This window comes from Glycine soja, chromosome 11, assembly GCF_004193775.1.
Source record: "Glycine soja cultivar W05 chromosome 11, ASM419377v2, whole genome shotgun sequence".
Lineage (NCBI taxonomy): Eukaryota > Viridiplantae > Streptophyta > Magnoliopsida > Fabales > Fabaceae > Glycine > Glycine soja.
Window position 1 is genome coordinate 1097761 of NC_041012.1, and position 109750 is coordinate 1207510.

The 109750-nt window shown below is 32.0% G+C and overlaps 10 protein-coding genes, 1 long non-coding RNA gene, 1 other non-coding gene and 3 pseudogenes across 16 annotated transcripts; 7 read left to right on the top strand and 8 right to left on the bottom strand.

Annotated features, from left to right (window-relative positions):
• The first annotated feature begins 8275 nt into the window (after positions 1-8275).
• Positions 8276-12758, top strand: LOC114377610 (hexokinase-3-like). The gene is made up of 9 exons (XM_028336211.1): positions 8276-8547; positions 9399-9549; positions 9629-9808; positions 10267-10341; positions 10795-10950; positions 11027-11125; positions 11197-11324; positions 11991-12072; positions 12171-12758. Exons 1-9 carry the CDS (start codon positions 8276-8278, stop codon positions 12522-12524), a joined length of 1497 nt encoding a protein of 498 aa, XP_028192012.1. The 3' UTR covers positions 12525-12758.
• A 3749-nt stretch (positions 12759-16507) lies between these two features.
• LOC114377487 (uncharacterized protein C25H2.10c-like) lies at positions 16508-21309 on the top strand. Its single transcript, XM_028336017.1, has 7 exons — positions 16508-16643; positions 16749-16868; positions 17329-17793; positions 18531-18670; positions 18747-18867; positions 20213-20353; positions 20935-21309. The coding sequence occupies exons 1-7, from the start codon at positions 16584-16586 to the stop codon at positions 21016-21018; spliced, it is 1131 nt and encodes a 376-aa protein (XP_028191818.1). The 5' UTR covers positions 16508-16583; the 3' UTR covers positions 21019-21309.
• A 231-nt stretch (positions 21310-21540) lies between these two features.
• Positions 21541-31908, bottom strand: LOC114377486 (magnesium-chelatase subunit ChlD, chloroplastic-like). Of its 3 annotated transcripts, none has more exons than XM_028336013.1 (15): positions 31593-31907; positions 30898-31076; positions 30298-30382; positions 29851-30167; positions 29237-29360; positions 27684-27776; positions 26405-26500; positions 25927-26061; positions 25051-25251; positions 24620-24775; positions 23965-24072; positions 23405-23539; positions 22784-22945; positions 22032-22152; positions 21541-21910 (listed from the first exon to the last, which is right to left on the bottom strand). In XM_028336013.1, the coding sequence occupies exons 1-15, from the start codon at positions 31845-31847 to the stop codon at positions 21825-21827; spliced, it is 2253 nt and encodes a 750-aa protein (XP_028191814.1). In that variant the 5' UTR covers positions 31848-31907; the 3' UTR covers positions 21541-21824. The 3 variants fall into 3 exon arrangements, with proteins under 3 accessions (XP_028191814.1, XP_028191816.1, XP_028191815.1); XM_028336015.1 differs by having other exon boundaries at positions 30298-30404; positions 31593-31906; XM_028336014.1 differs by lacking the exons at positions 21541-21910; positions 22032-22152 and having other exon boundaries at positions 22805-22945; positions 23416-23539; positions 31593-31908.
• Positions 31909-36931: 5023 nt separating this feature from the next.
• LOC114374060 (scarecrow-like protein 3) lies at positions 36932-39419 on the bottom strand. Its single transcript, XM_028331654.1, has one exon. It carries the CDS (start codon positions 38716-38718, stop codon positions 37297-37299), a length of 1422 nt encoding a protein of 473 aa, XP_028187455.1. The 5' UTR covers positions 38719-39419; the 3' UTR covers positions 36932-37296.
• A 4079-nt stretch (positions 39420-43498) lies between these two features.
• Positions 43499-52367, bottom strand: LOC114376198 (cytochrome P450 97B2, chloroplastic). The gene is made up of 14 exons (XM_028334187.1): positions 52166-52367; positions 51501-51681; positions 51103-51210; positions 49921-50005; positions 47952-48190; positions 47361-47534; positions 47190-47237; positions 47014-47073; positions 46768-46854; positions 46560-46648; positions 46157-46248; positions 44583-44644; positions 43924-44073; positions 43499-43838 (listed from the first exon to the last, which is right to left on the bottom strand). The coding sequence occupies exons 1-14, from the start codon at positions 52294-52296 to the stop codon at positions 43614-43616; spliced, it is 1731 nt and encodes a 576-aa protein (XP_028189988.1). The 5' UTR covers positions 52297-52367; the 3' UTR covers positions 43499-43613.
• A 4141-nt stretch (positions 52368-56508) lies between these two features.
• On the top strand, positions 56509-59184 carry LOC114376388 (SUN domain-containing protein 5-like). Its single transcript, XM_028334482.1, has 5 exons — positions 56509-56698; positions 56965-58175; positions 58289-58374; positions 58927-59080; positions 59158-59184. The coding sequence occupies exons 1-5, from the start codon at positions 56509-56511 to the stop codon at positions 59182-59184; spliced, it is 1668 nt and encodes a 555-aa protein (XP_028190283.1).
• A 173-nt stretch (positions 59185-59357) lies between these two features.
• LOC114374822 lies at positions 59358-62082 on the bottom strand (annotated as a pseudogene).
• A 503-nt stretch (positions 62083-62585) lies between these two features.
• Positions 62586-63943, top strand: LOC114375078. The gene is made up of 2 exons (XR_003658699.1): positions 62586-63059; positions 63223-63943. It is a non-coding gene; the product is annotated as an uncharacterized LOC114375078 (long non-coding RNA).
• A 997-nt stretch (positions 63944-64940) lies between these two features.
• Positions 64941-65884, top strand: LOC114375418. The gene has a single exon (XM_028333194.1). It carries the CDS (start codon positions 65145-65147, stop codon positions 65679-65681), a length of 537 nt encoding a protein of 178 aa, XP_028188995.1. The 5' UTR covers positions 64941-65144; the 3' UTR covers positions 65682-65884.
• A 2419-nt stretch (positions 65885-68303) lies between these two features.
• Positions 68304-70638, bottom strand: LOC114376389 (annotated as a pseudogene).
• A 1381-nt stretch (positions 70639-72019) lies between these two features.
• Positions 72020-74330, top strand: LOC114373509 (sugar transport protein 1-like). Its single transcript, XM_028330983.1, has 4 exons — positions 72020-72218; positions 72368-72693; positions 73035-73667; positions 73789-74330. Exons 1-4 carry the CDS (start codon positions 72089-72091, stop codon positions 74236-74238), a joined length of 1539 nt encoding a protein of 512 aa, XP_028186784.1. The 5' UTR covers positions 72020-72088; the 3' UTR covers positions 74239-74330.
• A 1181-nt stretch (positions 74331-75511) lies between these two features.
• Positions 75512-81045, bottom strand: LOC114373508 (dynamin-related protein 5A-like). 2 transcript variants are annotated; one of them, XM_028330982.1, is made up of 16 exons: positions 80755-81044; positions 80616-80679; positions 80427-80534; positions 80181-80282; positions 80050-80100; positions 79865-79926; positions 79508-79598; positions 79240-79304; positions 78800-78994; positions 78532-78651; positions 78164-78234; positions 77810-78035; positions 77178-77228; positions 76238-76466; positions 75964-76103; positions 75512-75817 (listed from the first exon to the last, which is right to left on the bottom strand). In XM_028330982.1, exons 1-16 carry the CDS (start codon positions 80881-80883, stop codon positions 75689-75691), a joined length of 1833 nt encoding a protein of 610 aa, XP_028186783.1. In that variant the 5' UTR covers positions 80884-81044; the 3' UTR covers positions 75512-75688. The 2 variants fall into 2 exon arrangements, with proteins under 2 accessions (XP_028186783.1, XP_028186782.1); XM_028330981.1 differs by having other exon boundaries at positions 80616-81045.
• A 1505-nt stretch (positions 81046-82550) lies between these two features.
• On the bottom strand, positions 82551-86903 carry LOC114377424 (UDP-glucose 4-epimerase GEPI48-like). The gene is made up of 9 exons (XM_028335919.1): positions 86461-86903; positions 85958-86007; positions 85650-85785; positions 84873-84974; positions 84556-84783; positions 84114-84192; positions 83904-83986; positions 83225-83316; positions 82551-83003 (listed from the first exon to the last, which is right to left on the bottom strand). Exons 1-9 carry the CDS (start codon positions 86758-86760, stop codon positions 82907-82909), a joined length of 1167 nt encoding a protein of 388 aa, XP_028191720.1. The 5' UTR covers positions 86761-86903; the 3' UTR covers positions 82551-82906.
• Positions 86904-96969: 10066 nt separating this feature from the next.
• Positions 96970-97042, bottom strand: TRNAA-CGC. Its single transcript has one exon. It is a non-coding gene; the product is annotated as a tRNA-Ala (tRNA).
• A 6711-nt stretch (positions 97043-103753) lies between these two features.
• Positions 103754-107592, top strand: LOC114374051 (annotated as a pseudogene). Its single transcript, XR_003658515.1, has 5 exons — positions 103754-103981; positions 104168-104297; positions 105292-105450; positions 106048-106308; positions 106844-107592. The product of XR_003658515.1 is annotated as a putative E3 ubiquitin-protein ligase UBR7 (transcript).
• The last annotated feature ends 2158 nt before the right edge of the window (positions 107593-109750 follow it).

Below are 109750 nucleotides of genomic sequence, written 5' to 3' on the forward strand. Positions count from 1 at the left end.
TTTCTCCTTTCTATATTGTATTATTGTGCACGTCATTTTTTTTCTTTTTTTCTTTTAGAATTGCAAATATTGTATCGAAAAAAAATATAGAATTATAAAAAAATTATGAAAAGTAATTCTATTCTAGAAAAAAAAAATTATGCCACTTCTAGTAGAAATGTTTAGATTTTTTTTTTTACATATATACAAATGTTTAGATTTTTTTTGTTATTAAGTATATATAAGAGTTTATAAACAACTTATTTAGACTGATAAAAAGGACTTATCTTTTTGGGAAAAATAATCAATCAAATAAATTTTAATTTTTTTTAAGATGTATTATTATCAGGAATTATGATTTTCATATAATAAAAAAAATTATTGGTGATAAATGTCCCCCTAATGTGAATGATTTGATACGTTTGCTCCCTACCCGTTTTTATTTTGAATTGATGTATTGTTTCCAATTTTTCAAAAGTATGTTTGAAATTCAGATTGGCTAAAATAATTGATTTTAATCCCTTCCAGAATAAGTGTTACACCTCACCTCACCCCAGTCTATTGATTTTATCCATGTGCGGTAGAAAGTATATTAACACTTTTTTTTTTGTTTAGGGAAACCAGGATATTTATGAGTTGAAAGTTAACGATCAATAATCTCTTTAGACATTAAGTTCAATTTTAAAGTTGACATTTTTTAACAAATATTTTTTTTATATGCAAATATCAATGTAAGATTAAATTTTTAATTACATACTTAAAAGATAAAGTTATTTGCTAATTATGTTACACACATGTTAGAAATTCTGGCGTTTCTCATCACACCAATTACCATAGAATAACCCTGAGGCACTGGGCAAGGTCGTTTCCAGCTTCAGGTCCGCAAAAGAGAAAAGGCTTGGGTCCATGTTCACAATCCTCATTGCTGGTACACTCAGCATAATATATGCAATTTCAGTTTTGTTTTTCTTTAAAACTAATATGGATTACTAATAGGTAAGTTTCATATGGATCATGGTTCCCAAAGAAAAACCTTTTTCGGGGTCCATGAGACAAAGGTAGCATGTTGGGCCAAACCATCCCAAACCCAATACCCATCAAGATCTTCAAACAAGTGATTTTTGGACGAACAAACTACTCCATTCATTCAATTGTTTGCCGTCCACAAGCTGAAGTGTTTTAATTTTGAATCCTTATTAAGCAAATTATTCATAATCAAAACCAAACACTAAAAACTTAAACATAAATATAAAAATTCCCACACGGCCAAACCCGCTCGAGGATGCAGATGTATCTTGTTGATGAAAAAATAAAAGTGAAAATTTTATTTGATTACTAGTATTAGTTAACCTGGTGGTTTTATTATGGAATATATAAATATATATGTTGCGAATGTGATGTGGAGATGGTAGTATTATACTAATAGGAGGGAGTGTGAAGTGTGATTAGAAAACGAAAGCTTTGATGTTTGCTGTTGTTGTCATTGTCACATGGGGCACAGGTCTAATCAGATTTTGTTTTTTAGGTGTAGGACACACTGAATTGTGAGCACGTGTTTTTATTTTTATTAAAAAGTTAATTAAGAAGGGAAAGAGATTCGTAGAGGAGGGAAGCCCTACAATTAATTAATTAAGGGCATAGGGCAACACATAAGTGAATGAAGTCAACACACAGTTCATAAATGTACGGTCATGATCATTCCTTTTACCAACCCTCCCTCTTCAATTACTACATTACTACTCCTATCTATGCCTATAGTTGTCAAAATATCTCGTGACTCACGCGACAAAATCAAAACCAACAGATATGCATTTCCCCACACCATCAATTTTTGTTCCGCACACTCTCATGCCATTTTAAATAATTACTGCCATACATAAAACATTACTACATGCATTGCAGTTTTTATTAAAGTGATTTTTTTTATGACTACTAATATATTTTATCTCCGACTAGTAGTCGAATATTAATTCCTTTTTAAACATTGAATTGAATTGTACATCTGTCAGCAAAGCTTTCTCTTGAATTTCAGATTATATGTTTAAGGAACTTGAACATAACTATTTTCCAACTGTGTTAGATTCTTGTTAGACTTTTGCAAAAGTTATTTTCCCTTTGGTGAAGAAAGAAAAAAAAATGGAAAAACACGTGAAATGGAGAATTTACTTAATTAATTGATTACCCACTCATTGTATTAAAAAGATATGAAAACTGTTTAATACTATAACGTTTTAACCATATGAAAAGAATAGATGTGGAGTAATATTTCTTTGATGAAAATAGTACAATTGTGCGTGGGTTGGTTTAGCTTTGTGCCCCTGTGAGCACACACAGCTGGACTTAGCGGATTCCAGCTCCTACTGTACGGATCGAATACGCAGCTACCGTCGCCGTTTCTGTCTCTTCTTTCTTTTTTTAAAAAAAATTTCAAAAAATAAAAAAGACACAGCTGTATCTGAATATTATAAATAAATTTAGAGTTTAATGTTGAGCTATTGATAAAATATAAAATAATTTATAATGTCATTTAATTATAAATTATTTTTAAATCAATAAATTTATCATATATAATAAATTATAATTTAATAACTACTATTTTTTTACACTAAATAGATTTTTTTCATAATTTTTGAAAATAAATAAATTGTGTTCGGTCGAGTGCTGAAACCGAAGGTAGGAGTAGGACCGTGCTGCCGGTGTGCCAATGCAGCGAGCGAAGCAGACGCACTTCTCGAAATTACAGTCTTGCCCTTTCGAACGTTCAACCACGGTCATTTTCTTGATAAACGTGTGTTGGATTGCAACCAGTAACAATCTGCTGCTACTCTGTCAGATTACAAACATACCCTTCCTCATTTTGCAATGGTTGACAAGTGTCTCTCTCACTCAAGGTTTTAAATTAGATTTTAGATAACTTTATTTTTATAAATAAACAAATTTAGTTGCAGATAAATTTACAAATAAAATAATTTATAACTGTGTATTTTTATCTTAAAATGTTTCTTATTATTAAAATTTTGAATTTACACAATAAATCTAATAAGTCTAATACTAAAATCATCCAAGTTCAATTACCATGAATGAAAAAAGAAAAGTAAAAATTAAGATTAAATTTATTAAATTATCTATACGTATAAAAAATTCATTTTGCTTTCGCGTAAAATCCATTCTGATACTATCTTTAACCACAACCTTAATAATAGTTTTTTTTATAAATATTTTTCCCATAACATTTACATCATTTGATATTTTTAACAAATAATGAAGGTATCCATTTCGTTTTCAAAATCCACGACAATTACTTGCATATATAACTATTAAATTGAAGATTCAGCAAAAAAGAAAACTATTAAATTGAAGTTATGAATTTTTTTTTTTCAGAACCACCGGTTTTCTGTACATGACATTTGATGGTACTTAATTCTACCACACCCCATTTTTTCTTCTAACTTTAATGTTTCTTGAACCTAATTATATTGAAATTGTACAGTACATAATATATTTACTAGACCAAACTTTGGTGTCTCTTTGAACCTAATTACATATATGAATACAAGTAATACACTCTCAAATATATTTTTTAAAATATATTCTTTGTTATTGACTGCATTTTATAAATTACAAAAAATATAGGTCTCACGTCTTACGTCTTATTAAATGATTATTTCTCTCATAATTTTGTTTTTAATAAATTTCAATAAATAATAATGTATTTAAAATGTATTACTGTAAAGGTACCTTTTTAAAAAAAAACGTAAAGGTAGAATTTATAAGGAGAGGATTAAATTGTGATTTGAAAATTTAACAAACTTTTTTCACATAAAAGGCTGTCACAAGAGAGTTTTAGAAAATGCATATCAGATAAACCTCTCCTGCTTTCACTATTCTATTATATATAGGGCGAGTGACTCTGTGACCGAGAAAAAAAAAAAGTTCCAGAGGCATCCTCTTACAACATAAAAACCCAAATTGAATTGTCTTAATTTTCCAACAAAACATCAATCAATGCTTAATTTAAATCTCAATTCAAATTTGGATTTTGAATTATTAATCCAAAAAAATAATTTTTCATCATTTTTTTACCCCATTTTTAAAAAACTAAAAAAAACGAAACAATTTCGAGCTGCTCCCAACGCACGCAGACCGGAAGATCTCAGTTGTCCTGGACTGGACAAGTACGTAGATCAAGAATTTGATTACAAAATATAATTTTCTTAAACAAAAATCACAACTCAAACTCAATTAAATAGATATAAAAAAAGAGATAAAAAACACAAAATTCTCTCACGTGAAGACTATGTTCAATTTTTAGTAATTCATCAAATTTACACTTTCTTTTACAGAGATACAACTTTAGATTTATAAATTTAATTATAGCTTCTCCTCGAGTAGTTTGTACACTAGCCTCTTAAAGTTAATATCCTAATTCCCAAGTATTTTTTTCAATCAAATAACTTTTGTCTTTACACAAATCAACAAATTCATTTAAGGTTGAATGTACATATATAGACTTAAACTAGCATCTAATAGATGAAATACTAATCCATTTTTTTCTTGGGATGTATATGTTTGGGGAGTTTTTTAAACTTAAAATGTTTTAGAGAGTTTGAATGCTTGCTGGATGATTTCGTTCAAAATTTTGATATATAGACTTGTTGATGAAGTCATCATTATTTGTAAATGACATTCTTGTTGGGTTTGGGATCGTCAGAAATTCAAATGTGCCTTTGAAATATTTAATGTTTTTCATCAATCAATTACTTAAGACTGATACAACACTATGTTTATTTTCCTTAAATAACACTCTAAATTTATCTTCTGAAATGATACCATCTTTTGTTTAAAGAAATATAGTGTCTTCTTCCGCTTTTGGACGTGTTTTTTTTTATCTAATAGTTATTCTTTGTTTTTGTTTTTTTTCATCCTCTCACGTTGAATCTTAATCTTTTGAAGATTGACAAACCAAAACATAATATTTGAGTTATATAATTATTATTATTTTAAAAATCAATTCAATCTCATTTGTAACATCTTTTTTTATAAAAAATATCAATAAATATTAAATGTTAGTGATATATTCGAACAGATAACATTTCTCCTCTCTTCTCACTTGTAAATGTCCTAATGTGCATTTTGTGTACTTTAACTTTCTTTAATTTGGCATTGTTTAGTTCAATAAGTCATGTCACCAAGCACAACCTCGTCCCAGTTATAATCGAGCTACACCAATTACACACTACAGATTAACAAAACACCCAGAGAAGCTCCATTTTATGTGTGATGCTGTCAGTGCCATATATGCTAGCTGTAGTAACTACCATTCACAATCATGGTCCGACATTGCCTAAATCAAAACTTGTTGGGACAAAAGCCTTACAGAAACAATAGATCGATCGACCCCACGTCAAAGATACCAAAACACCACCAAAGACCAAACCAGTTTCTACTTAGACTCTTGGTTAACTAGCACAAAAACCAAGCCTATCGTCCAAGCTGCTGTTCTTCACACAGTATATTTATGGACGGACACATACATTAGCAAACCTTTATTGATCTTCAAGCGCAAAGAGCACGAAGGTCTTAACAAAAAACTTGTTAAGCAGGATTCTGAGAATATTAGCTGACGAATTAAAATATTTCTTGAAAACTACACTTCAATATTTTTTTTATCATTATTTTTTATCACTACTTTTATCACCTTTCGTCTATTACTTTTCCAACTCTATATCACCTCCAAGATTGTAAACATATAATTCTAAAAAAAAAGATTGTAAGTATATAGAATTGGGGTATTTTTTTTATCTTTCATATTATCTATAATTTATGAAATGTATTGCTAACATAAAATCATTCGTTTAAAGCTATACTTTCTCCTTTCAAGAAAAAAAAAAGCTATACCTTCTAATTAAAATTTTATAATTTTGAACTCCTGAGTCATATATGACCATTTGAACGTGGTACCAAAAATGGATGGATCTTCGGATTGCAGTAAAACCAGTAGAACGCCGTACGTAGTAGTTCAGATGCCAACTGCACCAAAACTACACCATGAGTAAAAGCTGCCTTCGTACCCTACCCATTTATTTGACCTTCCTAATTTACAGTTTAATAATGACTTTAGATAAGAAAAAAATGTAATAATAATAAGAACTAGGTGATGGAATGTGTAAATGAACATCTGCCAACATTAAAGACTTTGACTTTTAAAGGTAGTTAATCAATGAAAAACTATATATATATATATATATATATATATATATATATATATATATATATATATATATATATATATATATATATATATATAAAGAATGGAGTGCAATATATCCCTAACCCAATGTACAATATATTGGACGGAACCAAAAGCCGTCGTGAAATCAATAATAAAGACAATAGGTCATATTCCTGTTTTACAGTTGAATAAAGAACTTATTCTGAAATTTGCTCTTATGGTATTTTCGTTAATATATATGATATTTTTTTTATGAAAATTAATAGCAAATATTTTTATTGATGAACCTAAAACATAAGACTTTAATTGACTTACCTTGGGCCGATCTTGTCTACTCATTAAGTGCACATAATAATAAAGGGTTTGTATAATTTACTCATTTATAATTTGGGAAGTATTTTTTATTTGTAATAATTAAACTTAACTATTAGAAATTTATAACAACATGCATATACGTTTACGGTTCAACAACCAACTGAACTAAATTTCGTGATATTCTTGCACTTTAAAGCAAGTAAAATACATATTCAATTATCAATAATAAGAAAGGTTTGGTGGTATTTATTTAGTATAAATTGTATATTAAAGGGTTTACGTTTGAAAATTTTAAAGATGTAAATACTTAACATTTTTTTTTTCATATGTAGGAATCAAATGAAAGACATGTAGTAAGGAGTTTATAACAACTCACTCACTAAATACCTAGGATATTTTGATCTTATTTTTATTTTTTAAATTTGAAAAATCACACAAATAATTTTGAACAACTATTTTTCAGAACAAAATAAGAAAAATATTTATTAAATATTAATTCGAAGAAAAATAGAGATGGGTTACTCGATAAATTTATTTCGAGAACAATCTTTGAATACATAAAAACAAAAAAACCATTTAATTCAGTTAATTATATACTTTATCTTTTTTTTCTCATGAGATTCTGAAATAATTTTGTTGATGGAAAAAAAGGTGATTGGAAGACCGTCAATCAAATTTTTTTGATTAAAAATGAATTATCGATAAAATTAATAAATATTTAAAAAAATCAAACATATTACAAAGTTATTGTAAACAAATTGTTCAAAATATAAACACAAGATAATATTTAAGATAACCATATAATTATAATTTAATTAATAAAATAAGATCTTTGTAATGTTTCCTTGTTTCCAGAATTAAATTAATAATATTGGATATGTCACTAATGACAAAATGCTTTTTTTTTTCTCTCAATAATTAATTTTTTTTAAAAGTAAACCGAATCGAATATGGATTGTTTAAGTATTTAACTTGATTAAAATTTTAAACTAAATATTCATAATGAATAAGAATCCGATCATTCGATATATGCAATTTTAGTATAGTATTTGATTTTATTGAGATGTGTATAAACTGTATAAATTAAGAAAGAGAAAGAACACATAGACCATCACGGAAAAATGAAGTATGACAAATACAAAATGTCTTACACGTGGCTTGAAATTATGGATTATTTTTCATTTTCTTTGTCAATATTGTTAAAAATACTCAGCAAATACCCGTACTTGCTTAAACTAAGAGTGTATGACATAAGAATAGAAGGAGAAATAGAGAGTATTAGTATATTTGGCATGTGATATTATTCCGAATAGGGTGGAAAAGAACGGAGAAAGAGAAACAACGCCACAAGTCAAAGTTGTCATTAACCTCAAAATCTGTCATAAACGGTAAAAAGATCGTCCCAATAGATACCTTGACAAATCCGAAATATCGGAAGGTGTCAGAGGGCAAATCTGTCTTTACCCTACCTTATAAATGTTTCCATATCGGTCCTCCTTTCATTCCAGCACATCCTAATTCCAAACCCACTGCGTACCCAGCCGCCGTCTCTCTCTGTCCGCACTTTACGGGCACGTCTCGCCGGCCACTCACTTGGATTCGCCGGAGCGCAATCGTACCAGCGAACGGCGGTTCGCAAGAGTTTTTTTATTTATTATTTTGTGCATGTTGAAACGGCGGCGTTTGGTTGTGGTGGTGAGGAATCGGGCGAGAGTGGGGTAGGGATGTAGATTGGTTGATCGGGGGTAGATGGGGAGAGTGGTTGTGGGGGTGGCGGTGACGGTGGCGGTGGCGACGTGCGCGTTGGCGGCGGTGGTGGTGGGGCGGAGAGGGAGGAGCCGGAGGAAGTGGAAGAAAGTGGCGAATGTGGTGAGGGAACTGGAGGAAGGGTGCGACACTAGGGTTGGGAGGTTGAGGCAAGTGGTGGATGCCATGGCCGTCGAGATGCACGCTGGTTTGGCTTCTGAAGGTGGCTCCAAGCTCAAAATGCTTCTCACATTCGTCGATAATCTCCCTAATGGGTAAATAAAATCATCTCTTTCTTCTTCCAATTGCTTTGCCCCTTAACTCTGCCATCGCATAAAGTTCGGCTCTTTTGCGTTTCTGCTGATGAGCGTTTCTTCTTTTCATTTCTTCTCTGTGGAAGTGAATGTTTGATTGATTCTCTGGTTCAAGTGTCATTTCGCTTCGCTTTTCACGGTTTGCCCTATTTTTGTTTTTTTATGTCCTGCTGTGCTGTGTGTAGCTGTAGTCCAATTACTTTAAGTTACTGTTTATTTCCTGTTTTCTCTCGTGTGGTTTACTACGCACATTTCATACCTGTCTGCATTGTATATTGTTTTCAAGTATGTGAAGCCACATTCTTTTTGAAGAGTTCGGAGTAATTATCATAATATATCTAGGAATGATTTTTACAATAATGAAAGTCATTGATACGACATTCCATGACTGATTGACAATACTGTTGTTGTATTCTATTTTATTTTTTTTTGAATTGGGAGTTTTGTTGAACATTAACTTTTTTTGCAACATCCAATAAATTGCTCCTCTACTATACTGTTTTGAAAATTCCATGCTGTGATGCATGATCTGTGTCAATACTTAAGTTAGTCTGAAATCTGCGAGACTGAGTTACAGAATCCAAGGTTTGATTGCATTTAATTTATTTGAGCGTTACCGCGTGTTTATGATTCACCGTGTGTGCTACTATAAGTGTGCATTGATGGCAAAGCTTATGCGTTATCAACATGATTGACCAGAAGCCTTTTCAGAATGCAGAGTTGTATTTGTTAAATAGATTTGCTTCTATAACTGTGTTTCTGTGTTTAATTGAATACAGAACTGATATATTTATACTTTTTTCTTTTATCAGGACAGAGAGAGGAACATATTATGCACTTCATCTTGGGGGTACAAATTTTCGGGTTTTGCGGGTTCAATTAAATGGTCAACCATCTTCAGACTTTGAACATGAAGTAGAACGACAACCCATTCCCCAACATGTTATGACTAGCACAAGCGAGGTGACTTGATCAAGACTCTAAAATTTGAGTTCTCTGGTATTTGTTTGATCTCGAGGTTAATTGGTTTTGCTGCTTGCAGGATCTCTTTGATTTTATTGCGTCTTCATTGAAGGAATTCATTGCTAAAGAAGGAGATGGTTCCAATATTTCACAGGACAGAAGGGAGCTTGGATTTACATTCTCCTTTCCTGTGAAACAAATGTCTGTATCTTCTGGCATTTTAATCAAATGGACAAAAGGGTTTTCCATCGTAGATATGGTTAGTCAGTTGACTTTCAAGCAGTTTCTAAATGAATGCTTGTATTGTGATAGATAGCAATTCTCGTATAATATTTATCCTAAAACTTGATCACTAACTTTAGTGATAATTTGTGTGTTTAAAGAAAAATGCATGATGTTGAACATGGTTATAATTTGGTTAGTTTTATATTTTACAAAAAAAAAAGAACTATTTATAATTCCAAGGCATTCAACTAGTGGTGTAGTTGAATTTAATTCTTGAATTTTTGGTTACATTCGACATAGGTCTCAGAGCAGCCTTTTAACTGTTCAGACCAAATTAGTTTTTCGAAGTTGCTATTTGTGTTTTCCCCATCAAAACAGTTACCACCGAGAAATAGAAATGAAGAATCTATTCAAGTTGTACTTGGTCCTTCAGTAGCAGTGTGTAAACATAATAGCCGTGTTTTATTAAGAACAAAATCTGTTTGTTGTCAGGTAGGAAGAGATGTTGCAGCATGTTTGCAAGAAGCATTGACAAGGAAAGGCCTAGATATGCGGGTTGCTGCCTTGGTAAGGAAGTACTTTCATTTACCTACTGTTATTCTATCCCCTCACCACTCAATTCTTACACAACTGGGATTAAGCATTGTGTGTTTTAAGGTCACGTATGCCTTGATGGATTGTGTATTTTCTAGTATATATTTAATATACTTATAGGATGTCTGAGTTTTCTTTTTATGAAGTCTCAAGACATTTCCATGCAATAATTTGATCAATCTAGATGTAAAAGTTGGGTATGCATGTTTTTTCTATAGTTGAGCAATTATTATTTTTGATACACCTAAATTATGTGGGCAGAGAAGTTATGAAATTGTGTGATGTAGTTGTGTAATTATTATTTTTTGATACACCTAAATTATTTGGGGGGTGGGGGGAGTGCACTGACATAAATCCTTTTTGTTTTATTGTGTTAGTATTTACTAATTATTGCGTGAAACATGATATCATGTTCATTATAAACAGGTTAATGACACTGTTGGAACATTAGCAGTTGGACATTATCATGATCCAGATACCGTTGCAGCTATTATAATTGGTACTGGTACAAATGCCTGCTATTGGGAACGAGTTGATGCTATTATCAAGTGTCAAGGCCTTCTTATGACATCTGGACGAATGGTTTTGCCCTTTCTTCTTTTGACTTTTGTTTATTGTTTTGCTTTTGAACTTGCTGTGTAACCCTTTTATATTTTAGGTTGTCAATATGGAATGGGGAAACTTTTGGTCCTCTCACTTACCAAGAACGTCGTATGACATTGACTTGGATGCTGAGAGCCCAAATCCAAATGATCAGGTGAGTTTCTGCATCTGATGACTCCTGTTGCTTGATTTGTCATGACTAAAATTTTGGAGATTTGGGTGCAGGGTTTTGAGAAAATGATATCAGGAATGTATCTTGGTGACATCGTGAGAAGAGTCATTCTCAAGATGTCATTAGAGTCGGATATGTTTGGACCAATTTCTCCCAAGCTTTCAATGCCTTTCATAATGAGGTGGGTACTGAACCTCAGTCATGTATTGTGCATGCTAAGGAAGGCATACCAACAATTGAAATTGAGTGTGTATATCTTGAAATATTTTTGTAAGTCATAGTGTATTGTACCATTATTCGATATTGATGTGGATAATCTTTGCTCAGTCTTTTCTAAGCTGAAGGAAGATCCATGACCTTTTATAACTTCTATTTGATGTTTGAATATTTGTTTCTGTTTGTCTAATGTGTTCTCCATTAATTTATTTTAAAGTCTGGCTTACTCTATTAATAGTTCAATTCCATTTTGATTTTGATTACTGGTGACCAATTTTAATGCCTTAAACGTGGTGGATTAATTCTTTTTTCCTTTATTCCTCCTGTTGGTTGTAATGAGATTATTATGTAGCTACATGATTTTTAATTACCCAACAGGCATGGGTTTATTGCTTCAGGAAAGTGAATTTGCTATATATTTATTGTGTGAAGGTGGAAGGATATGGTTATAGACTTTGATCCCCTTAATGAAATTGAAAACCTTAAGCTTAGTATTAGAAATATATTTTCTCGGTGGTTGGAATTTGCAAGTTTTTGCTCTATTTCTGAAATAGTTTGCGTATTATCAAGTCTACTATGTTCCATTATCGTCCAAATCTTAAATTGAAACTATTACGTTATGGAATTTCAGGACTCCTTTGATGTCTGCCATGCATGAGGATAATTCTCCTGACTTGAGAGAAGTAGCAAGAATCCTTAATGACATATTTGAGGTAAACAAAATGAGACACCATAAGTTTTGTCCCTAAACGAGTGTCCTTGCCTGCTAATAGTTCAAAATAATAATTTATCATGTATTTGGGTGTCTCAGATTCCTGATATTCCCTTGAAGGCAAGAAAATTTGTGGTGAAGGTGTGTGATGTGGTGACTCGTAGAGCTGCTCGATTGGCAGCTGCTGGTATTGTTGGTATCCTGAAGAAGATTGGTAGGGACGGGAGTGGTGGCATCACAGGTGGACGGAGTAGAAGTGATATGAAAATGAGAAGAACAGTTGTGGCAATTGAAGGGGGATTGTATTCTAAATATGCATTGTTTAGGGAGTACTTGCGTGAAGCTCTAAATGAAATATTGGGAGAAGATATTGCCAAGCACGTAATTCTAAAGGTCACCGAAGATGGATCCGGCATTGGGGCTGCACTGCTTGCTGCCTCTTATTCATCCTAAACTGTGGATAGAGGGTACACCTGCTATAAAAATATATATAAATTGTTTGATATTTTATATATATATATATGTATATATTTATATATATGTACATATATATATATAGGCACACACACACGTATAGCCATGTAAATCAGAATTTATCTCCATATTTAATATCTGTGTAAAGGAAGGTTTCGTCTATTCTTTGACCAAGTTAACATTAATATAATTATAATTTTATTATTTTTTTAACGTTGTGTTTTATGGCCTTTATCTGTTGTCACTTTAGAACCTCTGGATGTAATATAGTATTAGGACTTGGATTACTATTTTGAGATTGAAATTGCTTATACGTCTTGTTTTCTTATAAAAAATTATTAAATCTGTAAGTTTTTCTGTTATCTCCACGTTGTACAAATCGCACTAGTAGTTGCCAAAAGTTTTTGTTTGCTAGATCTTGTCACTAACCACTGCAGCCTTAATGACCCTGCCCTCCGTGACACGCCTAACAATTTTCCTTCTCAATTGGAAGATACTAATTATGACCTTGATATAAAAAAATGGAATTGTGATTTGTTTATTAGTTGAATTCAGTAGATTAGTTAAACTTATGTTGTAGACTACAGAGCATATCTTAGTTCCTTGAAGAACTTTATAAGTTACGTTCGTCTTTCTATTATTTGGACTAACTAAATCTTAAAGGACGTGCACTTGTGACACGATCAGTTGCTTAGATGATAATAACTTGAAGATGGGATGTCTAATGTGAAAAAAAAAAAACTCATCAAAACGATGTTATTTCTCTTAATTTGATTTTCCTCATCCTTTCCAAGTAGGCAATTGAATAATGCACCTTCCTAAATATATTATTCACTTTTCATTTTTAAAAAACCTTAACCTACACTTTCTACTTTTTCCTTGGTTTCCCTTCTTCCTCTTAATTCTCTTGCAGCCGCAGTCCATTCCTGTTCTTCTCTTCTTCCTTTAGTACAACTTTTCTTTTCAGTTCTTCTCTTCACCAACTCTTCTTCTCTGCAATCATTGAAGATACAAAGTAAATCCAACTAGAAGTCTGTCTCTTCCAACTCTCCACTCCACATGTACATTTTAATGCATTCACATTCACGTTGTGGATCTGTTTTTGAAATAAGTTTTCCATAAGAAAATAAATGCACTTATGGAATGATCATTTTGGAAGCAAAAATCTTACGAAATATCTTTTTTGTGAGCAAAATTAGTACTATCTAGAACAACCATTTTAAAAGGTACTAAATCGTGTTTTCCGAAAAGGCTATTCTAAATTACAAATTTTACTTTTGGAATGACCCTTCCATAAGCCAAAATCGTATTTTATGACCTTTCGAAGATGCAAAATATACTTTCAGAAAAGATATTTAGAATTGCAATTGTTGCTTCTAGAATTGGCTTTTTGTAAACCCAATATTAATTTTCGAAACCCCCTTACCGGACTATGTAAAATACACTTCCGAAAAGGATTTTCTGGATTTGCAAATTTGCTTTTGATATAGTTTGTAAGCTAAAGTACTTCCAAAACATCCATTCCAAAAGGGTTTTTTAGCTTATGGAAAGACCATTCTAGAAGTTTTTTTTGCTTATGGAAAGGCTACTCCAAAAGCATTTTTTGGTTATGGAATGATCATTCCCAAAGTTGCTTTACAGTTAATTAAATTTGATTTTTTTATTTTACAATTTTTTTTTTGTATAGAGGACAATTACTTCAATAACAAGATGTCTGATGAAGTTAACACCGATACGGATGATACCGTTAAAAATGAAGATTATAACAATTTTTTTACAATTACAAAGATAATTTTACTGTGTGTAATTAATACATAGTTTATTTAATTGTTGGTGTATTTAATGGTTGGAAGGTGAACTTTGACAAAAAAAATATGTTGTATGTTGTTTATGTAGATTTTTGATATCAAGATGAATTATTGAAATGAGTTTAAAAGATTGCAATTAAGTTGGATTTTGTTAATGTCATTTTGAGTCAAACACAACAAATGGACAACATGAAAGAAAAATATTTGTCATCTTGGATTGTATATATAATAAGGGATCACAGAATCACACTAATAATATAATAAAAGAAAAAGACATTAACTTGTTCTCTTTATTGCTATTATTGATTTTTTAAAGTAAATTGCAAAAAAAAAAAAAAAATATAACTAACAAGGGATATGGAAACAATTGATTGGTATTTCTTTATATACTTCTTTAGGCCGAAGATAACTTATTGGTATTTAATGATCACTTATAAGTTATAGGAATAAATGACATAAAGAAAATTAAAAATCAAATTAGTTTGAATACAATCCAAGTAGGAGGCTTCTGTCATGGGTGGGAGGTGCGTTGTGAGGGGGTGGGGGGAGGTGTTAAGTATATGAGGGAGAGAGGTGTTATGGTTGGGAAAGAAGGTGCTAATTCATTAAAGGTAATATGATAATTTTAAACGGAATAGGAGGTGTAAAATAATACACTTGTGGGAGTGAAGGATTCAAGTCCCCTCCAAGTATTTTAATCCCAAAATTTATAAGGAGCCTTTGTAAGGCCTTCTATGAAAGTGTTGGTTGTGTCACTTCAAGGGCATTTGAATCCGCACCTCCCATTATGAATCTTTCACCTCCCCAAGGAAGCCGAATGGACAAAAATGTTTTGTCTTCTTCCTCTAGTAACCCAACCCACGTCAACCCTCCACCCAACAATTCCTCCAACATCCTCTATTAACACCGTCACACACCACACACCACACACCACACACCACGACACTACACCTAAAAAGAAAATCACAAATCAGAAACTTCTTGCGTCAGCTATTATGGAAAAGATTTTTTCTATTTTTAAATAGTTATTCCAGAATACATATACAGGTCCAGGTCCAGAACAAATATTTTGGAATAAAAAATTACCTTTTGGAATCACTCTATTTTAAATGATTATTACATAATAAAAATAAGTGTTTCAAAATTATTTTAAAATAATTATTTTCAAAGATAAAAATTACCTTATAGAATGGGATTCCTAGGATTCCTATGACAAAACTATTTTTGTCTACACACATAAAATAAGAGGTGCTGATTGAAGTATGCGTTGGAGGAGTGGTTCCTATGAGAAATCCAAAACCAACAAGGCCTATAACAGAGCTAGTCGTGAGTTGAAACTTGAAATAAGAGAAAAAAAATATTGTAAACCCAAATCTTCCCTCTATTCTTGTCTTTTTGCAATTTTCTCTTCTATGTTCTAAATCCAAACCCCATTTGGTACTCTCGTTGAGTGATTCACCCGTAAGGTTATTTAGTGTATTGATGAAACTTTCACCAGGATCTTCATAAACTCAAACTAGTCTTGCTAATATAGTCCATGATCTTTTCCCTAAAACAAAACAAATCAAGCTTGATCCAAAATCAACTCAAATTTTACCACTAACCTTCCTTCCTCCGCCAAGCTTGTGATAAAAAGTTTTAAGCCCATCGGCCTAAGTAGGCTTATCAACCTAAATAGACGTATAGTAATTATATATTTTTTATATTATTATCTATAATATATATAATTAAATATATGTGTTATCATTATAAAAAATAATATATGTATTATCTATAATATTATATTATCAGATGATAAAAAATAAATAAATAATAATTTTATTTAAGATAATTATATACTTACAAAATATCGTATATATAAATAAAAATGACTTATTAAATTTAAGAATTCTCTTTTTAAAGTCTAAGACTTAGACGTTTTTTGTTTAAACAATTTTTTTATAGAAAAATTATGTGTATTTTTATGAAATAGTTTTTTCTTTACTTACCTCTGAGGTACTGTCGTACTGTATAGTTGTTGTTAGTTTTTCCAATTACCTTTTTATCCTAAAATATATTAAAACGATTTTATTTGTGTTTATTTATTTAGAAGTTAAAGTCAATAACTCAATACTATCTACTATATTTTAAGTAGTTTTATTTTAACTTAATTCTTAATATAATAATAGAGATTGTAGAAATTAGCAGTAACCGGTGTTGAGTAGCTTTGGTCCCTTGCTTTTGTTGTGCTATGGCGCCTGATGCTGCCGCCGCCAACGGCAAAAAGAGAAGACGCTATCTTCCTCATAACGTCTCTCTTCTCTTGTCTTTTGTGGCTTTTGTTTGCACTTCTAAGTTTCTTCTCTTTATTTTGTTGCCGAGGACTGAGGTTGTTGTTTTCATGAATTTTTTTCAGAAGGCAGTGAAGAAGAAGGGTTCGTACCCTCTGCGGCCAGGCGTGCAAGGTTTTTTCATCACTTGCGATGGCGGCAGAGAACACCAAGCCTCTCGTGAAGCTCTCAATATTCTCGATTCCGTATGATTTCTTTTCACCCTTCCTTTTCTTTCGAACAAGTTATGTGCGCTTCCGAATTGTATAACTTGAATTTTTGCCTTCCAATTTTAGGAAGATGCAGATATCAAGTAACTATTAGCAATGCAAATTTCCATTAGTGCAAGGTTTTCTATTTCTTTTTCCTTTCGCCGATCCTATTATTAATTTTGTATATCATTTGAAGAAGGTAGACACTGTAGGGTTAGGGTAGTCAATACTTATTTATTCCGAACACAGGATTAAAAACATGTGACCTTACTCAATAATTAAGATGATAGTTTAGGCTTGGTTCAGGTAGAGTAGAGTAGTTTAGGATTGAATTATATTTTTTCGTTTTTTTTTAAACTTCTTTAAATTTGTATTTTGTATTTGGTGGAACACTATTTTTTCTTTACCTTCCTTTGTAAAATAATATTGTGCTTCTATTTTGTTTGTCTTGCAGTTTTATGAAGAGCTAGTTGATGGGGAACATTCAAGTGTAAAGGAGTTACCCAGCAAACCTTTAAATAAAAAAATCACGTTTGCAGATTCTGACTCTTCTAGTAGCGATGATGATGATGATGATGAGGAGGAGGAGGTGCAGGAGGGGGATGAGGAAAAGGGGGACAAAAAGCCAAAATTGGATACTTCTAATGACGACAACACCAGTCACGATGATGGAGTACCTGAAAAATCAGATCCTCATAAAGTTGATGAACCACACACTCAGGAAGTAGATGAAACTTGTGATAATAAAGGTGCGAATGACAATCTTAAGACTACTAAAGGGACAGCTGATGGTCTACCAGCTGTGAAACAGTGCTGCAAAACAAACGTGCCTGCATGTAATTTTAGTGACAAAGTGGAACAGAAGTCTATTGATAAGTTAATTGAAGAAGAATTCAAAGAATTGGGAGACAAGAATAAGGTGGTGACTTGATAAGACTAATGTCCCGCATATGATTTTATTCTGTTACTGCAAAAAGCTTGGCTCACAGATCTTACATTTTTTATATTTTCTGGGTTCACCTAATCATTTTTGCGGCCTTGATAATAGTTTTTCTCAGAATTCCCTACATATGCACATGCACATACTTGTGCAACTAATGCTGAGGTCTGTAAGCATGCAGGAAGATATGAGGGCCAGTTTACTTTGAAAAAATGTTCTTTACTTTAATTTCTTATTTAACTTTTAATTACAAAAACACCACCTTATTTATATTTTTGGTTGTGTCCCTAATTTCTGAGTCTTCTGCTACCTCTTTTTAATGACAAGATGGAAAATATAGTATGATATTGTTGAAATATTATCCTTTGAGTACAGAATTGCTCTGGAATATCATCTTTACTTGCTGACATGATGCTTTGGGGGTTAAAATTGACTGAGTAGAATCATCTGGATATGTAAAATAGTCACTGCTTACGACTTTTAATAATTAATTAGTGGCGGGGTCAGCTTTTATATTTATCATTTTTCCTCAGTAGTTTATTTTTGGGTTAATATTATGATGTAGAAAGACGCTGCACGTAATTCTTCAGTTCATTGTGTGTTAGAGTATGATTTGAGGGCACTGGGGCTGACATTGAAGCCCTAGGATTAGTTTCAGCATTACTCTTCCATTTTTTATTTGAGAGTTTTGCTAAGGGTTTTTTTTCTTCCCACAGAGGTGCTTTGTCAAGCTTGATTCTGGTTGTAATGGTGTAGTATTTGTTCAAATGCGGAAGAAAGATGGAGACCGAAGCCCCAAGGATATAGTTCATCGGATAGTGACATCAGCAGCATCAACAGGGAAACATATGTCAAGGTATATTTGTAGTATCTCTTTCTCTCTATCTATAAGTATAAGCACAGAAACACTAATACAGTGTTACTACTTCTAGGTTTATTTTGAGAATTTTGCCAATTGAAATCGCATGTTATGCTTCAAAGGAGGAAATTTCAAGAGCAATCAAGCCTCTTGTGGAACAGTACTTTCCTGTGGAAACTCAAAATCCACACAAGGTAATATACTGTCCATTAGTGTTTCAGTTTGTATTACATTTTACATTTAGCACGCATTCCAAACTACACAAATGTTGCCAATGTTAATATTATGAAATTAATATAGCTGGGTAGGTATATTTATAGTAAATTAACCATATTTAACAATGATTCTTTTACCTAATGCTCCAACTTCTACACTCAGTGAGACTTACTTCCAAGGTTGCAAAGATTGAGAACACTCCTGGAAAGCTATATTTACTTTAAAAATTCTTGAAACTCTCTATACTTAAATGTGCCTTTCATGAAGTGCACCATTCAATAACTGGTTGTCACTGCATTCAAGAACTTGAATTTTCTTATACATCACAAAGACGCAAACAAGGGATTCCAAGAATTCTTTTATTTACTTTTTTTTTTCCTGTTGAAGGGAACAGGGGGACAAGTTATTACATTTTGATGTCTTGTGAATGAAATAACTAAGGCTCCATTTGGGTGCTTAGGGATCTTAATTTGAAATTAGAAGTTGGGCCATCAAATTGTAAATTTTCCATGTTATTAATTTTTAGAATTGAAAAATGATTCCTTTTTATTTGAAAACAACAAAATAAAATCCTTCACAATTCTGAACCCAGACCCCGAAACCAATTTTTTTTTTTTTTAAAAAAAAACAATTCTGCAGTAGGCTGTTTAAGTTTAATGCTGTTACCACCGTTTTCATCATTACCATTGCTATTAACATTTAACACCATGTATCTCCTGTGCTTACTGTGGCCACGATCAGCACCACCTATATTGTCTCTTGTACTGTTGGCACTGTTTCCAAAGCTACCATTGCATCGTTGCTGCCATTGTCATTGTCTCCAATATTAACTATGCTGCTTACCACCACCATTCCTTGCTGCCATTAATAAAGCCATTTTATTTATATCTATTAAAATTTCAATTATGTTAATAGTGATACTCATTTTCTTTACAGAAGTATAGTTCATAGACATAAACCATGGAAATATATTATTATTAAAAGTTACAGTGGCGACTGTATATAGAATCCAATCCAATTTTACGATTCTGAATGACTTATCAGAAGAATTAGAATTGAAATTGTTATTCTAAAACTTAAACTACAATTCTTATATCCAGAGTCTAGTATTTGACCGAGATGAAATTTGGCATGTGCATTATGTTTACAACAGTGGGCTGAGTCCTTTCAAGCTCTCTGGAAAACTAATTTCATTATTGTAGATTTTCTCATTTATGTACTATCTTATGTCTAATTTGTACTACAAGAAACATATGTTAACTAAGTTTATGCTCAATTCTTTTCTTTCTATGTCTGTAGCTTGACTTGCTTTTTTGTTTGTAGTTTGCTGTACTGTATGAGGCACGGGCAAATACTGGTGTTGACAGGATGGAAATCATCGATGCTGTGGCAAAGTCAGTTCCTGGACCCCATAAAGTTGATCTAAAAAATCCTGATAAAACTATAGTAGTTGAAATTGCCAGGGTAAGAAAGCCATGTTGTGTCTGGAATTTAAGTTAAACTGTATGTCATGTTTGCTTATCTTGTGTACTCATCACGTCCATTTTCCTCCCTTGGCAGCAGCTATGTTGTGTGGTGCTTGTCATGATGTGCCACATTACTATCCTTCTTTTATCTTTTCAAATTGACTGCTATTATATATACTTGCCTCACTAAATTGTCCGCTTAGTGTTACTGTGAAATCTATGCAATTTTTATTGGCTTTCTTGAAAATTGTTTAATAAATTCGCTATTAGAGAAAAAAAAAACTAATTTGTCAATCAAAAAGTGTTTTTATACTAATACTTTCACTAAACACCAATTTCTTGCTTCTCTTATGGAAGATTTTCTGATTTTGCCTATTTTTTGTTACCTAGAAAGCACTTGCATAGTGGGCATATACACATTTCTTTTTTGAATGCTGAATTTTGTTTTGATATACCATTTTTGGAATCGACACTTACCACAGTGGTGTAGTTTTTGCTTCATAGCATGTAATTTTTATTATGTTGTCTCAATTTGTCATAGAACTAACTAATGCAACATCATCCTCTTTTGCGTGGCAGACTGTGTGCTTGATCGGGGTCATCGAGAAATACAAGGAACTTTCCAAGTATAATCTGAGGCAGTTAACATCTCGTAAAGACTGAGCCTTCCAGGCAACCCGTATAGATGTCGTTCTTGCAGCATTATAATGGCTTAACGTATTTAGGCTTCCCCTTAACTTCATGTTGATACTCTGGTCTGTGACTGTTGTTGTCATTTTGGAAAGTGTTGAAGATTAGATGATGACTCTTGCAGCTAGTCCTTTGACTAAGTGTAGTTAGCAAGTTCTCACAAATCAAACGAGAAAAGAAACCCTTACGCGGCAGTATAGATCCATTAAAATATCATCATTTGAATTTACAATGGTTTTTTAATAAACTTTAAATTGAATTTCAGCCGTTGAGATTCATAAAAATTGTAATTATGCTTTAAAATTTTTGAGTCGCGATGTGCGTAACCTAAACCCTCTAAAATTAACAATCATTCTCTTTATAACCTTGGTCGTCATGGCAAGATTAGTAGAAATAGGAATAAATCTAAATTACTGTTACATTGGATAAGGTTTGAAGAATATCATCGAGAAGAATTATGCTTTAAAAATAGAAATATCAATGCGCCACATAGAATTATTTGACAATTTTGAAGTTGAATTTCAGCAGTTGAGAGTATCTTAGAACTTCTCAGTGGTAATTATGCTTTAAATCTTGAAGTGCTCAGCCTAAATCTTTTGGAATTAGCCAACATTGATCATTATCATGTCTATGGTTTGTTAGCATCGGTATGATTCAAAATTGCTCTTGGCTATTACAATATGCGTTCTTCCCATCATAGATAGTTGAATGATTTACATTAACATTTACGACAAAAAGGGGGAAGAAATCAAGTTTGGCTGATTTACTTTTACAAGGTTTCATGAACTTTTCAAAGCTGATAAAGCTTCCTTTGTTGCCGATGAGATAACAGCGTCTGAAGCATTTGGCAGATAATAATACTTCCCTGCAGTGTAAAGTTATTTTTATGAATTATTTTTTTTAGATAAGCGTTATTTTTATGAATAATAGTTTCTTCTATTGCAGATACTAAATACATCGATTCAGTAGAATTCTGGTACACAAACCTTGGGCAACTCTAGCAATCTCCTTGGCAAAACCCGTTGAGACAAACTTATTTTCAGTGTCGATGACAAGGAGAGACATTCCTGCTTTATATATCTTTCCGGCCACCTCAAGAATTTCATCCTTTATATTAAAACAAAGTTAACAGTTAGTTCGGACTCAGTCAAGTTAGAACTAAACAAGTAATATTATTTAAATCCTCCCAATTCGTACAAATTTCAAAAGATCATGACTAAATGCTCGCTAAAAAATTAAAGATTAAAAATAATGCATAATGGTTTGCCTTAAAATAAAGGAGACAAGAAAACATTGATAAAACGTATTGTTTCTATCTCACATGTTACTAATCCTCCCCACGTTCGTTACAAAATGGTAAAAATAGATAATGGGAACTCAAAGGAATGGTGTAAATGTACACTAATTATATTACTAGAAAGAGCATTACCGCTCTTAAATTTAATATCATTGGCTTCCACACTGCACTGGATAACATGTTCTAAAAAGTTTTAGTGTCAGAAAATGGCTTCCACATGCCATTGGGAATTTGTCATGATGGCACCCACATGCCTGATCCTTGATGAGGATGAAGGTTCATACTACCCCTTTCCTTAAGCCCCAATCGCTAACCCTCGTGTACCCTCCCCCAACCCTCACCAACCACCACCACACACAAAAATGACAAAACAGAAAATGGCAGTTAAGGATCGTGTCATTTGAAAGTAATTATGAGTCCAATGACAAAGCTTAACACTACCTTCAATTCTTGTGCTGAAGGTTTTGGGGCATCAGTAGCTGCGGCAGCTTCAGGGTCAGTTGACCTTTTCAATGATATATTGGCTCTGCCATCAGTGATTGCAACAATCATTATACGTCCAACGTCACCACTTTTCTCCGCATTTAGTCCAACTCTAACAGCCTAAATATTTTCATAAATAAGAATTAATAAGCCTAAAAAGACTTAGCTAAACCAATTAAAATGTGACCCGGAAGTCATTTATGGACAAAATTCCATATTTGACACGTGAAAGATGAAACTAGTATCAGGAGGAATTTTATATGAAATTATATAAAGAATTCTCAATCAGAAAATACTGCACCACCAAAAGATCAAAACTGATATTATCCATCCCTTCTCGAGTCTATGTGCGTGATCGTTTTGATATTACCGGTGATACCTTTTTCCTCAAAAATGTCAATATTTGGAAATCATTTAAATTTTTTTTTTGGTCAGCAAATCATTTAAAATATTAAAAACAGGTTCACAGTAATATAAGTCGAAGTCCATGGTTCTATAAATTTAACAGTGGTAAAACTTTTTGTTCAAAACTTCGAATATATTAACGTAATAAACATGACATGAAAAAAATCTGCAAACCGTTGTAAGACCATGAGCAAGTGGGGACCCTCCACCACATGGAAGCCTTTCAAGACGTTTCCTTGCCATTGAAATTGATCTAGAAGGTGGCAGGAGAACTTCAGCTGCATCTCCACGGAATGGAATTATAGATACCTATTTAACAAGAGCAATAATTATTTGAAATAAGATTATTTAAACAGCATCATAAAAATGAGTAGTGCTTTCTGTTTACTCCATATCATCAATTAAACTCTATATGTTCCATTATAACGGTGATTCTGGTTCAAGGATTTGCAATGGAATCAATATGCATATCATGGTGGTATCTGTAACCAGAGCTATGCACAGGTTAACACTGAAAACAAGTACCAACCCATGCACTAATTCTCCATTAGGAGGGTATAACAAGTCTCTTTTGTCAAACTACAAGTTTTGTCTTCTGTATGAGAATTCATACGTGAAACCTACAGGGGGGATTGGAATGTGTAATTTCTGAGAATAATTTTACACTTCATTTTCATGCATAAATCAATTATAAATATTTTCCTAAATTTTAAAACATTACATGACCTACTCACCTGATCCCTGCTTGTATAACTTTCAGCCAGAAGCTTAAGTGCTGCACCTTTTGCATTCTGCATCCTGTTCAATGCCATGCTTCCACTTGCATCAACAACAAATATCACCTGCAATTATTAAGATTCCAAAATGCATAAAAGCTTACCACAGACAAGTTCAATATTTCTTTATCATTGCTTTCATAGCAAACTTCACGGTTGACTACCTTTGAGATTGAAATTATATTCCACACTAGCCTAGTCAAACAAAAGTTTTTGATATGAAATTAATTCCTCTGGCTAAATACGGATGCAATAATATTGACATTTAAATCCTATAAGAACATAAGAACAGTTCAATTACTAATAATCATATCAACAGTAAGACACCTTTAAGGCTTTGCATAGCTGCAAAACAATTGCTAATTAGACGCAAGCATACAGTAAGATGTATGCAAAATTATAAAACTATTTTAAAAAATAAAATTTAAGAGGATAGAGATAATAGGACAAGAATAAGAGGATGATAAGGAAAGATGAGAACACTTTAAGAAATAGGATGAAAACAGGGGAGTTGGAGAAAATATAGAAGAATAATTCTTTATATTTTAATTTCAAATTAATTACTGTAAATGTGTACCATTTCTGAATGAGAGAACAATCAGAACATACGTACCAATGCTCCTGCCTTACGTGCCATTCTCTTTGCCCTCATGTCCGTTTTCTCCACAAATACCTTTCTATTGTTTCCAGAATCTTTTGCCCTTCGCAATTTTTGATAAGGTGCAGCAGCTCTAAGGGTTGCATCTACAGCTAATCTCTTTACAGGGCCCTACAAACATTAACAGCATTTCTTGTGGGAAAAAAAGCCTATACAATACGAGCGGCAATCAAAGACAACTAGTTAATGAGAATTGCAATAGTCAAATTATAATACAGATATAAATGCAAGTGAATACAAACACAGATCAAATCATTCAATTATACAACTGAACAGCATTCATTAAAATTCCTTGAAATATTTTGCAACAGCAAACCAGCTATATTTGATACTAGCTCTTTCAAATATAGGACAAACAAATGGGGTTAGGACATAGGAGTACTAACCTTTGGAAGCATGGGCTTGATGTATCGGCCTCTATCCTCGGAAAATATAACATTTTTTGCCCTTCCAGCCCTCCCACGGCGTCTCTGTGCTTGTTGGGCAAAGAAGAGGAGTTTTTCATCTACCAAGCCACCTTCAGCATCAAAGATAAACTCTTCAGGTAATTGTTCTTGCTGTTGTTCATTCTCTTCATCCTTGTCATCCTGTTTAGAAAGACAATATTTAAAATTTTATAAGTACAGCAAGGTGGATGTAAAAATTAAAAGCATCGATGAACATTACTGTTGAATTTAGATTGAACCTAACTCAACCTCAAAAGTTAACTCATACGGTGAGAATTGTCAAGCCTTTTATAAGGTTTACTTGCACCAAATCAAATAGTCGAGGTATGATCTCACCACATTCTGCTCATGCTCAGGATTGGCCATCTGGAATATAGATTTTGTGGGACTGAATTTTTTTTATATTGCACTAAGAAAGTCATAGGTCTAGGATTGCACAAGGAAAACTGCACCAGGTAGATTTTTTGGACAGTTGATGGTAACCCAATATTAGATCTAAGATAGGTAATGATACAATCTTCAATTTAGGTTGAGCCTAATTTAAGCCAAAAAGTTAACTTATGAAGCGAAGATTGTCTAAATCTTTACAAGCTCTATTTTGGCTATATCTGTAAATATGGGATCTCAACTATTTCATTCATGAAATCTTATGCACATAAGTCCATAGTCCATACACAAACATTCATTTTAAAAGAAAGGAAACCACAAGGTGACAACTTGACATAGATAATATTCACCAGTAAATGGACCAAAATCTAATAATTTTTAAAAAGGTATTGTCCTAAAAAAAATATTTGAGAGATGGTTTAACTCAACCTCTTGTTCTTCCTCTTCATTCTGTTCTTCGCCTGATTCTTGATTTTGTGGAGGAGGCGGAGGGGGAGGAGGCTGGTTTTGTTGATCTGGTGGGTTCTCAGTAACGATTGACCGGGGTAGAATGACCAATTCTACCTGTATCAGAAAATGTATGATAAACAATTTATCAGATAGGTTCTTTATTATTTCAAAAAGTAAAATAGCGAAGTATGTAATGAATGTTATTGGGATGGGTTTCTACTAATTTTACTAAATGTATTTGATCAAAATTCATTAGTATAAATATAAACTATGATCAAGTTAGGATATATCATTCAGTTTTCACAAATCTTCTCTCTCTCCCGCATACACAGAGCATTAGAGCTAAGTTCTAAAGCTAGGATAAAACCTTAACCTTCAGCACCTCCTTCCAAAATAATGAAAAAACTATAGAAATTATGTACCAAAATCTTGTGTTCAAACTTCAAAGGAAGCTTACAGCTTTTTTTAGGTCATCCACATAAACCTTTTCACGTCCCTCCAAAGCAGCTAAGCACTTTGCAACACGGGCAGCAAATAGCTCAGCTCTATGTCCCTGTTGTTCGTAACAGGTATTCAAAATTATCAATCAACATGACAACAATTTGCAAACTGGCTTGATCTCCAAACTATTGCAATGAGTGATAAGTACAACATATTAATTGTTGGTTTTTCTGTTGAATAAATAGAGTATTTGTAGAATGATAAAGTGTCATGTCACAATGTTTTAAATATTTGTTTTAACTCTCCCAAGGTATCACCAATTCAAAATTTTGAAATTATATATTGAAGCAAGAGATCTATAACTTCTATCTCTTTTATATAGCCCAGTTCTTCCTCTCTCTTGCTCTTCACTTTGACAAGTATAATTTACATGCCCAAGACTACTTAGACTAGCACACACATATGACATCAAATATACTCAAGAATTATTGCCAAAACAGTAAAACAGTTTAAGGGAAGGAAGAACCTTATTTTGGCATAAGAAAGACATGTTATTTAATAACCTCAACTCAGCAATCAGTATAATGAAGAGGGCTAGAGAAAAAGAACATACTGTTTCTCTTAAAATTGAAATCCGTTGTTTGTCTCAAGCATACAAAAAATTTCTTAAATTTACAATGTACAGAATCACCTAAAAAGCCAGTAAAACCTTGAAAGTAGATCAGATAATTATGAACAAAATCATATGTTGCAAGCTATAATAGGAAGCCTATCAAGTGAGAGAACTTTTATTATGGGAGTGAGAAGAGTGAATCATGACCATTGTATCTAATCATAAAATGTTTAAGATTAAAAGATCAACTCATGTGACTTTTTTAAGTGGTCATATGATCATTAAATAACTTTTGAAGTGGTTATGGTCCGGATTTACTCCTCTCACTCTCTCATATAAACACTTCTCTCACTTGATACCTCTCTCTCTCTCTCTCTCTCTCTCTCTATCTATCTGTCTATCTATCTAGCTATGCTAGTCCCATTCACTTGGATGGTTTGAAGCTTCAGTAAATGATTAATAATTTAATATTAATATAGCAAAAATTTGGAAGGATGTTTTTATCCGCAATTAGCAGATAAATGAAGCAATCAGGAGCTGATTTAATTCACAGAACAGCAGAATCAATTACTTTCCTTGAGAGACAGTAAATGGATGTAACTTCTGAATATCTGTTGCGTACATCAAATGTGCCATATAAAAAGTTTTTTCCTAAGTGTAGAAAGAATTGCAGTGAATTTACCTGGCAACCGCCCCGTAAAGCTTCAATAACCAGGTATTTTAATTGTTCTCTGTTAAGAGTAACATCTTTTAGATACTCTCTGGCTAAGATGATCTGCATTAGGTAATAAATATTAAGCAAAGCTAAACAATAAAGAAATTATAATAGCAGAGGGAGTAGAGACTAGATCGACATACATTATAAAATCCGTAATTTAGTTGTTGAGTGTACAAAATCTCATAGGGGACTCAATTTAAAAACATAGAATTTTTATGCATTCCTCTAGGTCCTACACTCCTACCTGTCTATCTTTAGCCCCATTCGTTTTGTGAAAATGATGTAATGAATGTGAACCTAATTGTCATGTTTACAACCTTACAGGATAAGCTTATGTAACTTGTATAACAAACAGATCTCTTTAAGGATCCTAAGTTAGTAGATTAGCCTTAAGAATCATATTTGAAATAAACCAGTCCTAACTCAACTCCAAAGGGTAGCTCAAAGGGGGGAAGATTGCTCGAGCCTTAAAAGGAGTATTTTGGCCACACACCTAGTTAATGTGGGACATCTTAATACACACTTGCACATCTAGGATTGGACATTTAGAACATGAAGTTTGCAAGACCAGACATCCATGAGTAGTTGAAATAAGAACTTGATAGACTTTGATACCATATTAGAAATTGACCGAGTCTAACTCAACCTCAAGCTAGCTCAAGTGATAGGATTACACAAGTCTTATAAGAACTACATTGGCCATATTCCTTGTTGACGTGGGACATCTTTACAACCTCGTGCGCATTGGCCCAACATCAAAATTAGATAGGCTCTAATATCACAGTAGAAAAGACCGGACCTAACTCAACCCCAAAAGATAACTCAAGGAAGGGGTTTTCTACAAGCCCTATAAGAAGTATTTTGACCATATTCATACCCAATGTAGGACAACTAGATGGTTAACTTTGCAAGAGTGGACATTTGGAGCATGAAGATTGAAGACTAGACATCTACAAATGGTCCAACATCAGGACTTAATAAGCTAGCTCAAGGGAGGAGAACAGCCCAAGCCTTATAAGAAGTATTATGACCACATTCATAGCCTATGTGAGACATCTTAACAAATACTTACTTTACTATTCATTTTCCAGTTAGCAGACTAAAATTAAAAAGGTCTATGACTGTATGTTAGGATGAATAAGGGTGATTACAGGGGAATAGAAACTGGGTCAGTTTCTGCTGTGAACAAACCAAGTTCAGTTCAAGTCATTGACAACTGAAGTAACAGTTAGTTAGTTAGAGATTCTAACCGAATTAGGAGAGGGAACAAATAGAAGGAGGGAAATAATAGAGATTGGTTTGGATTTGGAGTAGAGGTTGGGAGGAGAGAAAGTACTCTTGGATTTCCTGGGGTTGAGAGATACCTATTTGTAACTCGTTTTTTTTCACTTCCCTCTTGATTCTGCAATCATCCTAATTCAGATTCAAGGAGATTGATATTCAATAAAATTTCTATTCATTTCTATTTTTTCTTCACCTTTCTTATTCAGTTTTTATTATTTCCCTAGTTAACATACCTGAGTTTTTGCATTGTCTGTTTCCTCTTCGACCATCTCAAATACTTGGCTACTGTTCTCCTGAAACTCTGTGGCAATTCCAACAGCTGCAACACGGTTTTCAAAACTCATTGGAAGATCTGCACTGCAGAAGGGTGCATCTAGAAATAAGAGAGGTGATCAAAATTTTGATAATTCATTCCATTAAATATATATTGAGTCAGGTTTTCTTTTACCCATTTAATCTTTTTTTATTTATGGTAATTTATGAAGTTTTTCAAAGGGTCTTTTTACCACGTCCGATGCTAGAAAGAGAGAGAGAGAGAGAGAGAGAGAGAGAGAGAAACAGAAATAAAATAAAATAAGATAACAAGGAGCAAAGAGGGGGCTGGAAATGGAGGCAGAGAACTTGTAAAAGAATTTCATAAATTGAGGACAGCTTCAGTGTGTACAGATGGTAATAGAATGATGGTTTCCTGGCATTTTTAATCAAACTCTAAAAGTTGCTTATTTGGCATTTGAATTCGTGAGAAAATTTCCTATTTCAGGAAATGCTTTATCCTACTCTCCCCATCCCCACAGTGAACATCCTTTGTGAACCAATGGGAGGCTAAAAAAGTTGATTACAGCAGTACCTTAAATTAATCGCAATGCGATCCAGCAGATGTTCACGAACAGCACCCTCTTCTGGGTTATAGGTGGCAATGAGAAGGGGCCTGCAAGGGTGCTTGAAACTGATCCCCTCTCTTTCAACAGTGTTTACTCCTTCAGTCAATACATTGAGGAGCAAATTACTGATACCCTCATCCAAAAGATTAATTTCATCAACATATAAAACACCTCTATGAGCTTCTGCAAGTAAACCAGGCTGGAAAACAGTTGTGCCTGTTTTCACAGACTCCTCAACATCAACCGATCCAATGAGTCTGTCCTCTGTGACTCCAAGAGGAATCTGAAGTATAAATAAACATGTTTTTTTTTTTCAGTAGAAAAAGAATTTCTTCACCGACAGTAAAAAGAAATATGATCTTGAGTGACTGAACATAATGAAATATATGTAAAGCTTACTTTGTGAACAGTACCTGAACAAAGGGAGACTTGATAATACGAGTTTTAATATTTCCAGTAGAATCATATTCCAGGCATTCTGTAAGACCATCTTCCCACCTACACTTATTAACCTCTTGATCTATAAATTTAAAATAAAGGAACAAGGGAAAGAGAAGAATCCAAGACAGTTTTTAAGTCAAAGACTCAAGGATAAAAAGGAAAGAAGGGATGAACAAAAATTGCTTCATCCCAATCAAAAAGATAGGAATGCAACAGCTTCCAAGGGATTTAATATTGCTAGTTCTAACTACTAGCCTGAGTTGGTATGTCTCCAAGATGACACATGCAAATTGAGCAAACGAATACACAATAAGAACAATTCACATCATCGCAGCATTATCAATTATGAATGACCAAATCATATTCCACTGAAACAGTATGAACAAAATCACCCCCATAAGATTAGAACATTGATGTGTTCCTCCCTTAAGATCTTATCTACTTTTATGACATAAAAAACAATGTCACCTTTTCATATTGGTTTTGCCGCCGCACATTAGAATAGTCAAGTTTTTTTACTTCTTAAAACTAGTAAACTTTTTCTTATAAATGGAAGAAACCAGTGACCTTACTCTTCTGGGCAGGTTGGATCCGCATTGGCAATGGAACCTTCTACCACTTCAATAGGAGGCAGTATTGCATGCAATCCACGTGCCATTACAGTTTTGGCAGTTCCTCGCTTTCCTGATATGGCAATTCCTCCAACCCCGGGGTCAATTGCACCAAGTAAAAGAGCAGTTTTTATAGAATCCTGCAAAACAACTGGAACTTGTAAGATTCATCCTTCAAGAGTCAAGAGTAAACCAAAATTGATTTGCATTTGCATATTTAGTCGTGAGATTGTTGAAATGTTGACTGTAAAATACTTCAAGGATAAAGATGACACAATTTAGAGTTATCTATCGGCCAATTTTCTCTCCTCTTCCATCATCACTTGAAATAAAATAAAAAAAATCCACGAACTGTTTAAGCAAACTACCTTTTTTCCTTTCTAAATAATAATCCAGCATAATGACGTTACATTTTCCTCTATGGAAAATGTTATATTATACCTTTCCAGCTTTCACAAATTAACCCCGAGGTAATAATTGATCATGCTTCCATAAGAAATTAAAATTGATAATGAAAAATCTGTAGGGCGAGTGATATTTAGAAGGCAATACCACATTGACGAATGACGAAGATAAGCAAGCACTTGTCACAATAAACAACACACTTGATGCAAGCAATACGAAGGAAAGAAGAAGCAGAGATTGTTGATTATTACTTGGCCTACAACAGCAGCGAGGGGGAAGTATTGTCTTCCGTAATTAGTGTCGGGCTTCTCCGAAGTAACCAGAGCTCCATTTTCAGACTGAGCGCCAACAATTGGAGAACGCTGGAGAATGCGTTTGGGTCGATAAGTAGAGTTGCAGAGAGAGAGACACGGTTTTGATCTCAATGAAGCAGCAGCGAATAACAGAGACTGAAATTGTAGGTTTGAGCAACAACCAGATGCTGTGTATGCCAAAGCGAAACCCATTTCAGAGAGAACGACCACTGTTTCTTCACTCAATCCCAACTTTCTTATAATCTTATCCCTTCTTTTCTCTTGCTTTGTTTTAAATTAAATTGTTTTCTAAACTTATCTCAGTATTTTTTTTTTACATAAGCCGCGTGTAATATACCGTTAGTTGTTTATAAACTGGTTCTGGCAAATCATTGTTAATTTTTGTTGATGGAGAGTGGTATGTTTCCATTCACACGCACTTCCTAGTTAATGGAATTGTTATATCCACTCCCGTCTTTTACTAGAATACTCCCTTTTTTAATTATATACACTCCCTTTTAACTAAGAGTGTGTTTGGAAGGTAACATGAAAATAAAATAAGAGATCAACTTTGTACTTTTTTTAGGGGATTTACATATTTTATATTTTTATTTAATTTAAAAATATGAGGTGCACCTTTTATTTTGTAATGTTTTTTTATGAATGGAAATGGCTTATGTGCCACCAAAAGAGAGATTATAAAACATGAGAGAAATTAATAGAAATTAAAAGGGCTAGCATGAAAAGTGGAAGTAAAAGAAAAGAATTGAAAAATGGCATATGAACCACTAAAGAATATCACAATATTTTTTCAGAAACTAGTGTAATTATGACCTTTGGTTTTGTCATGAGATCCTGAACTATTTTCACAAGTTTCAATCCAAAAAGACTTGATTATAGATTTAATTCTTGGTGTAAGACTTAGTCATAATTAAAATTCATTATTTTTCCCCAAGAATGCATTCTACAAAAAATCGAACTCAAGTCTCCTTTCATAAACTTAACATGTGTTGTCAACTGAGTTATACCTATTAAATAATGAGATCACAATATTGAATAGCCTTGTGAAATTCTTTCATGCCACAAGTTGAGCCCAATAAACGCCTAATCTTTTTGAATATGATCAAACAAATCCTTCAGGTCATCCCACAAAGCATAACAAATATGGGTGTGAGGATTATCATAAACATCAATCAAAAGTCAATATGACTGATTTTTTCAATGCACTTGAAAATGCACAGATTAATTGGAGTGAGATAAAGTATTCTCTTTCCATGAATTAGGCTTCTAGAGGCATTGATCGCTCATCAAAACCCAAGAAATTCACTAATTTATCATCTTCCTCACCACTCAAAAGAAATATCACATATAGGTTTCTTTTTCTGGTGAATATCAGTCTTTAAGGGTCTCACCTCTCCATTTGATGTTGAATTTAGGCATCCAACATTTGCATTCCTCGTATTCATATGTGCATGATCCAAAGGGGTCAAATTGTTAGACCCCACATGATTCTTTTTATTAGCACTTTGTCGTGTTTTATTGGCTTTAAAGCCACTAGGACGCCACTTGATGTTTTGTGGCCACGTCTCCTAATCCCGAAATCAATTTATTACGAGAGAAATATCTTACTTGGGGATACTATAGTGAGCTTTCCTCAATCATTAATGGCTTAAATGAAACGCACTGTTTCATTGAGTGGAGGTAAAAAATATGATATAATAATAAAGCATAAACCCTCCTTCCCCTTTATTTAGCACCCGAAAACCCCTCACCAAGTTCCTTCGTTCTTTTCTTTTCTTTTCTAACAGTAGAACCCTACTTCCCTTGTGCACCTCCATTTCTCTATTCTCATCGTCAACATCATTTCTCCTTTCTACATTTTTCCACTCATTTTCTCAATTGTTCTAAAACCCATTAAGTTCCCCACAACCTTGTGGTCCTCAAGCATGGAAGGAGATTAGGGTTAAAGGGAAAATACCCACATCCTTAAAATTTGTATATTTAAACTCTTTAAGGTAAATCCATAACTCATTGAGATATATGAGTATTTTTACGACATAGATTAGTTATGAGATATGTGTGAAGGATGGAAAAAATTTAAATAGTATAATTATTGTGATTTTCTTGAAACCATAGGCATGTTAAATTTGGAGATTTTATCCAATCTCTTGTTCTTTCAATTTTAATGCTTAGATTATGTGAAAAATAAGATGGTTGCTCTACTTAACAACATTGAAAGGCACTGATTGTGTTCTCTTTGGTTGTGAGTAGCTAATCTACTTAGTGACACTTTTAAATTCTTTTAGGAGAAGCAAATAAATTTCAAGATGTTCTCTTTTGTGATCTTTGATTCCTATAAGTACTTGAGAATGAAGTAAAATATTTATTTTGCTTGATCGAATTTTATTCTTAAGATTCTTAATGGTTTTGATAATGTATTTAAGAGGTGGAAATTGATTTTCTCATTATGAGTTTGTGATTGATTTTCATTTGCTACAATGAAGAGATAATGTAGCCTATGAGTCAAATACTCATCGTGTATATTTATTTGTCATTCATTGGAACAAAGAGAGAATATAACTCATGAGTTGAATATCCATAGTTCCTATAAGATCTGTTCGCTGGAACAAAAAGATAATGCAACATTCGAGCTAAATGTTGTAGTTCTATAATTATCATTCGTCAGAATAAAATAATGCAATCTAAGAGTGAGTTATATTTATTTTGTTGTTATTTAATGTTATTTAAATTCTTTATGGATGTAAAAATCCGCTATGCTTGCTCTCTCCTTCTTGTCCACTTTATATTTAATGCTCTCACTAAGTATTTGTGAGTTACCCTTTTTTTTTTTTTCATTTTCCCCCCTCAAATATACAAGTGGTTGAGTAGTTTACTTCTTGAGATTTGTCGACTTTCTCAGTAATTTGTTCATCTTTTTTGTAAGCCTCCATTGTGTATGATAGAGAAGTTTTTTTTTATGTGACTTCAATATAATGCAATTATAAGGATAAAGGTAGTAATAGATATAGAAAAAAAAATCCTTTATTTTGAGATGTAGATGATCCTATTTTATAAATATACTAATGATGTAATTATGTTGTTTTGAAATACTTTGATGATTAGTATGTATGACCTATATCACTATTAATTGATATATTAGATATTATGTCAAGGACTTATGTTGTGATATGTAACTTTAGAGTGAGACACTCTTAAACTGTCACTAAGAAAATTATAGTTTGTGAGTTGATTACGATTCAAGAGTAAGTCATAAAAGTAAATATTGATCCTAATTCATTAGTATTGGTTGCATCACTAACTCACATTTCAGTTTCGTCATGCTCATCATTATCTTGATGAATGTCCCTAACTTTTTTGTAGATTTATTTTTGAAATGACTACCTTATTCCTTCTACGGTTATATTTTTTTCACAAGCATTCAAGTTCTATAATTAAAATGAGACCTAGATTGGCTACCTTTTGCGTCAAAGATCTTGTAACATATCCCCCCTAATTTGCATGGTTGCAATTAATATTTTTGCTGACATTAGCCCTCATGTTTGATAAATCATTCACCTGGTTGTCACCATGCATCGACGTAGTAGTCATCTCCGAAATTTCCATTATCACCATCATATGGGATAACCTTTTCAGAATAATGTTCTTTTACATGGCCATATCGACCACATTCAAAGCATACTAGATGAAGTCATTCCTATTCTAGGTGTAATACCATACCTCTAATTTTGATGGTTGTCGCCAACTTCTTAACCAATGATTGAGTCTAACCAATTAGATACTTTGAAATGGGTCATTTTGCACAACCCCTATTCTTTGAAGTGAGACTCATGACATGAATTATGTAGATTGAAGAGCTATCAATCTTTACACCAACGAGGCAATGTTGTACTTTGATAATAGGAAAAAAGGATCAAAATAAACATATTTCTAAATCATGAAAATTTTAAAACTAAAAAGGAAACGAAAATAAAAGACAAATTTGAAACCCAACAAAACCTAAGTAACTTGAAACTTGAGAAGTACAAAAACTTTAAAAAATGATGAATCTCATTCTTTATGTAAAAATTGTATAGTTGAATAATGTGTTTAGTTACACATTATTGACGTAGCTTTGTATGTTTAGTTTGAAACCAACAAGCATAATTTCTTTGTATTTTAGTAAATTGTCGCAATTTTTCATGTTTATTCCAAACACTTTGTGAGTTTGTCTTATGCTTTTTCGATCTATCTTAATTACCTAACACTTTTCATATTGCTCATTGTGTGTTTGAATTTGTGTTTTTTTACATTGTCTATCATTATTTTTTCACGTCAAATTCACTTTAGATGTAGAAGTAACTAAGAATCTTATTTGATGGGAATTTTCATGTTTGATGATTTAAATCAAACACACACTTAATAAGTTGAAATGAATCATCTTAGAATAAAAATAAAAATGAATTGATTGGATATTGCTAAACATTAGTTAAACGACTAGCTGGGACTGAATATCTAGACTAATGTTGAGAGGTTTAAATAACTTATAGTCCTTCATATATTCAAACATAATTGTACAAAAAATGAAACTATATATGTGGGGTTGGAGGTTGAAATGATGTTACATCCTTTTATATCATTCTATTTTAATCATCTAATATTTTACAAAAATATATAAATAAGTATAAGTACATTAAGTATCTTAAAAATATACATAACTTTCGATATTTTTTTTAAAAAAATTAATCTGTAAATTTCTGAATTATTTAAAGATTTTTAAATAAATCTCTAAATCCTTGAGAAATGTAGTCAAATATTCAATTAAAAATAATTGATAAGTTCATTAACTTAATTATAAAATTTTAAATATAAGAATTTATTTTAAAATTCTTAAAGTAGTTCAGAATATTTCAGATTAATTTAACTTTTATTTTTATTAAGTGGAGAAATTTTAAGATGTTATTAGACGATTTAAGATATTTTTCAGAGTAAACCTCCCAATGTCTCAAAAACTGACAAACATGAGGACTATCTTTCTCTTTTCCCAATCTTGTTCTCTTGGCAGTTCCACTGAACCGTTGCCATCTGATCAGACAATGCAGGAATTGTCGAAAGAGATGCTCGTGGTTGCGGGCTATGGAATTTGCTACCTGGGGGAATGAGAATAACTCAAGTCTGAAATTTGAAAAATCAACTTATACTAACCAAGCAAATGAGAAGAAAAAAACAAACTTAGACACACTTATATAAAAACTGTTTTCTAATTATATGATCCGGTAATTTACGCAATAAAAATGTGCACTAATATAAAAAACAACTTAGATTAGCTCTTGCACAACAGATACAGATAGGTTACAGTATAGGAATTAGTGAAAAACAAAATGAGCATAACACTAAACAATGGAATGGTGAACACAACCAGAAATAAGTGTTTCACTCTCACTCCCTCACACCTTTCCATCTTCCCATTTCTCTCTTGACAGAATTTCACAGGGAAATAAGGAAATAGAAGTATGCCTAAATTGATCTTCATTACTAGTCATTACCATATTGGTAAAACTCTTTCATACAATTAGAAACAAAGAAAAGAAAACAAAATCTATCCATTACTACATGACTAATTTCCTTCTTTATGATGCTTCAATAATCTATCTATCTATCTATCTTATTTCCTTGGTGTCCAAGCTGTTATGAAAAACAAGGGTCGCTCCTGCCAGCACATCATAACCCGACCACATTCCTCCTTCATCTTGTAACCCTCACAGCCATAGGTCTGCAAGAACCTCCTTCCCTGCAGCATCCCATAATAGCTAATAGGCACGTTTGCAAAGCCAGAAAAGTCAAGTCTTTGGATCCACCTATCCATCCTTTCGTGCCTTTTTTTTCTTTCACATCCTTCACAAGCTATGATGTTCTTTATCTCCTCACCAAAAAGCATCTTCTCAAGTTTTATTCTGTCCAAGGAAGCTCTTGAGACCGTGGACTCCAAACAATCAAAATATGCAGCATAAGAAAATAGAGCTTCTGCCAGCCTCTCCATCATGGTCAAACAGTTGTGATTAAAGTCTTGTTCAGTTACAACCATTACTTTTGGGGATAAACCCCACAAGGCATTAAGAAAGCTCTCCGAATTCATCGAAGCCGATGAGGACGCTGGCGAGGATGAGGCAGAAGCTGAGGCTGAATCGGGACTCGGGCTATAGCCGTCAAGCAAATCTCCCAATGTGTTCTGGTTTGTTAGGAGACCTTTCTGCAGGTGAATTGCATTTGAGTTTTTCGACAAAAGAGGCAATTTTCTCCGAGAGGCATCGTCATCCAAGGCCAAAAGGGAGTGCAACTGCATAATAGAACTTATTGCTAGTGCCTCCCCAGTTTTAACCCCAAGTTTTTCGAAATCAAGATTTTCCAACTTGCTGAGCACAGGGTTGAATTGGAATGGGATATCCAACTTTTCTGCCTCCTCAGTGAGTTTATGAGCCATCTGATCCAGAACCTCTTTCTGGTGATGGACCCCGGTGATTTTCAAATGTGGAGGGCCTTCAGAACGTGCACTCAAAACTTGGAGGAGAGCAATCCACTGCGCCGGCCCAGCCGCATTGAGATCAATTACATGCACCATTTTCTCCCCTTCCATGGCTTCAACAATAGCTTGATTTGTCAGAATATATGAGAACTTCAGGAAGGGTAAAAGCTCAAAGAAGAGCTTTTGAACAAGAATTTCATCAGAAACCATAGGTATTCTGTTGGAATTGAGGGCCCTATGGATGCCGGGCCATGTTCTAAGTATCCGATCAGCGAGTGCTTCAGAAAAATATGAAGCAATTCGCTGCATAGTATCCCCATCAAGAGAGGCATGCTGGGAAATCTGCTCAAGTGTGAGGTTTGCATTTTGTAAATCACCGGTGGCTACAAAATTAGCACCAGCGAGCAACAAATGGATCAATACCAAACCCCTTTCCTCGCATTTCATTTGATAGGGAGATGATCCTAAGCTAGGTGAAAGTGAGAGAGACATCATGGAAAAGAACTGAAGAGATGAAGAAGAAGTTACAGAAGATGACCCTTCTTCTTGAAACATGGATTCCATGTAACACCAACACTAAAAATCTTATAGATGTTGAGACGGTGGCAAAAGGCAATAACTAACAACTATCAAAGAGACACGCAAGTTCGATCAAACCTTTTAGGCTGTAAGATATCAACACCTCACACCTTGTACAATGCATGGGATAAGATTGATGATATCAGAAGCATAAGAGAAGGAGGCCTCTTTTCCCACTAAATCCAGCACAAATTTACGGAGAAAAGTAGGTAAGCGGTGGAAAAGAAAGCAGCAGGGAATCCTACCATACACGAAAACCACATTCAAGAATCCATGGAGAAAAGCAAAACCGCTGGTGGGTTTGCGATTGGAGCTGAAATCAAATGAAGCCCCCTGAAAATTCCAAAGCTTGCGGGTGTGAACACTCTGAAAAAATAAAAAGCAGAAAGCGTTGAGAAGTAGTAGTTTTATTCTGTGGGAGTGGAATTCATTGCTTGGATTGAAGGAAGGAGTAGTTGTTCATGGCAACGTTGTCGACAATGCGTGAAGGGGTTCTCTTTTCTTTATTGTTTTGTTGTCCTTCACTGGTTAGTGGAGTGTGAAATTGGAGAGAGTGTGTTGTGTCATGTGTGTGAGGGAGAGAGAGAGAGAGTAGAGTCTTGGTTCGGTTGTTTCTGTCTTTATTATCTTTCTAAAACTAAAACTAAAACTAAAAAACTGTCCTTTCTCTCTCTAGAAGTTGTGTTTGGTTGCTCAGTAATAAGGCTTGTATGTTTAGACGCCTTCTTTTGTCTTTACCTTGGGTGGATAGGGAATCGGGGCTGGCCAAAGGGCTTTTAATATTCCCTAAGGTTGCAAGAATCCAAACATGCCTTAGCAAAGACAAACATTGGCCTCAGATTTGTCTCCTAGCGGGGTGAGTGAGAAGGGCAAGAAAGCTCCCGAAATGCTTCCAAGAGAAGGTTTTTGTTTTATTTCCAAAGGCAATGTTACAAATGCTATTATCTTATTCTATCCAAGACAAACAGACAAGGATGTTAAGGAAGACTCCAAAAGTAGATTGTACATTTATCTCTATTTGTGGATTCTTAGGTGGCACTTACCAACACTACCATACCAGCTACGCTCCATTTTTCTTAGGAATTCCCAATTTTCTTAGAAAATTACCAAACTCGAATAACACGCCTGCTGACTTGCTGCTTAGGTGCCGCGTAATCAAATCAGATACTCACTAACTGTATTGCTTTCTGATTCTAATGACTACAAAAACTACTACACCTATCGTATCCACACAGTGGGAATGATTTTATTCTTTTTTTTCCACCGTAAAAGTCATCTTTGATGCGAGGAAGTTTTTGCTGGAGAGGAACTTTTAAGAATAAGATTTCCAAAAAGAATTACTATAAGACATGTTTAATTATTATGGTTTTTTAAAATAATATATTTTCACCGATTATCATAGAAAGGCTTAATAACTATACACTTAATTGAAAAAAATTATTCTCATTTATTTATTAAAACCTTTTGTTTTTAAAAAATATTCTTAATTTCTTTTGTTTTAGAATAATCGCAAAACTAAACACGAAATTTCCAACTACATATTTCATCTTACAAGAAGATTGTCGTTATTAGATGAATAATGTATAAGTCTCGTCACAATTGGTGTCATCAGATCATATTCATTGTCATTTCAAATGATAGTGTAAATGCAATACCTATAAGTGATATGATAAATATCGTATCTTAAAGACTCACAATCTTAAACAAAGAGATAACACCTTCATGAACATAAGACAAATACTCTTTTTTGTAATGATAGGAAGATACATGTTTTTCACCACTTTGTCGAATAACATCATAATTAGGTTAAGTCACATTCAGTGTAATATCAAATGTAGGTGTAGCTACAATACCTATAAGTGACATGACATACATCGTATCTTGATGATTATAATTATAAACAAAGGAACAACACATTCATGAATACGAGACAAATATCCCTCTATCAAGTGTATGTAAATATTCCACTTTACAATTTCAAGAAGGTATATGTTTTTCATCACTTTAACACTTTGTCAAACAACATCATCACTTATTTATGTCACATTCATTACCACATCAAACGGTGTAATTTCAAAACCCACAAATGATATGACAAATGTTGTGCCTTGATACTCACACCCTAAACAAAGGGAGACCACCATCAAGAACACAAGAAAAAGACCCTCGGTCAATCATATATAAATACTCTTCTTTGCAATCTCAAAAAAATACATATTTCTTATCACTTTGTGTCATTATTTTGTAGAATTCAAACTTTGAGAGTCGAAGTTCCTGTAGGTATATATACTCTCGTCATGAACTCAAAACAAGATATTTTCCAAATCACCATGTATGATATCATTAAAAAGTCCAACAAAATGCTTCCATCAACTTACTTTCTGGTTTGCCTTAAAACATCTTTCATTAAATAAAATAAAAATATCGCACAACTACAAATATCTATTTTATTTGCATATTGATATATATGATCATTAACTATTGAATTAATAAAATTTAATTTGTACATAAGTTTATGGAAGGAAATAACTTTAGTGGTAGTTATTCCTAAAATAAATTAATCTTTCTCTAAGAGAGAAATTAAAAAAAGTTTGAAAAAATGATTTTTTAGATTAAAACCTAACCCCTTTTTTAAAAAAGAAAAACTCAACATTGTACATGTTTAGTTAAAATTAGCCTCTTTCTTTTTTTTTTTAAAAAAGGGTTAAATTGTGCTCGCTTGAATCAAGACATTTAGTAAGTAAAATAAGAAATAATTATATTGACATCTCCTTAAATTAATAATAAGTATGGATTTAAATAAATTATATTAATACTATAAATGGTTTATATATCATCATTCAATTATAAAATTATTGTATATAATAAAATTGTTAATTTTTATAATAATTATTATAAAAATCACATTTTTAATAATTTATAATTGATTTATAGTATAATATTTTTATTAAAACTAAACCATAATCAATAATATTATAAAAATGAATTGTTTTTTTAATTTTTTTTACTCAATTTTTTACTTTTTGTTTTAAAAAAAATAAAATCGTGCAATACGCGGTTGCACTGATAGTATATAAAGTAGGTAGAACTTGTTCGATTTGAAACTGACACCTAAATCCAGTATATAATTATCAAACATTACATCTTCATTCTTCCGTTAACGGTATGTAGGTGATTTAATGATTTTAACAGCACTTTTTATTAATTTATTTTTCAAATATGTTAATGGTTAAAATATTCACGAATTGTTTGTACTTTGTAGTATCCCCCAGAAACTCAAAACCCAAAAAGCACACAATGAGGAATGGGGGGAAAAGATGGGTTGCAACCGCCAATTGCAAACAGCGGCAGGTTACATCATCACCTTTCTTTCTTTGCAGTCTACTGTTTCTAGAAAGGCATAAAATAAAACCACATTAACATTTATTACTTTCTGAAAATCTTAGGCTATTGTGTCAAATTAATTCTTATGGAGTACCTGCACTAAATATGGATTTTCTTGACGCTGTAAACATGAGAGTAATTTTGCACAGTTTTAGTCAAATGAGTGGTATATATATATATATGACTTCTACTAGTTCTATTTTCTTTCAAGTTTCACCACTAATGAAAAATTACAATTCTAGAAATTCAATAATGTATTTATGCAATGCTTAATATTAGGGCGGACCAAAACAAATTTGGAGGGTCATTCGTTTGTCTTTGTTGGATATTCATACTTGTTATCACGCTTGTCTGTTTTGTTCTTTCTTTCTCTTTCGGTTAATATGGGGTTTTGTGTGCTCTGTCTATGAAGTTGAATTGCTGCAAGAAACATTAATTCTTGATATAGGTTTGAATTGGTACAACACCAATACACCATCCATAATATAGGTTCGAATAGTTGTTGTTATTTATAAAAGCAACTTTTGCCTTTCAAAAAAAAAAAAAATCCCGTGTTATTTGCTTTCAAATCAATGTCAAAACTTTCCAAGTTGGGTACTTTGGTGAATATCCTACAAGTGAAACAGTTTGTAGTTTGTCATGCAAAAGTAATACAGAATCTTACGCTAAAAGATTACGTCGAACCAAACAGAAAATTTCTTTCCAAGATTACAAGTTGCGCGAATTAAGCTTCTACCTCACTTAATACTTACTACTATATATATTTATATGTTTTAGTTTTTTTTTATTATCTCAAAGCAATTAATATTTTAGAATTTCAAAGTTGAATTAATATTATCTTTTCAAATATATCCTTATTTAATATCTCACTACTAATGATCCAGACATTAAGAATCAAGACATATTAGTTTAAATATACTAATATTTTACTTTCATTAAATATTTTTTAAACTATATGCATTAACCTTACAATAATGGAGACTAACATTGCTGATGTTGACATGAGTCAAGAGTAATTTTTAAATCAAACGGGATACCAGTGCAATTACCACTAACTTTAGGAGAGGAGATGACGTAAATAGTTGTCATTAATTGTTCTATTATAATTTCAAAGTAGGGCAAATGTCAGGATGCGTGACATTCCTTTTACTTAGTAGTTTTTGTCCAACAGAAAGAAGCTTTTGAAATAAGGAAAATGAGGAAGGGAAATGCGAGGGAAAGATCAACGGAAAAACCTTAAGCCAAGTCTTCTTTGTTCAATTGTTCAATCGATGAGCTAATAAAGTACTAATTGATGAATATTAGCAAGGGAGTACTCTATTTTACTTATTTATTTAGGTTAAGAACTAATATATTCGTGTTAAATTTCTCAAACACGATATAACCAAAAAGAAAATAAATTCTCAAAGAGAGGAGTCTAGGAATTTATTCATATTATTCTCAAAGAATAATAATATACATTATTCTGTATAAGAAAAATGGCCACAGTACATATGTCAACGTAAATTAGATCTCTTCTTCAATCTGCACCACATTCCATTTTTGGTATGAATAGTTGCCCCAGTAACTAGTTCCACCGATTCAGGGGTCCCTTTTAGTTCCACGTCAAAATTCTGGAGCAGCATAGTCAACGCTACAGTGGACTCCATCAGAGCAAATTGGTCCCCAACACATTTTCGTGGTCCGCCACCAAAAGGTAAGAATGCAAAATCCGATATAACCTGATAAGGTAAACATTTCTTGTCAATGTCCAAGAATGAGTTAACACACACACACACACACAAAGAAAAAGGAGCAAGAAGCAACCTCGTTCGGATACAAGGCTCCGGGACTTCGAGATGGATCAAGACCAGCCCATCCTTCAATTTCTTCATTCTTGTTTTGCACAAGAAATCTCTCTGGTTCGAAGTCATCAGGGCGGTCCCAAAAATATGGAGATCTATGGAGATTATATACCTGAATATAGGAATACTTAGGAGGCCATACAAATAAATGAAGTGAAATTGAGCAAAATAACCAAAATCACAAGACAAACTGTTGTTGTATTTAAGTGTTAGTGGTAAACCAAGTTATGAGTACTCTCTTGATTTTTTTTTATAACAAAAATGGTAGCAACTAGCAAGGATAGGTTATTTGTCGGGAAATAAAAAAAAAAAAGAAGTTTACTGCAATACTAACAAAGTATTAATGGCATGTCTTAGATCCCAAAGGCAATGGCCCACCTAAAGGATTGCCTATTTCCCCACGCAAAAGTTACAAACAAAAAACTGCCACAACTGTGTGTGGGGGGAACTCCCACACGGTACCCCTCTCTTGGTTGTTAAGAAAGTGTAAATTAAATGTGCCATTCTGATTTACAAAAGGGGACCCTATCATGTTCCTGTATAACGTTGGAGAATTCTTGTCCATAAAATCCATGCATTTGTTCATAAAAGAAACAAGAAGCCACATATGTTTGTACTCACAGAAATGAAGACATCAGTCCCAGCAGGAATTGCATAACCATCTTTTTCACCTTTGTGCCCACCTGGAGAAGTGACGTTACATAAGTTCATAGATACAGCATCTCAAATGGAAGCAACAAATAAAAATTAACTAGACAGAAAAGAAAAATAGTCACATTACTCATTGAACATAGAAATTGTAGATCATAAAATCTCAGCTACCAAAAATGCGGATTCCTAGTAATTAAACTAATTTACAATACTGCTTGAAGATGATGCATAAGTGAATCATCAGATGTCTAAACAAAATAAATCTGGTTGACCTCGATGACTAATTTACAATTTAAAGAATTTAATTAGAACAGCTGACAGTGTAAATGTATTTGACAATATCATCCAACTATAAATTGTCATATGTATAAAAAGATTATTGATTTTTCTAATAATTACTTTAAAAGTCACATCTAAGGTCATCTCTATTTGGTTACAATGTGAAAATCTTTACAGTAACAATGCATGAAAGCAACACTCTAATTTAAAACTATTTGACCTCAATCTAAGGAAACCCATTCTGTTTGGATTCCTTTACCCATTTTAGCACCTTCTACCTAGCTTCTTTTTTAGGCTTTCTTGGTTCCTTTCAGTTCTCCATTCTCAGAAATTAACCCCTTAGGTTCTTTCATTAGTGAATCCTTATTTCAGTTTCTGATTCATAATGCATCTCCTTTGACAGGCTTTTTCTTGGAAAGCTAAACCTTCCTCCAAGGTTAAGGTTTTGTGTGGGAAGCAATGAATAAAAAGATAAACAATAATGATTTGTTACGGGTGTATAGGCTTCATAAAGTTCTCACAGTTGATGTTTGTTCATGTTCAACTCCACAGTAGCTCTAAAACAAGTAGCAAGCCCCTTTTTGCACGGTAGTTTCTGTCTGGGGAACATTGTATCTGTCCACCTAGCTTTGAACTCTGTTTCTATCCAGCTAGATGTTTCGAGAGCAACAGGGAAAAGATGCTGTGGAATTGTGCTTTTGTGGCTAGCATGCAGCACATTTGGCAAGAGTGCAATGCCAGAATCTATTATTCAGAGATCTATATTCCTCCTTATCTTTTTTGTTCAATATGCTTGTTTCTGTCTCCTTGCCCCATAAGCACATGAAACTGATTTGATCTTTTGAACTGATGCATGTTCTTCATTGTGTTTTTCTTCCCTATCTTCAGAGGATTTCTGATTGTTCTACACTGTATTCTTTTTCACTCTGAAATTAATTCCTTTATCTCTATTTTGAGGTTGGAATTTTCTATATTATGTTCTATTAAGTAGGAGACTTCCAATCCACATTGCCCATGCTAATTGGGCAAAGCATGACATCAATTAAGAAGTCCAAACAATATACATGTTCAATCTTTCATGATTGGTCCATTCCCTATTCCCTAACATGTTCCATTGTTCATTTACTTTTATATTGCGTGTGGATGGTTGGGATTCGAAACACTTGGACAATTTTAGTACTCAATGTTTAGATACCAAGTGATAACAGCAATAATGTAATTTGTTTCCATTCCATCTTTATTAAGTAATCAATAGAAACCAATACCTGGTAAAACATCAGATTTGAGTGAACGTCTAATCAGCAAAGGTGGTTGGGGGTATAAACGAAGAGCCTCCACAACAATCAATCTAATGTACCTGAAAGCATACAGTGTATTTAACAAACTGTATTACTCTAGTAGCTAAGTTGGTACAGCAGAATGTGATATTCCCTGAAAACACCCTACAGTCAACTCTGACATTCATGACAAACCTTGCTTTGTGAGAAAAGCTGACTGATTACAAAGTTCACATCAAGAAAAAAATAATTGAAAGTAACTACTTGTAATGCTTGTCTTTCATGTAGATGTGCCAATTTGTTATAATTTTAGTTAATCTTTCTGAATTATATAATGACCACCAAACTGGTTTCAGTGAATAAAAAAGGTAAATATGAAATGGAAACCTACTGCAATTCCTTAAGTGATTCAAAAGTTGGCCTCCCCGTACCCAGCACCAAATCTACCTCTGCTTGAGCCTTCTTCATTTTGCTAGGATTCTGTAATAAGGAAATTCGTAAGTATTAAGATGGTGTTGCACAAAGAGGAAAGTCAGAAAAAAACAACCCAAACTTTTCTATCATGAACAGGCACTTTGAGATACATTAGACTGACATACTTGAGCTAGGAGGAAAACTGCCCAAGTAAGAACTGCAGCCGTTGTTTCATGACCGGCAATAAGCATTGTCATTAAATCATCCCTCAACTGTCAAGAGAGAGAACAAAGTAAACAAAAGCCTACTTTGACAAGCTACCTGAAATGAAACATATTGTCTAAACAAGCAGTTTTACCGCTTATCCAAAGGAACCAAATTTTAGCCAGAATAGTTCTTTTTTAAGCATAATGGATCAGGAATAGATATACCTGACGATCATCAACATCAGCTCCCCGCATATCAACCAGGAAACGCAGAAGACTTGCATCCTGTAAACTCCTATCTTAATAAACTTGGTGGCAATTACATAACTCCTAGTTTTCAGGGAATTATTCTGATAGTTTTACATTAGCAATTAACATTAGATCCATTAAGATAAACACACCTTCAAATTTAAGTAATCCCTCTGCTGCAATTTCTCAACATCTGTTTCCTGCAAATAGAATGTAATCAAGACCATGTCATGCACTATCAATATAATATGAGAGTCTAACAATGATGATGGTTCCTGCAATCAATCATGCTATTCAATCATGAAATCAAAGTAGTATCTAACCTGTCTGCTCTCTTTTGCATTTCTGATAAGTCCGTCAAGACAAGTATTGATGACCTTTAGGTCATCCTGAAACTTTCTTTGCCTTGGGACTATCCACCTTGCCAATGGAATTTTCCAATATGGAATGTAGAAAGTGGATCTGTGTTCAGCTTCAAAAAGAGTGCCATAGACTGCCTATAACAGACTTAAAAGCAGAGGATATATGAGCTCTCCTAACCATAGGTAAAGAGAACAAAAAAAAGTATGGTCTTGAAAATCATATTCCCAACATGGCCTAAAATTTTGACTTGTATTTCCAGACAGACTTTCATTAAATATACAAGCAGTTTATTATTGACAATATGATAAACTTTTGATAAGTCCTTGTTCTTTTTTACCCGCACAATTGTTTGTAGAAAACTAGAAACTATCTTCAACACGTAACATGAAAGAGATTGAGCGTCGGGAGTACATATTAATAAAGAAGTACATTAGATAGGTAGCTAGATGCTTTTAAGGAGACAAAATATAAGAAAGAAAATTACCACGTCTACTTTCATTTACAATCAATAAATCAGTATACACTTGAAATGCATAACCTTTAAGTCAAACCTTAATAACTGGAGATTCTTTGGTGACAGAACCAAAGTCATAGTTGAACACACCAAGCCCAATAATATCAAGAGCCAAACTAGAAAACTCTGCCTCAAGATCCAATTCAATTGAGTCAGGTCCATCATAACCCTCTCCTTCAAGAAGCTTATTAAACTTCAATATTGTTCTTTCTGAACAAGTTGTGAATATTTTAACCATAGCTTCCAAGTATGAGTTATGGAAAGCCGGAGCAATGACTGCATATTTTATAAATATCAAGTCAAAGAAAACAATAATAATAGGTTACATTCATAAAACACTTGACATTATTAGCACAGGAAAGACAAGCTATACAAACCAATGATTATTATTTAAAACTAAAAAGTTATTCAGACTCATAACTTGTAACAGATAGCTGGTATTAATTTAGTTAATTACTGCAGTCCATAAGAATTGGAATGATGAGCTCCATTCATTTAATTTGAGGATGATACTTGACAGCATATTAGGGGACAACATTTAGGAATTGGAAGTTTATCTGTTTGAGGTTCTTTGTCGGCTCTAATAACACTTCAGGTTATTATCATAACAGATATTTTTCTAGGACAGCAGTAAGTAACTTTAAAATATAGGTTAGCAAATATCTTTGACAGTTCCAAATCAGTAAGTAACTTGTTGATATACCAAATTTGGATGTTTAATCTAGTCTTGGATGTGCTTACCACAAACATTCAAAATATTATCCCTAACAGATAATATAGTTTTGCTCAAGGAATCAAGGGAAGCAATTAACTTTAAACTTCGAAAACACATTTTGGAAATAAAGGGTTTTCACTTAAGTAGAAGTAAAACAAAGTATTTGCATTGCAATTTTAGCGAGAGCATAGGAATATGACAGGGAAGATAAAATAAGAGAAGATGTCATACCACAGGTTTCTAAGTTTAAATATCTTGGAACAATATTACAAAATAATGGGAGAAGTTAGTGAGGATGTCACACACAAGATACAAGCAGGATGACTAAAATGGAGAAAAGATACCAGAAGTTATTTGTAATCACCATGAACATCTCAAGCTCAAAGGAAAGTTTTATCATATTCTTATACTTCTGGCTATACTCCATAGTAGTGAATGTTGTTGGGCTTTAAAGTAACAAGAGAAAAGGGTGGAAGAAGTATAAATGAGAATGTTAAGATGGATGTATGGCCACGCAAGAAAAAACAGGAAATGAGTATATATGAGGAGATATAGGTGTGAAATTGATTGAGGAAAAGATGACAAAAAATTTATTAAGGTGATTTGGACACATTCTAAGAAGGCCACTAGAAGCACTAGAGAGAAGAATAGATTGCATGGTTTTTAGGAAAGGGAGAAAGAGAGACCAAGGACATTGGAGAAGGTCGTTACAGGGATCCAGTGGTGAATAATATCTCTGAAGATTTGGTCTTCACTCGAGCCAAATGGTGTCTTGTGATCCATGCAGCCAAATTCACCTAGTGGGATTAGGCTTTTGTTATTGTTTATTGTTGTTTATGGTACTTTCTTTTTTATGTTATTTTTCCCTATAAAGGAAGTGTATATCAAGAGAAACAAACAAATAAGAAAAATGGAGTATCAAGAATCTTCTTACTTCTATAAGCTACAATGATAATAAGAGAGACAAAGAGAATACATCAGCTCAAATGAGCATCCCAATCTCTTTGCAAATATAACATCTGAAAAATCCAAGAGCAGAAACCCATAAAGAGGCTAGGAAAACAAGCCTATCTTGTAAAATGTGTGCCAGAATTGCTCTCAAAGGTAAATAAACCAAACTCCAGAAAAGAAGCCAGTGCTGCTGAAGCACCTTTCTAGTTTTAATACCTTCTACCTCCCAAAACTTTATGAAAGGGGAAAAAGACTTGTAAATTGAACAAAGGATCAGATGCAGAGTCAAGGAGGTAAAAGGGGGAGAAAATGACAGAAATATAAAATACAGTTTCTACACCTCTTCTCCTTTGCTTCCAAGTATCAAGGTCTGCTGGTATGAGTCCTTTGCCCATTATTGGTTCAAGGATATCAGCAAGTACTCCCTAGTTTTTTAATTAACAAGCAGATGCAAAAATTAGAGAAATTTTGAAGATGATTATAAAGTGAAATAAAATAGACATTACTCAATGAAATAGGCACATAAATTTGCCAGAAAACCAACATATCCCAGCTTGTAAAATCCTAGGGCAGAACATGTTTTACATTAGACTACATTTTAATGGGTAGCCCACTGGTCACAAATGTTTACATTTACTTTGTCAAGATTTACCAGTTACAATAATAATAAATAAAAAAATCCTTTTCCCACTACAGGAAAAAGACTAACTCCAGTTATTTATTTATTTATTTTTTCTTTTAAGAAAGTAATGTATCAGTTTCCTCAATTCTACTGTTACAAGGCGTCCTCAACCTGCTCTGCAAGGGCCGTACGAACTTAGCCTGTAAATTCTGAAGCACGTCATTTTCATAAAACTAATGAAGGGTAAACATGGTAGAGTTGATTAGCCTGTAAAGTTCAGAAGCTTGATGCCATTTTCAAAAAGGGATAAACAGAGGAGGAGTTAATTAGCCTGTAAAGTTCAGAAGCTTAATGTCATTTTCATCAAACTAATGAGTGATGAGCAGGGAAGGAGTTAATTTTATCATGAAGATTCTTAGTTAGAAAGAGGGTAGACAGGAAGCTGGTTGAAGGATAAAGTTGTAGTTTTGTTGGAGGAAACTACAGTTGAGATTTGAGAAGCCAGAGAATTTTTCAATAGATAAAATGTAAGTTGCTAAGAGTAAATGTATACTCTTCACAAATCAAATCCAATTTCAATTAGCTATCAAATATCACTGAAAACATTCTGGTATTTTCCATTTCATATTTTCTGGTTCATGTGAACATAAGATTAATTGAGGTTACATTTGCTGGGCACTGAACTCAACTATTCAGTTCATTTCAGTAATTGGAATAGCCAAAATAACATTTTGGTCCTTTTCGGGTTCAAACTTCATATGAATAAAGATCAACAGAGGATTAATTCGCTTAATATGAAGTTCATACCTTTCTATTCAAAAGGATGCCACAGATAAACAACTTCTCTGTCGATGGGCTGAACCAAGTGTAACAAAATTCAAGCAAGAGCTGAGATCATACCTTGTCATAAGAAAATGCATTTTCTCGCAGAATATGTCTAGCAACTATGGGATCTGATACAACAACAAATGCTTTTGGTCCAAAGGCAAGTTTATACACCGCACCATGCTGTGTCATGTTCAATAATATCCTCAGATACTAATTATTAAAATAGAATTGACTGAGTAAAGTCAAATATGATGGGAAGAGTAAACAAAACAATTTGAGTAATTTTATGAGCAAACTATATATTCTCATATAACTATAAGTTTGCATGCATTGAAGTAAAAACACCAACATTCAAAAGTAAAAAACTAAAACAAACAAATATAAGAATGAAAACAGAAAGGATAAGTGAAAGTGGGGAAAAAATCATATATAGGACACAACAGGTTCATGATTGAGAAAAGTGTAAGTACCTCCAAGAACCAATCATACAGTGAGAAAAAGAGAGGTCGACCAAGCAGATCTGAGACTGCACCTTCAGCTATGGGCATAGACCCTATACTTCCACCACTTAATAAGTCCGTGAGGAGGTTACTTGCATTGTCCAGCAGATTTCTACTTGATTTCTTCTTATCGGTATTAATTGATTGGCATCTACATTCAACACAAACAAGGCTTAAAACATATATTAAAATATGACATGCTCCTTTCAAGCTCTGAACATAAAATTAACATTGACAAATTATTAAACAGAAAAGCTCTGTGTATCCAGATTTAAATAAAACAAAACAAAACATTAGGAATTTATTTAGTTGTTGGAACAGTTTAAATTTGCAAGCATAACTACGCTTACTAGTTTCACATTCATTATTTACTTGAACAATAGGAATCCGAAGCAAGTTAGTGAAACTGAAACCAATAGGAAATTATGCAGCATTAACTTAAGAGAACAGTTTACAATTTCATTTCATTTGAAAATTAGGAAAACATGTGTTAGCGTTCGCGTATGGATAAAGTGATATTATCTAGCGTCTTGAATGAAAGTGGTATGATGTACAATTTCATTTTGGAGGAAAGGAAGGTGAAAGCGTGCATGCATGAGCAATTGGGCTCTGAAAAAAGGATTGGAGAAAAGAACCTGATTGAAGAAATCCGTTTGGGTTGAGAAAGTGAGAAATGATGAGTGAATGGAACAAGACGAGAATGAAATCTGGAGTGAAGATTGGCATCGGTGACGGTGGAGAGGGTGGAGGAAGTGGCGGCACTCATGGCGGTGCTGCGAGTGTTGAGTTCGGTCTGAAAATATGGTGCTGGCAAATTGGTACACCTACACTCTCCAATATAAACAAAAAAACAGAACGTCTCCACTACAAGGAAAAAAAATCTCGTGTATAATTAATTTCATTTAATATAATTAATGTTTTTCTTAATGATCCGAACTTTGAAACATTCATAATTTTTTTTAATGTAATTTCATATTTTTTTATTTTTTTAAATATAAATAACAAAAAATTGTTCGTTTTTTATTTTAAATATAAAAGAATAATATAATTTAATAAAATTAACTAATTTTATTAACAAGTATTAAATACTTTTTTTTTCTTATAATCAAGATTGAATGAAATATTTAAGATTCAAACTCAAAATTATTTTTTAATATCAAAATTAAATCAAAGATAATTTAAAAATATATATTTAATTTAAATTAGTATACTTAATTATATTAATTACAATAATTAACATAAATATTTGTTTTCTTTATATTTAAAACGGGAAAGAATAATGTGACTGGTTGTGCCTGGTAGTGGAACTCGGAAGTGCAGACACGAAAGGTTTCAGACTTGAGAGCTGAAAGGATGAGGAATGAACCATTAACGTCAATTTGCTTTTCCAAACAATTTTTTTATTACCAAATCATGTCTTATTCTCTTCAATAATTAAATATTAATAAGTGTAAAATTCGTCATCCAATAATAAATAAGAGTTTAATAACTCAATTGATGTGAATAATTTGATTATTCAAAAGTGCTACCTCCATTATTAATTTTAATAATTTTATCTTTCTTGTAAGATTTTTACTTAATAATAAAACATTATACTTACTTCGTCTCAAAATAATAATCATTCTAAATCATTTTACATTTTACACATAAAGATTTTTTTTACTCATCAAAAAACATAAGAGTAATAATTTTATAAAATTAATATTATATTATCATTAATTTATTTATAAATTTTATTATTTATTATTAATATTATAAGAAATATAAATATAAATATATAACTAATATTATATTAAAAAATTAAAATGATAATTATTTTAGGATAATTGGAAGTAATTAATTCTCCCAATTTTAATAGAATATTTATGATGTTTGCTGTTTTACCCTTTATTCATTTCTACTCTACCATAAATGTATATTAATGAATTTTCTCAATTTTGATAAAATATTTATGATGTTTTCTGTTTTATCCTGTATTCATTTCTACTCTACCATAAATGTATATACTCTGCCATAAATGTATATTAATGAATTCTCTCAATTTTAATAAAATATTTATGATGTTTTCTGTTTTATCCTTTATTCATTTCTACTCTACCGTAAATGTATATACTCTACCATAAATGTATATTAGTTTCTTTCATTTTTACTTATGATAGATGTGCAAATTAATTAAAAGTTAAATAAGAAATAAGAGTATAATTGAGAAAAGAATGATTAATATTATCTTAAATATTGAGAATGAAAATAAATAAAAACATTTTTTTCAAAATATTGACATTTAAAAAAATGAAAGGAGCACTATCCAACTTATTTGTAAAAGAAAATTAATAGTTATGCACCATCAGTATGAAAATTTTGTACAATTAAAAAAATCATTATTAATATTATTTTTAACGTAATTATTATATAAATTAATAGACTTATATAGCTAGAGTCTTCATCTTCCACATGTTAACATACTGTCACATTTTATCCTAAAAAAATTCCAAGTGTTATCTTTCAAATGTTTTTTTCATCTCCATTAAATCATCGATTTACATTACTTTAAAATTTAAGCAATGATCAATTTAATATCTACACTATATACTAAATAATTTGCACCCAGAGTCCTCATCTACTACATGTCAATATATTGATGCATTTTTTTAGCATAAAAATCATATTGTCATCTTCTCCATATTTTTGTATCTCCATTATTGATTGACATTAATTTAATATTTAAGCGACAATTTATTTAAAATTGATTATTATTTACTGGAAGGATTTAGTATGAAAAATAATCTAAATAGCATTTTGATTGACGATTGATTTAAAATGAATAATTGTTTAGAAAATAATTTAATATGAATTTTATCTATGAAAACAATTTAATATGGAATTGAATATATAGTTTATTTACAAATATAATTTAATAGCATTTTAATGGAAACAATTTAAAATGGACTACTAATTTAAAATGCCATTATATACGCGAATAATTTTATATGACATTTATTTATAAAAATAATTTAACGTGGAATTTATTCTTAGGGACAATTCAATTTGAAATGGTAATGACAATAATGATTGAATATATACAATTAACCTAATTAATGAAAAGTATTATATATAATTTAACTTTATTAAATATAATTATTAAATGTCTCATATTTTTTATAAAATCAATTAAACTAATTAATGTGATTGCTATATATACATGGTTAAGATAATTATCTGTATTTATTATTATAATTTATATTTTTATCAAATGTAATGGGGTTTTATATGATTTAGAGCATTTTGGTGGTCGTAAAAATGAAAGTAAGGGAGCTTTCTTCTACGGAATCATCTTGTATTTCCAGGAATATGAAAGATAAAAATGTTTATTCTCATGTTTATTAGATTATTAAAAAATATTCTCAGATATTTTTTCAATTTATACAAGCTAAATCTTCTAATCGATATTTTGACCAAAGAAATTTTTTGAAATTTATTAGTTTTTTTTTATCTTTCTCAAAATATTTTCTTTTTTTAGTCAAGAGTGGAAAACCATTTTGAACTTTATTTGGATTATAAAATATTGTATTTCTAAGCATACTATTTATATTATTTGGATTTAAACAAATTGAAATTCTCAATTCTCAATGATGTCTAGCAGATAAAATATTTTCAGGAACAAGTAAATCATAATTATTTATTCTTTTTTTTTTGTTATTTTTTGATCTCTTGTTCTTGTAATATATTTATAAAAAAATTTCTTATTAACATGAATTTTTTTTGGGCATTTGTGATAAATTTTGCGTTTTTTCTTTTAAATTAATGAAACACATATGATTTGATACATAAAAAATAAAAAAGTCACATTCCTATTTTCTAACTTCACTATAAATTCTATTTCTTCTTTTATTATTTTAAAACTTTAAAAATATTTCTAAAAATATTAAAAATTAACCAAACATATTTTTATATATACTAACGAATAACATTCTAAACTACAATATTTTTGTGGATGTGATTCTTAAAAATATAAAATAATTTTGTGAAACAAATGTTTGTCAAGAATTTAAATCTCACACCAAACATTAATAAGAAGAGAAAAATACAATTAAATATTTTCTAAACAAAATATTTTATCATGTCAATTGTCATTAACATTATTAACATTACTGCCAATAAGTGAAAGAAAATGTGAAATTTTATAAGTTTGAAGTGAAAATACGTAAAAAAAATAATTATGGGCTTATTTGAAAGTAGGGGACTAAAAAAATAGTTTTCTTTTTTAATTTTTGAAACCAATTTGACTGACTATTATAATACTAAATTGACTGGTACTTTATAATTTCAGTAACTATTTTGTCATTTTATTTATTTGAGGGATCAATTCAATCGTTTATCACAACTTTAAGCACCGATTAATAATGTATAATTTGGGGACCATCTTGTTATTTTATTAATTTTAGAGAAAAGAGAAAATATAAGAAAGCGAACTAATAATCTTCTAAACTAAAAAACAAATAGAAATAATTTTTAAAAAACCATAAATTATACGCAGCAAAAAATTGTTAACATAATTTTATAAGAAAATATTTAAATTAGTATTTTAGAATCTTAGTTATATAAAAAGGAAAAAACAAACAAACAAACAATGAACTAACCTTAAACTTGTCAAAAAGGAGGTTAACTAAGATTAAAATTTGCACGTGGTAGTCAAAATTATAGTTGAACGATTAAATAATTAATCCAAACAAAACAGGAATCAAGGGAAAGAAGGTGGAGTGGAAAATTACCGGGAATAGATGGTAGCGGAAGTTTTGATGTTGCTTGCGGTTAAAGGACGATACAAGAGTAATTGGTGGGAGTGGCCGTTAAGTCCTATTTCTCCGCCTTTCTCTATTTAAACGCCCAGTTATTCCACTCTTTCTTTTTGCCACGAAAATTTCTCTGTTTCTCTTTTGTTCTGGCTTCCATCAATATTCAATCAATCATCGGTGTGCCGATGAAACTGAAACATGAAGAATCATCATCACCATCATCTTCTTGTTCATCATCATCATCACCCATCAAATTCCTAATGTCAAGGCATCAATGCAATACCAGCATTTTTGGCCTCTCTTTCTCCTTCATTTTCTCCCTATGGTGCCTCCTCCTCTTCTACATCAAGCTTCGCCTTGTTCATGGCACTGGAGGTCTGCTCCACTTCCCTTTTCACTTTTTATATCTAACCCTTCATTTTTTTATTTATTATTTTCATACATTGCAATCATATATGGTCATGCACATATTTTTCTTATTACCATGTTTTCTATTGAGATATCTGCCTCGTTTTTATGATTTTGCAATTATAGGAAATGATAACATCCATGACCATGACCTTGCATGCATGCCATATTATTATTATTCATTCTTATTAATGTCACTAATCCTTGCATGATGTTTTTTTCCACAAATGCAGCTATGTTAGAGTTCAATGAATCAGGTAGCTCCAACAACAGTCTTGGTCAGAAACTTTCAAAACCCTCCAACTCAATTCCCGAAACAACTAGTTTAGAACAAATGTTTTGGCACGTTTTAGGCAACGGTAGTAATTTGGTGTGCAAACCACAACCTCCACAAGAGGTAAACAAACTTAAACAAATTCCTGATGAGAAACTTCATCATCACAATTACGATGAATCTCGAGCGCAAGAAAAAACAAAGGTCATGGACTCTGCGCTTGTTAACATAACTCACAGGCTTGAATCTGATGGTTCTGTGTACAACTATGCCTCTGAGTCCAAAGGTGCAAAGGTGGTGGCCCATAATAAGGAGGCCAAAGGTGCAAAAAATATACTCGGGAAGGATCATGACAAGTACCTGAGAAACCCTTGTTCTGTTGAAGGAAAATTTGTTGTTATTGAGCTCTCAGAAGAGACCTTGGTTGATTCTGTGAAGATTGCAAACTTTGAGCATTATTCTTCTAACTTCAAGGAATTTGATTTGTCAGGAAGTTTGAGCTATCCAACTGAAGAATGGAGCATGCTGGGAAACTTCATTGCTGCCAATGTCAAGCATGCACAGAGCTTTAAGCTGCCTGAACCCAAATGGGCAAGGTATTTAAAGTTGAGCTTGATTAGACATTATGGATCCGAGTTTTACTGCACACTGAGTCTTGTAGAAGTTTATGGGATCAATGCGATAGAGCGGATGCTTAAGGATCTAATTGTTGCTTCTGTGGCATCCATTCCTGATAAGTTGCCTGTTCATAATATCACTGACCACTCTTCTTTGAAATCAGAAGATGGTCAAATTGACAGAAATGGAAAAAAAGTTGATACTAAGAATGATACTGTGGCTGCTGAGATATCAAGCAATGATACCGCTAGAGAGTTTGATGCAGAAGCAGTAAAAACAACGATGACTGCAAACTTGATTCTTGATCCTGTATTAGAACTTAGACAACAGCTAAATGGTAGGGTAGCAGGTGACACTGTTCTGAAGATTTTGATGCAGAAAGTGAAGTCAGTGGAGGTGAATTTATCTGTCCTTGAGGATTACATCAAAGAATTGAACAGGAGACAAGGGGTTAAATTACTGGATCTTGACAAAGAGTTCTCCAGATTATCAGAATGCCTTGGACAAAGCAAGTCAGAGATCAAAGACCTATGGCAGTGGAACACAAATATGGTGGGTTACCATGTGCCTCCGAGCCTGTACCTTTCCTCTTTTTGTCTTCTCATCATGTGTCACTCTCAATTTCTTCTATGCATTTACAATTCTTGGTCTGTTTCATTTTCCAGGAAAAAGGAATATCTGAGGCTGAGTCTTGGAAAGATGCTGTCTCATCTCAACTTAATGAAATAGCCAGAGAAAATAGCATGCTAAGGTTAGTATAGATCATTTTGATAACTTTGACTGAAAGCTATCTATCGCAATATTGGTTTTTCAAATTCACATGTCTTAGAGAATCTCCAATTGGAGTTGCTTATGGGGTTCTTAATTAAGAACTAGTTCTTATATAGTTACATTGTTGGAGTAATTGACATGGGAATTTTTGTTTGTTTGTATAAGCAATGGTTCTTAACAGTTCTTAAGAATTGTGAGACAATTTTAGAACCCATTTTAAGTTCTTAAGTGCACCATACTAGTGAAAACTTTTAAAATTCTTAAATCTCACGTGACATTGTAGGCCTCAACAAAAGTGAGTTAAGATGCTATTGTAACAAATTTGAAATCAACTCGTGTTAGTCATTTCCATCCCTGCTTGCTCATATTGTTGACACTAATACTTCTCTCTGGTGAACAACCCTGGTTTTACAGCATTTTGTAATAGAAGATTGCTTTTTCCTTACCATTGCTTCAGTGATATTTCTCTCTTTCCTATATACTTTTTCTCCGGTATGGTGATTGACATGTCATTCATACACTTTCATTTCAGATCAGACGTTCGAAAGGTTGCAAGTAATCAAGCAAATATGGAAAGCAAAGAACTTGCTGTATTAGCAACGAGTCTTGTTTTTGTGTGCCTTGCCGTTCTCAAGATAGTTTCAGTACACATGTTGACGTTTTCTGCATCATACAATGCAGATAAGGTGCGCCAGACAATTAGAGGATGGGTTACATTATTTGTATGCTGTAGTGTAACAATATTCATTATATTGTTTTATAGCTAGGCCATTCTATAGTTAATGTTTAAAGTTGTCACGTAGTAAAGCCATTTTTGTTACTGTACTGCAACATGCAAAAGAAGTGGTTCCAGATGCTCTAGCTTCACTTCCATAGGTTGCAATGCAACTATGCAGTGAGATGCTGATGCTGAACTCTTTTTTCAGTGCCTATTAGGTCATTACTTTTCAGTACTTGAAAAGATTTTATGCACGGAGAAGTTTTTGGTAGTATTAATATTTGATTACATTGTAAATTTACAACGTTATATGTATATACACTACCTCTCTTCAGCAACACGTGCAAAAAAAAAAAAAAAAACCTACTTATAAGTAGAGCCATTGAGTATCAAACACTTATGTGCAAAAAGTGGAGTAATCTAACATCACAATATCATCTTGGCATCCTATTTACCATGTCCTCCAAGCTCATAGGATAGCACATTTAAGTGTGCCAGCCATTCCATATATTGTCTGTCAGAATGGCATTCACTGCATAAGTTGGATGAAACCGATCCCACCAGATATGGTAGGAGGCATTACTGCATGCCATTTCCGGTGATAAGCACATGATCCAGCCCTTGTACTTCCCCAATCCACAGCAGGCCTCGCTCGTGATACTAAAGCCTAATTATGGGAGGTAAAGCAGAGTAAGATGTCATGTTAAATGCTACAGAAATTCCCTAATACACTAAAACTAGCGTACCCCATTGTCCAGAGGTTCTTCGCTATGCGAAGGTATGGGGGAGGGATATTGTACGCAGCCTTACCCTTGCATATGCAAAGAGGCTGTTTCCGGATTCGAACCCATGACCAACAAGTCACCAAGGCACAACTTTACCGCTGCACCAGGGCTCGCCCTCTATAGAAATTCCCTAATACACTGAGAGGTATAAAAACAAAAAAAATACTAGTAGTACCATAACGTTCATGATACTTTAAAATATCCATGGAACCTTCTAACACGTCACAGAAGATGATATTAGCACCAGGGAGCTCCTCAACAAGATTTTCAACCATGTACCTCGTGAGAAAGTTAAATTCAACGGCCAAGAATTTATCTGCTCAGCACATTCTCCATTTCCACTGCCGTACTGCCACAAGTAGTAAGTGGCACATCCAATAGGGGCAAGTCCCGTGATCACCACTTTCCTGACATTTAAATTGCATAAGTTCTACGTCACCGAGGATAATGTATCAGTTAGGAGTCAGTTTCAGTTGCTGCTGTGTGCAGAAGAGTCAATAAAATTTCAAAAAATGTATAAAATTACATGAAAATATTGAACATGTCCAGAAAAATAAGTGTTAGGTTAATCAGGCTAAGCGTGTGCAAAACTGCAAATTGCAATGCTATGCACACTAAAGGTGCAAAAGCCCCAAGACGATCCAATAATTTGCTAGTTTAGAAGCATTACTTTTATAGACATTTTCTAAACAATGTCTTAACTGAACCTGTCCTAGTAGAACTAGGTATGTACAATACAGGTACAGGTGAAAATTGAACTAGATTTTGTATATAAAATAATAAAATAAAAAAGGTAAAGAGGGTATGCTCTGACTCAGTTAAGGTGGGGTGAAAAATAAAATGAAAAAGTTGGAGAAAATAAAATTATTACGTAATAAACATGTCCCAACCTTTTTTTTTTCATTACTAGACATTACATTTTACATAAAAAGTTTAAATATCTAAGTGTTTATTATTTTTATTTTTTAAAATTTAAATGGACTAACTCCCATTGTGACCATGGATAAGTATGGACTTATGTTTATGCGTCAAACATGTCTCAAGAAAGAGTGTCTTTTGACACGCGAACATGACACCAAAATAATGCATTTGAGCTTTAATTATAAAATGGATTAATGATGAATAGCAAGATTTTTTTTTTAAAAAGAAAGTATAATGGATGAGAAAATAAATCTAAAGAGCATTTAGCTTTATCTCTCGCTTGAGTGAAGGTGGTAAAAAGTGGTTGAAATTCCAGGGTAGGTAGCAAATAGTAAATAATGTAGACGTTGATTCCAATAGAAATATAGAAGACAAAATTGGATATGAGATTGGTTGCAGCATCCTCGCCCATTTTGAATATAAACTGCTGAAGTGTGTCTGTAAATTGCTGAATTTGCTGAGGGAGATATGCTGTCCCTGCATCAATTTATATGAACTTACAACGTGTTTTCAATTGGTAGGAAAAGAAAAATGAAGTGAATGAAACAAACCAATTAAGAGCCACTAGAGAGAATAATGCCAGCACCAGCAGAAGCGTAGTTTACCCCTTTAATCATATCCTCCACAACCCCTGTCTGCACAAGATAACTTGGCACAAAAGGAAGCCCAAGACGCTGAGCTGATGCCAAAATTATCATTATCATAAATACTAACATTTACTTTAATTCAAGAAAAATAATAAACTAATAAAAAATAACATGTGTGAATTTGTTATAAAGATAGGATCTTTATTCACCAAGATAATCGACGGGGATCCTTCCGTTGGAGAATCTTCCGGCGGGTTGGTGGGTGTCGAAATCTTTTCCGTAAGGAAGGTGATCGGGGCGCGCGCGAAGGTGCCCAGAAAATTGTTGGTTCCGCAATCAACGGAGGAATCTCCGATGACGAACAGCGCCGGCGCTAAAGGAACATGAGAAGAAAAAGGTGCGGTTGAGGGAGGAGGAGGATCTTGGAATTGAAGCAAGGCTCTTGATCCTACAAATGTGGAAGATAGTATTACAGTAGATAAAAGGTACACAACAGAGATTCAAGTTTTGAACCTCTCAGTCTCAGAAATGTTATGTTCACTTCTTTTGGCGGGTAACAATATGCCAATCACACCAAATGCCAAAAGGAAGCCCGTTCCAATCTTGGCCAGAAATCTTCTTCGGCCCATGTCTAGATGAATAAGGTGCCATGGAAAATTGGACCAAAATAAATAAAAGAAAAATAAAATCCCTTCATTAATTAATTGTTAAATAAATCTCGTTACATAAAAAAGGTAAGGATACATTGAAAAAACAGTATCTACTTGACACGTGTGCATCTGCACACCCTAAAAAGAATTATAATTATTCAGATGTCATTTTCTTTTTCTGGTGGGTACCGCTGGCTGGATAGTATAGGCATAGGCAAATCCATATTTTTTTTAAACAGCCTTCACAATAAAAATATGTTTAGGTAATGAGAGTGTCTCCATGAGGCTTCCCAAAAACGTATCTTAGGAGGACACGGTGGTGGATGTGGATATATTTATTTATAAATTAAATTAAATAAATAATAATAAGACTATTTATTGAGATTGTCGTTGGTTCATTTCAAAACGTTGTGATTGACACGTGGATCATACGTGGTGGGACCAATGGCACATGAAGTGCAATGATATAGGAAAGTAAAATTTACCAACTTTTCTTTCTGTTGCTAAATTACATTATTAGTGTACCTTAAACTACATTATTAGTCATAATGCATGAGAGCAGATAAGATCGGCCCTCGCAGGAATTAGTTAAAATAATCCTATCTATCTTCTGAATCTGCTTCCATTTAAGCTCTCACCCTTCCAACACTTCTCCTTGATTCTTTCCCCTTGATAAGAATCCACTCTCGATTGCTACCATTCCAAATTCAAGCTTCTTACGAGAGATTCGTTCATTGCTTCTTTTTTTTTTCCTTTCATTTTATACGGCATACAGCACCAGACTTTCCTTCATGGGCATGGCAATTTTTCCATAAAAATTCGTTTTCTATTTCCTCTCTTTTTTTAATTTTTTTATTTGGGTCTTTTCGATCACTTTGATTGAAAGACCTTTTTCTTCTTGGTTAGTTTTTGTTAGAAATATTTGTTGATGAAATTCAAATCCACAACCTCTCCCAGCTGTTCCTTTCATACCTTTTTAACTACTAGATCAATCTTATATATCCGTATGGCAATTATTTTTGTTTTATATATTTTCAAGATTCTTATAAATCATTATTCAAAGAGATTGTTTATTTACATATCTGATTAGTCCATAAAAAAATGGTCAAGGAGTGTCAACATATGTTGTTGGGTATTGCATTGACACAATGTTTATTGTCTCTGCAGTTTGAGGATTGCACATTTGATTGGCTTTACTGGTCCCAAGCACGTGAGCCTTACTCCCCTGATAGGGTTGATTATATCAAATCTCTGGATGCGGAGAAAGATACAATTTTATTGAAGAAAGGGGTTGACAGAGGCCTCACTCCCTATGAAATTGGAAGCATTATGTCTAGGGAAAATTTGAACAAGGAATCTGTAATCGACGAGATTATTTGTGAAGTCCAAGAATCATTGCTACCTGGCATGGAGGAATATGTGTTTCTTGAATCTGTCTCCCAGATCATGGATTCCCGCTTGATAAGCTTTCAAAATAGACTCTCTGGGATTCCTAGTTATATTATATAATAACAATAATATATATTTGGATGTATTAAGTGAATACTATAGTCCATATTTGGATGGACTGCACAGGCTATTTAAAGTGGGGTTAGCTAGGTGCGTTCTGGACAATATAGGTCTTGAAGCTCTTGCTCCTCTCTCATTCATACACTTCCGTGAACTGTTTTTCAGAATTTTATTGCCATGTGGAACAGAAGTTAAAAGGTTCTGATAAGATGTGTTTTCCACTAAGATTTTTATGTATTTTAGGTTTGTGTGAGGGTTAACACAGGAGTTGGATGGATACCTTGTGTATAGTTGTAATATGTTTAGAAGCTTCATAAGGGGCATTTTACTCATAAAAATATATTATTGATGCCTGCTATTTATTAGGCATTTTTACTCATGATCCAAGTATCCTTACTAATTGCTTATTATTTACTTGTTGTTGCCTCTTATATTTTCTAAAGGCTTAAATCTGTTTAAGGACCATGATAAATCATTATATTTAAAGTCTTTTCTAAATTAGAGAAACAAATAAAAAATCACAACTCAAAATTTGAAATCAAGGACACTTCTTGATAAATGATCATTAAACTTTTATTTTGGACTATGGATGGTCTAAATAATAATAATTGTCAATTTAATCTTAACAATAATGTGTGGTTCAGATTAATAATGCAGCTTGGTCCATGTGTAATAAGTTTTCAGTGTAGCCTCATTGTCCAATTGGTCAAGAATAACTGAAGTTCAACAAGTTGAAGAGAAGGAAACCCATAAAACAAAGTTGAATAAGGCGGAAGGTACAACAAGGAAACTTCATCTTTATGTAGTGGCCGATGGCAAAACGTTAAAATAGCAAGTAAATATTTACCCAAAATAGTACTAATAGATCACTAGGATAAAAAAAAGAAAGGTAAATACAAAATAACCTTCCTCAACCTGTCAAAATATTGCAATGGACACAAAATTATGGGACCACTTGTAATAAAATCCCAAAATCAAATATATCAATCAACATAAGATCTAAATTGGCCAGTCCATGTATAAGTCAAATGGGCCGATCCAACAAACTAGATTCGAATCAAGTAATCAACAAGAATAATCATTCACATTCATTAATTCTGACGAGAGGGCGAGATTTTTTTATTTTTTATTTAGCTCCGTAATTAATTCGAGTCTGGTAAAAAGCTGGTAATTGATCTTCACGACAAGGGGGATCAATCAGTCTCGCCTCAGGCCAAAAAAGAAAACCATTATTTCAACAGAGACTCTCTCAAAAAAACAAGTGATAGGATAAGAGGGAGTGAGGGACCCAAACACATAAATAATATTGAACCCAATGTCCGTAAAATTGAAAATTTCTCACTCTAGCTTATAAACTATATAAATTTTAGAGATTAATGTAAACTTTTGTATAATAGGTCCAAAGCAAGACAAAAAGATTACAGGTAAACAGAATTGGATTGAAGGGAAAAAAACAAATAATAAAAGTTTTACTTAGCTAATTTTTGCACACACTCCATGTGCCCGTGGCAGTGGCTTTTGCTTTGTTTTGTTTCACTTTGCCACATCCATCCTCACATCATCACATCACCGAGCGAGCCATGGCGAAGCCCGAAAGCCGCACCAACTTGGCTTCGTGTTTCGTTGCCACCATTTTCTTGATCTTTCTTCTCATTGTCGTCTTCATCGTTTACTTCACTGTGTTCAAGCCGCAGGACCCCAAAATCGCTGTGAGCGCCGTCCAGATCCCTTCCTTCTCCGCGACTAACGGCACCGTCAACTTCACGTTCTCACAGTACGCCTCCGTTAGGAACCCTAACCGAGGCACGTTCTCGCACTACGACAGCTCGCTCCAGCTTCTCTACTACGGCAGACAGGTCGGCTTCATGTTCGTTCCCGCTGGCAGGACTCAGTACATGGCCGCCACCTTCACCGTCCAGTCCTTCCCCTTGGGCCTCGGTCCCCCCTTCGTTGATGGGCCCAGTAATGTGGGGCCCACGATGGAGATCGAGTCGAGGATTGAGATGGCGGGGCGCGTGAGGGTGTTGCACCTCTTCAGTCGTCACGTGGAGGCCAAAGCTCAATGCAGGGTCGCCATCGCCATCACCGATGGATCCGTATTAGGTTTTCGGTGCTAATTTAGCAGTAATTCTTTCTTTCTTTCACCTTTTTCCTTCTGTACCTGTAAATTACTACTACTGTAACAGTAGTTGTCAGCGTAAAATCCTAAATTTTTCATCAAGGGTTTACCAAATTAGCGTTATTAGGAGCTAAATTCATCATCCAAATGTTTAGTAGCAGGAACTATCTAAATTTAATAATAAATTATCTTTCAAAATTATTGAAAATAGTATAAGGGATTTTCTTCCTTGAATTCAAGTTGCAGACTTGCAGGTCACTTAAAGGATGGTAAATAAAATGTCTCTTTTTTTTTTTTTTCTTTTTTACACAGCAAAGTAGGACCACTTTTGTTGTCTCGTTTAATTTTCACAGTATTTTTAAATGTATATATGCTGAAAAAAAGAAGATAGAGACAATTGTATATAATATAAATATTAGTTATGGTATCAATTATTTGATGTTTAAATAATTAAATTACTTTAAAGTTACAAGTCAACTAAGAAAGTGAATAGGAACTACGGGTTTAAAAGGAAAAAGAGGATTTTTTTTTTCCTTTTGTGAGCTGAAGCAAACCCGGATGCACGTTCGATAGTATACTTTTTTTAGTAAATTACTTTACCTTTTTATTTTGTATTTCGTATAAAAAAAAAAACTTTTTCATTTGTAAAATCTAGACAAAGTTCTATTTATTTTTTACACACTATAAACATCTCATCCTATTTTATAAATGCATTATAATTAAATCTCTTTATTGTACATGATAAAACTTTTAAAATATAATTAGTATAACACAAATGATATGATTTTTTTCAAAAGATCACATGTATATTTTATGAAAGATAATTTTGTTTGAATCAAATAGGAATTCCTCATGGACAACAAAGATTTACATTTAAATACTTAACCTAGTTGCATATTTAAATGTTGAACTCAAGAGTAAAAGGTCTTAAATATTAAATATGTTTTTAATCTATGATATATATTTGAATTTTATGTTTGATTCATGATAAATTATTTTTATTTTATGATATTTGAAAAGTTTTGTTTTATGATAGTTGAAACTTTTTTTTTAGAAGAATGTAGTAAAGACATAAATCTTGTGATTAAATATTTATAATTATCGTCAATAGTATAGCAGTATACTTTTTAAAGAAAAGGACGACAAGGCTGCAAAGTATGATATGGCAGGTAAACAAATGGAATATTGAACTTCACGAGAATAACGTTAATTGCAGCCACTTAAGTGCTCTTTGTATAAACTTTTTTATAAGCACCCACAGTGATAAGAAAAGAAAGTAAAATTAATTGAGTTTATTCCTTAAAAATCAACATATGAACGAAGTTCTTTCATTTAACTTGATCATCAAAGTTCAAAACTGATAGCTGTTGAGGATGGTCACAATCCAGGTTTGACTTTTTTTTTAATAGCAAGAGGAGTTAAATCGAGGAGAAAATTTGTTTCTTCATGGTTGCTGATTAGTATGGAATCGTTAAGGAAGGGCAAGACTTAATGTGTGTTAGATACACTATCTTTAAGGATTGCACAAGACAGAGACACAGCGAGTCTGAAGTCTTTTAAAAGACGTTAATTATTACCTTTCTTTCCCTTCTTTTATATATATTTCTTCTTTTATCCACGTCAGTTTCTAAAAGTGTATATCTACAAACTCAACTTCTGTAACTCTTTTTTATTATCTATTTAATATAATCTTGTTTTTATTGCCCTTTTTTATGCTTAATTGTTTATTATGGTCTGATAATCATTTATATAGTATTTAGAAGATAATGTATTAAAAAATAGTTATTTTATGAAAAATTGGAAAAGGGTATCTGAATGAAACCATTGCTAGAAATAAATAAATTAATATTCGTTTAGCTTATTTTATTCATCTGTAATCTTAATGTGATTTATTATTCTTATCTTTCCAAATAAATTTAGAAAAAAAATAAATTAGGTTCTTACGGAAAATCAAAGATAGAGTATTATAGTAAATATAGGTGGAAACTGAAATATATAAAGAAAATCATAACATTACATCACAAGTAATTTTGAACATATTTGTATTTTAAATTATCTTTTTATTATTACCTTATCTCTTACTTTTCTTAATTTTGAACCTTGTGAGGAGTTTCACAAAGTTAATGTAGCTTTGGTTCATCGGGAAGCAAAATGATTCAGCTAATTTTCCTGCTAAGCTCGGCGTAGGTAAAAAATGCTCCTTTTGGAACATTGGATTGTTCCTCTTGATGGTCTGCATTAGTTTGTTAGATGAGGGATTGGTCACTCTTTATTTCCATTCTTATTGTTGATCTCTTCTTTCCTCGTGTACCAAAAAAAAAAATCTATTATCTCCATCAATATAAAAGTGCCAACAGAATTTATAACATGCACCGTTCATTTCCAAAATTAACTTCACATGGAAAACCAGAGACAGCATAATTAAAGTCAATATACAATTATGCATACATCCACCAACATAATATCAGTGTGTTTGGATTCACGGTGAAGACCCAAAAATCACATGAAATACATGAAAATCTAGAAGCAACAATGAATTGTTTTGCTTTCAATGGTAATCAATCCAACCTTATTGTGCTAGTATTCCAAACACACACTATAACAACTACAAGAATTATTATTAGTATTGGTAGAGCTTGGATTCCAGGCGTAAGTCAGGTTTCCAGCACTGGTGAATCCCATGAGCTTCTTTGAAATCCCTTGCAGGAGTATAATTAACTGTCACAGAAGCTGAAGGAATGAGGTGAAGGGGTTCATCAGATTCCTTCCCCGACGCACCCATCAGTAGACAACCAAGGGAGGTTTGAGTGGCTAACTTTTCGATGTTTCCTGCACCAATCTCCTCCATTTTTCTTCTGTGCTCAAAGTATCCAACATACCCAGAGCAGATATTGTCAGATGGATTCACAAATAAGCATGGGACCCAGGCCGACAAAGCAGCAAATGGATCAAAGGACAAAATTCTTCTTCTGCTTAGCCTTCATAGCAATGGTAAGTCCAGCTGTTACAACACTGCCAGCAAATCTAAGCCCATGTTTCAATTTCTTGTCCTTAATTCCCTCAATTGGAGCAGATACATATGGAGGGTTGAAGAGAAAAGACTCCATAAATATGCCAGTCTTGGCCATGGTTTTCCTGGTGAGCATTGCCATTGCTGATCCTAGCGAGTGGCCGGCTAACCAGATATTGGAAGCACCCACAGTAGCCACCAAATTTCAAACATCTTGGATAGCTATCTCAACACGTGAAGTTTGATGAAGCCCATTTCACACAAAGTTGATATCCAACTCAATGTCACAGGAAACTGAGCCTGCCTTGGTTATAGTTCCTCGGAAGGCAATTACATAACGTGGACCTCTACGTAAGGTGTCATTGCACATAGATGATGGAGGCTTGAACTCATGAATGGCAGCAAAGATGGAAGCATCAACATCAACAACAAGTGTACGAAGCAACTGAATGTGAAAGAACGCCCACCAAGGCAGTGCAAGAGCATCAGAACCTTCACGCTGTTCTTGCCTGTCCTTCTCTAGAACATAAACACATTGGACCAAACTAGCAGCAACTGACTTTCGATGATATGCATTATCCCTAAATACAATGGTGGAATCTTTATCAGCTATTAACAAAATCCCAACAGCAAAAAAAACACAGATGCAACTTTTAGGATTCCAAATATTCTTAATCAAGTCAGCTAATATTGCAATGTTGAAACTTTATGTCCAAGAAGAAGAATAATCTAACTCTACTAGGTCTTTGATAAACTGAGTACTGTGTAAAATCTCCAAAGAAGATAAATAGTTGAAAGAAGACATATCTTGATGTAAACATGCTATTATGAACAATACTGCATCGAACATCAAGGCACATTAGACATGACGAAGAATCGCTACAAATACACAACATAACAAAGATATTGTGTTTTGATCTGTTCAACACAAGAACAAAGTTCATGTAATTTAATGGGTTTTAAATATTTATGAGATGTATGATTATTAAAATCTTCTCTTCATATAGAAAAGAATAACTCTTTCAAAATTTCATTTTTTAATTTCTAAATTAAATTTTAATATTTTTTTTAAAAATATCAGTAGCTAAGAATGACATTACATCACAATATAAATGATTTATCATAAATGTAAAATGTAATTTTTATATATTAAAAAATATGGATTTGTTATGAATTTTAATTATAATATAATTTATATATTGAAAAATAATATTTTTAAAACCAGCCTGAATTTATTTTATAATTTTTAATATTATATACTATTTAAAATTTATAAAATTATAAAATTCAGGATCTAAAAAATTATAAATTAATATAAATGACTAAATCATATGTTTTGTGAGATAAAAGTTGACAATAGTTGACAAAATAATTGACTCTTCTGTGAAAATATTTAAACATGTAATTTTATTTATCTTTAAAATATTTTAGATTAACATTTAAAAATAAAAAAGATTGGTTCAAAGTGATTCTCTAGGCATGTTTATCACCAATTTTGGATCGATTCTTTACTAATTTTCACGAGTTGAAGTGCCCCAATTATTTTTAGTGTTTGACTTTGTCACCATATTGATCTCTAATGAAACCAATGGTTTCAATTCAATTTTCAAAATAGTATTCAAAACTATTTATTTATTATAATTATCTTATACAAAATAAATATTTATCCTATACATTGCTCAAACTTAAATACTTATTATGTTAATTTGCAAATGTATTATTATTATTACTATAAATAACTAGCATTTTTATTTGTGAATTGCATGAGTCAAATTCAATATGTATTTTTTATAATTATAATTAGTTATTTTAAAAGATACATTTTTTTAATATTATATAATTAAAATAAATGTCAAATAGTTATAAATATGTACTTACATCAAAATTGTCAACAAAATGAAGTAACATAATTAAAACTTAAGAATCTTTACCTGTCCTGGCACATTTCAAGGCCTTAATATGAAGTTTGTGTGAATCCCGAAGGATGGTAGGTTGTTGTTTTTTTTTTACCGAAATGGATTAAAAAACAAAATTAATTATCATAATAGGTTGATCAAGAAAATATTTAACAAAATAAATAATTTTTATCACATAAAGATATACCTTGGACTTTTTGTTTGTCGTGTAACAAGAAGGTGTGGTGTCATCTTGTCGGCTAACGTTAAATACTTGTTTAATGACTACAATTTAATGTCAGTTAAATTATTACAAAATACCTATATAATAAGTAGAAATGCATAATGAATTATGAAAAAAGGTAGATACTAATGAAGCAATAAGAGTATATAATTTATTTCTTTTGGTAGTGAAGAATGATGTAATAAAAATATATATTTTAGTATTTTTATAATATACTACAAATCATGATAGATAAAAATTGTTATATTCTTTTTTCCTCTAGTACCTCTTTGTATATGTATTGAGTGAACCTTTTGGCTTAAAAAAATAAATAAAAATATCTTTTTGAGACAAAAAAAATTGTTTAAACCTCAATTTTTTGTATATTCTTTTTTGGTTCAATATCTAAATGGCAACTAATTTCCTCAGAAATGATCAAATTAGAAAAAAAAAAATGATTTCAAAGAATAAAAACTCAAAAATAGAACTTTCATATAAACTAATTAGGAAAAAGTTCTATTTTGGGAAGCCTAAAAAGAGGAGTCAAACATTATATATTGTAGATTTAGAAGTATAGATAAGGTTGAAAAAATTAAAATTCCTTCCAAACTAAACAAGCATCCAATCATTTAAAACACAAACTTTAAACAAACATAGTTAGTTTTTTGTTTTGCCTTTATTTCATGCACTTCACCAAAAGAAAACGAGCTTTGAATTTTTTAAGAAATTAATTGCTAATGCTAAACTAATCTTTTTCTTGTTCTAAATCCAGTTGTACACAATTCTTTCAAGTATCTTAATGACACATTTTTTAGACTTTAATTATATTATATGTTTGTGCTATGATAGAGAGATTCATTTAGTCATGATATTATTTTTATATAAAATACCATTTATTTTTTAGCCATAGGAATCAAATTTGTACAAAGCATGTTAGATAAGGAGAAGCAAGAGAAGAGATTTGGATTGAGATTAGTTACTTCAAAGAATAAGTCAAAGAAATGAGGAACAGACCAAATGAATAGAGAATAAGTACGAGATATGTTGAGATTAGTTAATTTGTTTTAAAACCGTATTTCTCTCCATTATATAAATATCTTAACTGAGATATGTTGAGTATAAGATCCTATACATTAACATATCTTAACTGAACTATTTTGAGAATCTAGGATGAGGATATTATAACTTACATCAACAGTCTCCTTCGTTAAGGGTTTTTCTCCCGTTTGTTTCTTCTTCATTCACAAGTAGACCGTGAGTGTTTCACAAGTTTTACAATGGCAGGCGCTTTCATCGAATCTAAGGGAGGCAAAGCCTATCCTGGTGGGCTTACACGGAGAGTCTTTTTTACATGTTTCGTGGCTGCATTTGGAGGACTAATTTTTGGTTACGATCTTGGCATATCCGGTACATATTCATAAATTTTTTAGATTTATTCTTTTCTCATTACTCACGTGTATGTGACAAGTTTTTTTCTATTAAAGATCATTAATTGTTTTTTCTTACCAAATATTCTAGGATTCTTGAGTACTAATCGATAGTTGATGATTATGCAGGTGGAGTTACGTCTATGGATCCATTTTTGAAGAAATTCTTTCCCGAAGTGTATGAAAAGGAGCACGACATGAAACCATCTGACAATCAGTACTGCAAATTCGACAGCCAAACTTTGACCTTGTTTACTTCATCTCTGTATTTGGCGGCTTTAGTGGCATCACTTGTTGCATCTGTGGTGACTCGAGCCTTTGGAAGGCGGCTTACGATGATCTTTGGGGGTTTGCTCTTTCTCTTTGGAGCTGGACTCAATTTCTTCGCTGCACACGTTTGGATGCTTATTGTTGGTCGTCTACTACTTGGCTTTGGAATTGGATGTGCCAATCAGGTAATCAAACACATACCTTATTAGTTCTGGTTTAGTGTAACATTCAGAGTTCACTCATAATTTTATGATTTATAATAATGTAGAGTGTAATGGGACAAAAAATGTTAGTAACACCTTTTCAAATTCATGATTATTAGAATCTAAAAACTAGGTTAAATTAATGGACAAAAAGGTCATTGTACTAGACAAAAGAATTAAACCAATTCATGACAATTTATATTAGCTTTAATCAAATATCAAATTATAATTTAACTTGATAATTATGGTATGAAAAAAGTCTTTATAAGAAAAAAAATCATTTTTTAAACAAAGTTGTTTTGTTTGTGTGTTTGTATTTGCAGTCTGTGCCAATCTACATGTCCGAGGTTGCTCCATACAATTACAGAGGAGCTCTTAATATGATGTTTCAATTAGCCATCACTATTGGAATCTTTGCTGCTAATCTCTTAAACTATCTTTTTGCCCAATACAAGGGCGTGGATGCGTGGCGCTACAGCTTGGGTTGTGCTGCAGTACCTGCGTTGATGATAATCTTTGGTGCATTCTTTCTTCCAGAGTCACCAAGTTCATTGATTGAACGAGGTTTAGATGAAAAAGCCAAGACAGAGTTGCAGAAGATTCGAGGAAGCAAAGTCGACGTAGACGATGAGTTTAAAGATCTTGTGGCTGCGAGTGAATCCTCCAAAGCTGTGAAACACCCTTGGGCCTCTTTGCTCAAGAGGCACTACAGACCCCAACTTACATTTGCCATAGCTATCCCTTTCTTCCAACAACTCACTGGCATGAACGTCATCACCTTCTACGCTCCTGTTTTGTTTAAAACCATTGGCTTTGGTGCCACTGCTTCTCTCATGTCTGCCCTCATCACTGGGGCTTGCAATGCAGTTGCCACTCTTGTTTCAATATTCACTGTTGACAAATTTGGGAGACGCACCCTCTTCTTAGAAGGAGGGACACAAATGTTTCTTTGTCAGGTATATTTCTTGAGTTTGATTATGATATGAAGATCACCATGAAACTAGTGACCCTAAAAAAATTATTTTAAAAGAATCTTTATTAATTAGATTTGAGTGCTAATTTGTTGTTTTTGTGCAGGTTTTGATTACTAGTTTAATTGGAATAAAATTTGGAGTTGATGGAACACCAGGAGAGTTGCCAAAGTGGTACGCTACTATAATTGTGGTGGGCATATGTGTGTATGTGGCAGGATTTGCATGGTCTTGGGGTCCTTTAGGGTGGTTGGTGCCAAGTGAGATTTTCCCACTTGAAGTGCGATCTGCTTGCCAAAGTATAAACGTTGCTGTTAACATGATCTTCACCTTTGCCATTGCTCAAATCTTCACCACGATGTTGTGTCACATGAAGTTTGGACTATTCATTTTTTTTGCTTGTTTTGTGGTGGGGATGAGCATATTTATCTACAAGTTTCTACCAGAGACCAAGGGTGTCCCCATTGAAGAAATGCATGTTGTGTGGCAGAATCACCCCTATTGGAGAAAGTTTGTTAAACCAACTGACTCCAAACCTCCTAGCGACGAGGTATAGGAGAAGAACTACATTCGTGTGTGGTGTGATCATTAATAACACTCGATTACGTGTCATATGGAGATTAATTGGACCTATGTTAATTTTGTTAATCTAATGTTTTTTAGTCTAAAAATGTTATTTTGTCATATTGTGTTAGGGTTGTACTTGTTGTTTACTTTGGGGTTCCTATTCATTGGTAAAATTCAAATAAATGAATGGCTCTGAAAATTATGAAAACTGGATGGTGAAATTTATAAAATTAAAATTTGAATGGTAAAATTTGTAAAATAATAAAATTCTGACGGTAATTAAGCCTATATTATACTATAATAAATAGTATAATAAATAATATTTCATTCACTTGTCTCTGTTGTTTCCTTTAACTTTTTTTCCCAAGATTAGTCAATTCAAATCTTCAAAAATATCACACAATTAAAATTAAGATATTAAAAATATTATTTTAATCTATTTAATAAAAATTATATTATTTTAACAAATTTAAAATAAATTTTAATTTGATAATAAATATATTTAAAAATTACTATATATTAAAATTATATCAACGTCAAATTTAATAATTATAAAGTATTATGAATAATGTTGAAATTATTATGATTAATTAAACTAACTATTTTTAAATTAAGTGGACTATATCTTTATATTAACAAGAATAATGAAATTTTAAAGTAATCCTTATGTAGCTAAAAAAAATTAGATAATTTATTTTTTAGATAATTTTTTATAATTATAAATTAATTATTATCAAATAATTATGATAAATACTTAAAATTTTGAATAATTAAATTAATAATTATCATTCTGAACGCTTAAATTTATGATACCTAATAATTATAAATTAATTATTATCAAATAACTATGATAAATATTTGAAATTTTGAATAATTTTGTTAGTTATTATCAATATCTTTATCTTTTATCTTCATATTAATAAAAGTTAACAAAGTCTTGGGGGAAATTCTTATACATGAGTCAATATACATACACCTATATGTTACAAACACCTACTATATGTTACAACTACAAAAATTTAGTATTTGTTGAGCTTGGATTCCAAGCGTACGATGGGATATGTCGTATATGAAGTGTAGTTCAAGAGTGAATACTTCTCGAATAACGAAATTTTTAGTGAATACTTTGAAACCCATTTACAAGGAGTGGCTATTACGGGAGTAATCTTAATGCATAAATTAAATTATTCTATGCCTGCTGTTCGCGACAAATATTTTTTGAAACGAGTGAAAAGTTGGGACAGAATTGAAAAAATGAAATATCTACAAAGGGCATGAAGACACTCAAATTATCTCACCAAAAACCTTTCTATTAAAGATGACAATTACAATATGCGTTTTACAAAGCAAAAGCCTAACAAAAATAGGAGAGAGAGAGAGAGAGATTTCTTGATCAATATTAACAATAACGCGATGTAGCATACACATCTATATCATATCTACTTAGACCATGCAACTGCATCGATCTCAGCTTGTGCACTCCGGTATAACTCAAGTCTCTTTGATAGGGCACTTCGTCTTTCCATGATTGCAGGATCCTCATTCAGAAATGAGGACAGACGCTTGGGCTGCAAAGACGATTTACGCAGACTATCAGTGTTTAATCTATTAGGAAAATACATAAACTATATGGAAACAGCCAACATATAAAAAAAAACGTTAATAATAACCAAAAGACACATCATAAAACTAGGGAACACAGGTTATTTCTCACCTCAATTTTGCCTAGCTCGGTGAAAAACTGATCAAGTAGGCCTCGTTTGGCTTCCCTCACTTGACAATAGACAATTGACTTGGGAATTGAATGACGCAGACTTGCACAGACCATATTGACATAAGACAGAACATTGGTTCCTGTTTATACATACACATCACTACTGTTAGTAGTTCAATTCATTTCCAACATATTGACAATGTACAGGCTAAGGTTAAACTATAAGGGAGAGCATGATATCTCAGTCCAAGAAAATGAATTTTGTAAAACTTACCAATTCTCCTAAGATATGAATCATTATATCTATCAAAAATTGAATGTGTAGCATTGCCACCCTTATCAACATCTTGAGGAAGCTTCCGAAAGTAATCAACCGTCAAATAGCCACACTCCATATCAACTAGCTGTAGTGTTGCTCTTTTGCTTTCCTCCCTCATTTTTTCTAGCGAATCAATGGCGGCATTCCCAACCTCAACACGTAGACCAGGATATTGCTTCAAGTCCTGTGAGTTAACCAGACCAACAACGTATGTGTATCAGCTAGGGAAGTGGGATGATAATGCCAGAAAACAACTGCTCCAAGTGCGTGGAAACCCTATGTTTTAATCTCTACACAAGCAATTTTTTATGTTTGTCCTTATACCTCCATTTTGTAGGAGTTTTGCACCTCCAGGAAAAAAACAATGACCGAAATATATAAAAATAAAAAATTACCATATAGGAACTAAAACATAGAATTTGTAGGTATAGAGACTAAAACACAAAGATGAGACAAAGTATAGAGGGACCTTGGCAGTCACAAGACCCATATAAAATCTTTCTAACAAAAGAACACATGTTCTTTGTCCCAGGAAAACTAGGACTATACATCAAATTGGTTTTTATTCTTTGATAAAAATTATGGCAATGAATTTAGAAGCGTTTTCCTATTGCATAACAGGTTGAGCTAATAATTAGTCTTTGATCAAAGTATTAGCCATTGGCATCTCTCTAATTTCAGCAGCTTTACATAGTTCACAAATAGAGTTTACAGATTAATGTACTGACAGCATCTAGGCACACAACCATGCATATTTTATTTCCTTGAGCAAACAAAACTGAATTTTTTTTAACATCAAAATTAAAGGCATAGCAGCAAGGAGGACCAAACCTATTAAATTTAAAACATAGCAGGACAACAGAAACACTAAATATCAATATGGTGAGGAACTTACCAGAGTCTCACTAATAGCTTTGTGAACCAGGTCTTTTAATAGGGAATGAACCTGGTAACACAATTCAAAATGGCATAAATAAATAAGAAAAATGAGATCAGCAAAGATGAAAAGTTGCATAATTAAATAAATTAACTATGACAAAATACATGATAAATAAAAATGCCAAAATTTGTAAATTTCCCCATTCTAAAGGCTGCTTCAGACAAGGTGGAAGTTGAGGCTAAGGTTTTTTAATCATTAAGGAGGCCAATTATCAACTTGAACAATTTTCCCCTTGTAATTTCTACCACACATGATCTCAAAAAATGCTTTTGGGAACAAATAAATTTACAGAGAGGAGTGATGATCAATGGCAAATTTCCAATTTGTATTTATTATTATTCTACGGAAACCATTTCTTTACAGTGAATGAAGATCCAATCTACAAGTTTCAAAAATATTTCTGACTGGAGATCAAAACTGAAAGGGGTACACCGTAGACATAATTGTGAATGCTAAATTTAAAATAGTACTTGAGAAACTTTTAGTGTGTCAATTGCAAAAGGAAAATGACTAATTATATCAGGGTCATTAAAAAATGTGCTTAATAACAATAAGTTTCATATCACTGATCTCCAATTTATACATACCGCATCAACAGCTGCCTCAGCTGGACCCCTGACAGTAGTTAGAGAAGATTCAATTAGTCGACGGTATCCTTGTTCAGGAGCTATTAGATGAGGTTGATACCCATCAGCTTCCGTAATAAGTTTCCTTATATTTTCCATCGAAAGCTGCTTATCAAACTGCAGCCTTTTTAAGGCAGCAGGCAACTGATTGTCAAAGACATTATAAATTTTATCGCCTCCAGGTCGCCTATAAGGGATTCACAAATTATTGTAGTTAGTTTGAGAAAATGAATGAAGCACAAGGATAATTAAGAAACAAGAAGGATAAGAGCGCTGAATTATTTTAAAATAAATGCACAAAAAGGTAATACATACACGCCATCAAGATGTTCTTTGAATATATGATCAAATGAGCGGCAAATTTCCATGATTGAATACAGCTTTCCCTGCATGTGTTTTGTAATCAATCATTTGAAAATTCAAATATAGCATGCTACATTATGATCCCTGAAATTGGAGTGCCATAGGTACCACTAACTTTCAATAACCATAGCTAGTATATTTCAGTTCACCAGAATCAATGGACGAATAGTTGGAAACCTGGAATGGACTTCATTCATCAAAGACACAAGGGACAGAGGATGGAAATACAAGGCCTTTTTCAACAGCGTACCATATAAATAATCAAGAGTTTTTGGAAATTTATAATTCAAATAGGTTGGAGCTATGAAGACCAAAATTACCCCATCATCAGCTGCAATAGGCTTTCCCAGACGACTCAGTTCAGCTTCAAGTTCAGCAATTGTTTTACTAATAAGAGATTGAATACCAGGAATTTTGGACTTGATTACTGCCTCCAAATGCTGAGATATAAAGCATTATGATTTAGTCATCGAAACAAGTAAAATAAAATGTTCCAAGTATTAATATTAATAATAATAATGTAAAATAAAAAAAATAATATGTTTCATTCAATTAATGTTCTATAAGGATAAATTGTTATTTTTGTACCTTAGAAAGCATCTTTGCTAGATGCTCAGAACCCATTCTGTTAGCAAGGTGATTATATTCAGGGGTATTAGAAAAATATTCACGTTCTCTACGTCTAGCAGCAATCATGTCAACATTCTTGTTAATATCTGCTTGTGATCTATTGACAACACCGATCCACGGATACTTTAATCTATAAGCTCTCCCCTCCAACATCTGAAGAAATTATATATGTAATAGAGGTCAGTACTGAACCAAGTAGCTAGGTTTGCACTTGTGAAAATGAAAATGTGCCTGTAATGAGGTAATGAGGTAATTAAAGTAAAGACTAATTCTCCAGCAGAAAGAATGTTTTAAAACACAAGAAATCTTTAGCAGTATAAACTTTATCCGCCTTCCTTCCTTATTAATAATTCAATATGATACATTGACTTAGTATAACTAAAAAATGATCAACTTACTTCAACAGCATCAGTACCCTTGTCCATAAGATCAATCTTTGTCAAGACTCCAAATGTTCTTTCCCCTTAAATTAAAATCAATAACAATAGAATTAGAACATCAATAGACTATTTGCTTCAAGCTGTTCAAATCAATTGAATTGCTTATCCATTTGAATCTTGGTCAAATGTACATTTTCAAACTCATTGATTCTTGGGGACCAAAATGAACCATTAAATTGCAGAACAAACAGTAATCAAGATTACAGAAAATAAAATATGAAATTACCTGTGGGATCCACTTCACGGGATATTTTAATTGCATCAGATGTTGCAAGATCTTGATTGGCAGGTGTAATAGCCAAAATTAAACAGTTTGGCTGCAGATTAACATCAAATTTAGTAAACCACATAATATTTTACCAAATGTTTGAAATCAATTTAAGCATGTCCCTTAGGTGTTGAGAAACCAATGAAGTTCAAGAAAATTAAATACTGCTAGGTTTTCGCACAATCAGCCAACTTAGCAAGATCAATTTTCTAGCAATGTAAATTGTATTTTGAAAAGCTATATCAGACAAGTTGTAGCAGGGAGGCAAATGTAATATGCTGTCCTGCAAATTTTTTTCCATAAGTTTCCTATTACCTTCTCAATGTAGGAGCGAACCATATTCTCAATATCTTGGACAATACTATCTGGTTGGCCCTCTGTATTTTGAAAAAACCATCTGTTAGCATGTCTCTCTCCAATCACCATAATAAATGTCTAACAATTCCCACAGGGTTAACCAAAACCAAGGACCAAAAAGACACATCCAATTCGTTGCTTACCTACAGCTACCTTTGTAAGGCCAGGAAGATCAATAAGAGTCAAGTTAACAACTGCAAATGTCCAAGGAGTCACAGTAAGTTGAAAATTTGGATGAAAATTAAAAAATAATCGATGCCACAACTTTACATACCATTGGGAGAATATATACTAAGATGAATTGGAACGCTTGAAATCTGTCTTGTTCGTCCAGTCTCTCTATCGGTTTCATCTTGAATCTCTTTTCTCACAGCAGCTGCACAATTACATTATTATTATTATTATTATTAAAAAAGTTTCACATTATAAAAACGAAATAATCATTGAGAAAAAGGGACACCAAAAGGTAACAAGTATTGAGCAATGAAAAAGAAATAAAAGAAAGCGGTTAGCTAGGTACCAAAATCGGTGAACCTTTTCCTGGGAAGATGTAGAAATTCAGCATACTCTCTGCCACCCTCGTCAATCTTGTGAAGCTGCAAAACAAGGGGTCGCCGAGTAACAATCCCTGCAAGTTGTGTTGCATGCACCACATCACATGAGTAATGTAACTAATTAGAGCTTAATTGGAGGTTAGTAGTATAATTACCTGATCCACGAGGTAAGAAATCCTTGCCAACAATACTTTCCAATACTGAGGACTTTCCAGAGCTCTGAAAAAACAAGCAAGTGAGAAACGTTCTCAGAATAACTGAGAATAGAAAAAATAAATGGTTTGAAATGAAAACCTGGCCACCGACGACGGCGATAGCGGGGAGAGAGTCCCAGAGAGTGGGTAAGGCACTTGCTTCGCCGTGGTCACCCAAAGCGGTGCAAGCCCTCTGGATTTTGTTCACCAAAGAAATTAGGTTCTCCATTCACCCAAAGCTTAATTTTCTGAATTTCTTGTTTAGACTGTGAATTTGTCTTGTAATGTAAGGACGAGCTACTTCTGAGTCGTGTCTGAATGACTGATATTCATATAGCTTGACACTCGCGAGTTTTTCGTTTGCTTTAAGTCATGGACAAGGTTTTGCATTATCACATCTATTGACCGTTAGAACATTTAGGTTCATTTTTAGGGAACGCTAATTAAAAAATATATATCTTTGGAATTTTTGGTTGACTGTTTATTATTTAGAAGACCTCATCTATTAATTTTTGCTACCACACTTGGTTTAATTGTTTGTATTTTGTTAACAGTTATGTTGAAGTCGGATATAACATCTGATGAGTTGATAAATTATCAGCAAATTATGATACAAGTGTGACGAATCTCATGTTCTCCACTAAAAAATATTTGATGTAAAAATATAGGTTAAATTAAATTTTTTGTACATATAATATATAAGTGGTTTTTAGATTATTATTTAATATTCATTTTTTTAATCAAATATATGATAAAAATATTAACTTTATTTTATTATTTATTATTAATCGTTTTTCATTAAATGATAACATGATATATGAAGTATCACATCGTTATCATTATAACTTATTATTTTGGTCATTAGTACCTTCCCGTTTTCAAATTTAGATGCTCATGCGATGCGGATTGCCAAATTTGAATTCTCACTTGAAATTATGTTGTTGTGTGGTGGGGGCATGGGGCTCATTTGGTTCTGCATTCTTATCGCTCCACCGCCTTACCCGTAATTGTACCGTTGAAATGTGGTCTCAATTGCAACTTCACTTGCCTTGCAATTTTACCCCCAAAAAAAATCTTTTTTTCATGAAAAAATACAACAACCACCTCTAATTTTAGATAGGCAATAATTTTTTAAATTAAAAACAAAAAAAAAAGAACACAATGACTTTAGTAATATTTGTACATTTTAAAGATAAAGTGAAATTAACTTTTTCATGTCGCAAAAACCGTGAAATTTTTAACTTTTAAGAATTACTTCTAACTCTAAATCATCCAAAAATAGAAACAGGCCTTAAAATATTTAACAACACAAAATTTTGGAGAATAAAATACGATACTAATAGTAACTATGTAAGGTGTTATTTAATTATAAATACACGATCAATATACTATAACTTCGATCAGAAAAAACAAAAAAAAAAACTACAACTTTGTTATATTTCACTATTTTATTTTCTAAATATCGAACCGATTTTACCTTTACTGACAAAGCTCCTAACTCCTAACCCTCAGTCCATTAGTCCTGGTTATCAACTTCAAATAAAATATTAATAATAGCTAACTTGCAGAATACTAAGCAAAATGAAATAGCCCCTTATAACAAGTTTCCGGGATATATGCTCACTTAATACCACATAATTTTGTGTGAGACTGAGAGTATGCTTAAATTAAGAAGTTGTTTTAACAATAGCAAGTTACTACTAATTCAGATTAAGCGCATGTTGTACAGCCGTTAAAATAATGGTTTAGGCGTTTAGTCTGAAGTATCTCTAACGTATAAGTATTATCGTAAAAAATTGGGTGGTCGGAGTCTACCTACTACTGCACAAAATTGCATTAGCTGTGACCAGCATTCCCGCAAATTCGAATGGGAGATAATTATTACTAAAGGTAACATTCAAAAAAGAAATAATCTGAATAATGAGGTTAGGATACCTGTTAGTTACACTTTAAACAAACATGTGATTCAGATTTACAAAACAGGATGCTGCTCATGTGGAACATGAGAGTATTCGAATCTAATAATCAATAACCTGTAAGAAGGAACCTATAGAACCTTTAAATTAAATTACAGTGCAGTAAACCACTACTTATTTACCATGTAACTATGAATCATAATAATACAAGTACTTGTCACCTTGACCTACGGACTAAAGAAAAGCTTTTGAGAAAACTAAATTCACAAGACCTACGGACTACGGTGTGGGGGAGTTCGGAAAAGAACCCAAAGAGAACACTATATATATATATAGTTAAACGGTGGAATCCTCCTGATCTCCATAGCCATAAGGGTTTTTGCTAGCCCAATTCCATTGATCGCGGCACATCTCATCAATGCCATATTTTGCCCTACCACGTAAGATGAAATTTTGAGAAAGAAAAAAAAACAAAATTGGAAAAGAAGTGAATAAAAGAATTTTTTAAAGTAAAATGCATGAAAGTACTACAAAACCAGAATTTATCAAGAACATGTGTTTCAACTTTCAAGTCTTATAAAATAATTGTTTCATAATATTAAGCTTTTATCATCTATCCCGGATATTCAGGAGGAAGAGCCAATTGACACTCACTTCCATTTAAGCTCTCTTTCCGCTTTCTTTGTTGATGCATAAACAATTTCAGCATCACCAGGTCTACGGCCAGCCATCACAAGTGGAATTTTCTACACAAATGAATAATCATGAGAATTAATTATACATGCACTGAAGAATAGCTAAATCCAAATAAAAATGACTTAGTTGGTTCAAGATCTTCTAGATTTTAGGAATATAAACAAACTAAATATGAAATGGAAACAATCTAAGAGGAAAATTATTTGCTATAACATTTGTTGCCGACTTCTCATGTCTCTATAGCAATCCATACAGATACAGCAAAGTTGATAACTGAAACAAACCAATTTAACTTCGAGAAGCTTCATATCCACAACAAAACTAAAGTTAGGGCAACCAATTTAGATAGCAGTTTCTAGTCCTAAGTTTATCTTACGGCTCAAGCAGGCTAACACCAAACCAAACTATAAAATGACTAGATTACTGAGAACACAGCACATAACTTCATTGAGAATGCAAATGAAGCACTAAATTGAGCACATTCTCAGCAAAAATTAAAACGTTCCCGTCCCAAGAAAGGAGAAAAACAGAATGTGAACAACCAAATGCTTTAAAAAATGACATTAAAGTTGATGGCCAGGATTATGTTGACAATTGGCATATATAAGACCAGAAAAAGATACATTATTCTATTCACCTTTCCAGATGCCATCTCAAAAGCTCGAACCATCTCCAAAACTGATGTTCCCTTTCCTGTTCCCAGGTTATAAACCTCACAACCTGTAAACACCATGAAAATTAAAATAAAATTTTACCACTATAAATTCACCACAATGTCACTGCTTCAGAAATCACCAGAACTGGCATAGTTAAATAATAGAAGATGAAGAAAATTTTAGAATGATACCTATATTAGGATCATCTAGTTTAAGCAACGCAGCAATGTGCCCATCTGCTAAATCAACAACATGAATGTAATCCCGAACCTGACAAAATGATAAGGACCATCCAGTAAGATCCTTTTGGTGAAGGCATTAAAAGTAGATCTTCAAAAAATGGGTAATAAAGGCATGCACCCAACAAAGACTATCCAATAAAGGAAAGTAGTTTGCTTGAGCAGAAATTTTCAGGGGAATTCAAAAGGGGAAATATTGTGCATATAAAATGACCAAACTGTAATTAAAGGTAGCTCAAGATGTGTACATCATATATGAAGTTTAACTGGTAAAGAACAAAAATATTCCAAATCAAAGGAAAAAGTGGGCAGGATAAGATTGAATATAACTTCATGCAATTTTCTTTACCATGGAAAAATTTCAGTGCATAAGTTTAAGTCAGTCAGAGCATACCCCAGTGCCATCAGTTGTATTATAATCATTTCCAAAAACTGTCAGTGCAGGCCGTCGGCCAACTGCTACTTGCTGAACAAATGGCATGAGATTGTTTGGAATTCCGCGGGGATCCTCCCCAATACAACCGCTAGGGTGTGCACCGACTGGGTTGAAGTATCTTAACAATATTATTTTCCAATCTGGCTCTGCACGGTGGACATCACGACAAATTTCTTCAATGATAAGCTGAAAAATAAACATCATATCAGATGGCGAAAACACAGAATTCAAATCAAAACCAAGTTTCACCTACCAACAAACACTCCTAGTCATACCTTAGTTCGTCCATATGGGTTCATTGCTGACAGAGGGAACTCTTCTGTGCATGGAACTTCCTTTGGCCAACCATATACAGTTGCTGAAGAAGAGAACACGAGCTGAAATCATTCAAATAAATACAAAATCAGTGAGACGAGCAGAATGGAGCAGCAAAGCGCTAGAAGGTATAATCAACCCCGCAAGACACTTCAAGGTGTTGGTGTGTAAACAAACAAAGGTATCCTACAGGTTAATATTTTTCCACCAATACAACTAATGACTATGACAGTAACCCATTAAAGACGAGGATGAACAAGGTGGCTCATCTTCCTGTCTTGAAAATAAATTTTGATGTATATAATGAGGAGCTTAAACAACCTAGAAAAACCAACAGAAATTACAGCAGCAAAAGCAATTACAACTAGAGCCACATGAATGTTTGACAATGTTAGTAAAACATATTCCTTCATGGTTGTTGCTTCCATGGATCATATGACTAAGTCCAAAATCTTTTGATTCACCCAAGACTACTTAACCTTCCTAACCTTCTCAGACATCTCACCCCAAGTGAGGTGAGAACTACCTTCAATCAATTTAAATAATATGTTCTGCAAGCAATATTGAGTCAATTTAACTGGATATAGACATGTTGTATCTGATTAACAAGAAGGAACTCTAAAAAAAAGAAGGTAAAAGACAGTATGAGTGGCTGCCATAGCAGTTTGAGAATCAATAATATTCTTTTAGTATGTTAAGGTCCATCATGCAGGACTGAGAAACAAGAAGGATTTTACCTTCTTGCATCCATGGGCAGCCATGACTTCCAATAGAGTGATTGTCCCAGTCAAGTTGTTGTTATAGTATAGTAAAGGTTTTTGCACACTTTCTCCTACTGCTTTCAGTCCAGCAAAGTGTATGACAGCATCAAATCTGCAAGAAAAGAAAAAGAGGTGAGAAAAAGTTGCAAGGTCAATGATGTACAAAGAGAACATATTCACCGACAGATAAATCTTTTTTTAATAATATTAAAGAAACTTCCGTCATACTCTAATTAGAATAAAAAATAAAAAATAAAGAAAGAAGCTTCCGTCAAAATCCTTACTGTGTGGAAACAAAAATTTGCTCTAGTGCATCCCTGTCCCGTAGGTCCACCTGCAGTGGCAAAAGTATAACAAAAAGCGTCGGTCATCACCATAATTAAATAATTAAACTAACAAGCTGTAAATTAAGCAATTAAAGTGCTTGCCATCTATGGTTTCCATTGCCAGAATATTTGTAAAACAAAAATTAGGCATCACCGGAACCACTGGAACAGTCTAGAACAATATCATCAGATTGGACTTAACAACAAAATAAGCCAGCCGTTCCCCAAAATTACATCATATCAAAAAAGTACATCATGAACTTTTCACTCGGCTGAATTCGAAACCGACATAGCACCAAGTCCAATTACAACAAAACTATTTCACAAATCTAAACCTAAATCGACGAAATTATGAATCCCGAAAAACACAAGCCACGAAGCGAAATAATCTTTGTTTACGAGAAAAAGGCACCGAACAAATCAAAATTGAATGAAACAGGCAATAGAAGGAGGAGGAGCACCTTGTGAAAGGAGAGGTTGTTCCCAAATTCGCCGGCAAGCTCCCTGACTCGGTGGATAGAAACCTCGGAGGAATTGTCGAGATTGTCGACGACGACGGTTCTGCAACCTCCGAGCAAGAGCTGAAGAACGGTGTGGGTGCCGATGTAACCGGCTCCGCCGGTTACCAGCACAGTCTTGTCGCGCATGAGTGGCTTGTGCAAAGAGGAGTTGCTGGAAAGCTTAAGTTGTGAGCGAAAATGAGGGGAATTAATATACGGCGCGGAGGAAGTGAGATTGCCAATGCTGACGCGCGATGCCATATTCGGAAAAGGCGAGAATTCTGTGACACGTTCGTTCGAAAATGAATTGTGTGTTCCTGTTTCGGAATTTGATGGTTTTATGCGAATATTTATGGAGGGAACAACAGATCAGCCACGTTCATATAATCATGTCTACATCACTCCCAAACACTCTCATTTTTCTTTAATTTCGGTTTGTTAAATTTAATGCAGGGGCCGGTTAAATATATCTTCTTTTTTTTTAAGAAAACTATTGTTATTTTTTTGGTTCACATTTCTTAATTGATTGTGATTTAACTATTGCGCTACAAATGTATCTTTAGGTGTCTTAATATTTAGCTACTTTACAAAATTGATTAATGGTAACTTGGCAATTGTGAATTATACTTTGTTTGTGATATTAGAAGCTGTGGATGTTTTATTGGATTTGGTGGAAATCACTCACTCATACATGATATACCAACTCATTCATGTGAAAATACTGACAGAAAATTTAGCTATTCAGTATCTTTCAATACATTGTATAATTTGTCATTTCCAAAATTAGAATAGATAGAATAAAATAAATCTTATTTATTAAAAAAAAATCTACGATGCCAATAAAAGTTATTTATTATTAGTAAATGCTAGTAGTTAATTATTAATATTTTTATTAGTAAAAAAATCCAACTCACAATATTTTTTCTTTTTGTTTTTACTACCAAGTCAATTTTATAATTCTGTAATAAAATAATTATTGTGTTGGGTGTGGAATATATTTTATAAAAAAAATACAAATAATTTTATGAGTTAGCATTGAGGGGACACGAGGCCAATTAATTAACAATTCAACTTAACATGGTACAAAATGTTTTTATGTGTCTACTCAACTAATATATTAATTATTATATTATAAAATTTGATTCTTCATTTTCAAATGAAAGAACATCTTTTTTTTCTCTCTCTTTATAATACGTAATCCCACTGCTATTCAACATTTTGTTTTGTATTTTCTTAAAAACTTCAATAAAATGTGCAAAAATCAACTAATATTTCAAAAAAAATAATTAATGAATATAACTCTGAGAAGGAATCACGCGAACATTAACAAAATTGGAAATATGTCACTGAAATATGATGTGTCTGGTATGAATAATATATTTGACATTTAGGTATTCATGTATGATGAATGAAGTGCATTTGATTCATCTTTCTTTCTTTTTTTTTACGTTAAAAAAAAAGATAAATACAAGAAGAAGAAAAATCTTTAAGTTTTTAGCATTGATGTATATCTAAGAGTTTAACTCAAAAATAATATTTTTTATAATAGTAGAAATAAAATTTTGAAAGTTGGAACCAAGTCTAATTGTCTAAATCAAAGTTAATACGTGGGTTAACAGAACTAATTTATAGGGGAGAAATTCGTCTTATTTTTTTGTTTCAAAAATAATCCTTAGAAAGTGAGTTAGATTATTCAAGTACACAATCATACATTTGTTTATAAAATAAAAAAAAGGTTAAAATTATTTAATTTTGTTATATATTCTTCTGAAGATCACGATGAAGATTTGAAGTCTTTGACGAATTGATCAGATAAGATCATAAGAGTCAAAGTCCAGAAGACACCAGAGTCTCATCATAGGCAAAGTTTGTGGAAGTATTTGTTAATTTTATTTTATATATTTCATATTCAGCTCCACTATATATTGTTGGCGTTTACTGGATTCTTGTAAAAAGACTATAGTCCGATTACCTAAATTGATATTTGTGTCATACAAATTGACGATCTTATCTGAATCTCTCTTTTTTTTATATGTATATTTTGTGTGGCATTTTATTTTATTTTATCTAATAAAAAATTAGTTTAGTGAGCAGAAATATGTACGCGTGGTGTTTGGCACAGCTTCTGGAATTCAAATGAAGTCCAAACACTATCAAAATTAGAGCAAATGGTCTTGTTTGGGGGGGGGGGGGGGGGGGGGGAATAATTAGCAAAAAGGCAGATTAGGTCGGTGATGATTCGTATTTGTGCCCAGAATTCTGATGATTTGATTGCCACAATGAATTTGATAATCTTTTTCTTTGTTCAAATAATAGGAATAATAGATGAAAGAAGAAAAGTTGTTCAAGTAACCAGGACTTTTGATTGTTTGCAATTTCATTTAGAATTTTTAATTTGTGCATAGGATACTACCAGAAACTTGTAGTATCAATAATGGACCCTCGAAATTAAAAGGAAAGAAGGATGATGTTGCTTGCGTGAGTAAAGTAAACACGCTTTTAATCAGAAAATAAAATAAGCAATATCCTCTAACCGCCCAAATCCGTTAGTAGTTAATTACGTTTTCATTCTCATAGCTTCAAGGTAAGTAACTTCCAGAATTCTTTCTTTTTAGACACTAGTGTTGTAGTATATGCATCGTATAACATAAGTATTTATTTTTACATACTTAAACTTAAGATTTACAATAAATAAATATTTCAAACATATAAAATTATTTCAGAAAATATATTAGACAATATTACTTATTACATGTCTTAAGAAGTTTATAGTAATATGACCAAAAACATTTCCCTCTTATGATAGCGAATAAGAAAACCAGTGAATTACTTGATTTTATTTTATAATGTCTTTTTTATGAGACTCTATACAGTATAAATATTTTATTTATTAGAAATAATTTTATTATAATCAAATAACATCATTATAGATTGTAAAACTCTTATTTATAATATGTTCGATGTAACATTTAAATGTGCCTATATAATTATATTCACATCAAATTATTAAAAAGACTCATAAGCATCTTTATAATACTTTAAGAGGATGCACGTCCAAGAGTAAAAAATATCAATTCAAATATGCATTTAATGCAACTACTCATAATTCAAACTTAAAAATATTGATTGATTAAAATAATTTTATACTAAATGACTCATTTTGATCATTGATTCGTGTTCACATTCGGAAACACCAAACAGTGAGAAAGGAGTGTCCTATCCCAAGCAAACTACTCCCCCAACTTTTCGTATCCATCAACCTAAATATTTTTTCGTGATGTAAAAAAAAATTTAAATAAAAGACTCAAATTTTCTTAAATATATAGTTGTTCAATCATTTTTTTAACTTTATCATCTTATTAAATTATTTAAATAGAAATTATATTTTGAATATATTTTCTATTTAATTTGAACCCAAAATTTCCCCTAAATTTAGGTACTTTTATTTATGAAAAAATAAAATGATAAATATATACCTTATTTTAGGATGCAGAAAGCTTTTTTTTTTTTAGAGAAGGATGTAGAAAGTTTAAGAAAGAAAGAGATAAAAATTTTAAAATGATATAAAAAGTAATATAATGTAGTAAAAAGAAAATAAAAAATGTAGAAAAATTATTACTATAAATAAGTATACAGTTTAATTATTTCTTATATAGTTTCATTCTCATGCACTATTTTTTATAATTAAAAAAATATAAACTTTTAAATAAATTTTAAGATAACTATTATAAGAATTAATAATTCTATCATATATAATAATAAGTAACGTAATCAGATGAAAATATAAAAAGCATTTACAACAGTGGATTTTAATTAATTTTTTTATATACGTCAATAGTTTGTACGCCAAATGATAGGAAATTTGAATATTTATACGAGATGTTTAAGTCGAAACCTTGTGGCCATCTTTTTCGCATAAGATTTTCTCATTGACTTCAAATGTGGACGAGCCAGCAGTATTCTTGGGATATTATAACTGTCTTCAATCATCATCAGACTCAAGCCAACTGTCTCCTCATTCCTTTTCACTTTACCTACCTCCACTAACTATTAGTATTTTTTTAAGTATATTTCTCAAAACAAAAATGAGCTACCATTTTAAAGTATAAGATAATATTAATTCTTATTTATCAATTATATTATTATTTTACTTTAATTTTAATTATTTTACACATTTACAACATATTTAAATGATGAAAATAACTAATACTATAAGTAATAATAATAATACAATAATATTTTTTAAAATAAATATAGTATTTATATTAAGTAATGTAATTTTTTTTATTAAATATCTATATAAAAATATTTTACACTAATAATATATAAAATATTTATTTATTAATTTGTGTATAACAACTTTAACCATTAAAAAGAACGAAAATAATAATGAGAAGCCGTTAGCAACGGTTGAATTGTTTTTCTTTGATGTACTGTTGAATGGGGCACTTATGCTACCGTGTTCGTACAACCAAGGAACATGGAACTCGAATATGAGTGAATGCGAAGCTCTAGCCAAAATCATTATAAATAACGACAATCAGAAAGAGATTCAAAAAGAAAATTAAGAAGACATAAAACAAAACATGGAATCATCTGAACAATCATTGCATGAAAATTTAACCGGGACCGACAAGGAAGTCAAATTCATTATGATCCTTTTTGCATTCATAAATTTGAAAGATATAATTAATGCACCATGCTATTTTTTTTATAGAAACAAATCATTAATTAAAAAATTTTACATTATCATTTAATCATATTTTTTATATAAAAAAAATTATTAATTTTTTAAATTATTTTAAAAATTATATTAATATTAATTTTTTATAATAATAATATAAAATTATTTTATAGGGTGATTATAACCATTAAATTCTCTTTTTTTTCTGGTAAAAGTTTCAGGAGAGAAAATGATGTTTAAATCCATGCTTGCTAGATATGAAATTAAATTGGGAGGTGTGAAAGTAAAAATAGACACAATAAAAAATGAAGTGTGCATGTTTTTGGCATGAAAGTAAGGTGAAAGATTTTTTTTTTACAAAAATATCACATGCACCCTATAGAGACTGACAGAATTGAATTGAAAATAGTGTGAAATGGATAAAGAGAGAGAGAGTAAGGCTCTAACTTAATTATCACTTGTCAAGTGAGAAAATCTATTTTCCTCTGCTCAACTAATATGTTGAAGTTACATTTTTTACATAGATTATTTATTTTAACACGTTCAAATTTAGTTAAAGAATGAGTAAAGACCATGTATCTTCCCTAAACCTTTGTATTATATATATATATACATACGCACAAAGATGTGTTACTTTCTCCATTCAATTTTAATTGACGACTAAAGTTTTGATGCAAAAGTAACAATTATATATCCCTCGACTTTTATATTAATTATATTTTCATTTATATTTTTTATTTTCTCTTTTCACTTCATAATGAAATTATAAATGATTAAAAACATAATAAGAACACATATTAATGTTTCACTGATATAATAACAAATCAATTAAAATGAAACCGGTCATTTTTTTCTAAAACTGTAAAACTTTGATCAAAATGTAATCGTAGGAGAAATTTGGTAGACTTTTTTTCACAGCAAAATTTGGTAGACGTTTCAATCTTTGCGGATAAACCAAGTTTTAATGCTTATACGTATTTACCGTCTGTAACCGATGAAGCATATGGAATAAAGGTATAAGGATGGTGTATACACATTCTGGGGTTAAGACCGTTAAAGGGATTTTTTTTTTACAAAATTTTGTAAAGAGATTTAGTATATTATATAGAATATCAATTTTTATATTAATCTTTTTTTCTAGTTGTAAAATCATTTATGTTGAGGTGAGTTACTATATAGGATTATTCTTGTAGAGAGGTGATGCTTATCCCATCACCCTCAGTGTATAGGATTGTTCTCATGTTCATAGGAGTGGTGATGCTTATCCCATCATTTTGGTGAGTTGTTATTTTAAATATTATTTAAATTTTAAATTGACTTAATTAAAGATTTAAATTAATTTATATATATAAAATATCAACATAAAATAAAATTTTAACTAAATATGTAATCTTATAATTAATATTTTTCGTCAAAATATCTTTTTTTATATATCAATCATAGACATTAAATTTAATTTTTGTACTAATTTCAATAGATTTTTTTTAGGTAAAGGAGATGTTAAATATAAAATAGATATAAAATAATTTTCTTTAACATTTTGAAATAAAATTAAAATTTTAGATAAATGATTTACGATGACTATTACATTCATAACTTAAGATTATGTAGTCTTATTAATGAAGAAATGATTACAAATAATAAATCATGTCTTAATAAAATTTATCACTTAATAATTTAAATTGACAAAAAATATTAAAAATGTAAAAAAAAAATGAAATTCTTAGGGGCATAAAACAAAGGTCTCATTGGCCTTATGGTTTCCACATCCCTGCAAGGTATCACATCCTTCTCAAAATGAATGGAAGCAATATTCACATGATCCTGATAAGGAGTGGAGTGTGGTGATAATTGAAGAATTTCTCAGCCTTAAAAATCCACTCCATTATTGGTGATTGACCATCAAAACGGAGAAAACTCAATGAAATTTCCTTCACATTTGTAGCAAATGAAATCAGAACTGAATGGTTAACTGGAGTATTCAGAGTACCTCCACTTGAGCTCAAACCACCAGTGGTCGCCGCTTGATTATGAATCAATAGTTCTATGGATCTTTGCATCTGATCGAAACGATCTTGTAATTGCTGGTCCTTGGAACGTTGGTCCTCCATCCACGCTGTCAGCATTGCAACTTGTGATTGGAGTTGTTGAAGATGAATGCGCTCGCTATGCTCGACCATAGATGACAATGAAAGCACCAATGAAACAGTATAATAGTATTGAAACAAAAATAGAGCAATTACAACAGAAATTTGAAAAGAACCATCCACAAGATTATCAAGTAGAAAAGGAAAGACAATTAACGGTAAAGAGCAGCAACCACGATCTCCATTTCAGCTAATGACGATCACTTGAGAATGAAGTACAAGAAGGTTTTAGAAATGGACAGCAGAAAAGATGATCAGAACCTTATATTTTCTCTCCTTATACTTGTACTTTTCCTAACTTCCATGCTATGCGAATGTAATGCCGCGTGTACCTCCTTGCTAACAAAATTGCGAGTCAAAATTCTTCCTTCCATTTCACATGTTACAAACAAGTTCTTAAAAATACAAATATTAAAGATGAATCTTAGAAGCCTAATCAATTATTGGAAGGCAGAAAAATATATTGTTCTCCATTTCATAGTAATCAAATCAAGTATTTCTCTCCGTACATGTGCAATAATATTGAAAGAAAACAATAAATTAAAAGTAACGAATGAAAATTTAAAATAAAAGAATAAAAACTAGACTCTGATTATTTGGTGTTTTTTGGGAAAAAAAAATTATCTTGTGTTTCTCATTATTAGTGCCTACCTTAGAAAACAAAGGCCTGGATTTGACCGGGTAGAGAGTTTGGTCAATGGTGAACACCTAATCGACCGACAATTTATAAAACAAAAATACAAAATGGGTGCATTACGTAGATATCATATTATAAACAAAAATATTTGTCGTTGCATGCCATACATTTGTGAGGAAAATATTGGTGAATTTTTTACATAAATAATTTAAAAAAAATATTATTTAATCAAATGATACAAGTCAATTAATACAAATTATTATTTGCAGGTGAGAAATCAATTCTCTCAGATCAATTTCTCATCTCTTTATTTTTTTTTCAATTTTAAGTTATGAAGTTAATTAATTTTTTAATTTAATGTCGGTCAAGCTAAAGCTAAATACATGTTTATCTAGAGGATGTTTGATATCAAAATAGTATTATGCATGAAAGAGTTTAGCATTAATTAAGCCAATGCAAAATACCTATATTAGATTAAAAAATGTTTATTTTATCAAAAAAATACTTTTAAAAATATAATTATTTTTCCATTCATATGTACCTTGTTATTAAAAAAGGCATTTTTTAAACGTAGGTCAGAATTTTTGTTATTTATTTATTTGAGTTTTTTTGTTTTTTTAAATAGTTTTCTAATTCTTTTGTCACCCTTTGTTTTTTAAAAAAATTATGTGTTTGTTTTTTTTAATTGTTTTTTATTTTTTTGTTACAATTTTTTTAAAAAAATTGAGTTTTTTTTTTGTTTAAATTTTAGTTTACTAATTTATATATATTCATTTGAAAGAATATAATTTATATACACTTATGTAAAAAATTGAATATAAAATACATGCTTAAATCAATTAATAGATCAAGTTAAAATTTTAAATAAATTAAATCAAAGTTGAAAATAAAATCTATAATCAATTATATATCAAACTCAATCGTTACATTTTTTTACCTATTTATTATCATATTTTATTTTTTTACATGTTATCATATCATAAATCTTATAAAAGTTATATTTTTTATAATTATTTTTTTCTATGTCCTTAGATGTAAATGCTCATCAAATATTTTTTTCTCTAAAATGATATCACTTATGACATTTATACATATCAAATTTTTTGAATGACGGAGAAGAGAGTAACATTGAATAAAATTTTAAAAGTTGTTTTTTAATTAGAAAAAAATTAAGTTAGTGATAAAATTAATTTTATTTGATTTTCAAAATTTAATTTCATAAAAACATTTAGCTTATTAAAAATAAGTGAAAAAAATATAAATGATAATAAAAAAATAGAATGTAACAAACAATCAAAAGAAGCTTAAAAATATAAAAACAAATTCAATTGAAGGAAGATTTTAAATTTAAATTAATACAACAACATTTTACAAATACAAATAATATGATATATATTTAATGTTGTTGGCTTGAAGAGAACAAATTTTCTCTTTGTTACTCAAATAAATAAAAAAAATAAAAACCAAATAAAAATATGTAATTTTTAAATAAAAAAATAAACAAAATAAAGAACAATTTTAATTAGGAATCAATGTAGTAAGGCCGTTACCGTAAAAATAAAACATGTTAAAAAATCAATTTTTTTAGAACAATGATTTGTATCATAAATATAAGTAACAATTGGATTGTATCATTTGAATAAATAATAATTTTTTTTATTATTTATGTCAAAAATTCACAAAAAGGAATAGATATTGTAATCACAGAATTTACAATAAAATATAATTATACACTAAAAGATTAAGCATCAACTTAACTAACCGAGTAAAAATGTGTTTTTAAATATAGTTATTAAACATGTATTTAGTGTCAATTTGATCAACGTTAAATTAAAAAATAACGTTATGAAATCGATTTTAAATAATAATAGATGTAAATAATAGTTGGTTTATATCATTTATATAAATTTTTTATTATTATTTATGTCCAAAATTCAAAAATGGGTGAGGTCATAAGTCATAAAAAACTTGAATTAATGTAAAAATGAACAATAAAGACTAGGAGAATAGCAGTTGCAGTTTGCAAATTAGTGATTAGTCGCTTATCTACCTATTTCTGTGTTGCACGTTATAATGGTACAACCTAAAGTAGGGAGCTTTACTTTTTTATCAGCAATGTGTTAAGTAAGTGACACTGTTTTTTTTTTTTTTTTAGTTTAAGTAAGTAACACTGAAATAACGCAAATCAAACATTTCATAGCGATTTAAAGTGTTATTCTATTCTTTCTGTCTTGTTTAAAGCAAAAGTGGCTTCAGAATTTCACAATATGATTCGTGGCATTTGTGTATTCGTTTTCTCTGTGCAGGTATAATTTCCGAGATTTTAGTTCTTGTCCAGTCCTTGCTTTAAGGGAAAAAAATATGCAATAAAACTATCTTCTGGTAGTTTATCCAACAAAGTTGGCCAAGGATTTGGATAAGAAGAATTGGGCATACCGCCATAGACTCACATTTTAAAGATAAGAATAAGATCAACAATGCTTGGCCAACAAGAGGGACAATGTAGATATTCAATAATGATTTTGACGATTTTTTTTAAAAAGATATTTTCAGCTGGGATCAATTACTAATTCTTTAATATATTAAGATTTATTTAAAGGATTAATCTTTTTTAATAAATATTTTTCATATATACGAATAAAGAATTAAATTTATGATCATATATATAAGGATAAAATTATTTATCAATCATGTCACGTATTATTAATATTTTGATTAGGATTTTGAAAAACACATAAAAAATTGTAATATCTAATTAAATAATACATTGCTTAAAAAAATTAAACAATACAAAGCATTTAATAAAAATTATTAAGACTTTTTAAGAAATGTAATGTAATTTAATTGATAAATTTTATAATTTATAAAAAGTCTTCTAATATAAAAAATTTGATAGATTATTTTTATGTGAATTTGATAGATTTCACATAATTTTTTAATATAAACTTTGGAAATAAGTTTTTTTAAAAGAAAAAATAAAAATTAAAGCAATTTATATTATATGGAGGTGCGGGGAATCGAACCCCGTGCCTCTCGCATGCGAAGCGAGCGCTCTACCATATGAGCTACACCCCCACGTTGCTAAATGTTGTAACTATAAGCCTAAAATAATATTTAATATTGTTCTATAATCAATGGCCACATTTTAATATCATTATTAAAACATAAGCCATCTCTTATCAATTACTTTATTTTATGCTGACGAAAATCAGATATCTTCTTTGGCCATTGAGTTGTTGGGGGTAGGATTCATGCATTTTCATCTCTCATTTTTCCTTAATGATGTATTTTTTTATGTAGTTGGAATTTTTTTTAAAAAAAATATTTTAAAAAATGTTATTTTTTTCTTTTAATTTAAGTTTTAAACTTTTCTATGGTTTCTTTAATTTCATTTTCAAAGACGTATTATAACTCTATCGAGTCTTTGCAGAAAGGAAATTGTTAAGTCGCATTACATCTTTTATTTAATTTATGTTATTCTAATGTTAGGTTAATTATTAGCTATATTGTTTATTTTTACAATTTTGTTCATGGCACTATTTGTATAGTCATGTGTTAGTGTGGACAAAAGATCTTAGAAAAATAATTAATTATTTGTATGAGACTTATTCGATAGTAAAATCCTTTTTTAGGAACTGACAAATGATGTTAGAAAAATACATTAAACAAGTTGTCAGTATTTTGTTTCTCTGCTGTCAGACAATCATAATGTCCTATTTATTAAAATATGTACAAGTGTAAATATAAATAATAAAAATCTATTTAATATTATTATTAACATAAAAATACAATATGATATGGTTTACGTTGCTCTAACATGTGGGTTATTCTCTTTGAATCAAGTAACTACAATTTCCTTTCATATTTTTTTGGCGAATTGGAGGGAAAAAGAGTCCCCCAGAGATCAATTAATAGCCTCGCGGAAAAGTGACAGATCTTACCTATGCTAAAATAGCATTCGATAAAAAAATTGAGTCACAAACTCAAAAATTCTTAACTCTCTACCAAGATCTAAGCCAAATTTGGTAAGCTTATCAGCTGCCTGGTTAGTCTCCCTAAGGGAATGGAGCCAAACAAATTGTCCTCCTTGTTCTTCAAAGGCTTTAATACTTCGAACCAAGTAGGAGCAAGGGTGATACGTTGTGCAACCCTGGCTCATAAGCAAAATAGCCACATATATATGCGTCTGATTATACCAACAACTGAGTAAACCCTCTACTCCAGGCAATCTGAATCCCAAGTAGAATTGCCCACAGTTTCACAAATACAACTGAACTTCCAAAAATGATTTATTTTGACACCACCACAGGATATATCCAAGGCAACATCAAAAACCTAGTCCCAAATTCTGCCCATAATTATTACAAACTATAATGCATATTCAAACTAGTTCTCTGAATCATTCACAACAACAAATTTGAAGAAATTGTCAAGCTATAAAATATTAATTATAAAATCCCTATGGTGAACAAAATGTTAGTTATAGGTAATTTTGTCCATAACTATGCTATGCCTTTCATATTTTGTCCATAACTACGTTATGGACATAACTATTATGCACTTCGTGTTTTATCCATAATTATATGTTATGCCTTTCATATCATTACAAACAAATTTTGAGTTTTTCTTCCTTTTTTGTTATTTGGCATATTCCAACTAGTTATTTGAATCATTCACAACAGAAGCAGATAACTTTGAATTAAGTAGCTACAATTTCCTTTCATATTATTTCAAACTATTTATATGAATTGTTCTTTCTTTTATGCTGTTTTGGTATAATCCAACTAATATTCTAACTAGTTTTCTAAATCATTCACTGCAGTACATTTGAGAAAATTGTCATCTTTTACTCTGCATGAATATATAATTCCTGCACTGTTACTTATACTCAAGTCACATATGCTCATTAAATATTGCGTGAAATTGGTGCAAACTACATGCATTTTATTGATGCTAATACAGTTGACATTCTTATTTTTATTAAAATTATATTCATATATTTTCCATCATACTTTTATCTATCTTATTAATTGATTCCAACAACAAATTTAAGGAAATTGTCATTTTTTACTCCCCCATAAAATTGTAATCCCAACCCAAAACAAAATGCTACTTATAAGTAATTTTGTCCATAACTATGTTATGTCTTTCGTATTTGGTTTCGAGTTTTGTTGACAATTATTTGTTATGACTTTCATATTATTACAAACTATTTATGAGTTGTTCTTTGTTTTTTGTTATTTTGGCATGTTCCAACTAGTTTTCTGAATCATTCACAACAACAAATTTGAGAAAATTGTAATTTTTTTATTTTGCATGAATATATAATCCTTGCACAGAACAAAATGTTACTCAGTCGCATGTGCTCATTAAATAATGCGTGAAATTGGTGTAGGCTATAGGCAGTTTATTGATAATAATTAATACAATTGACAGTCTTGTTTCTATTAAAATTATTTCATAAATTTTCCAGTGTGCTTTTTATGTATCTTATTAATTGATTCCAACAACAAATTTGAAGAAATTGTCATTTTTTACTCCCCATGAAATAATAATTCCTACGCAGAACAAAATGTTACTTATAAGTAACTTTGTCAATAACTATGCTATGATTTTCATATTATTAATTACAAACTATTTATATGATTTGTTCTTCTTCTTTTTTTTGTCATGTTGGTATATTCCAAATAGTTCTTTGAATTATTAACAACATGTGCAGATAACTTTGAATCAGGTAACTATAATTTTCTTTCATATTATTTAAAGAGAAAAATGTTATGCATTAATAGTGTATATTGTGAATAGAATCATCCACAAGGACTACAAAGATGAAAATTGTGAATGGAATGAATGGCATACCATGGCTTTGATTTGGAGAAGAGAAGAAGCATCCAACCTGTAAACCCGTGTCTCCGGTGAAGCCACAAACCTGGCCACCATCAGCACATTACTCACGCGCGGGCTCGTTCCACTTCAACTCAATATCATCGTTTTAAGATCAAGCAAGAAAAACGACATCGTCTTTGGATTCAGACTCGAAACAAAACCCAACAATATCACCTCACACTCATCACACCACAATGACATGTCACTGAGAAGCCACCACGAGAATATCAACAACGAGGAGTTGGAGTTGGATTCACTAAGACATGAAATTTGCGGGAATGGAATTGAGTCTGTTATGTTGGAAGGACAACGGAGGAACGTGAGGTTGTAAATGGTCGCGTCAAATGTGAAAAGTGGGTGCAGGGAAAGGCTTAAGTTGTTGTGAAGAAAACGCATTGGGAAACAACCTTCGGGGTCATTAACCTTAACAGTCTGGGCCTTGTAATTGATGCTTTTAACCACCAAATCCCCCGAACCTAGGAGGTTTAGAATGGTTCGGTTCAGTTACGGTTGTCGCATGAAAGTTGGAATCTTGGGTAGCTACACCGATGAGAACTTTGAGTTTGATTTGTTTCTTTCAAACCAAATGGAAATTGAATATTGATTTTACCGCATGACATGGTGTTGCAAATTAGTTCCCCTCTAAGAGGGAGAACAAACATAATCAACAATAGTAGACACAACATTGCAAATTTGCAGTATATGAGCTTCTTCTGGTGTGAGATGAAGTGCAAAAGTGTGAATAGAAGAAGAGGTTATAGGTGCCAGTGGAATATTTTGTCTTTGCATCGTTATAGAAGCTAGCTAGAGAGCAATAAATGAAATGAAATTATGAAGACCCAATTGAATGCTTTGTTAACTTCTTTGGCAAACCGCCCTGTCCAGTAATTGACTAGAAACAAAAAAAAAAATGAAATTCTACCTGATGTTGATGATCAGGAGCCTCTTTTTCCTCTAAAGAGAACAAAATATATGTTTAACCATATGCAAATGGGTTTAAAACCAACAAAAGGGGCACTAAATAGTTGCTCCAAAAAAAAAAAATTCAAATGGGTTTAACCATATGGAGTATCATTGAACAAATCAAAGTTGATTTTGTTCCAAAAAAAATCAAAGTCTTGTTAGAAATAATACAAGTTAACTAGAAAATTTTCATGCCAATATTTCCGAATTTAAATAAATATTAATGTATAAAAGAGAGATATTAGTATTATCAAATAATGATAAATTCTGTACATGTGTCTTACAAATATAAAGCAGTGATTTTTTTATAAAAATTATATATAAATAAATTGAATAAATGAAGTTTTTAAATTATAATATAAGAATGAATAAATAAATAAATAGAAAAAATGGAATTGAGATGTGAAATTAAATAAATAAATTATGTGAGTGAACTTCATACTTACCATCGATGATTTTATTCAACTCAAGTTTGAATACGGTAAGTCGGACTAAAGAAAAATGGTAAGTCAAAATTCAAAATCATGAACCTTTAGTTTACATATATGGAAAGTGTTGGTATTAATAATTGATAAATTAGCTAGGTTTCCAATCAGAAAAAAAAGAAGAAGCTAGGTTTGGCTGAATTTAAATTGTAATATTTGAAAAATAAAAGACCATTTGAGTATACAAAATTAATATTAAAAATAATTTTGATATTTAGTCTGTGTTTAAACCTTTTTTAAATAACTTATGAACGTCTAAAAAATATTTATGTGATAAAAAATATGTGAAAAAATGTTTTATGTTTGGTAACAATTACGTGTAAAATATAGTTATAATAATGTTTAAATTCAGAATTTATTGAAAGTAATTTACGAAAAAAAAACATTTGTTTCTATTATGCATGGGGTGGGTAACCAGGGTTCTCAAGATTGAATATTGAGCTTGACATAGTAACCAAACTTGATGACCTGAGGAATCTTATATGTGGATCCATAAATTTTCTTAAAAGGAGTAAGAAATATTTTATAATATTATCACTAACAACAGAAATATTATCATCTATCATAAAATACGTAATATAGTAACAAGAAAAAATTAAAATACTTATATTTTTACAAATTATAATTATATTTTATGTATTTTCATAATTTGAAAATATTCTATGATTTTTTATTGTCAATACTATAAAAAAATTAAAGGAATAAATAATTAGGATTAGTGTCAATTTATTTTTTCTTTTTTATTTCTTACATTTTCTTACATTCATTTCAAAACAATTCATCTTATGGGGACAAAATCTATTTTTCTATGGGATCAATTTTTTTTTATTATGTGAGTGGAGATCAATTAAAAAAAATCTTGTGGGGGCAATTGCCCCAACACCCTATATAACCTGGATCCACGAGTGGACATACATAGCATTCTTGGCTGTTAGGGACTCTAGCCAGTTGAAATGTCAAAGCTTGCTTCAGAATATGCATGGAGTCAATTTGCAGATTTATAATACTATTTATTCTTATTAGGTTTAGTATCTCTGACTCGCAAATGTTCTTACCAAGTTTAGTGTCTTTGACTTGCTCCGACCTATATCTCTTATTCTTTCTGTGTGTATGAGCTTCTTCTCTAATGATAGGGGTGAATATCTAAAAAGAGACTCCAACTCTGAAGTCAGTATATGAGTCAAGAGCCTAATAAGGATAAAATATTACTTGTCTTCCTCTGATATCTCCTCTTGCATAAATAATTGGGTCGAGCTTGGACGTGATAATCATCCACAACGCCCTCGGAGGACAATACAAGGTTGTGAAAGTCAGTTATTGCCACTCAATCTCCTATGGGCCGCGATATAATACACTACTTGTTCATTTTTTTATAAAGAAAAAAATCAGTTACTACCTGTCAACTCTATTAGACAATGTGTACCTTCCATTGATTCAAACTTAGTTTGTCCCAAATAAATAAAAAAGGAAACAAATAGTCTCTCTAATGATTGGATTCAAGAAGTAAGCATAATCATAGTAATAAAAACTAATAATTAATATTTATTGATAAAAAAATAGTGAAATAGGTCATATATGAGGCCCACAGAAGAAAAAACACTGGGCTATGTAACAAAAGAAGTTGGGCTGTTGCTTCTTGAACCAAAAGTTTTCTATTTGCATCCTTTTTTGGCTTTCGTCGAATTCATTATACCATTTAGTTGACTTCTGGAATGATCAATCCAAAAGTTTTAAGAAAGCTCTAGGAAGGTACAGGAAGCAATTTTTGAGGTACTGAAAGCATCAGCCTTGAAGTTGCCCACGCATCCATCAACTGTATATGGCTAGAAAAGCTTTGAAAAAAAAAGAGAGGCTAGAAAAACATGAAGCACATCGAAAACTTTCAAACCAATTTTCAGGTTTCGGCGTAGTAAAGCAAGAGCCAAGACAACAAGCATAAGCCCATAAAAAAAATAACTAACTTGTATGTCATTTTATATTTATTAACTAACTTGTTAGCTAATTTCACTAAATATTTTAAATCAATCAACTAGATTATAAGTTTTAAACTAGATTTGTTAATTTTGCTAAACACATCAGGTTGCTAACATTTTTAAGGTGTCAAATGCGTGAAAAATTTATTATTTTTCAAAATAATATACTTATTATGTTTTTTTTTTATAGAAAATAGGTACTTTTTTATAAAAGATTTTTTAGGAGTATCAACAAACAATTTAAATCAGATTAATTTCATCGAAGTTGGAATTGGGAAAGTATATTTTAGAAATTAAAATCCCTTTATACAAAAAAAAGTTTTGTGACTAAACTAAAATATTTTTCACAAGAGGAAAAAAATAATAAATTTTAAAATGAATGGTACTATATGGTAATTTGGAGGGAAGGATGTAAACTCCCAATATCCCTGCATCTCTCGGAATATATGGCGGGAAAATGTCCGCATGGTCCTTACTCCACATCACTCCATATAAAAGCCCTAATTCTCTTTCTCTTTCTCACACCTCATAAATCACAAAACGCACGCACGTATACTTTGCTCTGCTCCTTACTCCAAAGTGCCCCTCTCTCGCGCTTCGTCTTTCACCACCGTACAATTTTTCCGCAGCTTCAACGCAACCTGATCGAGCAATTCCAGCATTCACTCCGCTAGCGTCTTTCACTCATAAAATTTGGTGAAATAGTGGTTATTCCGCTCTTTATTCTCCCCCCTTCGTTTTCAATTTCGCTTTTGTTTTCGTGTAATCTAGGGTTTCGCATTCCAAGGTTTCCATGCTAGGTTTTCTCGAAAGGAGCCTATAGCTTATCCACATGCTTATGATTTAGTTTTTCTTTTTTATTTATTAATTTTGGCCTCTGTGTTGTATTTTAGGAACGTTTCGTGAAACTCCCAAACCAGAAGCCGAAGTTTCCAAGTGAAAATGGACGGTACGTTTGACGATGAAGCTGAACCGGCCGTTACAATCCGCGAGTACCTGGAGGAAGTTGAGGAACGGGAACTGGTAAGTCATTTTCTACATCCCTGCTATATATGAATTTATTTTATATGTCTCTGAGGTTGGTTATTTGATGTAGTTTCTTTGCGCCTCGTTTGGTTTCTAAGGCTATTTCCAAGATCTCTGTTACGATTATGAACTGTGCGTGGTAATGTTTTGCTTTTGCCATCGTTATGACAAAGACTTGTATCGTTACTCGAGTTTTGGTCCTTAAACCAGTAATCTGAACCTGATAGCTTCACTAGAAGATTTTGGATTATCTGTCTGTGCGAGTAACGTGACAGTTACTTGTTAGGGTTTTGACAATTTTGCGGAGGCATTTGTTAAGTTGGTTTGGTGAAATACTGTAAATTATGTTCCATCTTCCAACTAAATTTTAAACATCGTTTATCCTTGCTTATTACTTGTCATTTTTGTTAATCACCTAAGTTAGGGATCAGGAAGTGCATTTGAAATTAAATTATTTTTGCCATTTTCTAGTATTCTATTATGGACTACTACTAATGTGGCATATGCATGTTTTTTCATAGCATTATTGTATAATGATGACTGTCTTTCCTACATCTTCTGGATTGCTAGAAATGAAGCCCTTTAAATCTCCTGAAATCTTGTGTGTTGGCTCAATCTTTCACTTATGCTGAGATAGTCTTTAATAATCAAGATAGTTTATTATTCTTTGTCTTTTCTGGTTGTTTCCAGCCTTAATTCCATTGTTTCAAGCACAGTTTTGAGTATTAGGACAGGACAATGTGTATGTGAAATACACTACAATATTGTCATTTGATTTGCATCTAAAGTGAGATTGTTTCCTTCTTGTGGACTTTGCTGTATTGGAAAGAGGCTGCTTGCTAAGAATCAAGCTTTATAAACAATTGTGATTAGGCAGAAGCTATTCCACTTAATGTTGACTTTATTATTGTTATGATTGATTCTGTTATACCCAGAACACTGTGATTGAAATGTTGACAATCATTGGCTTTTTCATTTATTCAATTTGCAGGAAGCTGATTTAGTTTTGGGGGGTGATGATGGCAAGGAGTGTACCTATAGCAAAGGTTATATGAAAAGGCAGGCAATTTTCTCTTGCCTCACCTGCACTCCAGATGGGAATGCTGGAGTTTGCACAGCTTGTTCATTGTCTTGCCATGATGGTCATCAGGTAGTTCTTTTCCTCTGAATATAGAATTTTGGATTTCACTACCATAGAACTGATAATGGATATGGATTTTTTTATTAATGTTTCCTATTTGACATTGAATTGTGAGTATTACATGTTGTGCTAGGTAAATCATGTTTGATTTGATGAGGGCAGCAGGTTTTTTGAGTGGAGATTATTAATTACACATGTCTAATTTCCACTGGTGAACCTGAGATATTTTCCTCAAATTTTCAGTTGTTGATCTGTCACTAAATATTTTATCTGAAGTCTGCTGGTCCATGGTTACATACTAGGGATGTTACCATCTTACTCTTTAACTAACAAGTAGTTTGTTATAAGGATTGGTACATTTATCTACAGTGGCATGATTTTTTCTTGTGGACCATAAAGTTGATTGTGTTGTGAAATATTGTATTGTATTACATGTTTACTTATATTGGGCATGTTATGATACTGGGACTGATACACTTTATGTGGAATAGCTTGAGCTTTACTTACCTAATAATTAATTACTTGAATATAAACCCAGTTTAATTTTTGTGTTGATCCAATACCCATACTGATAGACTATGGTTTTGTTATTGTTGTGTTTTGAAGATTGTAGAGCTATGGACAAAAAGAAACTTCAGATGTGATTGTGGGAACTCAAAATTCGGTGAATTCTACTGCAAGATTTTCCCAAATAAAGATGTAGAAAATGTTGAGAATTCATACAATCACAACTTTAAAGGTTCATATTGCACATGTGGTCGCCCTTATCCAGATCCAGATGCTGAAGAACAAGTAGAGATGATACAGTGCTGTCTATGTGAGGACTGGTTTCATGAGGAGCATCTTGGTCTTGAGTCTTCTGCGGAGGTTGGTATTTTGGAATTTGATGTTTTAGCTTCTCTTAACCTTTTTATTTTGTGTTATCAACTTCTTGTACTTCAGTCTTCAATGATGAGATTTTTATGCAGTTTTTGGAAAATAAAAAATGCAAGGCCTTTTATAAATAGAGTTGCCAGGTTTTATGTTAAATCATACTATCAGTTCATGTTGATAATAATCCATGTAGCTATGAAACCAAGGTATCTATAATGATGTAAACTGAAGGGTTTTTTCCATTGGTTTTTAGAATGCTGGATGTCCTGCTGAACTAATAGATTTAGGTTATTGACAGCCATTTGCCACATGTTTCTGTTGCATGAAAAATTTAATATCAGGCTATAAGTGTTAATGGAACCCTTGTAAAGTAGAAAAAAGACTTGAGCTTGAGAGAACCTACAAAATTGACATTTAAAGATATAAATAATATGATGCTGTTGATATGGAATTTATTTGCAATTGATTTTCATGTTGTGCTAAATCTTATTGCCATTCTTGCCTTTGAACGGCATTTTTCTGAACTCAGATTCCTAAAGATGATGAGGGAGAGCCAATGTATGAAGAATTCATATGTAAGGCATGCTCTGAGGTATGCTTCTTTCTAAAGTTATATCCTGAAGAAATATGGGCGGCTGGAAAGCAGCCAGACGCTACTGTCCAAATTAGCAAGGACAAAGGTGTCTTGGAAGACATCCTTTCAACTTGTCGGTCTGAAAAGCCAACTTGTGATACTTCATGTTGTTCTCCTAAAGTTGATGATGTACAAGCTACAGTTGATTCAAAATCTATATCTGATGGGAAGAGTTTGTCTCAGGGAGAAAATTGTAATGGCAGTATGGCTTCAAATCAATGCACAAAAAGCACCGATTTGCATGTTAATTGTCTCCTTAGTGTTAACATCATCACTGTTTCCCCAGTTTTACCTGGTAAACCAATGTTCCTTTCCAAAAATTGGAGACTTGCTCTATGCAAATGCAATAATTGTTTGGAGTTTTACGAGCAGAAGAAGATTGCTTTTCTACTAGACAAGGAAGACTCAATAGCAGAGTATGAGCAAATGGCCAAGCAAAGAGAGAAAAAAATTGCCAGCAACAAGAGGGTGCTGAGTTAAGTTTTTTTAATAAACTTGGACATGTAGAGAAAGTGGAGATCTTGAAGGGCATTGAAGAGATGAAAGATGGGCTTCGTGCTTTCCTGGTATGTTCCCAGACACAGCATAGATTTCTTATATCATGTTCTGTTGCTCGTTCAGAAAGGTAACACGAGTTCCATTGGAAAAATGTGACAAGTGCAAGGCCTTGTTTAGTTGTTTGTGGTTGATTATGTTATATTTTGTGACAGGTGAATGGCCTTGTTTAGTTTTGTGTTGTTGATTATGTATATTTTGTGATAGGTATATGGCCTTGTTTAGTTTTGTGTTGTGGTTGATTATTGTTTATATTTGTGACAGGAGTCTGCAGATCGTCAAAGCCAATTACTGCTGCTGATGTCCACCAGTTTTTTGATGACATTAAGAACAAGCGTCGCCGTGTACCAGTAGTGAGTTTTGATGTCTTTGCCTTCAAGGACTTGTTAGTAAAAAACTTTCAGACTGTTAAGAGTTTATTTGTATTGTCTGATGTTCCGAAACTAAAACTCTAAAGCCTGCATGCTTTATGATATTTATATTACAATGCTCTACTTGTATTAACTTTGACTTACTAAACTCGTTTTGGTTCCTTTGAGTTAATTTGGATATAACATATGGCTATTAGATTCTTAGACTAAAGATTCTTTTAGCAACAAATTTTTTTGGGTTTCATTTTTTAAGAATCAATGTAGTCATAGACATTTGAAGTGCGTCTAGATAACATCTTCCCACACTCCTAAATCAAGTCCTGTCATTCAAAAATTGTGTATAACTTCCTTTTCATAGACATTAATTTTGGGGCCATTATTCAATGCACGGAGGGCAACCCTGGTGCACGGATAAAGTTGTGCCTTGGTGACCATGTTTGTCATGGGTTCGAATCCAGAAACAGCCTCTTTGCATATGCAAGGGTAAGGCTGCGTACAACATCCCTCCCCCATACCTTCGCATAGCGAAGAAACTCTGGACAATGGATACGAAGTTTTTTTTATTCAATGCACGGAAGAGATTAAATTTGTATGACCTTGTTGTTTCTCACGTGAGTTTTTTTTTTTAAATGTAAATATTGAATTCATATCAATTTCTATTGATAGATCAATTTTTTTATATAAAAATCAAGTTAAAATTTATGATTTAAAAAACTGGTGATATTTTATACAATTTAATGCATAATCTTTAAAATTGTTGAGATTTTCCATCGATTAAATATATGCAGTCTTTATGAGACTTGAACCATCTTTGTCTTATAGTTGGTCTTGATGTTAACACTCATCAATAGGGTGGGTAAGTGGATCGGTCCGTCTCGTGTAAGGTTGTTCGCATAATCCGCATTATAACGGATTGGGTTAGCTCGCTTCGCATTCTTACACAAATCAAATAAATTGGTTTGTTTCCGTCCCACCGGATCCTACAGGTCAAACGGGTCGGTCTACGGGTTCTGTTTTAAAAAAAATTTTAATTTCAATAAAAACGTAACACAATTAAATTAAGTTTAACATAAATGTAAATAAAATCTTAACCATTAGTCAATTACATCAATAAATAAATATCTTAATAAAAGAAAATTCAAGTAATAAATTTAAAATATGAAATTTAAACATCTCCAACAACAAATGATTTCATAGTGAAATAATAAATTTAATGCGGGCAACCCATGTATCCCGTGAGCCAAACCTGCATGGTCTGTGGGTTAAGCGGGACGGATCCAAAAATATGACATAATCATAGATCGTTTAAAAAATTGGTATGTTATCTATGCGGATCGCGAGCCTTGCGGACCAGTCCATGGACCTGGCCCATTTACCCACCCCTATTCACCAAGATGTGACATTTTAAGTGTGATAAATGTGGACGAGTTAATAACAATACATTATCATGCTTGTCTAGGAATAAACATCTAAAGTGATGTAAATAAAAGGGATTCAATAACACATTTAGGATAAATTTAATTATAGAATTTGAGTTAACGTTTAATTCAATTCCAAAGAAATGAGACCATGAAAACTAAAGAATTTTTTGTAAGAATAAAATCAAAATTGTTTCTTTATGGATTAAAAAATGTATCCTTTTTACATGTTAATTTTGGATATTGTAATGTGATTTCATGTTAGTTATAATTTTAATTTTTTGAATTTATTTATTTTAGTATAATGTAATATGATCTAAATTAACTATCTGCAATGAAATTTAAATATTATTATAAAACTATTAGTCTGTCGAAAATTTACTTAATAATTATTGTAACTTCACTCTGGACATTGTATCTGTTATCACTTATCATCAACCCCTTACCTCTATTGTTAC

What these genes read in the sequence shown, in the direction of transcription:
- LOC114377610 (XM_028336211.1), top strand. Translation starts at nt 8,276, where the DNA reads ATGGGGAGAGTGGTTGTGGGGGTGGCGGTGACGGTGGCGGTGGCGACG. An exon ending in TTATGACTAGCACAAGCGAG is followed by an intron (nt 9,550 to 9,628) that starts GTGACTTGATCA and finishes TGCTGCTTGCAG; the next exon opens with GATCTCTTTGATTTTATTGC. An exon ending in TCAATGCCTTTCATAATGAG is followed by an intron (nt 11,325 to 11,990) that starts GTGGGTACTGAA and finishes ATGGAATTTCAG; the next exon opens with GACTCCTTTGATGTCTGCCA.
- LOC114377487 (XM_028336017.1), top strand. Translation starts at nt 16,584, where the DNA reads ATGGCGCCTGATGCTGCCGCCGCCAACGGCAAAAAGAGAAGACGCTAT. An exon ending in CTCTCAATATTCTCGATTCC is followed by an intron (nt 16,869 to 17,328) that starts GTATGATTTCTT and finishes TTTGTCTTGCAG; the next exon opens with TTTTATGAAGAGCTAGTTGA. An exon ending in ACAGGGAAACATATGTCAAG is followed by an intron (nt 18,671 to 18,746) that starts GTATATTTGTAG and finishes TACTACTTCTAG; the next exon opens with GTTTATTTTGAGAATTTTGC.
- LOC114377486 (XM_028336013.1), bottom strand. Translation starts at nt 31,847, where the DNA reads ATGGGTTTCGCTTTGGCATACACAGCATCTGGTTGTTGCTCAAACCTA. An exon ending in TGGATGACCTAAAAAAAGCT is followed by an intron (nt 26,062 to 26,404) that starts GTAAGCTTCCTT and finishes TTTCTGATACAG; the next exon opens with GTAGAATTGGTCATTCTACC. An exon ending in CACGTAAGGCAGGAGCATTG is followed by an intron (nt 24,073 to 24,619) that starts GTACGTATGTTC and finishes TAATAATTGCAG; the next exon opens with GTGATATTTGTTGTTGATGC.
- LOC114374060 (XM_028331654.1), bottom strand. Translation starts at nt 38,718, where the DNA reads ATGGAATCCATGTTTCAAGAAGAAGGGTCATCTTCTGTAACTTCTTCT.
- LOC114376198 (XM_028334187.1), bottom strand. Translation starts at nt 52,296, where the DNA reads ATGAGTGCCGCCACTTCCTCCACCCTCTCCACCGTCACCGATGCCAAT. An exon ending in TGTATGATTGGTTCTTGGAG is followed by an intron (nt 51,211 to 51,500) that starts GTACTTACACTT and finishes AACATGACACAG; the next exon opens with CATGGTGCGGTGTATAAACT. An exon ending in GGGATTACTTAAATTTGAAG is followed by an intron (nt 47,074 to 47,189) that starts GTGTGTTTATCT and finishes AGGAGTTTACAG; the next exon opens with GATGCAAGTCTTCTGCGTTT.
- LOC114376388 (XM_028334482.1), top strand. Translation starts at nt 56,509, where the DNA reads ATGAAACTGAAACATGAAGAATCATCATCACCATCATCTTCTTGTTCA. An exon ending in GGCAGTGGAACACAAATATG is followed by an intron (nt 58,176 to 58,288) that starts GTGGGTTACCAT and finishes TTCATTTTCCAG; the next exon opens with GAAAAAGGAATATCTGAGGC. An exon ending in AGAGAAAATAGCATGCTAAG is followed by an intron (nt 58,375 to 58,926) that starts GTTAGTATAGAT and finishes CTTTCATTTCAG; the next exon opens with ATCAGACGTTCGAAAGGTTG.
- LOC114375418 (XM_028333194.1), top strand. Translation starts at nt 65,145, where the DNA reads ATGGCGAAGCCCGAAAGCCGCACCAACTTGGCTTCGTGTTTCGTTGCC.
- LOC114373509 (XM_028330983.1), top strand. Translation starts at nt 72,089, where the DNA reads ATGGCAGGCGCTTTCATCGAATCTAAGGGAGGCAAAGCCTATCCTGGT. An exon ending in TTACGATCTTGGCATATCCG is followed by an intron (nt 72,219 to 72,367) that starts GTACATATTCAT and finishes ATGATTATGCAG; the next exon opens with GTGGAGTTACGTCTATGGAT. An exon ending in CACAAATGTTTCTTTGTCAG is followed by an intron (nt 73,668 to 73,788) that starts GTATATTTCTTG and finishes GTTTTTGTGCAG; the next exon opens with GTTTTGATTACTAGTTTAAT.
- LOC114373508 (XM_028330981.1), bottom strand. Translation starts at nt 80,883, where the DNA reads ATGGAGAACCTAATTTCTTTGGTGAACAAAATCCAGAGGGCTTGCACC. An exon ending in GAAAAGGTTCACCGATTTTG is followed by an intron (nt 80,283 to 80,426) that starts GTACCTAGCTAA and finishes GTAATTGTGCAG; the next exon opens with CTGCTGTGAGAAAAGAGATT. An exon ending in CCTTACAAAGGTAGCTGTAG is followed by an intron (nt 79,927 to 80,049) that starts GTAAGCAACGAA and finishes TTCAAAATACAG; the next exon opens with AGGGCCAACCAGATAGTATT.
- LOC114377424 (XM_028335919.1), bottom strand. Translation starts at nt 86,760, where the DNA reads ATGGCATCGCGCGTCAGCATTGGCAATCTCACTTCCTCCGCGCCGTAT. An exon ending in TTGAGATGGCATCTGGAAAG is followed by an intron (nt 83,317 to 83,903) that starts GTGAATAGAATA and finishes TCATTTGTGTAG; the next exon opens with AAAATTCCACTTGTGATGGC. An exon ending in GAAAGAGAGCTTAAATGGAA is followed by an intron (nt 83,004 to 83,224) that starts GTGAGTGTCAAT and finishes CTTACGTGGTAG; the next exon opens with GGCAAAATATGGCATTGATG.